This window comes from Microcebus murinus, chromosome 9, assembly GCF_040939455.1.
Source record: "Microcebus murinus isolate Inina chromosome 9, M.murinus_Inina_mat1.0, whole genome shotgun sequence".
In the NCBI taxonomy this organism is placed as follows: Eukaryota; Metazoa; Chordata; class Mammalia; order Primates; family Cheirogaleidae; genus Microcebus; species Microcebus murinus.
The window spans coordinates 86,204,985-86,349,163 of record NC_134112.1 but is presented as its reverse complement, the minus strand read 5'-3'; the positions used below and the strand labels follow the sequence as shown (position 1 = coordinate 86,349,163).

Below are 144,179 nucleotides of genomic sequence, written 5' to 3'. Positions count from 1 at the left end.
GTGGCCAAGGAGAAGAGCCATAGCCTGAGATCTTGGCTTTACTGTCTGTTCAAAGTGGGACAGGTATGTGTCCCACCCTGTGAGGTCTTTGCTACCTTAAGAATGACTCCTCTTTGACCTGAGTAGTGGTTACACACGTGTATACATATGAAAATAAATCCCTCAAGGTGTACACTTCAGATTTGTGAACTTTTCTGTGAATAGGTCTTTTCAAAAAGAAAGAGGACAATGTACTTTACCACCTGTGAAAGCAAGAAGTCTTCTGACAACAGAGAGGCAGAATGGGGTTTGCCTTGTATTGCATCTAGTGGGTTCTGAAGATGATCATTATGTCATCCTTTGTCACATCTGAGCTTACAAACCAGGAGCCCTTTCCAAAGTGAGGTGATTCTGGGACTGATACGCAATAGCCAGAGACAGGTGCCAGGGCCTCTTACCTGAGCGGTGGAACCCTCCATCAGGTGCTCGCTCACCTTGCCACTTGGGGGAGGTCTGCTCCCCAGTCCCCTGCCAGCTCTTGAACAGAGGGGCTGCATCTTCATCACCTCTGTACCCCCAGTGCCTGGCACAGACAGAGTTCAGCCCCAATAGGTGCTCGGTGCTGGGGTTTCGGATGAATTAGAATGGGAGGTCTCCCCTGGGTTCGCTCTCCCCTGAGCTCAGTTCTGCTGCACGACAATGCATAACCTCGGCCAGAGTTTTGTCAGTTTTGATGTATGTCAGAGTCACCTGGGGAGACTGTCAAAAATATACATGCCCATGCCCTGCCTCGCAAACACTGGGTCTGAATCCACCGGGGTGGGCTCAGCATCCAGCTCCCCAGGTGATTCTCACACTTTTGCCATTTCAGAACCATCACTAGGGCACCACAGCTGGTAGCAGCTGGAAACAGAATCTCCTCCATAAACGGAATATTGGGGAAGTGGGTGGAAGAAACTTTTCCCACTACTTTTTAGCTGGGAAAATCGGCCAATGAGGTGACGAACCCAATAAAGCGGAATGGGATTTTGGAACACTATTTAGGCCAGAAAGCAACACTTTCATCAACAAGTTAGTTTTGTTTTCCTGCTCAGAACAGCGGCAGGAAGCTGGTAACTGGATGCTGCTATAATTGTCCCAGCTGATCCCTGCAAGCCTCTGAGTTGTGTATTACCAGGAGTTTCACCCTGGTGCCTTCCGAGGCAGGACAGCACCAAATCCGCTGATGCCCTCTGAGCCCAGCCCCAGGGACATATGTTAGACTAGAGTCCAGGCCCTTAAAGTCTCCAGCTTCTAGACACCAACTGATCTCCATTAGGAAGCAAAGTGAAGCTATAAAGGTTCTGAACTGCCCAGGGAAAAATGGGAACCATTGGAAGAGAAGAACAGAGGTTTTCTTTACTTATTTAAATTAAAGAGAAACAGATACCCCTGGATAGCAGGGACTTTAGGCTAACATACATAAAATGGGAAGCTGATGGGAAACACTATTCTAGATGAATGGAGGTATAAACATACTAAGGTCCTCCCGGGATCTCAAATTCTCTAATAGTCTCAGAATACTAATACTAAGGTCTCTGGGCTTGTGGGGAACCTGGAGCTCTCCCAGTGCCAATGCTCAGAATTTGGGTTTCCGCCCAGGTTTCCACCCAAACACACCCTGCCTGAAATAGCTGGATGGCTGTGCGAACAGTTCCAATCACGGGGTGAGGGTGCAGCCCTCTGCCTCCTCCATAGGGGGCAGACTTTCCCAGTACTTGTTGCCTCCAGGGGTGGGACCACACCAGAGCCACCCACCAGCAGCCTGGAGCTGCGCCTCCATCTTGCCCTGCCCGCCTCAGGCGCCCCCTGGTCAGGAGCTGGGAGGAGCTGGGACCATGTGCAAGGATAAGTGATGAACTCAAACACTTCCATTGTTGGCTGCTTCTCCCAGACTAAAACCACTAAGAGTTGCCTGGACAACTAAGACAGACTCTCCCAGGCATGGGGGCAGGCAGAGGTGTTGGGTTGAATGAGCTACAGGGAAAAGGAAGATATAGAGAAAAATTTGAAGGGGAGAGGAATTAACATCTTAGTTCTGCCCTAACCCAAAAGACCTTTGTGGATCCCACGCATTCACTGTCTCATGAATTCAGTTCTCATATATTCAGAGAGGCAATATGTTTGAGAAACCTAAAAAAGCCCTTTGAAGGTGATGCTGGCCAATTGCTACTTAAGAAAGGTAGGAAGAGATTACATGGGGCAAGGACCCAGATATCTTGTTCTGACTCAGGAAACTGGGCATGCTTGGAGAGGTGAATGTGAATGTTTGGGCATCTACAATGTGAGAATTGAGGGGTGTCAGTACAGAGATAGTAGTTTGAAGGAAGCTAGTCTTAAGAATCCAGGGCACATGGGACAATACAGGGACACAATCAGAGATGGTATACGGCCAATGGATGAACTGGTTTAGGGAAGGGCAGGCTGGATTATGGACTGGCTCAGGACCTAGATCATAACCTAGCTTCAAGTCAAACAGCCATGTGACTTTGGATGAGCCAAGAAATCTCTCTAGGTCTTAATTTCTTTATCTGTATAAAGGAGGTTAAAATTCTTTAACTAGATTATAGTGTAAATGGTTTCACTTTTAAAAGGGTGTGGTCATGATTCTGTGGCTATCAGGAGCAAGGGCAAGTGGCATAAGCCGCTCACATTCCAACAGAAGTGGGGCAGGGAGCACACAGCAGCCCGAGAAGCTGCATCTTAAAGGATTCTGGGGACTGCAGTTCAATGAACAAATGTTTACTGAGCACCTTCTCTGTGCAAAGCCCATTCATTTTGCAAGATACTGGGGCCAAAGTAATATTAGACATTTCAGAATGGCCATAGCTCTAGCATATTTTCCCTTTTAAAAATTGATTGCTGTGTTCAACCTTGTTCATGAGATCAGCATGCCAAGCATAACCTTTCAGTCTAACAAAGTTAGGAGACAGCTTCATTGATAGGTTCTTCTAAAAGGACATTTTTGTAAAGATTCACACTGTCACATGCCATATTTTCATTACTTCTCATGTATAAAAACGAAGCACATTTTCACTACCAAATATTTTCTTATTAAAACGCCACTTAATATCCACTTAAAGCTCACATTTTTAAAACTCTCTAGACTAAAGCTTTTAAAAATGACCTTAACCTTCTACAAGTTTCAGAGAAATGCTCAATTGTTTTAAAGCATCACTTCACAGAACATTTGAGTTCGATCCATTCTCATTAGCAAAGCCTAAGGTAATGTACTGCAACCCACAGGCAGCTTCCTCTGACTCCCTATGCATATCAAATTATGTAAAAAAAAATCCAAAATCATTCTTAGATATGTAGGCCGTCACAATAATATATACAAATGCTCCCGTGAATCCAGACCTAACTAAATGTTCACCTGTGGAGCTCCACTGCAATGAATCCTCTCGCGAATCGCTGAACACTCACATGCTCAAGGGCACCTTTCTGGAGATGAGCGTTTACAGAAGAGACACACGGAGGGAGGTGGACATCTGTGCACCCGACATGCCCACTCCAGGGACAGCGGTCACCCGGCCTCTCGCGCCAGAGTGGGGATCGCGGCTCCTGCCCGGGGCAGAAAACAGACCTGGCACCTCGCGGCACAGGAGCGGCGACCAATAGCCGCCCTGTCACCGTGCCTCACAGCCAATGGGGATGCGAGGTGGCGGGCCAATGGGAGTATGGGCAGTGGAAGAAACTGTTACAAGTTGTGCCAAGGCGACAAGAAAGGGTGGGGAGAGAGGTGGGAGGGGCGAGGCTGACCTTTTCACCTTGCAGGGTCGCGAGGGGGACAGGGAGTGGCAGTACCTGTGTCAGTCATCAGCTCTGGGGCTCCTCGCAGCCCGCTCGGAACCACAGAGGACTGAAGGGATGTCCTCCAACCGCTTCCACGCACCTGACATTGAACCCAGTTTCCCCATCCTTCACACGGACCAATGCTACCACCTTATCGGGTTGTCCTGGGGGTTAGCAAAGACACCTTAAATAAAAGGGCCAGAGTGCCGGGCTCCCTGTCTTAAGGGAAGAGATGAGAAAATGTAGGCGTGAAGGAAATAGACGCGTGAAAGGGAGAGAGAGAGGAGAAGGACATTTTAAATAAGGCAAGGAGAAATGGGGGGTGGGGAGGAAGGGGACGGAGAGAAGAAATCTTTAAAAGTTCAGATTAAAATATCAAGTAGAAAAGAGAAAAAAGTGTTCACTCGTCGGGGCAGTACATTGCAGGGATTCTTCCAGCTTGGAAAAGAAATTCATTTTTCCTCCCCAAATACAGATGTACTCTTGTCTTTAGGGCTCTTTGTGCCCGTTTCCCTGTGTCCAGAACCATTTCGTGATGGTCGTGATCCCACTACATGGGTGGGACACTAGGAGTCCCAGCGAAGCCCTGAGCAGACGCGACATGAGCCCGGGCGGCGCCCCGCTTGGGGGCTGTGGGCGAGGAGGAAGCTCGCCATGTCCCCGTGTTCCCATGCTGCTGTCTGACCAGAGGGGAGCCACTTCGCTCCGGGCCAGGGGTGAGACAGAGGTCACACGGCTTAGCAGAAGCAGCAGGGGCTTTGGTGGCACGTGGCTCCAATCCGGGACCCACCGCGCAGTGACTGAGCGGGCTGCAGACCAGTCCTACGCAGGCGCGCAGTAGGGTACCTGGCGTGCGGTAGACACTCGCTGAACTTGGCGAGCCACAGACTCATCTTTAAAAGGGTTTTGATGGAACGTTAAATTAGACGATGCACTGTGTATAAAGAAACTGTGACATAAATATCATCCAGTAAGAGTCCATTCTTCCTGTCCCTTTTAAGGTAAATGTAAATCGTTCATTTTACTTCAATATTCTGCCTACGTCAGGGGGCTGTCCCTTCTGGCTCTGAGGCAGATTTTAACCCAGGGTCCCTGAGAACCCTGAGGAGGTTCTCCCCTGGCCTCTGTCCCTAGTTTCTTTCTCCTGGCCCTGCCACATACCTCCCACTACCAGTCCCACCAGTAGTGTTTCTGGGGCCTGGTGGGAACAGGGAGGACTCAGGGGTCTGTGAAGCTCTTTCCTGGAGAGCCTTATTCTTGCACAGAGAGGACACAGAGAATTCTGGGAACTGACCTCTGACCTGCTCCAGCTTTTCATGTAGTCACCCCCTTCCCCCGCCCACCCCAACCACTACCACACCTGCATATTAGTCTCCTTGGATGAATCTCACTGGGGAACAGATCTGCACAGGGAGGAAACCCATCCCTGAGGTGTGATATTGCTAAGAAACTTACCTGCAGCAGCCTGATTTCTTTATTGAAAAAATGAGGATCTTGTCACTTCAGTCAACCTTCCCCACAGCTACTAGACAGAAGGCTCTGCCCATGACTCCTGGGGACCTCCTGGTGACCCCTCACCAACCCTGGATACATTGAGTTCTCCCCGGCAACATTCACACACACTGCCACCCTCTGAGCCTGATCTCTTCTTCACAGTAGCAGCTCTAAAAAGCTTCTTCACAGCTTCTGCTCCAAAATATACCCCCAAACACAATAACATAGGTTCTGTCCAGAAATATTCTCTCCTCATAATAATATAGATCCTTCTCTGAAATCACCCCCCTACAATAACATAGATCCTTCCCTGGAATATGCTCTCTCACGGTAATATAGATTCTTCCTTGAAATAACGCCCACCCCCAGTTTCCCCATCCTGCCCTGAAATATCCTCCTCTCTTCCCCAGTGTGAAAGCATTTTCTCCTCCCAGATCCAGCTCAGTATCACTCCAGCCAGGAAGCCTTCGAAGATCCCTGAATTAGCAACAACCCAGGGTGGCCAACTCTGTTCTGTGCTTCTTGGCACTGACTTTCTGGCTGGAGAAACAGCCTTTTGCATTTGTTCTCCATGTTGGTTTCTACCCATTTCATGTGATAAAGGGCAGGGGCCTCAGACTCTAGCATCTTTTTATCCTTCAAACAAAATTAGTGATGGATCACACAGTGAGAATCTATTGTGTTTCTAATCCTCATGGACAACCTTGTGAAGAGTCTGATCTCCAGATTCAGAGAGGGCCAGGAACTTGCCTAAGATCTTCTTTCTGGTCCTCTACACTCTATGCCTTCTTGGGTGGCATTTAGTCCAATAAATATCAACTACCTTAGGCCAGAGAGAAATTTGCACGATCTTGTAACTTTCAGAACAAAAGGCCCTCAGCTTTGGACTCAGATCTGTAGACAGTGGCTCCTAGGGAGGGGTGAGAAAGACAGAGACACAATGGAGGGTTGCACTCTCTGACTCCAGCACTTCTGCAAAGATGAGACTGAGACTGAGACATAAACCCAGAAAAACTTTTGCCCACTGTATCCTTTTCACAGGGCCATATTTTGGCTTCCAGGACAGCCTGTGACTACAGTAAGCTCCTTTATGGAGAGCAGGCATTCCGGGTACTTTCTGCCACAGGAGGGCAGATGTATGACTCCCTAAAGACATGTCCAAGGGCAAGAGTTCCCAGGACTTTATAGTACAACTCTCAAGGGTTCATGGCCTGCCATCATAACTCAGCATCAACCTTCAATGAGACTTGCTTTTGAAGTTTCCATTTAATTTATATGTGGAAGTGTTTCAAAATGTAGAAAGAGCTATACAATATGGATAAAGAAAGTTGAGACTTGAAACTATAAAATTCCTCGAAGAAAACTTCTCTGGTCTGAATATTTGTGTTCCCCCAAAGTTCATATGTTGAAATCTAATCCTTAATGCAGTAGTATTAAGAGGTGGGGCCTTTGGAAGATGATTAGGTCATGAGGGCTCTATCCTCATGAATAGGATTAGTGTCATTATAAAAGAAGCTTAAGGGAGCCTCTTTTATAAGGCTCTTCTGTTTGCTCCTTCTGCCATGTGAGGACATAACTAGAAGGTGCCATCATTGAACCAGACAGCAAGCCCTCACCAGACATTGAATCTGCCAGTGTCTTGATCTTAGACTTCCCATCCTCCAGAACTGTGAGCAAGCAATGAATTTGGTTGTTTGTAAATTATCCACTCTAAGGTATTTTGTTTTAGCAGCCTGAACAGACTTAAAACAAAAACACAGCTGCAAGACAGATGAAGAGCTCCCTTCTCAGAAAAAGACAGAGTAGATGAGTGTCAAGGGCACTGGAGACTTCATATATTTTCTCATGTGGGTGCAAGGTGGTGAGCAGCCCTAGGGCAGCCAAGGATTTCCATGAGAGAGCAGTGGTTCTCCAGGCCTTAGCTAATAGCTAACTTTAATGACCACACTCAAGAGGGACAGTCTTAACTAATCTACTGTGAGCTTTCCACTGGGCTCAGTGCCCACTTCATTGTAGATAGCAGAGTTATGGGGGTCCTCCTTTTCATCTGCATACTATTTTCCCTTCTCCCTCCTACCGTCAGAACTGGTGTGCATTCTCTCAATTAGCTCTGGTCCATGGCAGCTTGGGCTCTCTTTCTTCACCACAATATCCTGGGTGGTGCTTATGAGAAAAAAACAGCCCAACTTCACACAGCCTGACTCAGGGCTGGGGTAAGGACAATTGTCTCTTGATGGAGGTGACAATTTAACTGGCTAAGAGGATGGAGATAGCTTTTTTAGACTCTGTCCACTCCCCTCACAAGGGAGTGATTGCAAAACCACAAACTGTTAAGGACATGTAAAATGGAGACGTGTCATTTGAAATAGACATGGAGCTGGTGATGGCAAATATAGACCTTGAAGCAGAGAGAGAGAGAGGATGTTAGACTGGCATGATGAGGAGAGAGCTGGCCTCCCAAGGGAAGGAAATCAGGACATCCATGGCCAGAGAGCACTAATATTTTTTTTCCTTTTTGGAATATTGATTTAGCTGCTTTTAATGGAAACAGCACACATACACATGATCATAAAAAAAATTCAAGCAGAATAAGGCAGAGTATTATAAAATTTAAGTCTCTGTGATGGTCAGTTTTATGTGTCAATCTGGCAAAGCTATAGTACCCAGTTATTCACCAAACACTGATCTAGGTATTGCTGCAAAGGTAATTTGTAGATGTGATTAATATTTATATACATATATAATATTTATAGTACATATTCCTAAAATTGGAAATGCTAAATCAAAGGTAGATAAGTGGTAAATATTGGTATAAGCTGTAAAATTGCCTCTGAAAGAAATTGCACTAACTCCTTTAGCATACATGGTATCTACTTGACCACACCCTCATCAGTACTACATATTATCAAAATTTTAGGAATAGCCAATCTGAGAGCTAAAAAATGCTACTACATTATTTTTATAATAGCTTCATTAAGATAGAGTTCATATACCATAAAATTCACTCTTAACTGTAAAATTTGGTGATTTTTTAGTATGTTCACAGAGTTGTGCAAACATCACCACTAATTTTAGAACAATTTTCACACACTAAAAAGAAGGCCCATCCCCATTAGCCCTTCTCATTCTTACCACCCCCCAAGTCCTTTGCAACCACTAATCTACTTTATGTCTCTTATAGAATTGCCTATTCCGGGATTATATATATAAATGAGACCATACAATATGTGGCCACTTGAGTCTCTTATTGTCATGTGCAGCCTCAGAAACCTAAGTTTGGTTAACTTAGTGGTCATCTAGTGAGTGTACAGAGATTTCCCTAAATGCCTTGAATCAATAAGACTCCCAGCCTTTGCCAAGGCAAGTGCTTCTGTTGGGGCATGCCTTCAACACTACTGCAATTCATAACTCTGCCTCAGCCTTCACTTCCTACTTTCACAGAGCCTGAAAGTCAGTCAGAGGTGAGAGAATAGAACCTTCTCAGGTCCTTCCTGGGCATGCATACATGTGTGTGTCCTTCTAGATCCCCTGTAACATGCTGGAGCTTTACAAATGTCCCCTATAGAAATCTCATTTCACATTATTTTCTGTTAAGGTTTTTGGCCAGCTTCTTGTAAGCCCCAGCTAGTAGGTAGTACTGCCTCAGGCAGCTGCAATGTTGAACAATTGCTGATGATAGTCTGTGACAAATTCTCTAGGGATAGGTTGTTCAAACAGAACAAGTTCTGAGTCCAGCCAAATAAAGACATGCTCTGAGAATGGAGCTTTTTAGGGAGCTGCCAGACAGGTCAAATAGTGATAATTCTCTGGGGTTGGAAATTTTGGGAGCTCCAATCCCATTCTTTCACATCCAGTGACTCCTTGGCTGTTGCTTTTCACAGCTACTATCACTCAACGTTCTTGGTTTTCAAGGATACTGCAGAGCAGAGGAAGATGAGAGTAGTGTTCATTAAAATCACAAAAGCATGCCATTCTTACCAAAATGCAGCTGTTTGCTGGAATTAACACTCTTCGGATTGTTGCAAGACTTTGATTAATTTTCAGAGTTTTGGAAAAGTTGATTTTGACCATTTTTACCAGTGTTCTCATTTCTTTTATGGAGAGGCAGATTTTTTGAGGACTTTATCCTGTTATTCTGGAAGTGCTTTCCTCTTCTTATTTATTGCTTACATTTTGAATTAAAGTATTATTGGAGGAGAAAGATTGAGCCAGGCTTGCCCAAACAAAAACAAAACAAAACAACAGAAGGCCAGGCAAGTGGTCCAAGAAGATTGAAGTGAGAGGGTTCAGGCCAGTGGCAGTGAACCCTGGCTATACCTTTGAGCTACCTGGGGAGCTTTTAAGAAATGCTAATGCTTGGGGCCTGATTTAATCAATTTGGAGTATGGCATCTATATCAGTATTTTAAAAGCTCCCTGGGTGACTTAAATATGTTACTAGAGTGAAAACCATTGGTCTAGAGTTGGTTTCAAGGGGGAGGTTGCAATTTTGAGCCAGGGACACACTTTAATGGTATGAACCTAAACAGCAGTGTTTCTCATAGTGTGTGCTATCGGCTACTTCCATGCAAACCACCTAGATCAGCAATTCCCAAATTACATATGTTCAAGGATTAGGTTTTTTTTTTTTTTTTTTTTTTTTGAGACAGAGTCTCGCTTTGTTGTCCAGGCTAGAGTGAGTGCCGTGGCGTCAGCCTAGCTCACAGCAACCTCAAACTCCTGGGCTCAAGCAATCCTGCTGCCTCAGCCTCCCAAGTAGCTGGGACTACAGGCATGTGCCACCATGCCCGGCTAATTTTTTTTTCTATATATATATTAGTTGGCCAATTAGTTTCTTTCTATTTATAGTAGAGACGGGTCTCGCTCTTGCTCAGGCTGGTTTTGAACTCCTGACCTCGAGCAATCCGCCCGCCTCGGCCTCCCAGAGAGCTAGGATTACAGGCGTGAGCCACCGCACCCGGCAAGGATTAGGGTTTTAAAATTATTTTTTTATTTCCAGTCTGTATAGATTAAAACTTTTATAAAATGCAATAAAAATGACTTACCAGAAGAATGGAATAAAAATGACGTACAAAATATAAGTCCAAATATTTTATTATTAGACCAACAGACATTAAATTACTGTGTAAGACAGCTATAAAAATGTCTGAATTCTTAAGTTCAGTGGACCTTGCTGTGAAGTGGTAACTAAGAACATGAACCAGCACAGGCCAGGTGAACTTGACTTTGAGTTCTTTGTTGAAGAGCCCAGTCTTTTTTTTTTTTTTTTTTTTTTGAGACAGAGTCTCACTCTGTTGCCTGGGCTAGAGTGCCCTGGTGTCAGCCTAGCTCACAGCAACCTCAAACTCCTGGGCTCAAGCGATCCTCCTCCTTCAGCCTCCCAAGTGGCTAGGACTACAGGCACATGCCACTGCGCCTGGCTAATTTTTTCCATTTTTAATTGTTTGGCTAATTTCTTTCTATTTATAGTAGAGACCAGGTCTCATCCTTGCTTAGGCTGGTCTCGAACTCCTGAGCTCAAGCAATCCTCCCACTTCGGCCTACCAAAGTGCAAGGATTACAGGTGTGAGCCACCGTGCCCGGCCGAAGAGGCCAGTCTTAGGGAGACATTTCTGCTGCATTAGAAAAGCTGGTCAAAGTTGGAGTGAAAAAAAGAAACAAAAACAAAAGTTGGGGCGACCCACAGGCAAGGCTCAAAAAATAAGTCCTTCCTTGCCCTTTTTGGCTAGCAACAAGGCACCTGCAGGAGAAGTGTATCTTGCAGGCACACAGTGATCCAGGGTAGATATTGAGAATTTTGAGTATGGACAGCTAGCTTACGTGCAATCTGCACAGGAAACTGGAATCCACTAGACGGTGGTCATTGTCCCAGATCCTGATATAAGAAGACACAGTAGGTTTCCCCAAGAGAAGTGCTGGGTGACCTCCTACAGACAGTGGGATGTGGCATAAGGGAAGCCCAGAGGAGGATGACAGTGATGTGTCAGAAAGGGGGGATTCACAGCAGCCATGGACCATGACAGAGAAGCCAAGGAGAGGAAGAGGGGGATGGAGAGGTGGTATTTGCCCCAGGTATTACAGAAGGTGAAGTTGGATTGGAGAGAGTGTGGGAGTTGGTCTTTAGAAAGTGTGGCAACAGAGATGGAATGCTGTCCTCCAGTTGATGTTTGCGTAAGCCACATTACTTATTAACCTAGGAGACTTGAATTGTTCCAGTGGTGAAAGTGAATTATTTTCTAGACTCATAAACCTCCAGATTCCCACTACTGACAGTCTAGTGGCATTATTGGTGGTTTGCTGCCCTGTGCTGATGGGGACTTAGCTGCCTCCCGGGGTGGAAGGCAGTAGGGTAGAGGAGTGGCAGGTTCTCACTCTAATTTGAGGTGCTCCTCAAGGAGATATGATCACAGTTTGAGATCTGAAAGAATATGGTTCACTTTCAGTGTTTCAGATCCTTTATCCCTAAAGAGACAGACCAAGGCTCCCTGCAGGTGTTTGGTACCAGCATGAGGCCAGGGACTGTAAGAGCTGGAAGGAGCTCAAGGTCCTTCTGGCTTCAGGTCTTCACACTACAGATGACGAAGCTGGAAGCCAGAGAAATGACACCACTTGATAATCTGAATTTAGGGGTAAAGTCCTACATTTTGGTCCCTAAAATGGAATTACAGAAGTGCAGGATTGGAAATTCTTAGTTTAGCAGTAATTTATGCTTAAAAGTTTTGGGAGGTTATTTGGTAAAAGCTTTGTAAGAATCAGCACTAGGATATGGTGCTTATGACAAATGAACATGCTCTGATTAAATATTCATTGATTTATTAATATAAATTATAAAATGAATATATATTCATAATAAGGAATTGGAAAAATATTAAAAAGTACATAGACAAAGTCAGAAATCACCCATAAAATCTAACAACTCTACTACCAAGAACCAATAATTGTTAATACTTTGTGTGTGTACATATTCATCAAAAATGTTATGTAAGCAATGGTATTACATCTATAGTTTTGTATCACACTTTTAAAAATTAAACTTATTATTTTGATATAACTATAGATTAATATGCAGTTCTAAGTAATAATACAGAGAGAGGATTTTGAATGTTCAAAAAGAAATGATAAATTTTTGAGGTGACAGATATGCTAATTACCCTGATATAATCATTACACATTGTGTGTATATATATGGAATATCACTCTGTATCCCATAAATATGTAAAATTATTACATGTCAACTAAAAATAAAAGGGAAAAAAGGAAAAGAATTAACAGAGAGATCCCATGTGCCTTTTACTGAGTTTTCCCCAGTGGAAACATCTTGCAAAAATAAAGTTCAATATCTCAACCAGGACATTGACATTTACAGTCTACTGATCTTATTTAGAATTCCCTGTTGTATTTGTACATGTGTGTATGTTCAGTTCTATACAATGTTATTACATGTGTAGCTTCACATATCCACAAACACAGTCAAGATGCAGAACAATTTCCTTACCACAAGGATCCCTTGTGTTCCCCTTTTAAAAATCACATCCGCTTCCTTCCTCACCTCCCTCCTACCCACCCATCCTCACTCATGGTATTCACTAATCAGGTCTTTAAGTCTAAATTTTGTCTTTTTAAAAATGTTATATAAATAGAATCATGCTGTTGAAGAATGTCTGGGTTGTTTCCAGTTTGGGCTATTATGAATAAACATTTGTGTGCCAGTTTTTATGTAAAGATCTGTTTTCATTTTTCTGGGACAGATGCCCGAGAGTGCGATTACTGGGTCATATGGTATTTGCATGTTTGTAAGAAACTGCCAAACTGGTTTCCAGAGTGTGAATCATACATTTTAAACATGTAGTATTACTATTTTTCCAAGTAATTAAATATTCTTAAAAAACAAAATTTTTAACAACTACAAAATATTGCATGGGCTGGATGTAGCATAATTTATAAAGATTTCCCCTAATTTTGAACATTTTGGTTATTTCAGATTTCTTTCTCCCTGTGGAAATCAGTAATAGACTCTTGCAGGTGGAATTGGTATGAAGAACAGGACAGCTGGAACTGGATTTTATAGTGTCCAGAAATGATCAGGTTCTGAAAGACTGATCTGTGCTAACTATACTACACAGGGGACTGAGGGAAACATCACAATGCCACTTTGTGAAATCTTTGAATGAAAAATATAACTGTCACACAGACAGGGAGTACTCGTGGTAGCACTTACATAAATGATACCCTCTTCCGCCTACCTTGGAAGACTATCATAATCAGAAACTATCTTCAGTTTACCGGGAGAAAGATGCTGGAATGCTACAACTCTTTCATACAGTCAAGTACTGGGGGAATCAGACCATCCCTTTGTGAGCTTGGTACCAGGCAAAGGGGAGCGGGATGCCTTTCAGGGCCCAATTCTGGGGTGGTGCAGTACCTCTTTCTCATTTTGGGAATGGCCTTGCCATAGGACAGAACACAGGATGTCTGCTGGCTGTGTTGCACATGATTGCTTGAACAGCTCTGCCCATAGTCACTCTCTAATTTCTGTGTGTCTGTGTTTAAAACATTTTCTGACTGACATAATATTTAATTTGCGAGTTAATGTCCTCAGTCAAGATCTGTGAGCCTAGTAGCGTCTCTCTTTCCACTGATTTTGCATCTTTGAATTCTGATCCATTTTAAGGTGATTTTGCAATTTAACTCTCAATGGGAAATGCAGTTTTCTCACTCCTAGGTTCTTTGAGGGTACCTCACTATAGCCCCTAAGTACTTACAATTTTCACTCTTATAAATAACTTTCATTGTTACAGATAACTTGCACTTTTATAAGAAGCCTCTTTTGCATGAATATTTTTATTTTTTCTTTATGGGAAATTTTAGGTGTAGAATCATCAAGTTAAAGAGTAGAAAGATTTTGAGAATTCTGATCATTTATAAATTGATCCCTAGAAAAGGAGCTTCTTCTGAAGCTTAATGAGGATGCTCATTTCATTTTATGTTCATCAACAGTGGGCAATACATTTAAAAAAATACTAATTTGAGAGGAGGAAAAGGGCATTTATTTTAATTTTTATGTCATTGGTTTTCAGTGAGCTACACACTATCATATAAACAGGCTGCCTCCTAAGACAAGCTTGGAGGCTGTATATGGGGAACCTGTGACTTACTGCATGGGTCATGGTGGGCCAGTTCCGGTTTTCACAGGTGCTCATACTTTGTATAGAACTGACTGTGGTAAGAAAAGATTTATCTACCAAAGGCTATGGCTACGGATGCTCTGTAGTGGGCATGTAACTTGGTGCCATCTATGAACCGGATAGGAGGCCCTCAACAGACATCGAATCTGCCAGTGCCTTGATTTTGGACTTCCCAGTTTCCAGAACTGTGAGAAATAAATTTCTATTATTTATAAGCCACCCAGTTTATGGCATTTTAAATAGCAATCCAAAAAAACAGTGACATTTGAGCAAACATGTGAAGGGAGAAAGGAAGCTACGCTGTGGATATCTGGGAGAAGACATTCCACGTAGAACAAAGAGCTTGTGCTAAGGCTCTGAGGAACTGCCTTTCACTGATTCAGAAAACTAATCTTAGCTGGTTTTGCAGGCTCTGGTTTGGGAAGTTCCAGGGCAGATGGAATGGGGGAGGTGAGAGCTGTGGTTGCAGACTTCAGGTGCCCTTAGGGAAATCTAATTCACAACTTTCCTGTAGGTGGAAGTTTTGGTGGTTGCTACTTGTCCAAATTTCCCAAGTGCACTTTTGATGATCTGGGATCTCAAAGTAGAAGTTGGTTTCCCAGTAGTCAAAGGGGTGACTCTCCTTTCCTTTCGGGCCCTTCAGTCAAAACTGGTTGCCTGGGGGATACACATGTGGAGACAGGTAAAGCAGGCAAAGAGGGTCCAAACAAGTGCCTACCTTGTCTTGCTGTAGCTTGCTGTTTGTTATCTTTTGGGGTTTCTCTACTGCAGATCAGGGCTCCTTTGGAGCTGAATTTCCACATAGTAGGATTGGATGGTAGGAATGGAGGATTTCCATCTAGTAGGATCACGCAGGATTGGAGTGTCTGAGCAAAGTGGTAGTACTGACTCTGAGTTGTACTTTGACAAACACAAAAAGTCATACCATTAGAGGGAATGACAAAGGAACAAACATTTTAACCATAGGCCATTCACTGTGATAACATTTTATATACATTATCTTATTAAATCTTCATTGCTACTCTGCAAGGTAGGTGTTATTGTCACCATTTTACAGATGAAGAGAGTAAGACTCAAAGATATGGGCTATTTTCCTGCTTACAAAAATATGTACATTTTGTAAAAATGTTGAAATTTTGTTTGAACAATAAAAAAAAGTTAAAAATATGGCCAGATGTGGTGACTTACACCTGTAATCCCAGCACTTTGGGAAGCTGGGAGGGGCGTTGCTTGAGGCCAGGAGTTCGAGACCAGTCTGGGCAACATAGTGAGATCCTGTCTCTAAAAAAATAAAATAAAATAAAAAATTAACTGTGCATGGTGGTGCCCAGCCTGTAATCCCAGCTACTCTGAAGGCAGAAGGAGGAGGATTGCTTGAGCCCAGGAATTTGAGGTTGCAGTGAGCTACGATTGGGCCACTACACTACAGCCTTGGGTGACAGAGTGAGATTCTGTCTCAAAAAAAAAAAAAAAAGTAAATAATAGGAAGTGAAAGTCCCTCATACCTCATAGTCTCACCTCTTAGAGAAAGCCCTCCCAGGATACCAAAATCCATGAATGTTCAAGTCCCTGCTATAAAATGGCTGGTATTTGCATTATAAACTAAGTACATCTTCCCATACAGTTTAAACCATCTCTAGATTGCTTATAATACCTAACACAATGTACACGCTATGTAAACAGTTGTTACACTGTATTTTTAAATTTGAATTTAAAATTTTTTTGCCAATTTTCAATCCTTTTGGTTGAATCTGTGGGTGCGAATCCACGGATGTGGAATCCGAAGGTATGGAGGACCGACTGTGAAGCTGGGGTTTACTCTTCTTGAATTTAAAAAATGTACACACATACACACACGTACCATTTTTTCCCCACGAGAAACTGGGGACGACAGTATCCATACTGTTAAGAAACTTGCCTTTTTCCTCTTGGCAGTGCATCTTGGTTATCTTGCTGTGTAGTCTTATTGGTCTCATTAATTAAGCCGGGGCTTTTGGGGGAGTCCACGCTCTCTGAGAGCACACCTGGTTGTGTGACTTCACTCACGTCACTTTACCTCTTAGGACTCCAGTCTCCCCCATTTGCAAAAGGAGGACAGGGGACAGAGGATTCTGCGATGTCATGCCAATACGCAGGGCACCTCACCCCCTGCCCTCCTCGTGACTACCTAGCGTGTTCTCCAGGTCCAGTCCTATTTGAGTTGGGCGGCAGCCGCCACTTTCATTAACTCAGATGACAAAGCCAACGCCAGCGCTGCTAAGGAAACTCAAGAGAGCAGAGCCCCGCCAGCCGCCCCTGGAAACGGTGACAATGACGAGAGCGGCGGGGCGGGGCTTAGGGCAGGGCGCCGGCAGAAGGGCGGGGCCACAGGCCAGGACACGCGGTGCGTGCGTCCAGGCTGATAGGCCGGCCGCGGCGTGACGTAATCGTCACCCGCGCCCGGCCCCGGCCCGGCCCCGCCCTGCTCAGGCCCCGCCCCTCTGCCCCTCGCCGCGCGGCCCTTCAAGGCGCTGGCGCAGCGATGGCGGAGGCCGTGGAGCGCACTGACGAGCTGGTCCGCGAGTACCTGCTTTTCCGCGGCTTCACGCACACGCTGCGACAGCTGGACGCCGAGATCAAGGCGGACAAGGAGAAGGGGTTCCGGGTGAGGGGCCGCCGGGCGCAGCGCGGGCAGGCGGCCCGAGGGGGCCGGGAGCGGGCTTCCTCCCAGCACTGCCCTCCCGGGCGGGAGCGGCGCTGTCACTCGCGCCGGGGGCGGGCGGGAGGGGGGACCAGAGACATCAGCGCGTTCGGCCCTCCCTTGACACTTGAGGGGCCGAGGCCCTCGCACGGACGTGACTTGCCTGAAGTTGCCCAGAGAGGCATGAGCATCGCGGAGACTGGAGCTCAGGTGCCCTGACTCCTCCTGGTCCAGGGCTCTGTTCTCCACCCCAGCCTCCCAGCAGGTGCCGGCCAATCTTTGGCCAGGGTGGCAGTGAGGTTTTCGGAGCAAGATTAGGTAGATGACTGAATTTTGGCAACAGAAATATTTAAGGGTTAGCCTCCAATGGTAGTGGGAGCAAAGGGGTTTGCAGTCCAAAACGTTAGCTGGGTTCAGGTACTTGTGGTGTTTGTCTAAAATGGCCTTGTCAGGGACTCATTGGGCAATATTGCTTCTGCAGTTGAGGAAGATCTCATTGAACATTTTTAAAACGCAAACTTCCCCTGCTCTGATAGGATTTTCCATTGAGAGTTTCTTGGAATTTATATGTGTGTGATTTGTATGTTTGTATGTGCTGACTTCAACCTCTGTTGGCAGTGAATTGAGAGAGGCAGTGAGCTAGAACAAGAGCACTGGAGAGGAGTGAGGAGATCTGGTTTCTTGTCTTGCCAAAGTTAGTGGCAAAAGCAAGTCAGTTCACCTCTCTAGCTGCAGTGGCCTGATCTATAAAACAGGGAGTTGGATTGGTATTGTCATTCAAAACCTTTTCCAGGTTGTACACTCTGGTGTAATTGCTCCTCACAAGGCGGTGACTTCTTTGGCGGACACTAGAGCAGCTACCAGGGCTTTGGTGGAATTTGATGACTTGAAGGAGTCAGTGCACCTCCTCATGATCCTTGGAATCCTGGAATTGTACAGCTGGGAGGAGGACGGTGGAGATTGCCTCAGACATTCTCTATCCTCCACCCCCTTTTTTGGTTAAATGTGAGTCAACAGAGACCACAGTTGAAGTGACATTACCAAGTTGGTCAAGTTAGGGGCAGATCCAAGACCTGCTGCCAGATCTCTTGTTTCCTGGGCCAGAGCCCTTTTACACCTGAGATTTCCATGCTTGCTAGAAGGTCAGATTACATATCTAATATCAGAAAATAACTTAAAAGTTGTTGCATCAATATGTTTTGAAAATTTTATAGATTGCTAACTTAAAACAATGTTTTTAAACATCCAAAAGCCACAACAAGAGGAAAATGTTGTATTCTGTGGAGGGGAGTATCCATTTCTGTCCTTTACCACCTTCTCCATCCCATCTTTCTCTCATCAGGTGGACAAGATTGTGGACCAGCTGCAGCAGTTAATGCAGGTGTATGATTTGGCTGCTCTTCGTGATTATTGGAGCTACTTGGAGCGTCGGCTATTTAGCCGCTTGGAGGATATATATAGACCCACCATCAACAAGCTGAAGACCAGCCTGTTCCGCTTTTATCTTGTCTACACAATCCAGGTGCTTGTTGACTCAGAGGTTCTGCTTCCCTTGGTGGAGAGAGCTCTGATTCAGAAATAGATATTCTTCAAACCCCTAGAGAGGACTCTGTATGTTGTTATAGGAAAGAGTGGAACAGTCACAGTGCAAATGGGTTTTGACTTTTTTCTACTTTTTTTCCTTTGTCATCTGTAGATCATATGACTTGTCTTCCTCATGCCTGTTTCCCTTCTTGTTTTAGGCACGTAAACCTGGGTGGTGTATTAAAGAATATAAGTAGCTGGGTTAAAATTTGAGTAAAAGTTATAGCCGACCTGGAGAATAAGTCACTTAGTGGTTATTTGGACATCAACTAGGGATTAATTTTCAGGATGGCATGAATCATTAGAACTTCAGTTTAAACCAGCTTTGAAACTACAAGTTCCTTGAGAAAAGAGTGATGATTTCCTTTATGTTATGTAGTTTGTAGATCCCGTTTTCCCACTTACCTGGCAGGCTGACATCCAAAGGCTGTCTGCTGTGCAGTAACAAAGAATCTTACCTCTGGACTTCTTTCCTTCCCCCTCTCCTTGCTACCTTCTTTGTGTCTTGGCAGACAAACAGAACCGACAAGGCTCAGGAGTTCTTTGCAAAGCAGGCCATGGAGCTCCAGAACCAGGCGGAGTGGAAGGATTGGTTTGTCCTGCCCTTCCTGCCATCCCCAGACACCAACCCCACCTTTGCTACCTACTTTTCTCGACAGTGGGCCGACACCTTCATTGTGTCCCTGCACAACTTCCTGAGTGTCCTGTTTCAGTGCATGCATATCCTTTCAACTGCCTGGGGCTTTGGGCCCAGCCTGAGGCACCTAGGCCTCATGACCAGTAGCCTGCTGCTCTTGATGCAGCCATTTCTTCTAGAAAATGCCCAAGGATCATTGTCATGGGTCACATGAGGGGGCTGGACAAATTGTGGTTGTTTTTGTCAGTAGGCCAGGGAATCATAAATCTTAGTTCTGACACTGTGCTGCTGAAGTAATAGCTGACATACATGGGCGGGGATGGTGGCAACAGCCAGTGCAAGCACTGGGCTCTGTCAACAGACACAGGGTTTGGGAAGCAGCTGCTTCTCAGAGAAAGTGGCCAGTGAGAGCACCCTCTCTGTGCCTGACATATGTCCCTGGGGATATCAGTTGCCTTTGCTGATATTAGGTAGCAGATTAGAATGCTGCTTGGTTATGGCATGACCATGACGGTTGGAACTCTGTGGTAGTGTTTGGGTTACTATCTCTGATAGTGATCTCAGTGTTCCTCAACTTGCTAGAAAACAGAGTAGCTTTAAGAATACATATGTGGGGATTTGAGAGAGAGACAGACAGACAGACAGAGACAGACAGACAACGAGAACTAGAATGTAGGTATATTTTGTCTTGGAAAGCCTGAGGTTCCTGGAACTGGGGCATGGTCCATTGCTCATGCTCTCTGGTCTGGAAATCTAGGGGAGGGGAAGGGAGTCTGGTTTGAATGGGGATCCCTGGTGAGGCACTGATAAATTTGGGTGTTGTAGAGGCCCACTCGTTGGTGGCTGTTTTGGCCTCTGGGAGGAACGCTGTCTAGTGGAGGGGGGAAGGGTGCCTTTCCTGCCTCTACCCTTTCTTTCTGTGTCGTGGATGAGTGTGAATCCTGCCCTTGCCAGAGTTGCCCCTTTCCTTCTCCTTGCTGCCTCTCTCCTGCCCCTTGCTGCCTCTCTCCTGCCCCTTGCTGCCTCTCTCCTCCCCCTTGCTGCCTCTCTCCTGCCCCTTGCTGCCTCTCTCCTGCCCCTTGCTGCCTCTCTCCTGCCCCTTGCTGCCTCTCTCCTGCCCCTTGCTGCCTCTCTCCTGCCCCTTGCTGCCTCTCTCCTGCCCCTTGCTGCCTCTTTCATCCGAGGGCTTTCCAAAGAAACTAGCAGGGTGGTTATGGCATGAGCTTGTAGGCTCTCCAGGGAGATTGAAGTTGTCGCTCAAGATCTTTTCAGTGCCCCTCAAACTAGGTCACACACATATGAGCTCCAGTCTTCTTCGCTAGTACTGAGGCCCCATCCACTCTGCTCCCTCCCGACTGAAGCTGTCTGAGGCAGTAGAGAAAGAGCGACACCCTCAGCGCCTCAGCGATCTCAGGGCGGCTGGCATGTGGCTGTGTAATCAGCAGAAAGCTTTCTCTTCTCAGTCTAAACCTTTGCCAGGGAAAGGCTCAATCTGAGGGGGGGAAGCCAAGTGGCTGATCATTCTGCCTCCCTGGCCGTATGTTTGTGGAGCCACTGGCCTCCAGGGTTGGTTTAGCTGAATGTCTGTATAACCTTGCTGAAGCTTAAACTGGCTATGAGGTAGACTGGATACTATCTCTTTACTACTGGTTTTGGGAGTAAATGCTCAGGTTTAGGTTTATGTCTTCTCTGTGGGCTGGCCAGGCTGATTGTCATGTGTCTGTGAGTCTGTCTGAACGAAGTCAGGCTAGGCCCAGAGACAAGGGAGAGACTGTTTCATAAAGCTGTGAAGAGCCCCCGGCACTGTACTCTTTTCTCTGTGTCTCATGTTCATGTTCAAGTGTTTTGCTGCTGTGTCAAGAGATTGGGAAGGACTTTTGAACATTTTGCAGGCAGGTTTATTCTTTAACTCTGTGCACCAGTCCCTGTGATCCTGAACTTTGATGCGGAGTGTCAGAGGACCAACCAGATTCAAGAAGAAAATGAAGTTCTGCGTCAGAAGGTTTGTTCGGAGCAGGCTTGCTTCTTCGGAACTACTTCTGCTTTTTGCGTATGAAATTAGGTAGTGGCAATAGAGGGCTGATTAATGTAGGAAAGCTGAACTCCTCTCAGATGAATTTGAGTCACCAGAAGACTTAATGGTCTTTGAAAACCAGAGGTGAGATTTGTATTTTAAATTGTGTGTATAGCATAAACAATATAGTAACAGTAATGAACTTTTAAGGAGAAAAAGACCATATGTACCCATGTCACCTTAAAACTAACGTGTTTTCATATGTCCATTTTTGTCGTCCCCATCTTTTTCCATGTATATCCATATATAGTTTACAATCCAGGTATAATTTAATTGTTCCTGTCAGCTATGTTTCTCTAGTTCCATAAAACGATAGAGCCAGTGGGACCATGTTTCTTTTTACTCTTTGCCTGAGGAGCTTTTCTCTGTCCTGAAATGATGATGTCTTGCTATTGTCAGGAAAAGGAATATTATAAGCTATTTTTGTTTTGGGGCTTAAGATTCTTGGGTTTTGGGGGGTATATGTATATATGTGTAATTTTCTTCAGGCAAAATGTTAAAACTGCTATAATTCATTTAAAAATTTTTCCATGAGAGTTCCAAAGCCTGATTTTGTAGATTCCAAACAGCAAAGCAGGATTGGGTGGAGCCATTTTTCTCAGTGAATTCAGGAAGAAGCAAGCAAGTCAGATGGTAAAAAGGAAGCAAGTCAAATGACAAAAAAAAAGTGGGTTTTGGATTTCTAATGGTTTTTGGTTTTCTCACCTCACTATAGTCTAGTACTAGCGATCACTTTTGCATTTTCCCAGTCCGCAGTGAGGAGAGAGTGAGATGAGCACCTTGAGGCTGGGGGCGAGTGGCACTTCGAGCCAGTGAGGTTGGGTTTGCATGTGTTGTGTCTAGATCCTCCTCAGCAAGGGGAAGGCTAGCTGAGATCATGGCTAACTCAGCCCCACCCCTCCGTAGCTTTTTGCATTGCAAGCTGAAATCCACCGACTGAGGAAAGAGGAGCAGCAGCCAGAAGAGGAAGAGGCTTTGGTCCAACACAAATTGCCTCCTTATGTCTCTAATATGGACCGCCTGGGGGACTCAGAACTGTGAGTGTGCAGGAGGGGTGTGGGTGGGATGCAGTCAGCCCCCTCCTCCCTTTGTCCTCTGTCCTCTCAGCCTTGAGGTTCCTCTGACCCCTTCTCACTTGTGGCCCCCTGTGCTTACTGAGGGAGAATTGCCACAGAGCCTCCTTGGCACACTGCTCTTGCTGCAGAGCTATGTAAGGTCTTCATGACCTCTTAGGGCCTTTAGAAATTGTTTCTAACCTCTGAGCCTCTGGCTATGTCCAGAGCCAGGGGGAACTGCACAGCTCTGCCAGAGGCCTACACATCCAGGTGTGTGTAGCTTGGGTAAATAAAAAAGCAACCGCTATGGTAAAGTCTCGGGGAGTTTTTGTGCATTGGAAGAAGTGCCTCGTATATGGAAAGATTGGCAACCACAGGTTGTCTGTATTCCTCAGTAGAAGCATACACCTAAGGGTTTAACGAGGTAGGCAGATTGAGAGAGAGGTATTTGAGCGACCTTCAGAAAAAGCTAGTTAAAGCAGAAGCTGAGGATAGTGATAATAGTGATTGAAGAAACACAGACACAGGCAGGTGACACAGGTAGCAGTTGAGTCAGGATGCAAACCTAGGCAGCCAGGCTCCAGATACATGCAGCCAAGTACTGTACCCGATGAAATCACTCCAGTTTCTGAGCCAGGACTGTCCGATGGAAGTATAATGTCAATAAAAGATATAATTTAAAAATTTTTAGTAGCTACATTAAACAAAGTAAAAAGAAACAAGAGAGATTAATTTTAATGATTGATTTTTTACCCCAGTATATCCCAAATATTTCACTATGTAATGAATATAAACACAATATTACTGAGCTATTTTATACTTTTTTTCATGCTAAGTCTTTGAATTCCAGTATGTATTTTATACCTCCAGCACATCTCGATTTGGACTAACATTTCATGTGCTCAGTAGTATATGTGGCTAGTGACTATCAGGCAAGACAGCTCTGAGCTTTACTGTGGCCCTCAAAGAAGAGTTGCAGATGTCAGTGTTGTGTCAGATAAGCTGCTGGCTCCCTTTGTACAGGAAATGGTACCAAGTGTAATGCCATCTTAAAGCCCAGGCTCCTGAGCACAACTAAGGCCCAGGTCATTAGCAATGTCCATAGCCCAGGGGGTCTGGGTCTGTGTTCTTGGTTTTGCCACATTCGTCTTCAGCCCTGTGACCCCATGGTGCATGTGCTTGCCCAGAGCCATGGTGTGCAGCCAGAGGAACGCCTCCCTCTCCCAGTCGCCTCGTGTGGGCTTCCTGTCCTCACTGCTGCCTCAGAGTAAGAAGAGCCCCTCAAGGTTGTTGCCTGCCCAGGGGCCCCCTCAGGCTCAGAGCTCGGCCAAGAAAGAGTCCTTCAGCAGTCAGGTAAGCACAAGTCCCACCTTCCTAACTCATGCCAAGAAGCCTCTGCCATCCAACCTTGCTCCCAGACCTACTTGTCAAGTGCAGATTGTTTGCCCTCCCTTTAGGGCTGATTTCTTGGGCATGTTGATGAGACCCTGTATTCACATGTCATTCCCTTTCTTCCTCCGTCCCTGCCTTTCTCCTTATGAACTGATAGCCCTGCAGGATGAGAATATAGATAAGACTATAGCGGAGGAACTGAGAGAAACAGGAGGAAAATCCACCTAATACATGGCGCAGCCCCTGCCTCCCCATCCTCGCCTATCCTCGCCTCTGGCTGGAACTGCAGGCGCTGTGGCAGTCGACAGACACATGTGCATTGATAAAAGCATTGCTGGACCTCAGACCCAGGTCTCCTGACCCAAGTGGCTGCTCTCCTCTGACCACCACCTGCACTCCTGTGCCAACTCTCAAAAGTCTGCGACACCCTCCAGTTGAAGCAGTGGATAGCCGATGACAGGAATTAGTAGGCTTTGAAGATTCCCTCTTTTCTCATAAATTTCTTATGAACTCACGAAGGCTTATGACTGTGTTTTGGAGGCTCAAGTGTGAGTTCAAGCACTTCTGAAATTTTGAATTTTTGATGATAAAAAGTAGTGTCTAAGGAGAAAATTATAATAGGAGTTACCTCTGAATCCATGTATTTCACCTACAAGTTGGTATTTGCTGATTTTGCAAAAGATTTTCACTATTTTTTAATTTTATGGAAGATTGCAAGAGAATTTCTTTGATGTCAGCTTATGTCCAAAATAGCCAAGCATCCCATTAAGTAGTTTTCCTAGCAGAGATTGCCAGGATTCATTACTTTCAGAAATGCCTGCCAAAGTGAAAGCTGAATAGACTCAAGAGTTATACTTTATTGCTTGGATAGAGACACTTCCGCTTTTAATATGTTTTTATCAGTTACAGATAAAGTAAATGGTCATAGTCTGTGCCTTCCTCTCCTACCCCCCTCAGCTTGAGACCATTTGCAAGTGATGCGGCAGTTTGAGGCTGCTCCAGGCTGCCACTGGAACACAGCACTTGGATTTAGCATTGTTGTCGAGCTGGAAACACTGAATAGGACACTGATCAGAAAGAGCATCGGATCTTCTTAAAGCTTTACTTTTAGCTCTGGCTCCTTATTTGGGATTGGTGCTCAGATTGTTTAAATTCACTGCAGTTTGCAGTAAATAATAATAGTATTTACTCCTGAGGGGAGGATTAATTGAGCTGACAGGAGCAGAGCCCTTGGTATATGCAGTGCCTGGCAGATGAGTAGGACTCAGTCAATTTTAGTAGTAGAGGTGGTATTCCTGTAGGTCCTGGCCTATATGGGCGCCTGAGTCAGTTCTGAGACCTGAGGGGCCATTAACACAAAATGACTACAGTGTTGGCATCCATGAGGGTTGAAGCAGTTAAAAATCAATCATGGTTACTCCTATGAATGTTTTTCGGAAAGTTTGAATCTTAAAATTAGAATTCCAGTTCTGTGGAATGTGGCTGAGTAAGTTGTACTGTTTGCTTTCTGGATCTCTCTCACTGTGCAATGTTTTATAACTTTAATAGATGTGTATGGAATGTTGAGTCTCTTGAAATTAGGAAATTCAATTTCATTAATTTAAAATGAAAGAAAACACAGAGACAGCTTCACTGGGGCTAGGCCTACGGTTGTGCTCTTCATGTGTTCAGGAACTGTGTGTCATATGGTGAGGTTGACATAGGATTGAAAATTTTTGTGCAGTTTGCAGCAAATAAATGAGGTTAAGAATGGGTAATTTGCAGCAAAACATTCCTTACCTTGCCTCTAAGATATAATAGAATAAAGGTTGGGTCACTGGGTGGTATGTTAACACAGCCAAGTTTCCAGTTCCTGAATAGAGATGGCAGATATCTGCAATCTGGAAAATCCAGTGGTCAAGTCACTTGTTTTTTATTGATGGTAGATAATGTTTCAATGCTAACAATAACTAGATTTGGGGTTCAAGAAAGTCACAGAATTCTAAAGTTGGAGGGAAGCTTAAAGATCATCTGGCCCAACCTCCTATTGAGTATAGGAGCACGTTGTCTGGATTGATTGCCTCCCATGATGCAGAGCTTACTGGTCGTCAGAGTGAGAACATATGCTTGTTAGAAAACTACTAGTAGACACTTCTTTGTAACTTTTACTCACCAATCTTAGCTTTGCTCTCTGGAGCTATGTAGAATAAGTTGTCTTAATATAGGACAACTTCTCCTATCTTTTCCATGCTAAGCACTCTTTGTTTATGCCCCCCTCACCTGTTTGCCCCTATGGTATGATTTCTAGACCCCTCACATCCTGGGCCCCCTCCATGGGGGGGGATATTCTAATGTTTTAGTCCCTTAATTACAGGTGATACCCAAATTTGAGTGTACAATTCTAGATGCTCTCTCACCATACCAAATGCAGAGGTGGTAGGCACTTCTTGTGATTGTGATAATATACTGCTTTGGACAGTATACAATGATACTGGTTTTTAAATAAGCCACGTTGCTTTGTCAGTGCACATAAAGCATGTAGACTTTTTTCCTCACTCCTATCCCACCATGCTTCTGATGGGGTAGGAGTGAGAAAAGTCTACATGCTTTATTTACTACGTGTGTTTTTTTTACTATTAAAGAATAAGCACACACAAATACACAGACGGTATTATTAAATTAACAATATATAAAATGATTAGACTTTCCTATTTTAGATATTGTTTATTTAGAACATTGTAAATTTCACTCACATCAATATTTTGCCTACTTGTAATTGGTTGCTGTACCTGTTGTCATTATTACTAAGATGTTCATAGCATTATTCTTGCAAAATAGATGGTAATACACACTCTCCAGGCTTTCAGTGGGAGTCTGGAGGCAAAATTAAAAAAAAAAAAAGGAAGTAACTGCAAAACCACAATTCCCAGGCTTTTCTGGGATCTCTAGTTGCAGTAGCCAGGGAGGGCTCATCAGTAGCGCCTCACCTGGGCTGCAGTCTGTCCTTCCCCCCAGGGGTAACCCTGCTCCTTCACACCCACTCGGTGAGCCATGGGACTGCAAGTGGGAATTACCTTATTACAGAGATAACCTTTAATTGGCTGTAATGTGAAGAAAGCAAAGTGTTCACAGACTTCTGTACTTGTACTCTTATTAGTATCAAATTAATTCCCAGCTGTGGAGACATTGGTGGTGATAACCACTGCCCGAGGGGCTGTTCCTGTGGATCCTGGCAGGAGGAGGAAGAGCCCGTCTTTTGGTGTATAATTTCCGTTTTATGAGGGCCTGTGTTCTAGGTGGCTTTGTTTTGCTTCAGGGAAGATCAAATTACTGGAACTTGTTTCCTCTCCCATTTGGATGACTACCTGGCAAGCTCTATGAGACTTTGCAATCCCTCCTGATCTACTCAGGCCACCGAAAATTAATGGGTGTCAATTTATATCCATCTGTAGAGTGAGAAGGTTACAATCTCTCTCCTGAACTGTAGGAGTCAGGTAGATTATGATAGAATATAATTGAGACCATTGGCATGTAATGTTATATGAAACCAATAGTTAAGATTTTTATGATGTTTGCCCTTAAAAAAATAAAATAAAAATTTCAATTTAACAGGTGTGTCATAGTAGATAATTACTTAAGTTATATACATGTGTAGCTACACACAAATTTACCTTACTCATTAAGGTATTTTTTGGATGGCTTTTAATACGTTATTATCTTTAGTGGTTGTTCACCCTTCTTTAATGACTAACTGTAATAGATACAGTTTAAGGAGAAGCTCTCCTCTGCTATAAGCAGGATCTGATAGATCATGCGTAGTCCCTCCTTCTGTTGGGATGCATAACCCTATCGTTATAAAAGCAGTTCTTGGTCTATACTGGACACCTTCCTTGCCATCTTGACTTGTGAGGGAAGTGTTGCCTTTGTATTATACCTCTCAGTGTCGTATTTTCTGCTCTTCCTGGGGGAAGCGTCAGTGTTACAAGTGCCTTTTGAGTCAGCTAGAGGAATTTGAAGCCTCCTTATCCCGTATTTTCCTTAGAAATTTTTCATTTCATCTGGGTTTACACAAAGGTCTGCAAAGAGGTCACACAACTACAGGCTTTCCAGGTGACTCTGATTCACTCTAGTTTGGGAACTACTGCCTTTTCTGTCTACCTTGGACGTATAGGCTCCTGAGACTAAATATTAGCAAGTTTATCGGTTTAGTTCCTCTGAGACTTCCTCTCTGCTATATCTTTTGCTCTCATATGTAACCTTCACAGAATCTAGTTTGCAATATTATATGGGTTCTTTTTCCTTCTATTCTCAAAAATCCAGTTTGAAGATACCATGGTCAGGTTGATAAATCTGTCAAACCTGCGTAATAGCTATCCCAGGCTTTTGAGATATCCTCACTTGTCAGGGGCCCACTATTTTAGAAAACTGCCATCCACCCAGGTGAGGACTGCAGGTGACCTGGCCTGTTCTTAATGGGTAGAGAACAGAAAGGAGGAAGCTTTTAACCTCATTCTCCCGCTGAGCCAGCACTTTGCAGGGGTCCTCAAACTTTTTAAACAGGGGGCCAGTTCACTGTCCCTCAGATTGTTGGAGGGCCGGACTATAGATTAAAAAAAAACTATGAACAAATTCCTATGCACACTGCACATATCTTATTTTGAAGTAAAAAAAAAAACAAACGGGCAAAAACACCCGCATATGGCCCATGGGCCGTAGTTTGAGGACGCCTGTTCTAGAGCACCTGCTCGATCCGGCCAGGCAGGACCTCAGCTGGGAGCTGTTGGGTAGAGAAGCCAGGCACGCCTTGGCTCCTGCTGTCCTCCTGGCCCAGCTGTGACGCCCTGGGCAGAACTGCTAGACAATTTTCCCAGCCAGCTTCTTGTCCTCTAGGTCACTAAGGGAAAGGACCTGACGTTCGGGGCCAAGGATGGGAAGAGCCTCCTCGGCGGGCTTGCCACTGGGGAGTCCAGTTGGTCACAGCACCGGCAGCGGCGCTTGCAGGACCACGGCAAGGAGAGGAAGGAGCTTTTCTCTACCACCACTTCCCAGGTATGGCTCGTCCCAAATGCCCCTGGGGACGCCCATGCAGCTGCTGAGCAGCGCTGTGGAGGGGCCCTTCTTACCTCCCCTCTGAGTTCTGCTGCTGTGCGGAGTTAGGCAAAACCGTAGCCACTAGAGCCCCTGGCGTGCTGAGACCTAGACACCCCACAGTGTGCTCCCAGCATGGGGGACCCCTTCCCAGGTGACTTGTCCCACTTGCTTACCACAGTGTGCAGAGAAGAAGCCAGAAGCCAGTGGCCCAGAGGCAGAAGCCTGCCCAGAGCTCCACGCGGAGCCCATGGAGCCGCTTACTCGGGCTTCCGTGGGCCCCGAGGGTGGCGGGGTCCGTCCCGAGCAGCCCTTCATCGTGCTGGGGCAGGAGGAGTATGGGGAGCACCACTCGTCCATCATGCACTGCAGGTGGGTTTGGGCCTGGGGCCAGTGGCCCACCAGGGAAAGCGCAGGGTAGCCTGGACTCTCGGGCAGCGCGTGTGAAGCTGTGACTGGCAGGGGGTCGGGGAGGATGGGGTGTGGATGGAGGGATGGTCCCTAGAGGGCCTCTATCACCCCAAAGAGTATGGGATCCTGCTCCAAGCTGCCATTGGACTGGTGGCCTCTCTGTCTTTTCTTTTCTTTTTTTTTGAGACAGAGTCTTGCTTTGTTGCCAGGCTAGAGTGAGTGCCATGGCATCAGCCTAGCTCACAGCAACCTCAAACTCCCAGGCTCAAGCAATCCTCCTGGCTCAGCCTCCCGAGTAGCTGGGACTACAGGCATGCGCCACCATGCCCGGCTAATTTTTTAATATATATATATATATTAGTTGGCCAATTAATTTCTTTCTATTTTTATAGTAGAGATGGGGTCTCGCTCAGGCTGGTTTTGAACTCCTGACCTTGAGCAATCCGCCCGCCTCAGCCTCCCAGAGTGCTAGGATTATAGGCGTGAGCCACCATGCCCCATTCTCTGTCCTTTCTAATCATGTTTCTCTGAGTTTTAGGAACAAGTTACCCTTTATTTTAACCACCCAAACTCACTCAATTTTAATTTGCTTTATATTGGCACTTTTAGGTAAATATTTACCATTTATAAGTTTTTATGTAAACATGGTAAAATCATGACTTTTTAAGAACAAACCCTCACAAAGTGTAATTTCCAGAAGATAGGTGGGTTCCTTGTTTTGACAGCACTGCCCGGCCCTGGGGCTGTTCTGGAACACTGAATCTCCCTGCCTGCCTGAGGGCGGCGCCCTGGGAATCTTGCTCATGGTTCTATGCCTGGTGTCCACCAGGAGAGGCACTTAACAAGTATTTCTTAGACAAATGAACGAAAGAATATTTCCAGAAATAGTCCATAGCCATCTGTTGAGTGTAGGCTTCTCGGGAGTATTTTTAACACAGTAGGGAAGTCGGAGGAGCGATTGTCTTGGCACTAGCTGAGGAGGATGGACGCTGAGCTGGGATGCTGATGGTGCTCCCTTCTCTTCCTTCGCAGGGTGGATTGCTCTGGGAGGAGGGTCGCCAGCTTAGACGTAGATGGGGTCATCAAAGTGTGGTCCTTCAACCCCATCATGCAGACCAAAGCATCCTCCATTTCCAAGTCACCACTGCTGTCTTTAGAATGGGCCACCAAGCGGGACAGACTGGTGAGTCACGTTGGCCTGTGGGCTCCCTTTGCCATCTAAGTTGAAGAATTGCTCAAGGATTTAGGGACCACACATCCAGGACTGGCCCAGCAGCCTGCTGGTTTGGGGTGGCAGTGAGGTTACTGGTTGACAAGAATTGAAACGAGACACAGGGGGACCTGGAGAACACAGCTTCTGCCTGTCTGTGGTGGTCTGCCCGGGACCACCTGCCTGCTGGCCCCCACCTGTCTGTTTCCAGCCACGGTCCCCACTCTCCTCCTGCCCGCCGGGAGCAACTTACACTGGTGGGCGGATAGTGTTCTGTTCTGTGGTTCCCACCGGTCTAATTGCCCCCACGAATAGTACACTGTTCCTGTTCCCTCTGGACTCTAATATTTGGATAGGATTTGTAATTAAGGAGGTAAAATTGATTTATTGTTTTTTCTTTTGCTCCATTTTTTGAGGATCACCCCACGTAGCCCAAGGGACAGACCCTTATTTTTGGCAGCTGAAGGAATTGTCCTCATGGGCTGGGATCTCAGGGCTTTCCCTGCACCAGTGTCAGTTTGCCAAGTGAATGCTGAGGTCACAGCCCCCTAATATTCCTGGGGATACCCTCAGACCTGAGCTGCTTCTGGTGCTTTCTTGCAGTATTTGTTATTATCTTTGAGGCTTTTTACCAAATAATTCACAAGTCCCTGAAGGCAGGATAGCCACTTTTATTTCTTTTCTGGAGGCCTTTATAGGCCCAGAGCCCCTGAAGAGGCAGCTGAAGCCCTAAGCTCCGTGACCGGCTGGGCCAGTACCCAGGGCAGGGCGGTGGACAGAGCAGGAGCGAGAAGGAAGGGTTGGAATGGCTGGGGTTTAAAACCAAAGAAAGGGGGGATGATCAGAGAGTCTCACGTAACCAACCAGAACATTTCCAGGTGTGTCCAGGGTGATGCATCGCTCCCATTCCACAGATGCGTTTTGTGGTTTTGCTTCTGTTCAAGGTCAGCTTTGATGTCTTTATTTAATTTTTAAGTGAGATCTGTTGTAGCCAGATTTCCCCTGAGCCGCCCGATGAGTGGAGGAGCCGCCTCACCCTTGTAGCCTGCCCAGCCCGGATCCCCTTAGGACCCTCTGACCAGGCCTGACTCTGCACTGTCCTTTTCTCCTCCTGCCTCTTGTCGTTCCAGCTCTTGCTGGGCAGTGGTGTGGGGACAGTACGTCTTTATGACACAGAAGCCAAGAAGAATCTCTGTGAGATCAGCATCAACGACGACATGCCCAGGTGAGCTGGAGGCCCCCCAAGGCTGCAGGCTGCCAAGTGTGCTCTGCGGGGCCTAGTGTCCCATGTCTTGTAGCAGGATTCGGCCTCAGAGCCGAATGTGCCCCTGCTCTGGGCGCAGGTGGAGGGGCTGACCTGGGCCCACGTGTGTTACAGAATCCTGTCCCTGGCGTGCAGCCCCAGCGGGGCCTCCTTCGTCTGTTCGGCTGCAGCCCCGAGCCTCACTTCCCAGGTGGACTCCTTGGCACCTGACATGGGCAGCAAGGGCATGAACCAGGTTCCTGGCAAGCTGCTGCTGTGGGACACGAAAACCATGAAGCAGCAGGTACGGGCCCAGCCCTGCGGGGCTCCCTGTGGTGGGACACACTGTCTGCGCTCCCCTGTGTTTCTGATGAGTCTCTTCCCCGTTTTTCGCTTTGGTCTCCTCAGATTTTTTTTAAAAAGTATAAGTGTTGAAAATTAGTAGACTCCAGTTGGGCAGGTTGTGAGCAACTCCAGTCATTCAGAATTGTGCCAGAAACTTAGAAGTCACCCAGAACCTACCAGAGGGCCCTGGTGGTTTATATTTTAGGAGAGGACTCGTGCCGCCTAAGTCCCTGTAAACTTAGAATTGCGTGAGAATTGCAGTAGCAGCCAGCAGTAGTGAGGACACGTGTGTGTTCATAAGAAATGACAGCAGACAGACAGCCTGGCCACTGTCCTCGGATCTGATGACATGGTCCCTCAGAATAGTAATGGATGCTTGCAGCTGCCACCCTAAGCCCCAGAGAGATTTAATAATGTTAAATTCACCTGTTTAGAAGGAGAGATGTTTCTTATTAAAATTGTTAGTTTTAGCGCTCAAAAGCAGTGTGGCTGTTCTGCTGAACACGTTTCCTGACGCTGCCGGACACACTCGAGGGTCCCTACCTTCAGATGGGCCACATTCTGGGTGTTCAGCTTGTGCCTTTCTGCGTCTGCCTGTAGAAATGGTCTCTGTTCCCATGGAGAGGTCTCTGAGGCCAGTCACGGCCACACCCGAATTCTTGGCCTGCATCCCCTGCCACATCTGTCCCTCCTTTTGCAGTTTTCCTCACTTTGGCAAAAGTGTCCCACTTAGAAACTGGGGATCTTCCAGGACCCCACCTTCTCCCTCTGCTCACATAATCCGTCCATGATTAAATGCTGTCAGTGGTTTCCAGCCCGAACACAACCTGCAGTTCCAGGAACACACTCTAGACCAGCCTCTGGTGGCCCTCCTGTGGCCCTGCCTACTGTCCTCTATATCAGTTCAACTCAGGCCCTCCTAGTTCTTGGCATCTTGCTATTTTCCTCCAAAGCTTTTATCACAATTCGTAATTTTGTTTACTTGTGATTTTCACATTTTTAGTTGAATACGTACAAAAGAATATTGAAATCATGGGTATATGGTATAATGTGAGGAAAAGCAGTTAAATGGGCATCCATGTACCCATCACGGTAAAAATAGAACACTACCAGGGCTTTTTAGCTGTTGCGTGCCCCTCCACAATCTGCGTCTCCTTCCCCCTCCAGAGAGAGCTTGTCTTGAATTCTGGATTACTGTCGCCTTACATTTCAACAGTTAGTTTACTACATTTACTACATTAATATATATCCATAAACAACATAGTTTTGTTTTGCATGTTTTCTAACTTCATATCAATGACACCATAGAATATGTATTTTTCTAGAATGTTCTACTGTATTCTAGATTGAACACTGATTCTCCTCACTCTGACCTGGTTGTATCCTTTGCTGAAACTAAGTTAGCTGTCAGCATAATTGGCATTGCTTTGTCAGTTGTCTTTTCTCTCTGGCAGCTTTTAGGATCTTCTTATCTGGGTATCAGGGTGTGGATTTTCTTGTTTTTAAGTTTTAAAATTTAGTTTTTTTAAAGTCCTGCTTGGGATTTGTTAGGTTTTCTGAATCAGGGGATTTGTGTCTTTGTTCAATTCTGGAAAATTCTGAGTCATTGTTTTTTCCGGTATTAACAGTTCTCTGATTATCTCTTTTTTTTTTTTTTTTTTTTTTTTTTTGAGACAGAGTCTCGCTTTGTTATCCAGGCTAGAGTGAGTGCCGTGGCGTCAGCCTGGCTCACAGCAACCTCAAACTCCTGGGCTCAAGCAATCCTCCTGCCTCAGCCTCCCACGTAGCTGGGACTACAGGCATGTGCCACCATGCCCGGCTAATTTTTTATATATATATCAGTTGGCCAATTAATTTCTTTCTATTTATAGTAGAGACGGGGTCTCGCTCTTGCTCAGGCTGGTTTTGAACTCCTGACCTTGAGCAATCCGCCCGCCTCGGCCTCCCAAGAGCTAGGATTACAGGCGTGAGCCACAGCGCCCGGCCTCTGATTATCTCTTGACTTCTGGGATTCCAATTACATACGTGCTAGAACTTTTCCTTCTTTTTGTTTGTTTGTTTTACTTTGCTGTATTCTTTTTTTTTTTTGGTGTTTTTTTGTATTTTTTTTTTTTTATTATTTCGGCATATTATGGGGGTACAGATTTTAAGGTTTCAATAAATGCCCATTTCCCCCCCTCCCCCCACAAGTATGAGTCTCCATCATGACCATCCCCCAGATGGTGCACATCTCACTCATTATATATGTATATACCCGCCTCCCTCCCCCCTCCCACCTGCCCAATACCCTATTACTGTAGTGCCTATGTGACCACTTAGGTGCTGTTCAGTTAATACCAATTTGCTGGTGAGTATATGTGGTGCTTGTTTTCCATTCTTGGGAAACTTCACTTAATAGTATGGGTTCCAGCTCTAACCAGGAAAATATAAGATGTGCTATGTCACCATTGTTTCTTAGAGCTGAATAGTACTCCATGGTATACATATACCACATTTTATTAATCCATTCTTGGATTGATGGGCACTTGGGCTGTTTCCACAGCCTTGCAATTATGAATTGTGCTGCTATAAACATTCGAGTGCAGGTGTCTTTTTTGTAGAGTGTCATTGGATCATTTGGGTAGATGCCCAGCAATGGAATTGCTGGATCAACTGTTAGATTCAGTTGTATCGCTTTAAGGTATCTCCATGTTGCTTTCCACAGAGGTTGAACTAGTTTGCAGTCCCACCAGCAGTGGAGGAGTGTTCCTCTCTCTCCACATCCATGCCAGCATTTGTTATTTGGAGACTTTTTGATAAAGGCCATTCTCACAGGAGTTAAGTGATATCTCATTATAGTTTTGATTTGCATTTCCCTGATGATTAGAGATGATGAGCATTTTTTCATATGTTTGTTGGCCATTCTTCTGTCTTCTTTAGAAAAGTTTCTGTTCAAGTCCTTTGCCCACTTTTTAATAGGGTTATTTGATTTTTTCTTCCTGATTTTCATGAGTTCTAAGTATATTCTAGTTATCAGTCCCTTATCGGATCCATAGGATGCAAAAATTTTCTCCCATTCTGTAGGTTGTCTGTTTACTTTCATGACTATTTCTTTGGCTGTGAAGAAGCTTTGTAGTTTGATCATGTCCCATTTATTTATTTTTGTTGCTGCTGTGATTGCCTTTGGGGACTTCTTCATAAACTCTTTGCCTAGGCCGATGTCTAGGAGAGAGTTTCCAACTTTTTCCTCTAGAATTCTAATAGTTTTGTACCTTAGGTTTAAGTCTGTTATCCAGCGTGAGTTGATTTTTGTGAGAGGTGAAAGGTGTGGGTCCTGTTTTAGCCTTCTACAGGTGGCTATCCAGTTTTCCCAGCACCATTTATTGAAAAGGGATTCTTTTCCCCAGCGTATGTTTTTGTCTGCTTTGTCAAAGATGAGATGGCTATATGAGGATGGTTTTTTTTTTTTTTTTTTTTTTTTTTTTTGAGACAGAGTCTCGCTTTGTTGTCCAGGCTAGAGTGAGTGCCGTGGCGTCAGCCTAGCTCACAGCAACCTCAAACTCCTGGGCTCGAGTGATCCTTCTGCCTCAGCCTCCCGAGTAGCTGGGACTACAGGCATGCGCCACTATGCCTGGCTAATTTTTTATATATATATCAGTTGGCCAATTAATTTCTTTCTATTTATAGTAGAGACGGGGTCTCGCTCTTGCTCAGGCTGGTTTTGAACTCCTGACCTTGAGCAATCCGCTCGCCTCGGCCTCCCAAGAGCTAGGATTACAGGCGTGAGCCACAGCGCCCGGCCAATGAGGATGGTTTTGTATCAGGATTCTCACATCTGTTCCACTGGTCCATATTCCTATTTTTGTGCCAATACCATATTGATTTAATTACTACAGCTTTGTAGTATAGTTTGATATCTGGCAAATTAATGCCTCTCATTTTGTTTTTGTTGCCTAGAATTGCTCTTGATATGCGGGGTCTTCTTTGGTTCCATACGAAGCGTAAAATTATTTTTTCTATATCTGTGAAGAATGCTGATGGGATTTTAATAGGTATTGCATTGAATCTGTAGATCAGTTTGGGTAGTATAGACATTTTGATGATGTTGAGTCTGCCGATCCACGAGCATGGTATGGATTTCCATCTGTTTACATCCTCTGCTATTTCCTTCCTCAGTGTTTCATAATTCTCCCTGTAGAGGTCTTTTATGTCTTTGGTTAAGTATATTCCTAGGTACTTTAATTTCTTTGTTGCTATTGTGAAGGGAATTGAGTCTTTGATTTGGTTCTCAATTAGATTGTTGTTGGCGTATATGAATGCCTCTGATTTCTGTGTATTGATTTTGTATCCTGAGACTTTACTAAATTCATGTATCAGTTCCAGGAGTTTCTTGGTTGAATCTTTGGGGTTTTCTAGATATAATATCATATCATCAGCAAACAGTGAAAGTTTGATCTCTTCTGCCCCTATTTGGATACCTTTAATTCCATTTTCCTGTCTGATTGCTGTAGCCAAGACTTCCAGCACTACGTTGAACAGAAGTGGAGATAGTGGGCAGCCTTGTCTGGTTCCAGTTCTAAGTGGGAATGATTTCAATTTTTCCCCATTCAGTATGATGTTGGCTATGGGTCTGTCATATATGGCTTGTATCATTTTTAGGTATGTCCCTTCTATGCCTATTTTCTTAAGTGTTCGTATCATGAAAGGGTGTTGAATTTTGTCAAAAGCTTTTTCTGCATCTATTGAAAGAATCATGTGGTCTTTGTTTTTGCTTCTGTTTATGTGGTGAATTGCATTTACAGATTTACGTATGTTGAAGCATCCCTGCATCCCTGGGATGAAGCCCACTTGGTCGTGATGGATTAATTTTTTGATAAGCGTCTGGATTCGGTTAGCTAAGATTTTGTTGAAAATGTTTGCATCTATATTCATTAGGGATATTGGTCTGTAGTTTTCTTTTTTTGTTGCATCTTTTCCTGGTTTTGGTATCAGAGTAATATTCACTTCATAAAAGGTGTCCGGGAGGTTTCCGTTCTTCTCGATGTTGTGGAATAGTTTCTGCAAGATAGGTACTAGTTCTTCTTTGTAAGTGTGGTAAAATTCGGGTGTGAAACCATCTGGACCGGGACTTTTCTTCTTAGGGAGATTTTTAATTGCTGTTTCTATTTCAGCTGTTGAGATTGGTCTGTTCAGGGAATCTATTTCTTCCTGGTTGAGCCTAGGGAGGCTGTTTCTAGAAATTTGTCCATTTCCTCCACATTTTACAGTTTGTGTGCATAAAGATTTTTGTAGTATTCATAAATTATATCTTGTATCTCTTTGGGATCAGTTGTGATATCTCCTTTTTTGTTCCTGATGGAGCTTATTAGAGATTTCTCTTTTCTGCTTTTCGTTAGCTTAGCCAATGGTGTGTCAATTTTGTTTATTTTTTCAAAGAACCAACTTTTTGTTTTATTAATCTATTGAATAGCTTCCCTGTTTTCAATTTCGTTTAGTTCTGATTTGATCTTGTTGATTTCACTTCTTCTGCTGGGTGTGGGGTTGGTCTGTTCTTCTTTTTCCAGCTCTTTGAGTCATTTCGTTAGATTGTCTATTTGTGATCTTTTTGTCTTTTGGTTATAGGCATTTATGGAGATAAACTTTCCTCTCAGAACTGCTTTAGCTGTGTCCCAGAGGAGTTGATAACTTGTCTCTCCATTGTCGTTTTCTTCATAGAATTTTTTTATTTCCATCTTGATTTCTTCATTTATGAAGTAATCATTTAGTAGGAGGTTGTTTAATTTCCACGTTTTTGTGTAGAAATGTGAGTTTCTGTTAGGGTTGATTTCTAGTTTTATTCCACTGTGATCTGAGAAGGTACATGGTATGATTTCTATTTTTTTAAATTTCTTGAGATTTACTTTGTGTCCTAGGATATGGTCAATTTTAGAGAATGTCCCGTGAGCTGATGAGAAGAACGTATATTCAGTGGATTTGGGGTAGAAAGTCCTGTAGATGTCAGTCAGACCCAATTGTTCCAGGGTTTTGTTTAAATCCATTATTTCTTTATTAATTTTCTGTTTGCAGGATCTGTCTTGTGCCATCAGTGGGGTATCGAAATCTCCAGTGATTATGAAGTTGCTATTAATCCATTTGCTTAGATCCAATAAGGTTTGCTTTATGAAACTGGGTGCACCTAAGTTGGGTGCATATATATTTAAAATTGTTATCTCTTCTTGTTGAAGTGTGCCCTTCACCATTATATAATGACCCTCTTTGTCTTTCACTACTTTTGTTGGTTTAAAAACTAAATCGTCTGAAATTACAACTGCCATGCCAGCCTTCTTTTGGCTTCCACTTGCCTGGAATACTGATCTCCACCCTTTTACTTTTAGTGTATATGCATCCTTGCAGGTTAGATGTGTTTCCTGAAGACAGCATATACTTGGCCTGTATTTTCTTATCCATTCAGCCAGCCTATGTCTCTTGAGTGGAGAGTTTAAGCCATTCCCATTTATTGAGAGAACTGATAGGTAAGGTAGATTACTGTTCATTCTGTTGGGTTGGATGTTGTTGCTTTGATTTCTCTCTTGAGCCATTGTATTATCTGGCCTTTAGTCTTTGGGTTTTGGTTGTTTTTATATTCGTGAGTTTTTATTATGGTGTTCTGTGCATAACACTGTTTTGAGTACTTCTTGTAGGGCTGGTCTTGTCTTGGTGAATTCTCTGAGACTTTGCTTGTCTGAGAATGACTTAATTTCTCCTTCATATATGAAGCTTAGTTTTGCAGGGTATAAGATTCTAGGCTGGGCATTGTTTTGTTTCAGAAGAGTGAGAATGGGGCCCCAGTCTCTCCTTGCTTGTAAAGTCTCATTAGAGAAGTCTGGTGTTATGCGAATTGGCTTTCCCTCGTATGTCACTTGCTTCTTTCATCTTACAGCTCTTAGAAGGACCTCTTTAGTTGATATTTTGGTCAGTCTGATGACTGCGTGTCGTGACGTCTTCCTGTTTGCATTGAATCTCCCAGGGGTCCTCTGAGCTTCTTGAACTTGTATATCAAGATTTTGAGCAAGGCCTGGGAAATTTTCCTCTATTATATCTTCAAATAGCTTGGCCAACCCTTGAGTATTGTCTTCTTCCCCTTTTGGTAACCCTATGACCCTCACATTAGGTTTCTTCACATAATCCCACAGCTGTTGTAGGCTTTGCTCTTTTCTCTTGTTTCTCTGCTCTATCTCTGTGACGGTTTAATTTAGTTGGAGGATGTTATCTTCAATCTCTGAGATTCTTTCTTCTGTTTGATCTACCCTGTTCTTGAGACTTTCCACTGTATTTTGTAGTTCCTTGAATTGATTCTTCATTTCCAGAAGTTCGGTTAAACTTTTCTTCATTGTGTCTATTTCTTTAGTGAACTTTTGTTCTAGGTCCTGGAGGCTTTTTGTGGTTTCTTTGTGTTGGTTATTGAGTTGTTGTGGCAGCTTGGTGAGTGTTCTTATGATCCACATACGAAATTCCTCTTCTGTCATTTTGGTTGCCTGATTTTGGTTGGTGTCCATCTCTAGGGGGCTGGTGCTCCTCTTTGGGGGTGTGTTTTCCGTTTGGTTCTTCATATTTCCTGAGTTCCTTCGCTGATTTCTTCCCATGTCGATCAGTTGTTGTTTCTTTCCTTTAGGTTTTTGTTTGGGTATTCACACACCTTGTTTAGTTTCTGAGGCGTTAGGTGGTGTCTGTGGGTGAGATTCGACTACTCCCTGTATAATGAGTCAGTGGGTGCTGTGAAAAGGCTGTGCAGGATGCCTTCCCTGTCAGTAGGTGGCGCTTGCTTGGAGGAACAGGCTATGCTGTTGATTTTGTGTCCTGTTATCAGCTCTTGTTCTGGATGGAGCTCGTTGGGAAAGCCTGCCCTCAGGCACCACCAATGCGGTTAGCAGGGGTCAAAGTTCTGTTCTCTGCTTCTAGGAAAAGCTGTCAGGGTGGGGCTGGAATGGTCCCGCTCAGCCAGAAAGTCTGCTTGTGGGGGTGGGGCTGTCTGAGACCTGCAGTCTGGAGCGGGCCTCGCTTCTTTCCACCCTCCCCAACTCCGCAGCTACTCCTCGGCTTCTGCCAGCAGGCCAGACCACACGCCACCAGGCCTCCCCGGACTGTGATGCCGGCGAGGTTCCCTGCGCAGGAAGGCCACCTGGGCTGGGCGTACAGCCTCCCTTTGGGAGGAGGGTTGCCCTCTAGGACGCTGATCTGCCCCTGGAGGCACACACACCTCAGTAGGCTGTTCACATATATCCCTCCTGTGCCCCAGGCAATGCTAGACCTCGGTGCACGGGATCTGGTCTGCAGGTCCGACCTCTGGGTCCCAGAGTTCAAACTGTATCCCCACCAGGGAGAGGAGTTCTGGTCCCAATTCACCCACAGGGAGCCCAAGCTGGGTCTGTGTCTCTCAGCCTCTGAGTCTGCACTGTTCTCCTGGGAACACCGTGCCAGCAGCACCTAGGAGGGCTGGCGGGTAGGGAGCTCACAGACTGAGTTCCCCTTAGTCAGCTGTAGGGTCCCAAAAGGGAAGGTCCCGTTCCCTGGAGGTGCCTCCGGCTGGTGGCTGTATTGTCTCTCTGGGCAGCCACGGGTAGGGTGGGCGGAGGGGAGGAGGAGGCAATATGGCGCCTGTCGCGCGGCTTGGGTCTGTGCACACGGAGGTGCCAGGAGGGAGTTGGGAGCCTGGTGCCGCGTCCACTACAGGCTCACCGCTGGCTGGCGGCGGGCGTCTCTGGGCTGGTGTCTGTAGGTCTCTCCACCCACTGGGGAGCCCACCAGCAGTCTCAGATGCAGGATAGGGGAAAGGTGACTGATCCACCTACCCTTGCCACTGGTCTCTGGGCTGCTCCGGCGGTCTCAGCTTCCAGTTCTCCCCCGCAGCCTCCTCCTGTGGAGTCTCCCGGGGTCTCAGGTAACTCTCCTTCCGTCTCTCGTCCGCTGTATGCTCCTCTTCTTGCTTCTTTTTTCTAATTTCTGCTAGAATCTGTCTTTTCTGCAGAGACACTCTGTCTGGTGGTGTTTCTCGTCCGCCATCTTGACCCTCCCCCCTCTTTTGTCCCACTTTGCTGTATTCTTGATGATAGTTTCTTCAGATTTATGAGTTTGCTAATTCTTTCCACCACTCCATCTAATCTTCTGAACCTATTAGAATATTAATTTCAGTTACTGTATTTCTCATTTTTAGAAGCTCAACTTCATTTTTTCAAACCTGCTTCATCATTTTTACAGTCTCTCATTTTTATCTATATTTTCATTTTTTTTAGAGATAGGGTCTCACTCTGATGCTGAGGCTGGAAAGCAGTGCTGTGATCATAGCTCAGTGCAGCCTTAAACTCCTGGGCTCAACGGCTCCTCCTGCTTCAGCCTCCTAAGTCACTGAGACTATAGGCGTGAGCCACCGCATCTGGCTTTTATCCATATTTTCAATTCCTTCTTTTATTTTGTTGAATATATTGGATGTTCTCATTGTATGTTCTGTCTGATCATTCTAATATCTCAAGTCTTTGTGCATCTGACTGTACTCTCTGCTGTTCTTGTGGGCGTGTGCTCCAGTTGCCTGATTTTCCTGTCTTACGAATTTTGATTGTGGGTTTATGTTTCCTGGACCTTTGTCCTTGAGAATATTTCGAGGCTTGGGTTGGAGTTGCGTTTCTCTGGAGAAGATTTGTGTTCACTTTTGCCAGGTGCCTGCGAGCACTGCCAACTCCTGCCAACTTTAAAATAAATTCTCTGCTTGAGGCTTCTCAGCCTACAGAGGGATTGTGAATTTGGGTCATGTCAGGGCCAGTGTGTGGTTACAAATTTGCAGAGAGGTAAGTTTGTTATCCTTTCCTGTGAAGTAGGTTTATTTCTCTAGTTCATCCCCCCGCTGAGGGTACAGTTCTTTGGAGTCCTGGCTTTACGTGATAGTTTCTCATCGCCTGATCCTGGGCAGGTCTTACACTGTTGTCTCCAGGCCCCCAAGGTCTGCGTGGCTGTCACAGTGAGAAGTTGGGTCATCTGGATTTGATGACTGGCCTATAGTGAAAGCCAGCTGTGGAGGTCATAGTCCCCTGGACTCTTGCTGTCCCTCATTTTGGGGCGCAGATGAGTCCTTTATTTGCTAGCTCTGCACTGTATGTGTGTTGTGTGTGTGTGTTTTAAATAACATTCTATCTTGTGTTTCTGTTTTCAGGAGGGTTATTTAGGGTTCTTGGGGTTCTATATTGTTTGAAATGGTATTCTTCATTAATTATCTGATGAATTAATAGACCTTAAGTTCTGTGAGGTTGTTTGGTTTGCTGCTGTATTTCCAAGAGTTTCTGTGGGGGCCGTAGGGCTTGATGGGAAGGGAAGAGAGCAGCCATGTGACCCTGGCACAGGCGGTCTTCTAGGGGTGACTGTCACGAAAGGCAGTTGATGAAGTGTTATTTACTGCTGGCGGTAAGACTTTTCAATAATAATTAGCTTGGAATGCACTCTGGGTAAAATGTAGGGTGCTAAGATATGGATAACTCATTTTATAATAGAGCAAGCCTGGATTATTGTCTGCATGGAAACCAGAATGTTCTAGGGCACAGAGGCCTTGCCCTGGAGAGAGCTCACAAGGTCACAGGCACAGCACTTTGGCAAGGCTCAGGTCCACCCAGCCTGGGGCGCCTATGTATGTGTCTGCGTTGGAGTAAGCAGTGGGCCTGGGCTCGGTGAAGGTCTGGTAATGAGTTTTGTTTTTGTTTTGTTTTAATAGCTCCAGTTCTCCCTGGATCCAGAGCCCATTGCCATCAACTGTACAGCCTTTAATCACAATGGGAACCTGCTGGTCACGGGGGCAGCCGACGGTGTCATCCGCTTGTTTGGTATGTGGGTGTGCTCATGGCAATCCTTGTCCCCTCCTCTGATGTCCCAGGGAAGAGAGTTGGATTTTTTGCAACTAGAGGCTATTGTAAAGCCCTGATTTCAGATGTACGTACTAGTGCTTAACTTTGGCGAGAGGTTTCAAAACACCCACAGTAATCAACTTGCACGTGGTTAGTGTCAGCACATGTGGGAGGGGATGGAGCATGACAGTCCTGGGTCTCGAGCTGTTCCATCAGAGTCCTCGACACCCGTGTGGAATCCAGGAGGACAAAGGAGAGTGATGCTGTCCTCTCCACCTGCTGGTGGCAGCTCATTCTCCTCACAAAAGCACCAGAACGGCGCTCCTTAACCAGAGGCATCCGAACCATCCGGCGTGCTGCTTACAAATCCCTAGGCCAGGCCCTGTTCTAGAACAGACCACCAGGTCTGGACTGTATCTTCAGGGGACCCCCAGGACAACCTGGGGGAAGTTACAGTGGGCAGGTGCTAGGGTGTCCCCCTAGACGTAGGGCTCCCCAGAAGAGCTCCAGCTGCCCCTGGGGGACTCCCGAACCTTGCTCTGACCCGGTGAAGGAAGCTGCTTCCGAAGCTCTGACGCAGCCTGACCTCTGGGGCAGGGGCAGCTCTGTGAAAGCCGTCGGGTCCAGCAGGCCTGTGGCCTCCAGAACAGCTGTCACCCCCGAGCGGAGGGCCAGGGGCCCCCTGCTGTGGGCAGATGCCTCTGTCAGTGCCCGGGCCAGAATCTGAGTGGCAGTGTCTCGTTGCCTCAGACATGCAGCAGCACGAGTGTGCGATGAGCTGGAGGGCCCACTGCGGGGAGGTCTACTCCGTGGAGTTCAGCTACGACGAGAACGCCGTGTATAGCATCGGCGAGGATGGCAAGGTACGATTCAGATGAGAGAGCCCTGGAATCACACGATGGGCTGGGTTTAGGTCCTGCCCAGACTGTTTACCAGCCCTGTGACTTTCGGCCTCTTTCTGCCTCAGTCTGTCATCTATAAAATAGGGATAAAATAGCAGTGCATCTCATGGGATCCTTTGTGTGGTCTAAGAGTTCAGTGGGAGTCGGCTATCCTTATGAAAGGGAGTGCCGTGACCTTTCTCCCTGTTGTAGCAAAAGTATCTCATCTCACCATGGATGGGGTCCAATTTGGGACCAAGATATGCTTTGGTGAGCTTGGTAATGGGTGGTCTTGGGACCACTCATGGATGCATAGTTTGCTGAGGGGTTGGGGACAGTTCCGCAAAGGCGTACAGGCCTGAGCAGAGTCCAGAGATGTAAGAAGGAAGCCAGAAAAAAGGTGAAAGTAAAAGCAAACACCTCCTCGTAGACTGCATGTGTGGAGCGCACTGGGGGCGGGAACAGCGCCGCCCTGGGAGGGCAGCCAGGCAGCAGGCGGCGGCGGGGGAGGTCTAGCTTTCCACGCCTGCCCTCCTGGGCCTTTGGATTTGATACTGTGTACCTTCTTATCCACTGAAAGCAGGAACTATAAAATAAATTCTTCATTTGAAAAGTGTGGGAAGGGATTATTAAAGCTTCACTTCCTATCTGTGTGGGTAGGACTCCTGGTGAAGAGGTGGTTGGCTCATGGGTTATGCACACTGCGGTGAGTGAAGCCGAGTTTACCACTGCATCTCTCAGTGACTGCTGAGAAGCTGGAAATGTATTTGGAATCTGTCCTCTCCACCTTATTCCTAAGATAGAAAAATCTAGTTGGTTTCTAACTCTGATGATGATGATGATCATCATCATCATCATGGCGGCACTTGAAGCATTCCCCCTGCCTGAGAGACCAGAAATCCATGCAAAGCCAGTTGCTGTCCCTTTTTCTCTCCTGTTGGACTTTGATGTGAGGTTGCTGACTGTTTTTCTAGATTTTCTTCCTTAAAAAATGCTTAGATTCTGTTGGTGAGAGATGGGACTTGGGAGTGGCCTGGGGACCCCTCACCCCAAGCCCCTTTTCTGCCTTTGGCAGTTGAAAGGCCTTTTCAAAGGTGCCCAAACTGTGGCCCGGGGAGGCAGGTCCCCCTTGCCAGCCTCTGCTCCAGGGTTGGTCCTCACTGTCCCCTCCGGGGTTGGGCCCTGGGCTGCCGCAGGCCAGGCTCTGCTAAGAGAGCACTCTGGTTGTGCTTTGTGACTGCAGTTCATCCAGTGGAACATCCACAAGAGCGGCCAGAAGGTGTCTGAGTATGGCCTCCCCTCCGACGCCACCGGCCCCTTTGTGCTGTCTGGATACAGCGGCTACAAGCAGGTTCAAGTCCCCAGGGGCCGACTCTTCGCTTTTGACTCTGAAGGCAATTACATGCTGACATGTTCTGCCACGGGGGGCGTCATCTACAAGGTAACTGGGTGGGTGTTGTGGGGGGCAGAGGCTTCTTCCCTGGAGGTCAGGGTTGTGGCTGGGCTGAGCGTGACCGTCTGTCCCCACACTGCTGGGCAGTGGAGACACCTTTGACACAGGGTGGCCAGTGTCGAGAGCCTCCCTGCTGTGAGCCAGGTCTGACTGCTTCTCAGCTCAGGTGGAGAAGGCGGGACTTGGGAGCAGCACAAGGCCCCGTCCCCTCTGCTCATCTGGGACTAGATCCTGCCCTTTTCCTGCCTCTGTTCCTTGGGAATAACACCTATTATAGAAAATGTTAAGGAATAACAAGAGTTGAGAAGTGTTAGGGTGGGGGAAACATGCCCCCAAAGAGGTCCAAGCCAGCTGGATTTTTTAGTTGCTCTAATCTGCTATGGATTTGTTATCTTATTGGATGTCCCGTGGGACAAGTACCTTCCAGTTCATGTTTGAGACTGAATTTGAGCATTTGATTTGTCAAACCATAATGTGAGTGTCCACATTGTTGTTGTCCCTCAGCTTACACATTTGTTTAAATTCTCAAGTTACAGCTTTTGTTCCATGTCCTTTTTTTGTATAATTATATGAAAGTATGTGTCTTCTATTTTACTAACATCATCAGATAGACTAGATGAGGAATTGTGGTGTAGCCTAAGCTCCTGTGTCTGCACCAAGTGAATTCATTCTAAGCCTCAGTGTTACTTTGTAATTATTTGCCTGATGGTGGTGTTTGGTGTGGGTAGAGAGAGTCATACAAGATGGAATGTTCTCAGCAATTCTCGTTGCCACAGCTCATGGGTCAGTTGACAGCATGAGTTTTGGACAGAAATTGTGTGCCAGGTATTGGACTTGGCACTGTGGATGGGACCAAGGAGATATAAGCTATGATCTCTGCTCTCTTGGGGCACACAGTCAAATTAGAGAGAGGCACAGGGCCGACAGTGGGGAACAGCACACCATGGAGCAGTTCTGAGAGGAGGAAGCTCTTAGTGGGGATTGAGTCCTCAGGGAGGACCCCAGGGAGGCCATGGAACCAGGAGGAGGATGAGTTGGTAGATAGGAGGAAGGCAGGCCTTGGGGCCCCACCTGGGCAGAGGCCAGTGAGAGCTCATGGTTTGGGGGAAGCAGATGCTGAGGTGGGAAATGAGGAGCCTTCTAGACTGTGGCCTGAGGCATGTGCAGTGAGGTCTGGGCTCACTGGCAATAAGGGCCCCTCTTCTATGGAGGGTGATGATTCTAGTGGCTCTTGCTCTCTCCTTAAAAATTAGCTCCATCCTTTCTCATGGCTGCTTATCTCCCAGTGGAGATACAAGCCTGACTTTATTTTATTGTTTTAGTTGAGTTTCAAGTGGGCTATTGAAGAACTTGCTCTCTGCGTGGATATGTCAATATATATGTACGCATATGTATGTTATTTTTAATCATGCAGCTCTTGGCATTTGCCCGGATCAGTTTATATGATTTGCAGTCACACTTACTCTAAAACCAATTAGCAGATTGAAAGATTTTCCTCTGTATGCTTTTTAGAATGTCAATAACAGGTTCTAATTACTTAAGGAATATATTGAGCTTCAGATTCCATTTGGACAATCTGTGAACAATTTATGATTTCTATAAGTGTTTTCTTATGCTTCGATCACGGGTGGTGTTATGTGCAGTGGTGTTGGTAGTAATTCAGTTTGCTCCTGCTTCCCCTTCCCCATTAGGGCCTGTCAGACTGTGGCTAGCTGGCGGGGCACAAAGACCCATCTTACACGCTGCTTCGGGTGTGGCGGGTTGGCTGGGCTCATGCTCTGGAGCAGCTTGCGGTCCCTAGCATGGAAAGTGAACCGCAGACAAATAAGGAGAGACACGAGCAGATGCCAGGTGGTGGGAGTGATGCTGTCGGAGAACAGTGAGGGGCTGTGCAGCAGGCACCAAGCCCATAGCAAGTTCAAGGCGGCAGAGAAAATTCCATCTTTTAAGGAGCTTCTTAGGTACTTGTTTTCTACTTCAGATGGACTAATTGTAGTTGGGAAAGTGAAGGCATTTCCTGATTCAAGAATTTAAACTGACTTTCTGGAAAGGTGGAAAGGTGGGCCCCCGTGTCTGGCCTCGAGGAAGTTGGGGCGGCAGCCCCCAGGCTGGAGCCAGTTTGGCCACCAAAAGCAGATGTGGTGGATGAGTTTGTGAGTGGTGTCTGCTGACACCTCTTCCTCTCTCCTGTCCTCTTGCAGCTGGGTGGTGATGAGAAGGTTCTGGAGAGCTGCTTGAGCCTGGGTGGCCACCGGGCCCCTGTGGTCACCGTGGACTGGAGTACTGCCATGGACTGCGGGACCTGCCTCACCGCCTCCATGGACGGCAAGATCAAGCTCACCACCCTCCTGGCCCATAAACTCTGATGGCCCTGCCCTGAGGGACACCCACAGCAGTATTATCCTGGGCGGGGGGGAGACACACGGTGGAAACGGAGCTCCACTGGCAGCCCCCTGCCGGCGCAGCAGGTCTTCAGGAGAGACTGTCTGAGGAGCTCAGGCACTGCCCAGCTGCGGTGACTGCATGGAGTCACGTGGAGCAGGTGGCTTGTGCTTCCCAGAGACCAGTGTCGTGGGCTGTGCCAGACGCATGCCTCAGAGGAAAGCTCCGGAAGAAGGAGAAACTGTGACAGCTGCTGTGTTGGCCCAGGAGAAATTGACAGTATTTTGTATATATTTGCTCATTTTTTTTCTTTTTTAAAAAAAGAGAATGCATTCGTGGTTTCCTTGGGGTCTTTCTAGGATGTGCAAGTCACTTTGCCCTGGCAGTAGTCAGCTGGGGGCTCCCTGCCCTTGGTCTGCGCACCCCAGTCCTTGCGCACCTGCGGCCCGAGGCTGCACTTCCGCAGCTGTGCCTATAGCTTTCCCGCACGGGTAGGATGTGGCCCACGGCTCTTGTCAGTTCTACTGGGGTAACTGACGTTTTGAGGTTCCTGTTTCTCTGGGCTCGAGTCAAGGCCAGAGAGTGTTCTTTCTCTTCCCTGAAAATTGGTGGCTTTTGTTACAGAAGCTTCTCAGGAAGAGGGCAGGGGCCGAGGCCTCTGCTGCTGGCCGCCCTCCTGTCCTGGTGGCTGCTGTTTCCCACGCAGGCTGAGAATCCATTGTCCAATATGCCTGGGACCAGAGGTGTTTCAGATTTTGGATTTTTTAATTTTATTTTGGAATATTGTAAATAATGAGATACCTTGGGGAGGGAACCCAAGTTTTTTTTTTTTTTTTTTTTGAGATAGAGTCTCGCTTTGTTGCCCAGGCTAGAGTGAGTGCTGTGGCGTCAGCCTAGCTCACAGCAACCTCAAACTCCTGGGCTCAAGCAATCCTCCTGCCTCAGCCTCCCAAGTAGCTGGGACTACAGGCATTCGCCACCATGCCCGGCTAATTTTTTGTATATATATTAGTTGGCCAATTAATTTCTTTCTATTTATAGTAGAGACGGGGTCTCGCTCTTGCTCAGGCTGGTTTCGAACTCCTGACCTCGAGCAATCCGCCCGCCTCGGCCTCCCAGAGAGCTAGGATTACAGGCGTGAGCCACCGCGCCTGGCGGAACCCAAGTTTTAACACAAAATTCATTTATATGTCATATACTTTATACACATAGCCAGAAGGCAATTTTTATACAGCCTTCTAAATAATTTTGCACATGAAACAAAGTCTTAATTGCAACTCATCACATGAGGTCAGGTGTGGAATTTTCCACTCTTGGTGTCACGTAGGCACTCAAAAACTTTCGAATTTTGGAGCATTTTAGATTTCAGGTTTTTGGATTAGGGATGCCCAAGAGCACCTCTTTCATTTGGTGGCTCCTCTCATTCCTTCAGCTGGACATCCAAGGAGGAAGGTGTCAGCCGCCTGTGCCGCCTGCGCCCCCTGCTGGTGGGTGTGGAAGGGGGTCAGAGAGGGCATGTGGGGTTCAGGCCAGCCCAGCTGTGGCACAGCTGAGCCTGACCAGCTGTGTCCACGCCCCTGCCTGAGGCCTGCCCTCTACTCCCTGGCTGGGGTGGGACCTGGGAGAGGCAGATGTTCCCACAAGGTGAGGAACTGAGAGCTGCTCCTGGAAGAGTCATGACAGGATGGTGGGCCTGGGCCTTGGGCTCTGACACTTGGCAGGCGTGAGCTTGTCCCTGAGCTGGGGAAGGCTGCAGCCGTGATTCAGTTTAGAGCCTCCCAGCCCGGTTCTGGGAGTGCAGGGCTGGAATGGGGAATACTCCTAGTTACTTTGGGAAGGGCACAGAGAAATTGGTACAAGCCTTGGCTCCATTTTGCTAGGTTTTGAGGGAAAAGTAGCAGGAATGTATGTGGCTTGATTAGGAGAAAACACCAGAGACAGAAGTAAATAGTTACCCATTTTTACTCATTTCCACTTTGGTAATCCTTCCCTCAGATGAAGAAACCAAGACTTCTCCATGTATTACTATATCTATATTATATAGTATATAGTATATTATAGTTATATATATATAATATTATATTATATAATATAGTATATACTATATTACTATACTTTCCCCATCTGCATTGAAACAGCAACCATATTTATCTCACCCAGTGATTCTGTAGGACATTTAAGAAGTGGTCATGGGTTTCATTTGGGAATTTAACTTTTCCTCTCTTTATCGTGAAGTTTCTGTCTGATTATCCATTCCCTCCTCTCAATACAGTCTCCACAGCTTGCCAAAATGGCTTTAAGGATTGCAGAGACACAAAGAAGCCCTTGAAGCCCTAGTGTCCCTACCTGTCCCACATCTTACCCCCTCCAGGATGAGCTCTCATCCTCAAATAAAGCATGTCAGAGCTCAAACTTATCTCTCCTTCAAATACCTGCTCAGTATCTACCCAAGCACCCAAGCAAGACTCCTCTGTTACCTTGGGTGAATGTTGCATAGAGGAAAACCATCAAGCCAGTCCAAGCCTCAGTCCTCTGAGCTGCACCTGGCCTGGTGTTGACCCTCTGCTCTGGCTGTGCACGTCCATATTTCCTGCCCTCTCCTCAGGTACCTGCCTGCACTTGGCTGCTTCTGCTCCGGGGACTCGGGCCAAAATCCAGCCCCTTAATGTGGCATTCAAATGCTTCAGGAGTTCAACATGGTGTCTTTTTTAAGGATATATACAGTGTGGGAGGACTAAATCTAGCTAATTGACATATGCATTACCTCACACGATAAATACAATTTTATCTGTCAGTTTGAAGACCAAAAACCCCTCAAATCCTTCAGGTGTTGACTCCAATCCATGCAAACCACATAGCTGTGATTCCTTACCCCTCCTGGGGGAGGGAGGATGGGTTTCTCTCCCTTCAAAAAAAGCTTTTAAGGCAGTCTTGTCTGCTCTTCAGGCCTTGTTTTCCAGCTGGCTATGAAAAGAGGTTTTAAGGAGAGATGCACAGGGGGTGGTACTGTTAGGGAAAAAAATTAATGGTACTCATTAAAACACAGTAAGGAAGACTTTATTTAGGATTATCTCAATAGGTCTAGGGAGCACTGCAGTGAGGTCTTCCAGTGGGGGAGAGACATTGGGCTCAAGTTCAAATACAGCATGGTCCAGTAGGAATTTACAGCCAAGGAGCAGGGTGGGGGCCTGGGGATAGAAAATTGCTCAGAGGAAGCATCAGGGATGAGGGGATTCTGGCTAAACCAACCTAACGGGGTTTCTTGCTGAGACAGGCCAGGGTGGTCAGACATCACCTGGTGGAGGAACCTGATAAGGTACCCAGGGTGATCTGATATCATGTAGGATGGGGGAGTGGTGCTTACCAACTGGATTTTACAAGGAAGTGCACACATGGGTCTAGTAGAAGATTAAGAAACCTGACCAAAGTTTGGCCAAGCAAAGAATCTTTGTCAGTTCTAATAGTAAGTATTTTCTTTTCCTTTATTTGCAAAACAAAATGATGCTTCTCAGCCCCAGTGGCAGCTGGACTTGGCCTTGCCCTGGCTCATAGCTTGTGAGAGGGAGGACCCTAGAGGTCAGTGACTGGAACACCTTCTGGTGGCGGAGGAGAAGCGCGTCCTGCCCGAGGGGGCTGCCCTCCTGAAGAGGCTGGAGGCGACCTGGTCCAACCTGCTGTGATCGCTGATGTATCTATCTCCTTAAGCCTTGATTCCTTTAAACTTTCCCCTGCAGCCCACTGCCCTAGGATGGAGGATTAGTATTCAGCAGCGTGGTGAAAGTGCTTTGGAGCAGCGGTAGCTAACCTTTTTGGCAGCAGGGACAGTTTTCATGGAAGGCAATTTTTCCACGGAGGCTGGGTGAGGGGGGATGGTTTCGGGATGATTGAAGCGCATTACGTTTATTGTGCACTTTGTTTCTATTATTATTGCATTGTAATATGTAATGAGATAATCGTACAACTCACCATGGGTTGGGGACCCCTGCTTTGGAGAAGCCAGAGGCACCTCGCTAGTGGAAGAAGAGCTCGGGCTCTGGTCTCCAAGCTCTGTGCATCTCTAGTGTGTGGATAGTAATCATTCTGTTATTAGCTGATTTGTTGGAGAGCACATTTCAAACAGCCCTCTCGATTTCTCATTTTAGGGGCAGACCGTGTCAGATCATCTTTTTTACTTCAAAATGCCCTAGGTGAAGGCTTCAGCTTGCGCTGGCGTTTTTAGTCATGTTTCCAACCTGGGGGGTTCTTTCCCAGCCTCTTTTAGGCTGCTTTAAGCCGTGTGATTTTTAACTAAAACTCAATGCTAATTCCACGGGACAACTGCAGAGCTCGGACCCAGGACACCTGGGCAGCGTGGTGGAGCCGCCCTGTACCCCAGTGAACCTCTGAGGCCACCCATCTGAATATTAGTTAGTGACGCCTACTTTAAGATAACACAGGTAAGCAGAGGCTCTAATTTCTCTTCCTGCACCCGAGGGGCTCGTCTTGCATCTCCGCCCCGGGATGCGTCGTCCAGCAGGGAGCGTCCAACTTGGTTTCTGTGGGAATCCCCGGCGGGATTCCCCAAAATACAGAGCCCCTTCCCTTCCCCTAATTTCTGATTCAGGGGCTCGGGAATTGACACTTCTGCTTTCCATCAGCCAGGCGGCTCCGCTCCCCTAGCGCCAGCAGCGGGCGGGAGCCCCTGGGACCCGCAGCGGACGCGAGCGTGGCGCGCGGCCTGCAGGGGGCGCTCCCGGGCTTCCGTGTCCGCGAGCACCCGGGAGCCGGGACCGGAGGGGGCGGGACCGGAAGGGGCGGGGCCGTGCTGGGTGCTGTGTGAGTCGCGGGGTCTGGTGCCGGAGTGCGCGGAGGTTGGGCTGGGCCGGGGTCACGGGGCTCTGGGGTCTCGGGGACACGGGTCGCACGACCGGCCCGGATCGGCGTCTCGGCTGCGCTCCGGAAGCCAAGAAGGGGGCGCGGGGCCCGGGGGAGGCAGGGCGCCGGGCCGGAGGAGCGCGCCACCGGCGGCGGGCCTGGCCTCGGGCGGAGAGCCGTCCTGCCCCGAGCGCCCGGGCCTGGGGCCGGGTCGAAGGAGTCGGTGCAGCCAGTCCCCGGGCCTGGGCAGCGTGGCCTCGCGTGGGTGCTTCCGCCGCGTGCTCCCTTCTGCAGCCTCGGCTCCCCGCGCAGGGCGGCACTGCGGGTCGGTGCGAGCGCAGTGACCTGTCCGGGGAGCGAGCGGCGGGCTGCGAACTAGCGATGCTGGCAGATCGCGTTCGTGCGGGGCCTCCGTTTCATCCAAGTAGCGGGGAGCTTGGGATGAGGTTTTCCAGGGTCCCACGGGGCTCGACATCCTGTGAGCACTGAGCTCCGGAGGACGTGCTTCCGGGAGATGCTGCGGCCCTCCCTTGCGGCCGCGAAGCGGGGCGGGCAGGCAGGGGTCGGAGCCTGTAGGACCTGCCTGTTACTCCTGGATGACTGATTTCAGACTTCTGTGCCCATGTTCTAATTAACTAAGTCTCAGTTCCTTTTTGTAGAACGCACTAAATATCCACCTCAGGGGCAAGTTTCTGCCTGCATAGACTACAACACTTTGCGCTCTGTTGGTCATTAAACGGCCGGAATAACCGTTATCACCGTCTGAATTCTGACAGAAATGAAGGCACATTGGCAAGGGTCTATGCTCTGGCCGGACAGGTGTGGACGGTGGCCTGCTAATTTTTTTCTTAAGCTGTAAGCAGCTATCCTGGGTGAGCAATAAATTGTCAAATTATGACTCAGAGAGGACTGTCTTATTTTTTGCTGACTACCTTTTTCTGGGCAAACCTTTGTTTCAGTAAGATCTTAGGAGCTTCTGGGTTGATTCCCAAGCGGAAGGCAGAGACCTAGTCCCATTGTCACAGCCCCTTCTCTCTGGGTGGGGACTGGGCTTCAGGACTGAAGGGCTGAGGCAGAACAACAGGTAGGGAAGAGAGACGACGCCAAGTTAGAGCAGAGGCTGCCGGTTCCGCGATGAAGGAGGGGTGGATTCTGCAAATCAGGGACTTGGGATTCTGCCCAGTGTAGTTACGCTCCCTATCCCCTACTGCTGGTAAAGTTTCACCAATTGGAAGTATCTTTAGGTAAAAGGAGAGGTATATTGGCCAGTGAAACCTTATTGTGAATCAAAATGGCCTCAGGCCAGGAGTTCTAGACCAGCCTGTGTAACATAGCAAGACCTGTCTCTACAAAAAATTTAAAAATTAGTGGAGTGTGGTGGCACGAGCCTGTAGTCCCAGGCTGAGGCTGGAGGATTGCTTGAGCCCAGGAGGCAGGAGTTCTAGGTTGTAGTGAGCTCCAGCCTGAGCAACAGAGGGAGATGTTGTCTAAAAAAAACAAAAAACCCGGATGGTCCAAGTGGCTCAGTGGCTCAGTTACAAGAAACCCCGAGACCATCCTTGGAGAGAAAATGAGTATCTGGAGTTGGGGCAGATGAGGGAGCAGTCACTGAGAAGTGTTTTAGGGGTTAGGTATGCTGGGCACCCTGGGGACAGTGGCATTTAGGGTGGTGAGGCAAGGGACTTTAAAGGGCTCTGCCACCTCTCCTCCTTTCCCTGGGGAGGGTGTTCGTCTGTCTCCCTTGCTGACCCCATTGCTGAGGAGAGGAGGCTGCTGGGAGGCATTTCTGCTTGTCTCTAGCTGCCTGTGTGGGGCACCTGGCACGGGTGCAGGTCCCAGGGCCCTGTCTCCCAAGCCCATTGTGCCGCCCTCTACCCACACCTGCCTGCCAGCGGCCATCTGAGTCTAACCCTGCTCACCCTCTGGGTCACCTCTGGCCTGCCCTGCCTAGTGACTGGCTGATGACTGGAAGTATTCTAGCTTATTAGAATTCACTGTACTTTGTTCTTTGTAAGATTTAAAGGTTGACTCCCATCATGGACAAATAGACCTATAATTCCCGGTGTGATAAGAGAGTGGGATTTGCTTTTCTGAATTAGAAAAGCAGGTCATTAAGCTTAGGTCCTGATTCCTCTTTGTGAAAAAGGTACAGAGATGGAAAGCTTAAAATCTGAGAATAAAAAGAGGGTCCTTCCCTCATGGATGACAGCCTCAGAGGCTGAGAAGAGAGTGGCGCCGGTCAAGACCCCCAAGAGGAGGAGAATGGCAGCGGTGCCGGTGGCAGCAGCAAGGTGGGACAACCTTTGGTCAGAGGGCTCCCAGGGGAAACCCAGAGTTGGGGGATGGGGGCTCCCAGTCACTGGGCCCGGTCATCAGTGTGGGCAGAACAGCGAGGTGGGTGGGCAGTTCAATCTAACAGTCTCTCCTTGAGCTCTTAGGAGGTGTAGTGGGCGCAGGCAGGAGGCAGAGAGAGCTGTCCCCTCCCAGACAGGTGCTCGCTTCTGCCTCTGCGTTGGTCCATGCCCTGCCGTCAGGCCTTCGGTTGTCAGCACACAGACGTCAGCCACGCTCTCAGAGGGCAGTTGTCCAAGATACCAGTCTCTTCCTTTGCATCAAAATTGTATTCTAACATCAAGCGGGCAAATCCATGGACCAGAGTGTTGGGTCTCCTGCTCCCCCTGTGTGTGGGCAGACCTTTAGGGACACACAGGAGAGCAGCAGGTGGCGGGGCCAGTGGGAAAGCAGCAGCAGGGGATGGGTGGGTTGAGGGGCAGCAGTTTGTGGAGATGGGTCTCAGGCCACAGGCATCCGGTGGGAGGAACATCCCTGCTACCCTCCTGGCAGGGCACTGGGCGCCCAGGGCTCCCTCTCTGGCCCCTTCTTTTCTAAGGTTTCTTAGCTGACCAGCCGTCCCTCTGGGACTGCTGCAGTCTTCCCCTAAATGTGTTCATGCATCTGGGCACGTTGCAGTCCAGTCTCAGCCTGACGGCCCTGCCCGCTCGCTCTCGGGAGCCAGCCACCATTCCCTATTTCCCTCCTCATGGGGAGTTGGCAGAGGGTGAGCAGCCCCCAGTGTTGTCTCCGTGAACCCCTGTGCCAGTCACCGGCCTGCAAGGATGAGGAAGTCGTATTTGTGCCCAAGGAAGCCCCTCAGCTCAGAGGCGCCGGTGCCCTCATCTTGGTGGGAAGGCTGGGGGACGAGACCCTGTTGCTGTCGTCTTGTTCTCTTTCTCCTCCCCGTGAGACCTGAGACCCTCTGTCCCCATCTGTGGCTTTGTGTCTTGGTTTCAGACCGCCCGCGGTGAGGACTGTGTACTGCATGAGTGAGGCGGAACTGGTAGACGTCGCTCTGGGGGTCCTGATTGAGGTAAAGTCACCTGTGTCTCTTCTTCCTCTCGGGACCGGAAGCTCTTCATGGGCAGAACCTGGGCTAGGCCTTGGTCCAGCAATAAAAGAGACGTGGCTTCCGCGGGAACCCTCCTCTGTCAGCCTCTCCCCACCCGGCCTTGCCCAGCTCTCCTCTCAGCCTCTGCCCCTGTGGGAAGCCCTGAGGGCTGTGCTGTGGGGCTGGACCCCACCCGGGAGGGTGTGGGTACTCGAGGAGAGTGTCTGTTTGGGGCGACCGTGGCAGTGTGCATGAGGAGGGATGCAAGTGTTTACCTGTTTGTGTTTGCAGAAAGGGTCTCAGTTGGGTGAGATGGACTCTTAGCCACCCCATCTCTCCTGTGCACAAGGCCACTGCAGTTTCCTGGCTTCCTGGAGTAGTAATTACTGCATCGCCTTAATGTTGTACAGCACTTTATAGTTTATAGGGGCTTCAATATCGTGTATTATCTCATTTAATCCTCGTGATAACCCTGGGGTATAGTTATTTCAGATTCTATTATCCCCAGGAAATTGGCTCTGAGACTTTTCCGTAGTTCCATAGCTAATAAGTGACCAAGTGTGGGCCCACACCCAGGTTTTGTGTCCTGGGCTCCTTCCATTCTGTCACCCTGCCTTTCCAGACCCATTTTTTCTATTTGTTTCTTTTTGCTTTCTACTCAGCTGTTCCTCATGCCCCTGCCTGCTTCCCTCCCGAGTTGGTTGATTTCTTCAAGGGCTGCGACGAGGTGGTTGGGGTGGGGGAGTAGGGTGAAGAGAGGGTGCTCACGGTTTGGGAGCAGGGCCTGGCCTGGCCACTCGCTGCTTGGCAGTTGCTTCTGGGTACGTCCTACGTCACTGACAGACAAGCCAGTACGTGAGGGAAATAAAGCCTGTACGCTATAAAGCCTGCCGCCTCTTCTACTCCACAGAGCCGCAAACAGGAAAAGCCGTCTCCAGTGGGCGCTGATAAGCCGGAGCTCTCCCCCACCTGCTCTGTGTCCCCTCACACGAGTTCCGGGAGCGGCAGTGAGGAAGAGGACAGTGGGAAAGACACCCATGACCCAGGCCGCAGCCCGTCCCCAGGGCCAGGGCGTTCTGACGCTGCCTGCAGCAGGAGCCCCAAGGAGGACGAGGATGTGTTAAAATACGTCAGGGAGATATTTTTCAGCTAAGGGATGAGCTGCTAACTGGACTTTCTGCTGAGAGCAGCTGGAGGACAGCTGGACTTCTGCAGGGGCTGCTGGGGGCTGTCCCCAGGGTGTAGAGGGAGCCATCTGTGCTCCCACCTCTGCGTCTCCCTGGGCCTGGCAGCTTCACCTTGGGCCAGGAGCCCCAGGACGCCTGGGCCTTGGGGCTGTCGTTTTGAGTGTGTGGAAGGGAGGACTCAAATTGAGTTCTCATTGTAATTCATCTCTGCACTGTGCCCTCTCCCACTCACAGCATCTGGGTTTTATTAAACAATCATCTGTTTTATTCAGTTACCAGGTTCCAGGGAACAGGAGGTCATACAGTGGTCTAACTTTTTGGAACCAAAGAGACAATACTTTTCAAAGAACAGTATGGCTGCTATTATGGTGTAATTCCTACAGTTTAGTCAGCATGATCTATCCTGAGGAGGAAGCCTATTTTAAAAATAGTTCCCATCACAAGGTGATCAATCAGTGAGCTCTCAGCCCTCTAACCAGCGTGGAAGGCAGACCAGCTGCCCACAGTTCTCTGCCCTGTCTGGGAGCTTGAAGGTCACAGTGCACAGGCCAGGAAGCCAGACAGGCCTCCCGGGCCTGCCTTCCACCTGGTGGCCTGCACGTTGGCCCCTGGGCAGCTGTAAAGCAATAGTGGGACAGGAGCGTGGACGAGGCACCAAGGACGAGAGATTACACCAGAGCCCATGTAGAAACGTGTTCTCTGTATTCGCTGTGGCTTTTGGCAGGCATAGAGTAAGTCATTTGCCATACAGGTTTTCCAATATACAGGTGCTGAAAAATGCACAAAATTCCCCAATGTGTAAGTCATGCTTACATCCCTCCCAGTTCCAGTTGAGAAGTGAAGGGATGCGGCATCCTGGTCACCTTCCCTTGTCCAGGATTTGGTGTACTTCTGGGTCTCATCACAGGAATGATTTACCAGTGACTGCTCTTTCAGGTCCAGGGCCTTTTCAGGGGAGCCTTCAAAGCCGCCAAGGCTTCTCTTTGTGCCCATGTGTTCTGTCTTTGTGGAGTCCTTCTGATCATTCCTGGGCCTTTGGCAGCAGAATCCCAGAAGGGGGCTCATCTCGGCCCACTCACTGCAGATCGGGGAGCAGAAGCTTGGTAACGTGGGCCTGAGGGACACCACAGTGCTCTTCCTTTTACTATCCCCATTTGTAGCCATAAAACTTCTGGGCTCCAGTTTGGCATTTGGCTAATCAGCCTGGGACAGAAATCCTTACCTCTTACCCCACTCCTGAGACTAGAGTAGGAGTTGCTCAGATCAGTTAATTAAAGCAGGAATTCGTGTGACAATGAGCTGCGTGGTTTTATAGTGTTCTTGGAAGTCCTGAAGGACAGACAGTCCTATATAAGAAGCTGCAGGTGCTCCAGCCTCCCTTACTGCCTCTCGGCCTCCTTGATGCCAGGGCCCCACCTGCTCTGCGGTGGGATCCATCTGCCGGAGCTTGAGATCAGCATTAGCTATGAAACGAGATGGCTGAGCAGACACGCCACCTTCTCCAAGTGGTTGGAGCTGAACCATTGCAATCTCATGAGCCTCTAGACAGGACTAGCAGCTCTCAAGCTGGCTCTTGTCTTTCTTGGCCCTGGGAGGGAACACAGCTGTGGCCATTAGCAAGAGGATAAGCAAGGCCTGGGCACTGCCCAGAGCTAGAAACCCAGGCCCCAGGAGAGAGAGACTGAGCCACTTCCACACATAGGAGAGGAAGAGGCCAAGGCCACTGGCCAGCAGCGTGGAGGCCACTGCCAGGAAGCCCACTGCCAGCTGCCACTCTCCTTCATCACCGTTGCACCAGGCCAGGAGGAGAGGCAGGGGGACAAAGAAGGTGAGGACCAGGGCCCCGTACACACCAAGCCTGGCCAGGGCCAGGCCAACCCGAGGCATTCCCAGGGCCTCCAGCTCAGGGAACTGGAGACACTGTAGGGAGCTGGTGTCCTCGTTCCACAGGCAGAAGTTGTAGAAGCCGATTCTCAGGTTGGGCAGGTCAGTGAGGTTGCCAGCTTTCCAGAGCAGAGCGTAGAAGAGCAGGGAGAGGACCACGACTGCGAGGATCAGGATGCTCAGGAACGGCAGGTCGTGGCGCCACTGTGGCCTTGAGATGGCCATCTCTCCTTCCCTTTGCAGTGGGACCTGCAGGGAAACCACACCCGTGAGTGTTCGCCTCTCCCTTTGGCATTCCATAAAAACCCACGGTCAACTTCCCTTCTGCCCTGCCGGCCACCAAGGACAAGAAATCTGAGGTAACCTACAGCCAGGACCCACTTGCTGCATCATCAGCTGCCTCTCTGGTTTCAGGTCAGGAGGAAAGTCGCTCCCAGGCAGCTCTGAAGGTCTGAACTGCCTTAACTGAAGTGCCCTTTGGTCAAAGGCTTTGCTGCAGCCCAAGTACAACAAAAGCAATCCACTGAGAACATTTGTGAGGGAGTTTCCTAGATCCTTATCCATCGTGGATTTCGACTGAGGTGAAGGACAAGGCTCACTCTTGTTGGGGACCTGAAGGTGGAGGAAGGTGCTGGGTTTCACCACGGTTGCCATGACAGCCACCATGGTTGCTATAAAGACTATCCATTGCTGGGCCATAAATCAATCAAAACACAACTGTGCTTGGAGCTGGGCACTGGCGTGTTTTCAGAGCTGTGCAGCTCACTGTCATGTGAGCCTGGGCGGAGGTCTGCTACCACACCCACCGTGGAATTTTATCTGCTGTGCTTTGGGAACTCACTGCTGGGTCAAGACAAGATGTCACCAGGCAACAAAATCACATTGTACGTGGTACTCATTACTTTTAAAAGTCTACAATTTTTCTTGACAACAGTGATATATGTTAATTATGGAAAACTTAGAAAATATTTTTAAAAGATAAAAAATAACCTTTTATCTCACCCCACAGATAGAACCACTATTATTTAATTATATCGTAACTATTTTTTTTCCTGTGCTGATGTGCTTTTACATAATCATACTGTTGAATGTAATACCTTTTCCCACTGGATATCGTGGACATTTTTCAAAGCTGTTAAATATTCTTCAAAATCAGTGACTGCACAATAATTCCTGTCATAGAATTATCTATTACACTATTATTAATCATTTCCATTTTCACCATTATAAGTGACAGTTAATGAAGATGCTTATATGGGCCTTGTTTGGAATCTGATTTTTCCTTAGGCAAGGTACCTAAAATACAATCATTGGGTCAAGGGTAGAAATATCTTTTTAGTGCTCTAACTGCATATTGCCAAAATGACCTAGAGAAAACTTGCTAGTTCTAGTCCCTCTAGTTGTATATAAAAGTGGCCATTTCATTATACTATTATTCTTTTAAAGAATCTTTCCACTTTTTAATCAGAAGGGCTTTGTCAAGTTGGCCTCTGAAACAGCAATCTGCATGTCTATTTTGTAATGTGGAATAAAACAGCTGTTTACATCCAGAAGTGATGAGCAACACGGTCCTGCGGGCTCTGTGAGGCACAAGGCACTGGGGCCACGATCCAAAATGGCCCGGAAGCCCCAGCCAGCAGTGTCACATAGTGTCCCCCAGTGAAGGGAGTGGTGGGCCTGGGGAGGGACCTGGAGACTACACAGTCCTGATCAACTTCTGAGGGGACTCCGCAGGGGCACGGCCTCCTCTTTCCCAAAGCTGACTGGAGGGTCTGTCTGACCCCATTACACTGCATTTGTTCTACAAGAATATTTAGGGACCAAATAGAACGAAAGAACAGGGACAGGCTGAGGGAGGGCTGCTCCATTGTGTGTGCCAAAAATGAGAAGGGAAATTTACCAGCGAGTCCTTTGGCAGAGCTCTGGGCGTGCTGCTGGCTGGCTGCAAGCAGGGTCCTGTTGGGACAGTGGGCCTAGGTCTACGCTGCCACTGCCTCACCCCGGACACCGTGGGCCTGGGCCTAGGCAGCACTGGGCAGTCTGCCCGGTTCCGCCGTGGCTTCTGCTCCAGAGGAGACACTCAGAGGGGAGGAACGAGGCCAGTCCCAGCGAGGCCCTGGCTGCTGCCTCTCGTGGTGGTAGGGACAGAAGCAGGTTGGCAGCACTAACCACAGGAAAAGACAATGGGGCGGGGTGAATGCGAGCAGGCCAATGAGCGTTTAGAACCAAACCTGCAACAGCAGGAACTTGAGGTCAGGGACTTTTCCTGGCCAGGAGCCTGTGCAGAAACTAGGAGCTCGTGACTTTCCCTCATTAATATATATTAGCATGGTAAAAATCACGCCCACCAGCGCCATGACAGTTTACAAATGTCATGGCAACTCCTAGAAGCTACCCTATAAAGATAAAATTGGGAAGTGCCCTTAGCTCCGAGAACTCTTCACCCTTTACTCAGAAAAATAATGAATATTCTGCCCACCCTTTAGCATATCATAAGGTGTAGACGAGAAAGTAGAAGTGTGGTAAGGACCCAGGGTCTTCTCCACTTGACAGATCCATTTGCCCTCTGGAAACGTACTTCTCTTTGCATGCTTGAAGCCTGCAATAAAAGCCGCTTCTGTGGAAGTACTCAGTGTCTGTGATCACTCCATCATATTGTCCCTGCTTGTGATTTTTCCAAGCAAGGAGCCAAAGAACTGGGGCTGCACCTCTCAAAAATCAACCCTGACATGTGGCACCACCACCCACTACCGCTCAAAGGCTCTGGAGGCCTGAGAGGCCGAAGACCCTGGTTTGAAGGTAGTTGGGAGATTCTTGGAGCAATCATGCTTGCTACAGAAGGATTTATTAGGAATTAAAAAGGGAGCTTTAGCCCATATGGTATTAGGCTGGTATGATAAGGAGTTTCAACCAGTGCTCCCATGGCATGGGAAAGATTCACAACAGGAACACATTTTGTCTGGTTTTACATATTTAACAAATGTGTTTGTAAAAGCCTGTTTCTGTGTTTTTAATGTTTTTTTTTTATAAACAAGTATTTTAAGGTGTGGCATGGATTTCCAGCATGGGAACACTGATTTAGTTACAGTGATGTGCTGTGGGAAGTAAGGTTTGACATGCCTTCATTGCCCAGGAACCACCCGGGATGGGAGTTGGGGTGCCTTTGTTTCAGTGCTCCCTCTCGTTTCTCCCATTTAAATTCTGTTACATTTGGGATCCAAAAAATCATTATTATTAAACATTTTCGCCTTGAAAACAGAGCTCAACTTAAAAAAATGAACGTGACTGCTCAGGGGGAGAGATTGCATCAGACGCCTAGCTGAAGCTCCTGCCAGGGCCCGAGCCTTTGTTTTGACTTCCTCATTTTCTCAACTGACCTCTTGGGGTTTTAAATGGAGAGTGGAACAAAATAAAACTGGAGCCAAGAAGCCCAGGACCAGGCACGTGGAGAACGTGGCAGTCCCGGGTTCCCTTTTTTTTCTCATCTATGTTCAGTCCCAGCTCCTGCACCCATACTTGAGGCTCTCCCCCATCTGCTGCGATTTGGCACTTGCAGTTCTCTGCGAGGCCCAGCTTCCACCCTGCTTTGGCTGTGCCCGTTCCTATCAGCCCACCCTGAGCCACTCCTCAGCCCCTAAAGTCCTGCCCTATCTTCTGCTTCCCTCAATCCTATTAGTGCTGCGTGGCCATTTGTGGCTCCTTCAGCCCACACTGGTTTAGCCATGATTAGAATGTGCTCTCCACCAGAATGTGATCTCTGAGGAACAATCTTTATCTCTTTTGCTATTCTGATGCACAGTAGGAGCTCTTTTTTTCTTAACAAATGAATGAAGATGCCATGTAGTCTCCCTGCATTCTTTTGTGTGCACATCTTAGTTGCACATCTTAACAGGGCAGCAGAGCTACTTGAGTCTTGGCCATGTTTTATGTCTCACACGTGCTCAGCACAGTGCTGGAATGGTCCATCTATGTTGGAAATAGAGACAGACTGTTGTTCAAGAGCTCATGTGCAGAGAGGTTGGAGGCTAGTACTTGCTTCCTTTCCTAAATGGTTTGCAGTGGCAACACATGGCTCTTTGGTTGGAAGCCCCCTTGACACTCTTCTCTGCTGCCCCAAGGGCAGGCCTGTTTTTGTGGTTTCTAACAATCTTGGTAATCAGGCTTTCACCACAGTGAGCTTTTTAATTCCCTTTAATGATAAGTGATTGCTTCCCTCAGAGGGCAAAAGGGGAGACTACTGAGTCACTGTGGCCATTTTTTTTTTCTTTTGAGACAGAGTCTCCCTTTGTTGCCCAGGCTAGAGTGAGTGCCATGGTGTCAGCCTAGCTCACAGCAACCTCAAACTCCTGGGCTCAAGCAATCCTGCTGCCTCAGCCTCCCAAGTAGCTGGGACTACAGGCATGCGCCACCATGCCCGGCTAATTTTTTCTATATATATTAGTTGGCCAATTAATTTCTTTCTATTTATAGTAGAGACGGGGTCTCGCTCTTGCTCAGGCTGGTTTCGAACTCCTGACCTCGAGCAATCCGCCCGCCTGGGCCTTCCAGAGAGCTAGGATTACAGGTGTGAGCCACCGCGCCCAGCCTTACTGTGGCCATTTTTAGATGAACTTTTCCTGTTTATAATATGGTAATACGTGCTGATTGCAGAAAACTAGAAAATATGTGAAAATGTAAAGAGATTAAAAATTATCTATAACTTCAGGTCATAAAAATAACCACTCTTTGCAGCACATTTCTTTTTATAATGTTGTTTTATATAGTTGAGATCAGATAAATATATGTTTGTATCCCATTTTGTGAACATCATTATCTCAAGAATGAGAAATGTTTCCTAAATGCTATCTTTGAGGGCGGCATATCGATGTATCATAGTTGATAGTTTTTATATGTTATGCTTTATAACATTATTTTGTAATATTATAATATAAACAATGCTATGGTGAATATGTTTATGAGAAGACCATCTATACTGTTTCTTTTGTGAAGTGCTATTAGTTCTGCTTTTTTAAAAAAACATTTTGAGTTTTCATTTTTGATTGTTGCTCTGTATGAGCCCTTTATAAATGAAGACTGTTAGCCTTTTGCTATCATAATTGTCATAGGAGAGCATAAACCTTTTGCTGCTCTAGGAGCCCTGGACCAAAACACAGATTTAGACTCCAGGTCTCTGTGTGGATGTGACTGTTGTCACTCAAGAGCCACAGTGTGAGCCAGGCCTCAGGAGGGAGATAATTTCTGCTCAGAGGGGAAGCAAATTCCTGATTAGGGAAATAGATGGAAAATCTTCTTAGGAGATTACTTTAAGGCAGGTTTTTATTTGTCTGTTTAAGCATCTCTAAAATTTTTATTCCAATATAGGAGAATGGGATGGTGGGCTGAAAGAGACACAGCATTGTATCATTTAATTCTGCATTATGTTCTTGTCAGGTTCATAGCAAAAGAGTGAAACTTTCATGAGGCTGTGACTGAGGGACAATTAGAATTCTGGCAGATTGTTACATTAAAATCCCTCTGTCTGTCTGTGGTGCTGGGTAACAGGAGTGTCGTACACCCAACAGGCAGAGAAACAGAATGAACTGGAGAATTTCCTAGCTTACATTAGCATTTCAGCCGTAGCTCTGAACACAAATGGCACCTCCCTAAGAAGGAGCCACTTCTTACCTATAAGGAATACTTGAGTAGGGTTGAATGAGCAGGGAGACCATTTCTTGCTTTTGACTTGCTTATTGTCATATCTTTTTGGCCTAGTAATCCCACTTTTATAAATCTATCCTAAAGCAGCAATCAGAAATGCAGTCAATGATTTATACATAGGTATGTTCATCACACTATAACTTTCGACAAAAAATAGGAAGCAACTTGAATGCTAAATATTAGAAGTAAATTAAGACATACCAAGATGGTGAAACACCATGCAGCTTTTAGAAAAAGCAGATATAAAATCACCTTACAGAGTGTGACTACATCTACATACAGATGCATAGAAGAAACAGAATAAGGGCAAATTTTTAAATGTTAATATTATCTGTGGTATCTCTGGATGCTGGCATTATACGCAATTGTTCTCTTTTGCATTAGAAATATTTCCAGAATTATGTACTATATTTATGAAAAAGTAAAAATTATAAAGCAATCGTAAACAACCTTAATAAGTAGATAAAGCAGGTCCAATCTGGAAAGAAATTTGAGTAGGGGAATATGTGCAAAATTCAAAAAAGAATGTCACATGAACTGAACCTCAGACAAGAGATTGTTGGAGGGAAGGGTTTATGGAAAAACGATACTGAAAAATGTACTTTCGTTGTCCTAAAGGAAGAAGGAAAGAAGGAAATATGCATTTTTTTATCTCTTGCAAAGAAGATTTTACAAGTGAAGAATTGTAATGGAAGTTATTAGTGAAACTAAGCCCACATTTTTAAAAACAATCTCTTAAGATATGCACCAGGAGAACTAAAATTCCACCATGAACTTCCATCCGGGCATGAAAAACAATATAGTACAATAACATAGAGTCAAAAAATCTCTTAGACCCTATTATATTATTTGAGGCAAGAACACAGGTCTTTCTGACAGTCTTAATTCTGTGTGTATTTTAAGGTTTCACAGTGTTGTAACTACCTTTGAATAATAGTTTAGCTACTGCTGGTCAGTGGCTCACTTTTGTTTGACACTGTATTTTGATGAACAGCGTGTTTCACAAGCCAAGGCATTTATTTGTACAGACTGTGTGCAAGCCCCTGTGTATTTCTAACCAGTTATACTGGCATTCCCTTGATTATTTTTGAGGCCAGAGATATACAGGGCAATGCTGAAGAGAGCGGAAGGAAGGAGAGCTGGAAGTAAAGTGGGTAAGATTTGGCAGTTTCAGGCATAATCTAAGGACTCGCAACTATAGAATGTGAAGATTTAGCTTTCTTCTTCCCATCTCTGTGTTCTACATTGTGATTCCTACCTCCCTCTGTCCAAATTACTTATATTGTAATTTCATTTAAATCAATATTCAGTGTTTACAATATTATGACTATGTAATGGGGGGTAGATCATACAGAGGAGAGGGAGGGAGGAAAGGTCCCTCCCTCTGAACAACCAATTATTTCCCCTCTACAAATTGCTAGAATGTGAGATATCTGAGAAGAAAACAAAATTGTCTCGCAAGGTGATGGGCACCTGGGCAGGCTGCAGTGCTTGTAGGGTAGGTACTCACAAAAAGAAGGTGCAGAGCCCACAGGAACCCTCGTGGAGTGGAGGAGCAGGAAATCGGGCCGTCTGGTTGAATCTTCCTTGTCGCTGGCTTTCTGATGTCAGGCTCCAGAAGGGAGGACAGTGGACAGGGAAATGGCAGAGAGATGCAGTCCTGAGCTTGTGCCCTGCTTGCACTCGCAGTTGTGTCTAAGTAAACAGCTCTCTGAACTTTGGTACATTTGTGCTGATGTCACTATCAGCTGATTTCACTTTCGTTTTGCTGGTGGCTCGTGACTTTTCAGAAATAAGGTAAACAATATTTTGTAGTTCATCATCCCATATTGTTTACCCACACTATAGCCAGCAAACCAACTGATTTGAAGAGCCAGGTAAGTGTCTTGATTATATCCACAATAATTTCAGAAAAGAAAGTAGCCAAAGAACTCTCAAGGCTCCCAGTGATTTAAATTCCAAGATAAACACAACCTAGGATCTTATTTGGAAGGGACCTTCAAGATCATCTGGTCCAAGCTCCCAGCTAGTGAAGCCGTCAGGACCCAGGTCACCTCCTATGCATTTCTTGGGAAGCAGCTGTCTTCCGTCCCACCATTTCCCGCCCCTTTTTAGAAATCAACTTTGTTATGATGACCAGGCTTCTCTGGACACAAAACTTTGTCTTCTTAGTATTCTCACTGGGGAATTTAGGCCCATGTTGGAGCAGCTGGAACATCTATTTTATTTCACAATAAGAGCAGAACAAAGCTTTTAGTTTTGTAATCATGGAGGCTCCTTGACAGAGTTTAAAAATTATCTGCTCACTGGGCCAGCTGGACATTTGACTGGGGGTTAAGCTTAGTGAAATCAGTAGACAGCTACGTAATAATTTGTAATAATTTTTCTGAATCCTTCAGGGTTTCTCTTCCCCTCCTCCTGCCTTTTCCCCAAAGGAGAAGTTCTTTGAACTGCTACATCCTTCCCCCTCTCCCCTCCCCCTTGGTTCATTTAAACTCAAACTCTAAAAAGAGGTGATGTGATCTAGGCACACATTAATAGTAATGGTAACTATTATTATTAAGAGCAGAATTTCTGTCTATTTAGTCTAGCCTTCCTATGAATACCTTCAAGACAGAGACAAAATTAACTTTTAGGTACTAATATGAACTAGTTACTGTGAATACTGGTGAGTGAAGTGCTATAGAAGAGATAGAAATATATACCTATACTTAAAAAATTATTTGAAGTTATAATGCACATAGTTTTTAAAGAGCCAAACAGTTCTTCAAAGTGTGTTATGAAAATCAGCCATCCCAAATTCTTCCTTTCTCCTTATTCTGAGGTAAGTACTTTCACCTGTTTTAGCTGATTCTGTAGGTATCCACCTCAGTCCTCTAAATGACATGCTTTGATTGGTACTTCTCGGTTTTTCATTTTCAGGTATAACCTATTAACTACCAACTATAAATAGTGATGATTTAGCTTTCTTCTTCCCAACTCCGTGTTGCAGGGGTTTGCTTTCTATCTCCCTCCTCTATCCAAATTGGTTATATTATAATTTTGTTTAAATCAACATTCAGAGTTTATAATATTGGGACTATGGACAGGGACACTTCATTTTATTGCACTTTGCTTTACCGCACTTCTCAGATATTGCATTTTCTACAAATTGAAGGTTTGTGGCAGCGCTGCATTGAGCACATCTTTTGGCACCATTTTTCCAACAGCATGGGCTCACTTCCTGGCTCTGTTTCACATTTTGGTAATTCTCACAAAATTTCCAACTTTATTATTCTATCTGTTGTGTTGATCTGTGATCAGTGATCCTTGATGATACCACTGTAATTGTTTTGGGGCACCATGACACACATTCATATAAGATAGTGAACTTAATAAATATAGTGTGTGTGTTCTGACTGTTTCACCAACCAGCCGTTCCCTGTCTCTTTCCCTCTCCTTGGGCCACCCTTTTCCCTGAGACACAACAAATATTGAAATTACCTTGCAGTGGCCTGTAAGTGTTCAAGTGAAAGGAAGAATCCCACATCTCGCACTTTAAATCAAAAGCCAGAAATGATTAAGCGTAAGTGAGGATGGCATATTGAAAGCCAAGATAGACTGAAAGGCCTCTCCATCAAACAGTTAGCCAAGTTGTTAGTGCAAAGGAAAAGTTCTTGAAGACAATTAAAAGTGCCACTCCAGTGAACACACAATGATAAGAAAGTAAAACAGCCTTATTGCTGATAGGGAGAAAGTTTTAGATATCTAGATAGATCATCAAACTAGCTACAAAATTCCCTTAAACCGAAGCCTAATCCAAAGCCAGACCCCAATTCTCTTCAATTCTATGAAGGCTGAGAGAGGTGAGGAAGCTGCAGAGCAGAAAGAAAGCTTCAAGCTAACAGAGGTTGGTTCATGAGATTTAAGGAAAGGAACGGAAAGAAGCCATCTCCATAACATAAAAGTGCAAGGTGAAGTGGCAGATGCTGATGTAGAAGCTGCAGCAAGTTATCCAGAAGATCTAGCTAGGATCATTGATGATGGTGGCTACACTAAACAACAAATTTTCAGTGTAGATAAAACAGCCTCTTGTTGGACGAATATACCATCTAGAACTTTTCGTAGTTATAAAGAAGAAGCCTGGCTTCAAAGCTTCAAAGGACAGGCTGCTTCTTGTCAGATGCCAACACAGCTGGTAACTGGAAACTAATGTTCATTTGCCATTCTGAAAAACCTAGGGCCCTTTGCAAGTATACTAAGTCTACTCTCCCTTTATAGATAAATGAAACAACAATGGCTGAATGATAGCACGTTTATTTATAGCATGGTTTACTGAATTTATTTTAAGGCCACTGTTGAGACCTACTACTCAAAAAAAAAAAAATTGAAAATATTGCTGCTCATTGACAATGCACCTGGTCACCCAAGAGCTCTGATGGAGATGTACAAGGAAATTAATATTGTTTTCATGCCTGATAGCATAACATCCATTCTGTAACCCATGGATTAAGGAGTAATCTCAACTTTCAAGTCTTATTATTTAAAGAGTAAATTTTGTAAGGCTATAGGTGCCGTAGACAGTCATTCCACTGGTGGATCTGGACACAACAAATTGAAAACTTTCTGGAAAGCATTCACCATTCTAGATGCCATCAAGAATATTCATGATTCATGGGAAGAGGTAAAAATATCAACATCTATAGGAGTTTGAAAAAAGTTGATTCCAGCCCTCATGGATGACTTTGAGAGGTTCAGGACTTCAGTGGATGTGGGCTAAACTCACAACTAAAGGATGGAGAGTGTACTGTATGGGGGAAGGGCACACTTGTAGCCCTGGCTTAGATGAGGCTAAGGCATTATATGTAACCAAAATTTTTGTACCACCATAATATTCTGAAATAAAAAAAAGAATTAAAAAAAAAAGGACTTCAGTGGAGGAAGTATTTGCAGATGTGGTGGAAATAGCAAGAGAACCAGAATTAGAAGACGAAGATGTAAATTAATTGTTGCAATCATGATAAAACTTGAATGAAAAAGGATTTGCTTCTTATGGATGAGCGAAGAAAATGGAGTGGATCTCTAGAGATGGAATCTAACCCGGTGAAGATGCTGTGAACATTGTTGACATGACAACAAAAGATTTGGAATATCCCATAAACTTAGTTGATAATGCAATGGCAGGATTTGAGATGAGTGACTACAATTTTTAAAGAAGTTCTACTGTGAATAAAATGCTATCAAACAGCATCACATGCTACAGAGAAATCTTTCATGAAAGGAAAAGTCAATCGATGTGGAAAACTACTTCATTTTCATCTTATTTTAATAAATTGTCACAGCCACCTCAACTTTCGGCAACCACCACCCTGAGCAGTCAGCAGCCATCAACATCAAGGCAAGATCCTCCACCAGCAAAACGATTATGACTTGCTCAAGGCTCAGATGATCATTTGCATTCTTTTTTAGGAATACAGTATGTTAAGATATACACATTTTTTTTTTAGACAGAATGCTATTGCATACTTAATAGACCATAGTATAGTATAAACATAACTTTGGGAAAGCAAAATATTTGTGTGACTCACTTTATTGTGATAGTCACTTTATTGTGGTGGTCTGGAACTGAATTCACAGTATCTCTGAGGTATGCCCATAAATACCATTCGTGGCAGCTGCGTTATGCAGAAAATCATGATTACGTTTTGTACTCTGCATACTAGTTTTGTCTTCTCTGAAGATAATTGCCTCTTTTTTCAGTTTGTTTGTTTGCTTGGTTTTGTGTGTACTTAACACTAACCCAACACTCAAAGCTTTATCAAATGTTCTATTTGCATACATCAATTGCTCCGTGTCTTCCCCAGAAAGGCTTTCTCAGAGCCTTCCAACCTGCTCCAGTCTGGGCAGATGGCCCCGACAGGATACATGGCTGCCATCCTGGAGTCTCACTTCGCCACCATCCTGGGGATTCGCTTTGCCTCTATCACAGGTTGGAGCTCCTATTTCTGCATCACAGGCCTTTCTCTTTCTTGCCTTAATTCAACTTTGGTGGAGTTAACCTCCAGTAATTTACTGAAAAATGGGCACACTGAAGGTAATTTTTTGAGAACTTGCAAAACTGAAAATTTCTTCAATCTAACTTGACCTAATCTATTCAAACTTGATCAAATTTAGACTGATGATAGAATTTTAGGTTAAAAAATAAATTTCCTTTATAATATTGAAGGTTTTGTTTCATTTCATCTAGCTTTCATGTTATTGTTGAGAAGTTTAAAGTCATTCTGCTTTTTAGATTCCAAAATGGTCTCCTTTACTTTCAGCTTTATTCCTTAAAAAATAAAAGTTATTTTAGTGAGGTTTTGAGAGAGAACAGAATTAAATATATATCCAGTTTACCATTTTTAACTGGAAGTCTAAAATGTTTCTTCCTTCTATTCCTTACCTTTGCTTTTCTTTGCTTTCATCCTGGGAGGGCTTGCTCTTGCTGTCTTTCATTGGTTCTCTCTGGGAACTTACCTGGCCTGTGATAGAGCTTGTTGCTTTTATCAAGCCACTAACTGCCTCCTAATTGTTTGCCACCAAAATCTCCATTGTTTTTGGCAGCAGGTTTAGCCTTGAACTTCCCCACACTCTATTCTAAACAAGTGAGTGACCTCTTGGCCACATTTACCTGGAGTTTTGTCTCTGGCTGCATGGAGGTAGGGAGATGAGAAATGTTGGCAGCTGCCCCTCCCAGGGGAGATACCATTGCTCTTGACTGAAAGGGGGAGTGCAATCCCAGTGCTCTTGGCCACACCCTCCCCCAGTGGAGCTTCCCACCTCCTGAATTCGGGGGGAAGGGAGGGAGTGGGTCATGGTTTAAGTGCCACAGACTCTCACTCTTTTCATTGGGATTTAGTAAATTTTCTTGAGTGAATGTGTTTTCATCTGATGTCCTTAGGACAATTTCATGAGACTTTAACTGGGTTTTTCTAAAAAATAGAATTTTTGCCAGTTTTTTTTTTCACTAAGGAGTGGGAGAGGAGCTCCTCAGACTCCTCATTCTAAAAGTGGATCTCTGTTCATTTCTTAAAAAGAAATTTTAAATTAAAGACTTCATTTTTTAAGAGTGGTTTTAGGTTCACAGCAAAATTTAGAGAAAGGTACAGAGATTTATCATATTATCTTCTAGGAAATTTATAGTCTTGCATTTGACATTTAGGTCTATGATTCATTTTGAGTTAATTTTTGCGAAGGGTATAAGGTCTGTGTATGGGTTTGTTTTTTTGCATGTGGATATCCAGTTGTTCCAGCACTATTTCCATTGTATTGTCTTTCCTTCTCTGTTAAGGATCATATGACTATACTTATGTGGATTTTCTTCTGGGCGCTCCATTTTGTTCCACTGATGTATTCTTTTGCCAATACTACACCGTATTTGATTACCATAGCTTTATAGAATGTCTCGAAATCAGGTATTGTCAGTCCTCTTACTTTTTCTTCATTATTTCGTTGGCAATTCTGGGTCTTTTGCTTATCCATATAAATTTTAGAATCAGTTTGTTGATATCCAAAAAATAAATTGCTGGGATTTTGATTGGGATTGATCTACAGATATATTGAGAAGAACTGACATCTTGATAATATTGAGTCTTCTTACCCATGAACATAGAATTTCTTCCATTTATTTCTTCTGTTTATTTACTCCATTTATTCAGTTCTTTGATTTTTTCATCAGAGTTTTTTGTGGTTTTCCTCATATAGATCTTGACATATTCTGTTAGATTTATATTTAAGTATTTAATTTTGGGGTGCTAATGTTGATGGTATTGTGTTTTTAATTTCAAACTTCAACTGTTCATTGCTGGTCTAAAAGATAGCAATTGACTTTTGTATATTAATCTTGTATCTTACAATCTTGCCATTATCACATTACTTCCAGGAGTTTTTCATGTTTTTGATTCTTTGAGGTCTTCTACATAGACAGTCACGTTATCTGTTCCTTTCCCTCTTTCTTTTACTTCTGGCATTTCCATTATACACTTTACACCTAGTTGCCCCTTAGTTGTTGGACATGCTGTATTTTCCATTATTTTCTTCTCTTTGCATTTAAGTTTTGGCAGTTTATATTGGCATTTCTTCAAGCTTACTGATTCTTTCCTCAGTTGTGCCAAATCTATTGATGAGCCCATCATTCATTCCATTACAGTGTTTTGATTTCTAGCATTTCCTTTTGTTTCTTAGAGTTTCCATCTCTCTGCTTATGTTACCCATCTGTTTTTGCATGTTGTCCACTTTTCCCATTAGAACTCTAAGCATATTAATTGTAGTTGTCTTAAATTCTTTAGGGTATCTAGGGAAGGTTTTTCAGAGGAGATAGCACTTGAGTTGAATCTTAAAGAAGTAGGGGCTTGCTAGGTATACCACTAGAAGTGGAGAATGCTAGACAGAATAAGTGAATAAATGGGAATAAATGAGAATAAATGGCCTTTATGATAGTGGCATGCTCAGAAAACTAAAAGTTAAGTATCATAGCATGAAGTACAGAGTGGGGAAGTGGCCTACAGATACTCTTACTTTAGGTAAAGCATCTTATACGATATTTGTATCAAATGATAAGATACAGGGATAGCCAGTACGGGTGAAGACCCAGGTAAAATTATTTAGGCAATATCTATGTACCCCTAAATATTTCAAGAAACAGTTTTTTTCACTTTTTTTGTTATTCACAAAGATAATCAACACTAGAGCTTACAATTTCAAACTCTCAGACAACTGAAGGTTCAAATGATATTTCACTGAATTAAAAATCAAGGTTTCCCTGGAGCTCAGGCTTTTGTCCTAATAGATGAGGATAAGGGCAAACTGAATTTTGAGAGCTCATATTCCATCATGATGTCAGCTGGAATAAATGCTATAATCTAGAACATTATTCTCCTGCTTTTCCACGCCTGAGCTCCTGTCTAGCAGAGGGTATCCCAAAAGGGAGTTGATCTCTGCTCTTGCCCCAGAGAATCATTGAGAATGAAAATTTTGAGCCAAAAAGTTGGGGGACCCTCTGACAGCCAGGATATTTTCCTCCAAAGTACAATCTAATTTATTCAGAAGATAGCTATTTTCCACCAGTTTTTAAAGATTCCTGGGTAAATCTATAGTCAAGTTTCTTTAAAATACAATGGTTACTCTTTTAATATTCCAACAGGCTCTCCTTGAATCCTCCTTAGCTACTGAAAATATTTTTGCAAGTAGATCACCCAACCTAGGTCTTCCTAGTTCTGTCCTGCCTTCATTAGGCTTGTGGCCTGCACTTTTAATGTACTGCACCTGCCTCACCCTCCTTTTGCTTAGCCTCACCCTGTGATGGATGCCATTGTTAACCCAAGACTATAGGCTGGTTGACTCTGTTTTCTCACTTACCACATTCATCTTGACCTGACATAACTGTTCCTTGGTGTGTCCTTCAGGAATGCTTCCCAGTGCTCATCGCCTTTATAAATGGCAAGCTACGAGGTGCTGGACTTGCTCCAGGGTGTTCACATGAATAAACAGCTGGAGACGTACATTCATTTGCTCTAAAGGAAATTGCACATCTAATCTTTTACATCTTTGCTAAATTTGGGGAAATAAAATGATTTTAAGCCATAGTCTATGCATTTCAGTGTCATTTGGTGCCACACTTTTTCTCTGTGCAATTAGCACCTTTTAATATATAGTATTTTCTCTAATTGTTGGAGGTGCACAACTTAACACTCTACTATGCACTTTTTAATTCTGTAATCATTTTATTCATGTATATTTTATCTGTAAAATTTTATGATAATCTTCTAGTGGAGAGAAATGTCTTTTATATCACCACTGGTTCCTAATATGCCAACAATATAACAGAAATTCAGGAAATCATGTTTGTTGACTGATTCATTCAAATGCTTAGTAGGGAGATTAAAATCAGTGGTATAGTGCGTGTCATTCCTTCCTTGAGTTCTTAGTTTCTGGCATTGTATGCAAAGTAATTTTGAAAGAAATAAAAAGTTCAGAGATTTTTTTCCATGTTGACAAAAATAAAATATGTAGGCATATGTTATCTTTCATCCACAATTTTTAGAGCAGCCTAAAGCTAGATTAACTGTCCCTTTCCAACTTCAGACGGAAGATGGATTGTCCACCCTTCTTATTTAGTTTCTCCTCCTTATTTTTAGTTAGATGGGGGGTTACATGCTTAGAGCTTTGCTTGTTGGATGCTCCAGATTGAAGACGCTCATCTTTTATATTATTTGCATCTGCTCCAAAACTTGAAGGAGCAGTCTCCCGTTTGCTGGTGAGAGATTTCATGTCTTCATTCTTTATGGCCTCTATTCGAGAATGTTTTTTCCTCTTCTTGGGGCCTTTGAGAGGTGACAAACTTTCAAACGGCCTATAGGACATAGACTGGAACCATTCTGAAGAGTTTGGCGTAAAAGTACTTTGGGTTATAGAAGGATGATTTTTGGGTGGTGTCCAAGATGTGCTGTATCTCTTTATATTTATGCAAGTAGTTGGCTTTAGTCTAGAAAAGAAATGAAATATGTGAGTTTTTGACCAACATGTACCTACTTTGTGGTCTTAGGTATATCGACTTAGTATAAATCACATTTTTTGCTTTTGGTGAATTCATCCTTAAGACTTTTACCATCATTTCTAAGTCTTTATTTCTGATCATGATTTTACAGCACTACTCCAATCTTATATTCTAAATGCCTAGAGGATATGTTTATTTGGATACCTGGTGTGATCCTAGCCTTTCTGATACAATAGCCACTCTAGGCCTCAGCAGTTTTTCTGTACATCTAGTTGTAGCAGATAGTCTGTAAAATTCTGCTTTGCCCCAAAAACATTTTCTGTTTATTCTATTAGAACAGATTCAGTACACATGCTATAAGGTGTTTTTCTGTAACCAGTAAAATGATCAATGTAAGTCCAAGAGAGAGATTTTCCTCAAGAGAGGGAGGTTTTGTAAATTACGAATTGCAGCCATTTAAAGTATCTCAGGTTTTTTTTTTGAATTCTACTTTTTTTTTTTTTTTTTTTTTTTGAGACAGTGTCTCCCTTTGTTGCCCAGGCTAGAGTGCCATGGCATCAGCCTAGCTCACAGCAACCTCAAACTCCTGGGCTCAAGTGATCCTTCTGCCTCAGCCTCCCAAGTAGCTGGGACTACAGGCATGTGCCACCATGCCCAACTAATTTTTTCCATATATTTTAAGTTGTCTAGCTAATTTCTTTTGATTTTTTTTTTTTTTTTTTGGTAGAGATGGGTCTTGCTCTTGCTCAGGCTGGTCTCAAACTCCTGAGCTCAAACGATCCACCCGCCTCTGCCTCCCAGAGTGCTAGGAGTACAGGCATGAACCACTGCACACGGCCCAGAAATATATTTAAAGGACGTAAATCCTCTTGCTAGCATGCTATTGATTAGTAATATACCTAGACCCTATTCATTTTGGCTTAAGAACAGAACAATTTAAGTTCCAGTCCTAGAATTATATTCAAATGTTATATCCTTCACTATGATAATTCTGCAATCTGTTATGGAGCATTAAACATTTTCCCCTTATCCCAACTTGATGTCCAAGATGGTTTGCAAAGGTGTGATCTTCTTATTCTTTGCTTATTCTTACTTTATCCTGTAATCACTTACTATAGGTAATATTATGTGAGAGTATTGAGCCAGTCAGACAAAGGATATATAAAACAGAGAAAAGGCAGCCATAAGGAAATAAACTGTAAGAACAAAAAAATCAACTTAATAATGTTTAGGTATGCTGTGAAATCATTTGTTAAGATTGGTTTTGCCTGCTGCTTTCTTACTTTTTAATATTTCCATATATACCTATATACTTTTGGGAGTGCCTGCCCCAGGAACAATTTCTGCCCTTCTCTGGGGACTGCCTCTAGATACACAGGGTAAGGCTTCCAATAGCTGTGTCTGTAACTAGGTGAGCTCTACCCACTGGCATGGTTGCCTATCAGATTATCTTTCCCTATAATTTAGAATTGGGAATGAGAAATAGGGAGTCAGTCTTGTAAGTGAAACTGCTATAGGATGCAAATTTGTGAGCTAAGGGATGTGAAAACATTTCTGCAGAGAGAGAAAAGCAGAGACTGAAGATGGATAAATGAGTAGGTTTCCATTCCCTAGTTTCAGTCCTTTCCTGAAGCCTGGCTGCATTCCTTCTCCCTCTGTTTCCATGAATAGTCTTGTATTTTCTTATAATTCTTCCCCTATACTCTACCTTATGCTTTTTGATTAAGTTAGCTTGAATTGGTTTCTGTTAATTGTAACCAAAGATGTCTTAATTAATATAACCTACTATTTGTCTAAACCTTCATGCTCAGACCAGTCCACACTGAGTGCATTTCTGGGTTCAAAGTATATAAGAGATCTTTAATGAAAGTAATGACTGAAGATCAAGCTATATCCTAATTGTCACCCAGACCCCTTGCTTATCTCCACATTCTCAACTTCTTGGCTCCTTTGCCTAGGTCTACTGTACTTTGTCATTTGTTTCTTCATTTCTGATTTTGCTGATATTATCATACTTGATCCCTTGTTTGCCTGGGCCTACACTATTTGCTTCTCTCATATTAGCTGACCCATTAGACTCAATTCTGGTCAGGCACTGCCTTTCCCAGCATGATAGCTACCCCACTCCACTAGAAATTGCCACCAATTGCCTATTTTTGTAATTTTATTGACTTTTGACTATATAAGAAACCAATTCCCATTAATAAACAATTAGGAAAAAAACATAAATAGAAATATCATCTGCTAATACTTTATCCAGAGAAAATCATTGTTGGGAAATGTGCTTCCAGAGCTTTTCTAGGTATATATGTGTTTGAGTGTATATTATATGCACATACATATAAATGCAGACATACCAAATCAAACTGTTCTGTAGCCTGTTTTGAACCACATATCTATGATGAACATTGTTCCATGTTAGTTAACATATACTTATAATATTTAATAGCTATATACTATTTTATTTTATGGATACACCATAATTTACTTAAGCAATCTTCTGTTGTTGGACATTTAAGTTCTTTCTTTTTTTTTTTTTTTGACTCTTTTAATCAATACTGAAATGAACATCACTCTACACAAACCTTTTAGCCTTTATTTAGGTTTATTCCTTAGAATCAATTTCCAAAACTGGAATTTTTTAGTTAAAATGAATATATGATATTAAGGATTTTTCACTTATATTGGATTGCCTTCCAGAAACTCTATACCAGTTTATATTCCCACAGTAAGAGAATTAATTCTTCCACTGAGAAGAAAAAATGAATGGTATTGCATTATGGTTTTACTTTGCAGTCTTTGGATTTAAGTGAGCTTGAACATTTCTAAATGTTCATTGGCCATGTTTTTTCTTTTGTGAATTGCTTAATCATAGCCTTTGTCCATTTTCCTATTAAAATAGTTATAATTTTCTAGTTGATTTATAGACACTCTGTATATTAAATACATTGATTCTGTTTTTCATTTGTGTTATAAAGATAAACGGCAAAACATAATGATAAAATTCAGAAAGACGCTGGAGTCAGAATGTCTAGTTAGATTTGAATATAGATTCTGCTACCTACTGGCTTGTGTGGCTTTGGACAAATTACTGAAACCACTTTGCACCTCAGTTTTCTCATATGTAAAATGTGAAGTGTATATGCATACATAACTTAGAACAGTATCTAACACATAGTACTTTATAAAAATTTGTTGATAATATTAGTATTATATTTATTACTTAGCTTGTTACTTTTATTTACATGGGTTTCCTTTTGGCCTTAGAGATGTTTTTGTTTTTTGTCTTTAGAAGAAATCTGGCCAGGCACTGTGGCTCACACCACTTTGGGAGGCTGAAGTGGGAGGACTGCTTGAGGTCAGGAGTTCAAGACTAGCCTGAGCAAGAGTGAGACCCCCATCTCTACAAAAAACAGAAAAATTAGCCAGGTGTGGTGGTGTGCGCCTTTAGTCCCAGCTACTTGGAAGGCTGAGGCAGGAGGATCACTTGAGCCCAGGAGTTTGAGGTTGCAGTAAGCTACAGTGATGCCACTGCACTGTAGCCTGGGTGACAGAGTGAGACTCTGTCTCCAAAAAAAAGAAAGAAATCTGGTCACATTCCCTTCTGCTTTCCTCTGAGTATCAAAATAAACCAAGGTAGTTCAGGTTAAATTTTTAATCCTGGTTGTCCCCTAGGATTATAAAGTTTAAAAACACCTGAACCATTTTCAAGTCAGGCTGTGATCATATTTATTTATGCATACTTTTATTCATAGATCCAAATTAATGAATAATTTCATGCAAATAACCAATCTACTAAGGCCTGATGACTTCTTCACTTATTTAGTGTTTTCCGATGGCTTTAGGCCTTTGTCCCTTTGTCAAATGAAGTGTAGCTGATACCATTTTCAAGAGCCTATGTTTGTTTCTTAGGATAAGGAATTAATAAAAGAATGCTTCCTTATAAAAGAATGTATTAAATAGCTAAGAATGATAAAATATGACTTACTGATGCTGGATTTGGAAGTTGGTTCTCATACTGAATAGCTGTTTTATCTGAGTGGTTTGTATGTTTTTAGTGCTATCAATGATAGGGAGCAAATATTGTAATATTTCTTGAGTTTGAGCTATTCTTTTATTTCTGTAGATTCTTTTTTCATCATCTGTCCAATTTCTGCCACTCTTCTTGCTTTGGAAAGATGTACATTCTTTCATTTTGCTTTTTAAGGTGTGATGTGGATCTGGGGAACAACCACAAAAATATGGACAGATATATTAACTGTATTTATTCAACAATTATTTATCAAGCATTATTATATATGCCAAGGGTTTTATCTAAAATTCCTTGCCTATCTTATACTTTAATGACAGTGGGCAGAAAATAAACAAGTAAAATACACAGTATGTCAGATAATAACATTTACAGGATAAAATAAAGCTGGGGAGGGGAATAGAGAATTCTTGGGTGTTTGATTTCCATTTAAAATGATGTTAAGAGAAGGCCTCCCTGTGAAGCTGACGTGTCATAGGAGTTAGGAAGTCAATCAAGCAGATTTCAGGGGAAAGAGCATTCTAGGCAAGGGGAAGAGTAAGTGCGAAGGCTCTTACTGAGACAGGAGCATGGCAGTGTGTTCAAGAACACCATGATGGCATCAGCAGCTGAAGCAGACTGTACTCAGGGGAAAAGTATAAGATAGGAGTTTAGGTAGGTAACTTGGACTCAGCTCATGTAGGGCCTCATAGGCTACTGGAAGGACTTTGATATTTTCTGAGTGTGAAATGGCGAACCATTGGAGGGCATTGAGCAGAGGAGTGTCACAGCCTCAAATTTGTTTTGACAGGATTGCGCTGATTGCTGAGTTGAGAACAAATTGAAGAGAGGCAAGGGTGAACAAGCATGGAGATCTGGAAGATTCTTGAAACAATCCACACAGGAAAGAGGACGGTAAGTTTGGGCTAGGGTAGTGGAGATGGCTGGAAGCATGAAAAGTAGGGGGTGTCCTGGGTATGTTTTGAGATTTCCTAAATATTGGATGTGAGGTGAGAGAATTAAGAGAGGAATAAAGGGTGGCTCCAAAGATTCAGATTTAAGGAAATGGCAGCATAGGGATTATGGGGAAGACTGTTGGAAGAACATGTTAGAAATCCTTTCTTTATTAGATGATATGGAGGAATTATTGTTAATTGACACTGGAGTATAATAATGTTTTTAAAAAGTGTTTATCCTCGCCCATACCCATTAGGATGGCTGCTATCAAAAAACCCCAGAAAAATAACAAGTGTTAGCAAGGATTTGGAGAAATTGGAAACCTCGCGCACTGTTGATGACAATGTAAAATGGTGCAGTCATTGTGGAAAACAGTATGATGATTCCTCAAAAAATTGAAAATAGAATTACTATATGATCCACTAATTCTACTTCTTGGTATATATCCAAAGAATTGAAAGTGGGGTCTCAAAGAGACATTTGTAAACTCATATCCACAGCAGCATTATTCACAATAACCAAAAGGTGGAAGCAACCCACGTGTCCATTGTCAGATGAATGGGCAAACAAAGTGAGGTATATTCATATGATGAAATGGTTATTCTGCCTTGAAAAGGAGGAAAATACTGATACATGCTACAGTGCTCAGAAACCTTCAGGCCATTATGCTAAGTGAAATAAGCCAGTCACAAAAAGACAAATACTTTATTTGTCTTCTAAATATTTGATTCCACTTATATGAGGTAACTAGAATAGTCAAATTCATAGATACAAAAAGTAGGATGGTTTTCAGGGGTTTTGGGGAGGGGAAGTGAGTTGTAGTTTAATGGGTACAGAGTTTCACTTTTAATAGAGAAAAAGAATTCTGGAGCTTGTTTACACAACAATGTGAATATACTTACTACTACTGAACTATATACTTAAAAACAGCAAATTTTATGTTATATGTATTTTATCACAATTAAAAAAAAAATCAGCAGTCGGCCAGTGCGGTGGCTCATGCCTGTAATCCTAGCTCTCTGGGAGGCTGAGGCAGGCAGATCATTTGAGCTCAGGAATTCGAAACCAACCTGAGCAAGAGGGAGACTCCATCTCTACTATAAATAGAAATAAATTAATTGGCCAACTAATATATATAGAAAAAATTAGCCGGGCATGGTGGCGCATGCCTGTAGTCCCAGCTACTCGGGAGGCTGAGGCAGCAGGATTGCTTGAGCCCAGGAGTTTGAGGTTGCTGTGAGCTAGGCTGATGCCATGGCACTCACTCTAGCCTGGGCAACAAAGGGAGACTCTGTCTCAAAAAAAAAAAAAAAAAAAAAAAAAAATCAGCATATTCAGGAAGAAAGAGGGGGAAAAAATCCCTGAATAAAGCCTGAAGCAAGACTAGTAAAGACTGAAGTAAAGACTGAAGTCAGACATTTTAAAGAATGTAGCAGGATTATTTATAATGCCTAAATTGGTACATAGACAGCATAGGAAAAAGTAGGACACATAAAAGCAAGAAAATACATTGTGCTTTGTCAAGAAAAATTGTTTATCTAGTTAGAGATATACACTGAACTATTTATGAGTAAAACAATATGATTTGTGGAATTTATTTTAAAATAATCTAGGGAAAAAAGTGGTGGGAAAATAGATGAAACAAGAGTGGCAGGATGCTGATAAGGATGGGTGTGGGTATCAGTGGGTTCATTATTCTCTACTTTTGTTTATGTTTGAAAATGTCCACAATAAAGTTTTTTTTAATAAAGGAACTGTCAATTCTTAAAAGAAAAATAAACAGATAACTAAAGTACTCATTGAATTGAGCTAGATCTGAAAGATAATTATATATCTGAAAGATATATAATTATATATCTGAAAGATAATTACAATATCTGGCAACGCTGGCAAATGAAATGAATTTATCTACAATTTCTTGAGAGGCCATTCCTAGGCCACTCAATAAACATTTACTGAATGCTTGTTATGCATCTGGCACTAGGTTTGGTTTGGCAAATAGATATGAAATACTTATTCCTTGCCTTCCATATGCTATGAGTCAGGACTAGAGAGAGCAAAGCAAAATATCAATTAGAACATATTTCTGTAGAGGTAAACCATGGTACTTATTATAGAATTACAGAAGAGAAACTGGATAAATACCTATGAGTATTTAGTTCTCTTCCAGAACTCAAGAAGTCTGACTGGGCCCTTCATTAACCTTAGACAGAAACCATATCATTCCTTTATTGGTAAGTTCAATAATGGGAAAGGACAGATATCCTTCTGTAAGAAACTGAGTGATAATGAAAATTTGACATTTTAGAAGAAAATGCATAGCCTTAAGTGCATATATTATAAAAAGGCTGGCAACACCAAAGAATAAAAGTGAATAACTTCCTGTGAAATAGATTTACTTTCGTTGAAAGAAAACTATAGAATTATTATTAATGTGTCACCAAGATTTACCAGAACATATGTCTATAAGATAAAGTAGTCAAGAAGAAATGAGGCTATAAGCTTAGGAAACATTGGATAAGGCTCAAAAACACAATTTTTAAATTAAATACTGTGGTGGAGCCTGTGGGGAACATTGTGAAGGAAAAAAACACCTTTCCTTTTTGCATCAAAATTCCATGAATACTACCTGTCTCCAGGTCTTCTCCTCCTATACTAAAATGCACATCTCTTAGATTTGTACCTCCATCATCCTACTCACATTCCACTGATCAAGCTCCTCAATAGCCTCTGTGTTGTAAATTTCAGTAGTCAATCCATCTCACTCTGCCCATCAGAAGCATCAGATTCAGTTGATCATTCCCTCCTCTTTGATACACTTATCTACTTAGCTTTCAGGACAACACATTCTCTTGGTTTTCTTTCTACCACACAGGGTTTTCCTCCTACCCCAAAGTCTTCTTTGTTGGTTCCTACTCTCCTCTATCAATGTAGCAGTTCCTGATGACTTGGTCCTTAACTCTCTTCTGTCTCTAAACTCACTGTCTTAAGAATCACATCCAACCTCATGCCCTAAAATACTATCTATATGCTGAAAATCCCCACATGTATCCCCCGTCCAGATCTCGTTCCTGAACTTTGGACTTATATCTATCTACTTATCCATACATACCTCAACATCAATGTCTAAAAGATATCTCAAAGGCAACGTATCCATATTGCCGCTCCATGCTTAGTCTTACCCTTTTCAGCAGATGGTAATTCAATCCAGCTAGTTGCTCTGGCTCCAAACCATAAAGTTTCTACAGTTCTAAAACCTGTGAAGCTGTCACCACAATCAAGATCTAGAGAAAATCTAGAAAAGAACACCCTTAAAAGATTCCTTGTGCTTCTTTACATCCATCTGTCCCTTCATCCCCTACTCCAGGAAACCTTTATCTGCTTTTTGTGTCTATAGATTAACTTGCATTTTATGTGAATGACATAATACAGCATTTTCTTTTCTGTGTCTGGCTTTTCACTTAGAATAATGGTTTTTAGACTCATTCATGTTGTTGTGAGTATCAGTAGTTCATTACTTTTTTATTCAATGGTATGGAAATACAACATTTCATTTATCCACTTACTTGTTTAGGGATATTTGGCACATATATATATAATCTTCATTTTGGGGTATTATAAATAAAGTTGATAGTAACATTAATATACAAATCTTTGTGTGGACATATGTTTTTATTTCTCTTAGGTAAATACCTATGAGTATTTACCTAGAGTTACATGATAGGAATATGATTATATGCTTAATTTTTAAGAAACAGTTTTCCAAAGTGATTGTATCATTTTAAATTTCTGACTTTAATATATAATAATTCTTGTTCCTCCAAACCCTTGCCAACACTTTGCACTGTTAAACTTTTAAATTTCAGGTATTATAGTGATTATGTGCTAGCAGTTCATTATAGATTTAATTTACATTCCCTAATAACTTATAATGTTGAGCATGCTTTCATATGTTTATTTGCCATCTATATATGCTTTGGTCAGGAATCAGTGCAAATATTTTGACCATTTTAAAAATTAGTTTGTTTGCTGTAGTATTAAGTTTTAAGAGTCTTAATGTATTATCAATGCAAGTTCTTTATTGGATGCACATTTTGTAATATTTTTGTAAATATTTTTCCCTATATGTCCCATGCAGTTTAAGCTTTTAACAGTGTCTTTTTAGAAGAATGATTTTGACGAAGTCCATTAACCCATTTTTTTCTTTTATGATTTAGTGTTTTTTGAATAGTTTGGTATGTAAGGAATCTTTGACTATACCAACATCATAAAGATTTTCTCCTATGCTTTCTTCTATAAATTTTATAATTGTAGCTTTGATATTTAGATCTATGATCCATTTTGATTTAATTTTTTGAAATGGTATGAGGTAAGAGTTAGTGTTAATTTTTTAACACTGGATGTTAACATGGATATTTAAGAGCCAAATAGATGATTATGTGATCTGGAGATAGGACAAAACCTTCCCAGCATTAGAGCAATGAAAAAAAAACCCACAAGAGAAATGACCAAAATAAATAAAGATAATTGAAATGTTACATATAAAAATATGCTAGATAAAATAAATGAAAGCAAATAATAATTTAGGGATAATATCTACAAAACTTAAGATAGAGGGGGATTAATAGTATGTTAGGCATTCTTATGAATCATTAAGATGGAGACTTTAACAGAAAAAGGAGAGCTGGACGCAGTGGCTCACGCCTATAATCCCAGCTCTTTGGGAGGATTGCTTAAGTCCAGGAGTTAGAGACCAGTCTGGGCAACAAAGTGAGACCCTGTCTCCACAAAATATTAAAAAATCAGTTCTAGACTACAGTGAGCTATGATTATACCACTGCACTTCGGCCTGAGTGATCTCTGCCTCACGAAAAAAAAAGAAAGAAAAATGAAAAAATATATGAAATGACAGTTCATAAAAGAAGAAAATCAAATGGCTAGTAAAATGCTAAAAAAACTTCAGCACTAAGAATACTCACAGATATTTCTCGTATAAAATTCTCTAACTTTGAGAGCAATCTGGGTGAAAATTTAAGCCTTCACAAAATGGTCTATTGGCTTGTCATAGCCACATAAAATTGAGAACCTAAATGAGCGTGGTACATATTTGAGGTGCATTTTTTTGATACTTTGGATTATGTCAATAGAATATAAAATTCTATTGACCAATTATTCCATCTGGTTATCTTTGAGATTAGAAAACTTTTTAAAGAATCAATGAGAAGAATGGCTCCATTTTTGATTAAACACTCTGGGGAAGACAAATTAAAAATGCTAATTTATTCCAGAAATAAAAGGAAATATCAAAATAAACATAATTTCCATGGGAGTCCAATTTTTAAGACCAAATGAAGAAACTCCATGGTCCACTGACAGTCAGCAGGTAAGATTTAAGTAATCACAGATTTGGAGCAGGTGAATTTAACTTTAGTTTTACTTACTATAATTTAAACTAACATGAATAACTGTGATAGAATTAGAGTTGGGTCAATCTTCTCTGGTCTTCTATAGGGGCACTTCAGTATAGACACATCCCAGGATGGAAACCATGAACTACAATAGGCTTATTAGCTAGGCACACTCTAAAGACTTCTAAAGTGATTTTCAATGGAAAAAATCCCATGTCTAGGAAGCAGAAGCTACCAGAATATGGTAGTGGTATGTCTTTTTATTTTCTTGAGGAGTAGTGGTATGAAGGGCATCAGTAACAGGAAGATATTGGGAATAGGCAATCAAACATGTTTTTCAAGTTGTATTAAATCAAAAAATTTTCCCCTATATTCAACTAATAGGGATTAAATAAGGCAAGTATTTGTCAGATAGGTCTAAAATGGCTATTAATCCCCTCTGTTTACAAAAGCAGTTCCCATAATCCAGGTTTCTTAGGATTTATTAATGATGATATAGTGAAAACCATCTTTGTATTTATTAAAATTCTAAATAATAATAATAAAAAAAACCACCTTCTGTTGGTATTCTTGTTTTCCCAGTCCAAGAGGAAGATTGTTTGCTCATAGAACACTTCAAGGATGTCACTTTGAAAGCATTTCCATACATATCAGTTCCCTTGAGCTGAATTGTTTCCTGGAATGGCCTCTTACTTGTTTCTAAAAAATGTCTTTGTTGGTCTTTGCTATGACTCTGAATCATACTTTGGGAGCTGAAAAAAATTGGGTACTCTCATTTCAATGTTGACAGTAAACTACCCATGCAAGAGTAATGTAATGCCATGTTATATTTGCATATCACACCTCAGAGTACACAAAGTCTTTTTAAATGTATTATCTTATTTGGGGTTCTCCCCAGTCCTAGGATGGCCTTTGTTATCCCCATATTACATAAGGGGAATCAAAGAGGTTAAGTTATTTGTCCAAAATCACATAACTAATAAGAAGCAGCAGCAGGTCTAGAATTCACATCTCCTAACTCTAGTACTTTTTCTGTTACCTTCTTTTGTCTTGATGTATCTTTCAATTTATTTCCATAGAATATGATAATATATTTTTAAAAATTAAGTCTTAGTTTAAAAAAATCAATTGTAGATCCAAGTATGGGTATGCCCAAAGATGCCTCACATACTGGTCTCCCACCTAATTTGCTAGGTTTCTGGGGCAAGAGAGTCTACATCTTTCATCAGAACTCATTTTATTTAACAGAATCAAGTTCTTAGAAGAGAAGCCAAGTAAAGAAAAAAGGACATACCATGGTGTCTCTGCAAATTTAGTCAGTTCTCAAATACTCTACCTATGGATTCCTACTGTACTGTCCAGATAGTTGTTCATATTCCTAAAGACAGGGAAACTTACCAAGGGTGACAGAGATATGATTGATTACTAGTTTAGACAAAACTACAACATTTGTTTATGTTATCTTTGACTTCCTTTTCATTCTTTTCTGGTTTTAAGTACTAGTTTTATTCCCATGCAACCAATGCTCCAGTTGATGCTACAGATAGTAAAACATTTGATTATCATTCATTCTAAAGTCCAAAATAATTGTCTTTTGCCACAAGTATTTGTTTAAAAAGAGAAACTTTTTAAAGATAATGAAAAGTTTTAAAGATAATGCAATGATAAATGCATAGAAATAAATGTCTAACTGTGGTTTTAAGGCATCCACTGAGGATGGTTTGGGAATACTGAAATATTTTCAGAATCCATCAAAATTCATCTTATGGGCATTCCTATGTATGACACTGACTCAGTCACAGAGACTATGTCGACTATAAGGAGACTTCTGATTATCAATGGTTATCAAAAAGCTACTTTTGCCTGTTGCTTTAATTTACAATCAAAATCTTATGAGGCAGAGGAAGAGAAGTAAGGTAGTCAGGTAGAATAAATCAAGTACAGTTCTCCTACCTTAAGTATTTTTTTAGAAGCCAATAAGGGACTCGTTCAGGTATTTTCACTAAAAAGAATATACCATAAAATATCTGGTTACATTTTTAATATCAACAAAACTTGATTTTTTACTTTCTTGATAATTACTTCATCTATATATTTAATAGCTAGATTAATTGAGCTTATCTTCAATTAAACTACCATCACCTCATTCATATATATGACATATATGAGTACATACTTCCCCTGGAATCCTTTTAATGAAACTGTTTCAAGAATAGCGAACAGTAGAAACACCTATCTAATAACTGTGAAACAATTCAGAACTGATTATATGTATGTTTGGATCTGTGAAGCACATCTACATGTACACTAAAATGATCAGCATTTTTATAGAGCTAATCCAGGGCACAGTTATATACCAGACCAAAGAAAATAGTTTAATATGTAATAATTATATGCACATATGTTATTTTAACATAAAATAAAAAAATAGGTATTTAAAATCATATATTATTCTAGTTCAACCTCTGTGGAAAGCAATATGGAGATACCTCAAAGCGATACAAGTAGATCTACCATTTGATCCAGCAATTCCACTACTGGGCATCTACCCAAAAGATCAAAAGTCACTTTATGAAAAAGACACCTGCACTCGAATGTTTATAGCAGCACACTTCACAATTGAAAAGCTGTGGAAACAACCCAAGTGCCCATCAATTCATGAGTGGATTAATAAAATGTGGTTATATGTATACCATGGAGTACTACTCAGCTTTAAGAAACAACGGTGATATAGCATCTCTTGTATATTCCTGGATAGAGCTGGAACCCATTCTACTAAGTTAAGTATCTCAAGAATGGAAAAACCAGCACACATGTACTCATCAACAAATTGGTATTAATGGATCAACACCTAAGTGGACATATAGGAGTAACATTTATCGGGTGTTGGGAGGGTGGAAGGGGGGAGGAGGGGATGGGTATATACAACCAAACTAGTAAGATGTGCAATGTTTGGGGAATGGACACACTTGAAGCTCGTACTCGAGGGAGGAGGGGGGCATGGGCAATATATGTAACCTTAACACTTGTACCCCCATAATACATTAAAATAAAAAAATAATAAAAATAAAAATAAAATCATATATTATTCTGTATTATTTGCTTTGATGTTACATAAATGCTATTATTCAAGCAAAACAACAATAGGACTATTTAACAGTGGTAATTAGTAGTAATTTAATAGTAAAATAAATTAAACAAATAGTAAATGTGAGAAAAATACAATATTTTTGTAATGTTTCTTTCTCTCCTCTGATACAGATTTTAACTCTTTATTGTATATTTAAGTTTTATAGGCCACATTATTATTGCATATTCTTAAGAGATATATAAGACCTTTAAAAAGTTGACTGTAAATACAATGGGGATAATTAAATAGATATTACCTGTATTTATGGCCCCAGAATGCTTCCACGGCATGACTCTGCTATCTTTACCTGTATTCAATAAAAATTAACAATTACATTTGCTTTTGTCTTATGATAAAGAGGAATATTTTTGCTCTTTCTATTTTCTTTTCCAACAATACTTCTCTGAACTTCTTGTAGTCTTTAGGATATCTTTCTTTTCTTTTATGCAATAGTAAAACAATGCACTTAAGTGTCAAATTCCCTTTGACCTGTAGGTCTGCTCTTATCAAGCTTGCATTACACTGATCCTGGTGTCAGTTTGATTCAGTGACATCAAGTTAGATAGCCTGTCAACAAAAATGTTTTGAGCATAGACTACAATCAGCCTTCTGTATCCATGGGTTCCACAGCTGTGGATGGAAAATATTTGGCAAAAAAAATGTGTCTGTACTGAACATGTCCAGACTTTTTTCCTTGTCATTATTCTCTAAGCAATACAGTATAACAAATATTTACATAGCACTTACAATGTATCAGGTATTATAAATAATCTAGAGATGATTTAAAGTATAGGGGGAGGATATGTGTAGGTTATATGCAAATATTAATACTACACTATTTTATATCAGGGACCTGGACAGCTGGAACCAATCCCTTATGATACCAATGCATAACTATACTTTGGGCTTATTAGCAATGGCAGGTGTTTAGACTTGTAGGAATTAATTTCCAGCTTTTCAAAAATGTCCATGCACTTTGTATCTGCAGACTTATTTTGGTAGACTAGCTGTTTGCCATTTAGGACCTTGGTGTCTATAAATTCATCATGCAGGGGCTCCATATCTAAAATATCCTGTTTTTAGATGCTCTAAAGCATGTAACTTTAACTTATATTTAACTTCTCTTTCTCAGGGAAAATGTTTTTCCCTGAGCACTGCGGTAATTTGAACTTAATCTGAATGTGGATTCCAAATAAATTATAGTTTTAGTGCTATTTAACATATGTGGTGCTCCTTTCTGGTGACATATTTTTGAGTCCTGAGTCAGTCTTATTTCCCCCAACATGTCTTTTTTTTTCACCATATGAGTTTTTGTCACAACCTATGTATAATATCAAATGACTCAGGTGCAGTCAGTTCATCCTTTTCTTAGATCCTTATGGACCCTTCAAAGATCATCAGAAAAAATTCTTTTACTGTAGTCCTTTCTTCTATTCTTATTTTCATCCTCAGAGTGTTTCCAAATTAGAGAAGGACATTCTTCTTGTCCCATATGTTAAAAATGTGATTTAATGGCAGACCAACATTTTAACATCTTCTCTATGGCAGCCAACAATGATATGGCTGGCTTGTAGGCACATATCTAAGGAGGCTATCTTCTTCCATTTATATAAAGTCAAAAATCTCATTAAGTGCTTTTGCATGTTTCTGCACTTTTTAGAAAACTAAAAAGTGACCAAAAACTTTTATTATGAAAGCCTCAATGTTATAGGTTAATAAATCATACCCTTTGTGGTACAAAGTGTGAAAGATATTTAGCAGGTAAGATCTTTTCATTTTCTTTGGTAAGACGTTTTCATTTTCTTTGGTAAGAATGAAACTTGCCAAAATTTACATTTTCATTGCCAACTTTGTAGATGGATGAGCAAACTCTAGCTTGTATTTGGACAAAATATTAGCGATATTTGGTTTTATTAAAATATTCATAGAGATCAAGATTATATGAAACACCTATTTTTCAAATCAAAGTACCTACGACCCAGGGGGAGTGTGTTTTTTGCTGCATGATGCAGTGTGTCACTTGATACACTTTTAGAAAACATTCTGTAAGATCTGACAAAATGAGCTCTACTCTGTAAGAGGCCAACACTTCTGTTATCAAAGTTACCTCTTTTGTTGACCCACAGAATATTTTATTGGAAACCTCTGAATCAGGAAACATAAATTTTACTCTGTTTCATCAAGAGGTCAAGAGAATGAATTATGTAATGAGTGTGCATTTGTGTGGTACGCCCAAGTGAATTCACCAGCTATTATTTTTGATTGAGCATTGGTGTTTTGTGGGGTGGTGAAAAACTTTCAGTTGATATAGAAGTATTTCTTTGTCCTGTGCTGGACTTGTGAGATTCAGTCTCCATCCTGGACTTGTGAGATTCAGTCTCCATATGTATTAATAATTTCACTTCCTTTCCTTTATGATGCCCAATCCCCAATCTGCATATTGTGTCATATGCCCCATTTCAGTTATTTATAACCGTTTATGCTGTTATAACTGTTATAAACTGTTTCCGTTGATGCTTTATTTCAGTTATTTATCTCCGTAAATAAGTGTATGTGCCCTTCCATCTGTCATTAAAATGTAACACAGTCTCTCTCCTTCCTCCCTCCCTCCCTCCCTTTCTTCCTTCCTTCCTCTCTTTCTCTCTTTCTTTTTTGGTGGTATCTGGGTATGCGGCATTGGTATTATACTCATTCCCTTTTCCTTACCTGAACTCTTAGAAAACATGGTCTCAATAGTCACAACATTAAAATTAAACTAGCACCATCTTGATACAAGGCCCAACCTGTTAATTCACAGGTTCAAAGATGAATTTCTAACGCTCTGGATTGCAACACACTTAAGTTGCACTACTGGATGCTACATTATTGAGAACAGCAAATCACGGTTGCCAACATCAGCAGTCAAGGGGAAAAAACAATGACAGTTGACTAAGAAAAGTAGATAATCTATGCTGTATCTATTTGATGTAAAAAAGTGTTGCTTCCAGTCTCTGTTTTGGGGGGACTAAAAGCAAAGATGGCAAATGGGATTTGTTCTTTCTTGCTTTTTAAAATACCTTATAATTTTTTTGTTAGGCACAGAACAGTGAGTAACAGGAACTCACTGTTAATAGGTCTTAGTGTGGGGCTTTACATTAATCTAACAAGAATTTGGACTGTGCTTAATGTTTGTTATAGTCACTGGGACCAGTGGCTTAAAATTCCTTTAGGATTTGATTTTGTCTCTCCTGTTGTCTTTGGGGTTCCCTAAGAACTACTTATCAGACAGAATCTTTGTCTTTCTTACAGCTTTCAGTAGTAAAACACTGTTATTATATTGGAGCCATGTTGGTGTGGTGGTAAGGCATAGGGGAGAGGAAGCATTTTATAAGTTTACTTAAATCTTTTAGTAGGCCTGTGTCCCTGGGCTGTGACCTTAATAAGTATTTCTTAGCTTTTCTTCCCCTGGCCCCTCAGTGAGACAGGAAGGCTAGAGGAGGCTAGAGTTGGAGAAATACTCTTCTCCAGATGGGATAAGACTCTGGTAATGCCTTTTCTTCTTGTGAGCTTAGCAACGTTTCAGGCTTAATTGACATTAGTGACTCCATTTTGGCTACTGACTTGATATTGAACTGCTGTTGAACTTTGAGACCCACAAAGGAACTATGAAAACCACATTCTTTTACAAACATCTGTGCTCTCAACAATGCAAGGAAACTGATCCCAGTCTTTAAGAACATTCTGTATATAGCTTTTCCTTGCCAACTGATGAAAATGCACCATTCTTCTAATGAGTAAAAACTTGTTTGATCAACTAATGAAATAATCAGACAAACAATTTATGTAATCTGAACAAATTGATATGAATGTAAGCCCTCTTACCCCTCTCGTGTGGTATAGTCTCTGACTACTCCCAGGTTGCAACTCCTATTTCTGAATAAATGATTCATTTTTCTCTGACCTATTGATTTTCTCCTTTTTGAGTTGACATCCTGGAGAGTAGGCCTTTATTATAGAGTATGTCCTAGGTGTATTTCACAATGTTTATTCTTCCTCTCCCCCTGCCAGAGCCACTAGGAGATTGTTCTAAGCTCTTTACTTTGAGAATCTGGTGAGGTTCTTGGAGGTAAAAAATCACAAAAGTGTGATGCTCCCCCTAAGACTATGGTCCCCAGGAGTTGCTCACTTTCAAGCTAGTGCACATAGCCTCCAGCAATTTGTTAAAATTACTGTTTAAGTGTTCCTACCAGTTTATGACTCTAGCAGCTTCTGCTTCAGGTTTAGCTCTGACTTTGTGGATTCATCTGCTTCTTCAGATTTTAGGGTGGTGTTTTAGCCAGCAGACTCAGTTCTCTGATGGATCCAAAAAGTTGTTGATTTTTAGTTTGTTCAGCTTTTTCTTGTTGTAAGGATAGAAATTATGACTTTCAAGCTTTACTCATGTTGGAGCTAAAACCAGAAGTCCCCTTGCTGTGTTTGAATAGTAAGTCTCTGTTTTTTTCTAAGAGTAGTTTTAGCTCTTACATTTGGGCCTATGATCCATTTTGAATTATTTTTAGTGTGTGGTGCAGGAACAAGTCCAATTTCATTCTTTTGCATGTGGATATCCAGTCATCCTGGTAGCATTTGTTGAAAAGACTATTTTTCCCCATCAAATTGTCTTGGCACCTTTGTGGAAAATCAATTTACAGTAAATGTAAGAGTTTATTTCTGTTTTTTCAATCCTGTTTCATTGATTTATATATTTACCCTTGTGCCAGTACCACACTGTCTTGATTACTGTAGGTTGGCAGTCACTTTTGAAATCAGGAAGTGTGAGTTCTCAAACTTTGTTTGTCTTTTTCAAAGTACTTTTGGTTCTTCTGAGTCCCCTGCATTTCCATATGAATTGCAGGTTCAGTTTGCTAGTTTCTGCATAAAAAGTAACTGAGGTTTTGACTGGAATTGCACTGAATCTGCCAATTTGGGGAACATTCCATCTTACCAATATTAAGTCTTCTGATCCATGAACATGGGAATATTTTGCACTTATTTAGAGCTTTTTAAATATATTTCAACTGTATTTTGTAGTTTTCAGTGTACAAGTCTTGAACTCCTTTTGTTAAATTTATTCCTATGTATTTTATTCTTTTTGATTTAAATGGAATTGTTTTCTGAATATCATTTTAAGAATGTTCATTGCTAGCATATAAAAAATATAATTAATTTTTATAACAGATTTATTGAGATGTAATTCACATATCATATATGTCATCAATCACAATTGATTTTTGTCTACTTATCTTTTATTCTGTAGCCTTGCTGAAATCATTTATTAGCTCTAATAGGTTTTTTATTTTAGGGAATTCCCAAAGATTTTCTATATAGAAGATCAAGATCAAGTGTTCTGCAAATAGAGAAATAGAGAAATTGGATTCCTTAATTTTTAATTCTTGCCTAGTTTTCCTGCCTGAACCTCCATTATAATGTTGAATAGAAGTGTTGAGGGTGGATATCCCTTTCTTATTCCTGATCTTAGAGAAAAAAGCATTTAGTCTTGCACCACCAAGACTTAGTTGTGGGATTTTCAAAGATGGCCTTTTATAGGTGGGGGAAGATTCCATTTATTTGTAATTTTTTGAGTGTTTTCTTTTTTAATCATGAAAGGATGTTGGGTTTTGTCAAATGCTTTTTCTGCATCTATTGAGATGATCACTTTTTTCCTTTTAATTCTATTAATATGGTGTATTATTTTGTTTAATTTTCATAATCTCATATGTTAAACCAACCTTACATTTCTGAGATAAATGCTACTTGGTTATGGTGTATAATCCTTTTTATATATTGCTGAATTTGGTTTTCTTGTATTTTGTCTTACTCTTTTGTCTTAATTCTTAATAGATACAGAACTTGGTAAAAAAAAAGTTCTATTTATATGGCTCCTAGAATCTTAATAATTAATTACCTTTTCTGAAAAATCTTCTCTGATTCATCCCTACCCCTAACTAACTCCTATGTAATCTCATAACACGCTAAGTGGCATTCATCCCATTATATTGCTTTTGTCAATTTACTTGTCACCTTCTTGGCTTCTTGAGAATAGACTATATTTTATATATCATTGTACCCCAGTATCTAGCACTATTACAATTTGGGACCTCTGGGAATCAGATAAGCATTGGATTTTAAAAGAACATGCACAATGATAGAAAGGAGATTATGTAACAAAGATCGAATATAAGAAAGTGAAACAGAATAGTGTTAGGATGGTTAACCCTCAAATGAACTATGATTTGAAAAAAATATTAACAACAAAAGTTTTACTTAGCTATATTCAGAATGAAAATATATCAAGGAATGTTTAGATTTATAATTCTGGGATTATTTTATGCTTATGGATGACAAAGCAGAATTCCTCAGATTTTAAATTACTTCTATCTTTTCTATCAAATAGAATTTTCTTTTGACTGAAAAGGGGAGACTAAATATTGAAGGAAATGACAGAAGTCAAAACATTGTGAATGAGTTATTTTCATCCCTGTGGTTTTGTGATCTATATGTCTATATTTCACAACATATATATATTTTAGCTTTCATCCACAGTTTCTGGCTCATAACTCCCATAGCCCTAGTTATAATGTCAGGGTACTTTAGGCCTCAGGAGAAGCTCTCAAGAAACAGAATCTTTGATCTTCTCCTGTCCTCCTTTCACCTGCCCAAGGCAGGACTCTAATCTGATTATGGGTCAAAAGACCCTCATTCCACAGAAGGTCCTGTCCCATATACTGGAGGAAGGAATGTTACACAGAGAGGCCAGGAAGAATCTGAATACATAGGCCTTGCTGAGTTTAGATCATTAGCTTTTTGTTCAATCACATTTCTACATGGTTGTCAATCATGTCTATGTAGTGAAGTCTCCATAAAAACCCAAAAGGACAGGGTTCAGAGAGCCTCCGTATAGCTGAACATGTGAAGGTTCCTGGAGAGTGGTGCACCCAGGGAGGGCATAGAAGCTCCATGCTCCTTCCACCAGACCTCACCCTACATATCTCTTCATCCATATCTTTATAATAATTCAGTAAATATAAGTAAGTGTATGCAGGAGTTCTGTGAGCCGCTCCAGCAAAACCCAAATAGGGGGTCATGGGCTGGTCCCAAACTTCTGGCCTCAAACAATAGTTCCACCTAGGACTCCCAAAACACTGGTATTATAGGCATGAACCACTGTGCCTGGCCAAGAAATACTCACATTATGGGACTTTCAGAAGGGGAAGGGAATGGCAAGGTATAGAAAACCTATCTAATGAAATAATAGCTGAAAACTTCCCAAGTCTGGGGAGAGATATGCACATCCACAGCCAGAAAGCTCAAAGGCTCCTAAATAGAATCAACCAAAAACATCCTTCCTGAGGCATAGTATAATTGAATTGCCAAAAGTCAAAGACAAAGACATAATTCTAAAAACAGCAAAAGAAAACTGTCAAGTCACATATAAGGGAATTGTAATTAGTCTAACAGTAGATTTCTCTATAGAAACCTTACAGGCAAGCAGAGAATGGGATAATATATTCAAAGTGTCAAAAATATTATACCTAACAAAGCTATCCTTCAGAAATGAGGCAGAAATTCACAGATAGGCAAAAACTGAGGGGATTCATTACCACTAGACTGGCCTTACAAGAAATGCTCAAGAAAATCCAATATATGAAAGCAGAAGCATGATAATCACTATTACAATAACACATACAAGTATAAAACTCACTAGTAGAGAAGATACACAAAGAGAAAAGAATCACAACTTATCACTGCAGAAGACCACTATACTGCAATGATAAACAATAAGAGAGGAAAAAAATATATAATAAACAACCAGAAAACAATTAACAAAATGATGGCTATATATCCTTGCCTATCAACAATAACCTTGAGTATAAACAAATTAAATTATTCACTTAAAAGATATAGACTGGCTGAATGGATAAAAAAATAACCAAACTATATGCTACCTACAAGAAATTTACTTTACTGTAATGACACAAAGATTGAAAGTGAAGGTTTGGGAAAAACATTCCACACAAACAGAAACCAAAAGTGAGCAGACATTGCTATAGTTATATCAAATACACAGACTTTAACTCAAAAACTGTAGAAAGAGACAAAGAAAGTCAATATATAATTATAAAGGGATCAATTCAGCAAGAAGATATAACAATTATAAATATAGATATACCCATATGCAATAGTGAAGCATCTAGATATGTAAAGCAAACATTATTAGATCTAAAGGGAGATACAAACTAATACAATAATAGTTGGGGACTTTAACACCCCACTGTCACCATCAGACAGATCATCTAGACAGAAAATAAAAAAAAAAAAATTGGACTTAAACTGTACTTTAGACCAAATGGACCTAACATTCACAGAATATTTCATCCAACAGCTGCACAATACACATTCTTTTCATCAATACATGGAACATTCTCCAGGACAGATCACATGTTATGCCATGAAACAATTCTCAACAAATTTAAAGGCCTTGAAATAATATGAAGTATCTTTTCTAGAAATCAATAACAAGAAGAACTTTCAAAATTATGTAAATTTGGAAACATGGAAATTAAGCAACATGCTTATGAATGACCAATAATTCAATGAAGAAATTAAGAAGGAAATTTAAACAATTTCTTAAAACAAATGTAAGTAGAAACACAACTTACCAAAACCCATGGGATACAGCAAAAGCATTATAGCAATAAATGGCTCCATCAAAAAAGTAGAAAGAGTCAAATAAACAACCTAAGGATGCATCTCAAGGAACTAGAAAAGCAAAAGCAAACCAAATCCAAAATTAGTAGAAGAAAAGAGATAGTAAAGATCACAGTAGAAATAAATGAAATTGAGTCTAAACAAACAAAACCAAAAAGTTGGTCTTTGAAAAGATAAAATTGATAAACCATTACCTAGACTAACCAAGGAAAAAAGAGAAAGACCCAAATAAATAAAATCAGAAATGAAAAAGAAGACATTACAGCTGATACCACAGAAATACAAAGAATCATTAGAGATAGTTAAGTGAACTAATTTCCCTGATTTGATCATTACACATTATATTAATATATATGTGTCAAAATATCACACTGTACCCCATAATTATGTACAACTATTATGTGTTATTAAAAATGATAAAAACAAAAAGTCTTTTGAAGAAACAGACCATTATTGAAAGAAAAATTGTATGAGGAAGCTATTCAGGATGAAAAGGGGTTAGATGGGCTAGCTCCCAACTGTTTGGCCTCTGACCAGTTCTCATTGTAGCCCTCAAAGTGGTAAGTTGCAAATTGTGGTCTGCAGATCACCGATATCAAAATTACCTGAGGTGCCTTATAAAAATGCAAATTCAAGGAGTGACACTAAGACCTACTCAGTCAGAAGCTGAGGTTTTCATAAATTCCTTAGGTAATTCTCGTGTCCACTAAAACTGAGCCTGAATCCTCTAATGCTGTGGTCCCCAACCCCCAGTCTGTGGCCTGTTAGGGACTGAGCTGCAGAGCTCTCCCGCCCTAAACCTGCGCGCCCCTCCCTACCTTTTGTGGAAAAATTTTCTTCATGAAACCAGTCCCTGGTGCCAAAAAGGTTGGGAACCGCTGCTCTCATGAGTAGGAGGTGACACTAGAGTACTTTAAAGGTCTTTCTCTGCTCTAAGATTTGGTGAGATGGGAATGAAAAGATTAGACAATTAGATGAATATTGTTTGGGTTTTGTTTTTTTTTTGACTGGGTAAAATTACAAAAATGCAAATTGACGTACAATGATATCTACTTATTTTCCCTATGTATTTCTAGAGCTAGAGAGAAAAATAACATATCATAGGTGACCATTCATTACTGTCTATGTTCATATTTTACTCACCCAAACCTTGATCAGTCAACTGTCTTCTAAAATAATCAACCATATAATCATCTGCTTCCTTTGGCCTTGTATCTAGAGGGGATAGTAAAAGATCATAGCACCATGAAAATAATTCATTGACTCATTTATATTCCATATTTTTAATCTTTTTTCAAAGTAAAAATGCTACTAAGTAATGTATAAGCAGTAGTTTACCTCAATGAAATTAATATAAGCAGTATTCACATCTCATGAATTTTTGTTGCATTTTAAATGTTCATACCTTTTGGGCCTACAATTCCTTTTCTAGGAATTTATTATAAGGAAATAATTAAGAATACATACAAATAGAGAGTTATAAGGTTTTCACTGCTGTTTACAATAGAAAAATATTGGAACAAAAAAAATTTAACAATAGGGGTGGCTAGATAAAGATTCACTAATAGAATGGAATACTTTGCTGCCATTTACTCACATGCAAAGGGGTTTACATTATAATATACTATAATTTAAAAAATTTTTTTAAAAAGTAGGTTGCAAAATAACATGAAGATTATATGATTCATTAACATGAGTTGTATATGTATAGACACAGGAAAAAGTCTTAAATAAATATTCTGAAATGTGATTTTTACTTTCTTTTGCTTATCTTTATTTCTAATTTTTGAAATTAAATTTTCAACAAAAGAATATATAAAAGTTACATATAAAAAGCAGCTGAATTGCTTGGCCGATCACAATCAGAAAGAATAAAGTTCAAATGAAATAACCATCATAATTATAATGCTATGCTTCTCTGTTCTTGATGTAGTTCTTATCTCCATTTTTATTTTTAATTGTTCTGCTATATCATAAATCAAATAGATTTATAGATGTTTATATATATTTTTTAAAATTTGGTTACCTCTAATCCTTTTGGGAAGTAGGTATAGTATAAATGTATAATAAATTACTACATATATACATACAATTATTTTAGATAAAATATTGCTTAAATTATGTGCTTTTTTTCCCAAAGTGCCTCAACTAAAGATAAGGTATAGAAATTAAGGAAAAAATACCAGAGATGCTAGAGAGTCAAAGATTTACATCAACTTAGGTTGCAACAGAAGCCTATGAAGAGTCCATAAATTAATTTCTCTTCTGGGCTCATCCTCAAATTATGGAAGGAGAGGAATAAGACATTTTTTAAAACATAAAATCCCTATACTCTGTTTGGGGAAAAACCTTTCGAAACCTTGGGGATATCCCTCAGATATTATACATGCACCTGTCTCCCTCCAATGTAATTGATCACTCTTTTTTCTGTGCTCCCTGGGACCCCTTAAACAGATTGCTGGCATTGCGTCTGTAGCACTGTGCTTAACTCATTTGCTTGTTTTTATTTTATGATTAAGAGATGAGCTCCTCCAGGGAAGAAATGTATATATATATATGACACTTCTTTAATATCCCTAGCACCAAGCATAACCGCAACCTCCAGGTTGTGGCACAAAAAAGAATGTTTGCTGAGTAAACAAATTAATTGTTTATGAGAAGATAGTAGCAGGAACATTACCTTTCACATCAGAATTTGATTCTATGTGTTTTTGTAGTAAAGATTCTCTGTCATACACCTAATGGAACACAGAATCAGAAGTAAAACAATGCTATATTATCAACATGGAAACAAGGTATATTTCCTATATTGTTTATGGTATTGTGGATTTTCAACAAACATTTCCCATTTTATCCTTATAGGTTTAGAATGGCCAAAAATATCTCATAAATCAGAATCTTCCAATATCTTTCACAACAATATTTTTCTTTTGCATCAATGAAGAAAATACTAATATTATATTTTGGCACTAAAGGGAGTTAAAAAATTTTCCAGGCCACATAAAACTTATTTATGATGAGAAAGAGACAATAAAAGATATGCATGTAATCTCACTTACTTAAATAAGAATAAAGATACAGGAACATAAGAGTGTAAAATGGGTGAAAACATATAAAATCTTTGTAAGCTTCTTCAAATACATTTTAGAGTAAAGTAGGTATAAATGAAACTTAAATATGTCACCTTAATAAGTCCACCTCTCATCTGTCAAGGACCTTTTGTGTTTTTATAAACAGTAAATAATATGAGCTAAATTTTAATCATTAATTTTTCCTGGGGAAAAATTAGGATATAAGGGTGTAAGAGAAAATAACTTGCTATTCTCTTACATTCATTATTTTTCAAAAACTATTAACAACCCAATAAATGAAGATTTACCTCTTGCTCTTCTCTGGCATCATAGTGCTTTACTATGGTAGAATTCCTTTCCTTCTTTGTTTTAAGATATCTTTTCCTGGTTTTCATCTGGGTAAAAGAATCATATTTAAAATCAATATTTAATCAATGCATCAAAGACAGTATATATACATACATGAAACTATCTTGAGATTCCCCAGTTCTAATTGGAGCCCCTTAGGCACTTATCCCCATTTAACACATCATGCATTTTACCTCTTTATCTTGTTTATTGTGTATCTCCCCAACTAGAATACAAGCTTTTGTTTCATTTTTCTTCACTGTTCTATCCCCAGTACCTAGATAGTACCTGATATACAGTTGGAGCTCAATATATAATTGAGTGATAGATATATAAATGAATATTGCGCTAACAATCAGGTGATATATGTTAGGCAACCACCTCTGTGCTACACAAGTGGTGTGGCTTTTGAGAGGTAATTTAATCTCTCTGAGTCTTAGGCATTTTCATCTATGAAGTAAAGGTGTTAGAGTAAAAAACCCAAAGGTTAGAAAATTCTATGATTTAAAGATATGTACATACTCAGAAAATAACAACTATTACAATACAATAAATATACATCTGTAAACATATTTTTGACTGCTTGTTTGTCACAATAAGTACCTATTAGCATATTCATACCATAAGCAAAAATATTTAATCATACCTGAGAAGCTAAGTTAGGAAGATAAGTCGGAGAGTCATTGGATTCTGAACTGTCAGAGCCTCGGCTACTACAACAAATTAATAGTTTTAGCTTATATAATGTTTTGCTGGCATCTTAAAATTTCAACTTTTGCTTTTACTTTATTATTTTATTTGGATGGTTGAAAAGTTCTAATTATAAGAAGAAGTTTTACAGAGGTGGGTTATGTGTGGTAGTTCCAGACATCTTAGAAATAGAGGTTTTTGTTGAATGTGTTGAGAGATACAAAGGTTTGGGAATGTGTTAATGGAATGTTAGCTCTAGAAAAGTAGGAGTTTTTTCTGTCTGGGTCACTGCTCTATGACCAGAGCGGAAATAGTGCCTGGCACATAATAGGTATTCAATACTATTTGTTAATAAGTGAATGAATAAATGATATATCTGGGGGGTTTCCTAGCTCTGAAAACTGAAATCATACTAAGTGTTATTACTGACCACAGTGGAGTGGAACTAGAAATCAATAGCAGAGGGAAAACTGGAACATTCACAAATATTAGTATGTTGAAATTAAACAGACCCAACGAAATTGAACAACCATTGGGTCAAAGAAGAAATCAAAAAGAAAATTAAAAAAATACTTTGAGACAAGCAAAAATGAAAACAACATACCAAAATTTATGGGATACAGTAAAAGCAGTATTAACAGGGAAATTTATTGTGATACATGTCTACATTTTATTTTATTTTATTTATTTTATTTTGAGACAGAGTCTCGCTTTGTTGCCCTGGCTAGAATGAGTGCCGTGGCATCAGCCTAGCTCACAGCAACCTCAAACTCCTGGGCTCAAGCAATCCTTCTGCCTCCCAAGTAGCTGGGACTATAGGCATGTGTCACCATGCCTGGCTAATTTTTTCTATAAATATTAGTTGGCCAATTAATTTCTTTCTATTTATAGTAGAGACGGGGTCTCGCTCTTGCTCAGGCTGGTTTCGAACTCCTGACCTCGAGCAATCCGCCCACCTCGGCCTCCCAGAGTGCTAGGATTACAGGCATGAGCCACCGCGCTCGGCTGATGTCTGTATTTTAAAAAGAATAAAAATATCAAACACCTCAAGGACCTAGAAAAGAACAAATTAAGCCCAAAATTAGCAGAGGGAAGGAAATAATAAAGATTAAAACAGAAATAAATGAGACAGAAAATAGAAAAAAAAGAAAAAATCAATGAAACTAAAATTTGGCTTTTTGAAAAGATAAAATCAATAAGTTCTTAGCTAAACTAATTAAGAAAAAATAAAGACTCAAATCAGAAATGAAAGAGGGAACTTCACAACTGATACCACAGAAATAAAAAGAATCACAAGATACAATTATGAAAAGTTGTACACCAACAATCTGAATAATCTGAAAGAAATGGATACATTTCTAGAAACATACACACTACCAAGACTAATTTAAGAAGAAATAGAAAGTCAAACAGATCTATAACTAGTATGGAGATTGAATCAGTAATCAAAAATCTCCCAACAAAGAAAAGCCCAAGCCCAGATGGCTTTGCTGGTCTATTAAATTCTATTAAATGTTTAAAGAAGAATTTATGCCAGTTCTTCTCAAATGCTCCCAAAAAATCAAAGAGGAGAGAACTTTTAATTCATTTTATGAGACCCACATTAAACTGATACCAAAGATCTAGACAAAGATACTACAGGAAAAAAAGCCAGAGGCCAATATCCCTGGATAAAGATAGATGCAAAAATCCTCAACAAATACTGGAAATCTGAATCCAACAGCACATTGAAAGGATCATCCATCATGACCAATAGGGATTTATCCCTGGGATACAATGATAGTCCAACATATGAACATTAATTAGTGTGATATACCACGTAAACACAATAAAGGGTAAAGATCCATGATCTCAATAGACGCAGAAAAAGCAATTGACAAAACTCAACATCCTTTTGTGATAAAAACTCTCAAAAACTAGGAATAGAAGGAAAGTACTTCAACATAATAAAGGCTTCATATGAAAAGCCCACAGCATACTTAATGGTGAAAAACTGAAAGCTTTTACTCTAAGATTAGAAACAAGGCAAGGATAGCTACTCTCCCCACTTCTATTCAACATAGTACTGAAAATCCAAACCAGAGCAATTAGACAAGAAAAAGAATTAAAATTTCCACATTGGAAAGAAAGAAGTAAAATTGTCCTTGTTTACAGAAACATGATCTTATATATATAGATACACAGGAACCCCTAAAGAAGTAATAAACAAATTCAGCAGAGTTGCAGGTTACAAAATCTACATGTAAAAACCAACTGTGTTTCTAATAGAGTGAAAAGACAGCCTATGTAATGGGAGAAAATATTTGCAAGCCATATATAAGGGATTAATCTCCAAAATATATAAGGAACTCCCATAACTTAACAGCAAAACAACAACAAAAAACCAATAACCCAATTTAAAAATGGGCTAAATACTTGAATAGATATTTCTCTAAGGAAGACATAAAAATGGGCAACAGGTGTATGAAAAGGTGCTCAACATCATTAAACATCAGGAAAATGCAAATCAAAACCACAATGAAACATCACCTTATATGTGTCAGAATGGCCATTATAAAAAAAAAAAAAGATAGCAAGTATTGGGGAGGATGCTAAGAAATTGAAACCCCTGTACACTATTGAGAGAATGAAAAATGGGGCAGCTGCTATTGAAAACAGTATAAAAGTTCCTCAAAAAACTACAAATAGAACTATCATATGATCCAGCAATGCTACTTCTGGGTATTTACCCTCCAAAATTGAAATCTAGATTCTGAAGAGGCATTAGCACTTCTACGTTTATTGCAGGACTATTCCCAATAGCCAAGATATGGAGACAATCTTAATATTCACCAATGGATGAAAGGATAAAGACAATGACCTTTCTACATACAATGGAATACTATTCGGCATTAAAAAAGAAGAAAATTCTGCAATATGCAACAACGTGGATGAGCCTAGGAGACATTTTGCTTAGTGAAATAAGCCAGTCACAGAAAGACAAAAACTGCATGATTCCACTTATGTGAAGTATCTAAAATAGTCAAATCCATAAAATAAAAGAGTGGAATGCTGGTTTCTAGAGGTTGAGGTGGTGGGGGAAATTTCTAATTATGGATATAGTATTTCAGTTAGGCAAGATGAATAAACTCTAGAGATCTGCTCTATAACTTTGTATATATAATATATTGTACACTTAAAATTTTAAGGGGGTAGATTTTATACTAAGTATTCTTACCACAATAAAATAAAAATAAAACAAAATAAATAACAATCTACTGCAATGCTGGGGAAAAAAACACTAAACATACTCTTATCTTATGATCTAGCAATCATGCTCCTAGGTATCTACCCAAAGGAGTCAAAAACTTACGTCTACACAAAAACCTGCACACGGTTATTTATAGCAGATTTATTCACAATTGCCAACACTTGGAAGCAACCAAGATACCCTTCAATGGGTGAATGGATAAATAAGCTGTAGTGCATTCAGACAGTGGAATATTACTCAATGCTAAAAAGAAATGAGCTATAAAGCCATGAAAAGACATGGCGGAGACTTAAATGCATATTCCTAAGTGAAAGAAGCCAATCTGAAAAAGCTACATACTATATGATTCCAACTATTTGACATTCTGAAAAAGGCAAAACTATGCAGACAGTTAAAAAGATCTGTGGTTATCAGGAGTTAGGGGAGAGGCAGGGATGAATAAATGAATTCTTAGGGTGAATTCATACAGTGAAAATACTCTGTATGATAGATACTTTAAATGTGGATACATGTCATTATACATTTGTCCAAACCCATAGAATATACAACACCAAGAGTGAACCCTGTGGCAGGGCGTGGTGGCTCACGCCTGTAATCCTAGCACTTTGGGAAGCTGAGGCAGCAGGATTGCTTGAGCTAAAGAGTTCAAAACCAGCCTGAGCAAGATAGAGACCCTGTCTCTACTATGAATAGAAAAATTAGCCGGGTGTCATGGAGCATGCCTGTAGTCCCAGGTACTGGGGATGCTGAGGAAAGAGGATCACTTGAGACCAGAAGTTTGAGGTTGTAGGGAGCTATGATGATGCCACTGCACTCTACCCTGGGCCACAGAGTGAGACTCTGTGACAAAAAAAAAAAAAAAAAGAAAAGAAAAGAAAAGAAAAATAGAGTGAACCCTTTGTATATTTTGAACTTTGACTGACAATGATGTGTCCATGTAGACTCATTAATTGTAACATATGTACCAATCCGGTAGGAAGTGTTGATGATGGGAATACTATGCATGTGTGGGGTTAAGGGATATATTGGAAATCTCTGTACTTTCCACTCAGTTTTGCTGTGAACCTAAAACTGCTTTAAAACTAAAGTCTCTTAAAAACTAAAGTCTATTAAAAAAAAGAGAGGGAAACAAAAACAAAAGCAAATAAAAAACAATTTGGTTATGTCTTTTATATGCAATTAGTACACTATACACAGTAATGCTCATATTATTTGAATAAAAGAATAAATTAAATGAACTCTTGAAGTCTGGCCAAAATAATGTGCATGGGAAATTTTTTCCCCACTTATAGTCGGGATTTTCAGTTGAGAATTGACGATAATATCTTATTATTATAAAGAGCATAGTAAAACAGCACAACAAATTGCATTACTTCACTAGCCTTGAGTTACCTAGACTCTGGATCCAATGTAATTTCTACCAAAGAAGTATCTGAATCATCAAAGACTTTTTCCAAGCTTAAATGTTTTTCCATTTCTTCTAATTCTTTGAGGCACTGATAATACTAGGGGAAAATGATAAATGAGTTCATTATAAAATAACTTTATTTCTTAATTAAGCTATTTGAATATTTATAGACACCTAGTACAATAGGTATTGGGACATTAAGTACCCAAAAGCAAGAACTCTGTTAGGAGATTAACAGGAAAAACTGCCATAGGCCCACAAGCAGGTTATGTTTATTTGATAGGCTGGAATCTGATGGAATTACCAAATGGACTTTACTTACCTTGGTGCGGTCAGGGTCACAATAGTCCAAGAGAGAATCACAAAAATGGTATCCCATTGACTCCAAGTCTTTTGTGTTGAAATGAGTGCCTCGTTTATTACCTAAAACATCAATAAGTTTATCCACCCTTGAGGATGAGTTAATTTTTTCTTAGCAGGTAGGCCTAAATTGCAAAACAGAGAGTATAAACAAAACATTAATATGATTCCATATTCTGTCCTTTGGATTTTCTTCTCTGGGGCAGGTCATTGTACAGCTTATTGCTTTCCCTTTTCCACCAACTGGACCAAAGCTGACTCAACACAGATTAGTCTATGTTGTAAGGCAGAAGAAGATTCAATAAGACAGTTATGGAATATTTGGTTACCAGTTATACATAGCCCTAACAATCGCTTTGAGAAAAACGATTTTATGAGAAAATGTTTTCTTCATCATGAATAATGTTACATCAGTTTCAAGGTGTTTTAAAACTGGCTGGAAATTACATATATGGGTTTCTAGCACTTTCCTTTGAGTTGATACATTTTCTGACAATGTGACAATTATCTTAATATGCAGTATTATATATCCATATATCCGAACAGTGATATGTTAGATGTGACTAAAAGATTTCTTAAATGAGACTACTTAAATGAGACACTTTTATTTTTTGTTCAGGGAACCAAGTGCTTCCATTTAAACATAAATTGACAAAAAAGCTGTCTGGTTTGCCTTGCAAATAGCAAATCCAAAAAACTCCCCGTTTCTACCATGTATTTTAGGTATGTGCATTGCTTTTTCTTGAAATCATTAGGAATTTACATTTTTTTAAAAAATCTGCAGCAACACCCTTAAAAATAACAAGCATTTAAAGATTAGTTTATTATACAACTAATTAGAGTATTCTGTATACAAACTAAAGCTTTCCTTTTTAAACAAAAGGAAATGATGAAACAGAAATACTATATAGTAGGAGTTTAACTATTCATTCTATTTATAGAATTGATTAAATATCAGTATGTATTTAAGTAGGAAGAAAGTGCTCACTATCAAATTGTCTATAGTATTAATTTTACATTAAAAATATCTTTGGTTTAAAGCTCTGAGAGCTGAGAATGAGAACACTTGGTCTTACCCAGAGTAGATCCAGAAAAGGTGGCCTCCATGGTAAAGCTGTTTCTGATTCCCATTTTCCACATTACTACCCTTCCTGTTCCTTCTTTGCTCTTCTGAACATTAAACTTGCAAGCTGAGAATGAAAACTGAAAAGAAGCAAATAAAAATGAGACTCATTGTCCTGGTACCTATATCGTTTTTAGGAATTAAGATTGAAAATGAAAAAGTAGTTGTGCGAATCTGTAATTTTCACTAAAACTTCAGGAGCTACTTTTTATTTTCTGACCAGTGGAAAAATTCATTTGAAGGATGATATATCTACATTTCTGAAAACTATAGATTCTAATTCCTGCAATTTAAAATTTACTTTTTATCTTTATGTAACATATGTATTCAAAATCAGTTGATTAATTTTTGCTACTGTTGGGATAAGTTCTTATATTTTTAAAAAGTTCTAGGAAAGGGTTCAAACATATTTAGGAATGATATTAGTATTGGAGATCTCCATAAATAGAATAGAGGTTCTTTATTTTCATAAGAAAGACCATTTGAAAGATGTCCTGAAAGAATGCTACAAAGATATCAATATCTACAAAGATATTTTTTTGGGTAAATTTATTTTTTAATTAACCTACAATAAATTGATGCTTTTATGTTTCATTCTATGTATTTCAGCACATGTACAGATTGGTGTAACCACTGCCACAATCAGAATACAGAACAGTTCTATTGCCCCTGAAAAACCTCCTCATGCTACCCCTTTGCAGTCACACCCTCCTGCCACCTTTAACCCTGGGCAACCCTTGATTTGCTTTCTGTCACTATTTTTTTCTTCAAGACTGTCAAATAAATGGAGTCATACAGTATGTAACACTTTTAGACTAACTTCTTTGACTTAGTATAATACTTTTGAGATTTATTTAAGCTATTGCATGTATGAATATTCATTCTTTTTTATTGCTGGGTACTATTCCATTGTATGGATGTACTAAAAGTCACCAGTTAAAGGACAGTTATCCACTCACAAGTTAAAGAACATTGGGTTGTTTCCAGCTTTTGGTAGTTATGATAGAGCTGCTATGAACATTTGTGTGTACATGTTTACATATGAATGTAAGTTTGCATTTCTCTAGGGTAAATACCTAGGAATGGGATTACTGGATCATATAAGTGTACATTTAACTTTATAAGAAAATGCCAAGTTACTTTCCAAAATTGTATACCATTTTGCATTCCTATCAACAACATGCAGTATGAGGGTTCTGGTTGTTCCAAATTCTTGTTAGCAGTTGGGATTGTCAGTATTTTTTATTTTAGCAATTCTAATAGGTGTGTAATTGTATCTTCTCATGGTTTAAATTGCAGTTCCTAAATGGCTAATGATGTCATACATATTTTCATGTGCTTATTTGTCATCATAGATCCTTTTTGGTGAAGTGTGTATTCAAGATTATTGCCATTTTAAATTGGCTTCTTTGTTTTGTTACTATTGAGTTATTCTGGAGTTATTACAAGTTCTTTGTTAGGTATGTGATTGCAAATATTTTCTCCTATCTGTAGCTTATCTTTGTATCCTCTTAAGAAGATCTTTCACAGAGCAAAAGGATTAATTTTGATCAAGCCCAGTGTATCAATTTGTTAGGATCCAGTGGATCATGCTTTTGGTATATGTTTAAGAACTTTTTTTTGCCTAATTCCATGTCATATACTTTTTCTTCTATGATTTCTTATAAAAGTTCTATAGATTCACATTTTAAATTTAAGGTGGAGGATTTTTGTTTTTGTTTTTCATAAGGATGTCCAGTTATTCTAACACCATTTATTGAAAGTTTTTTTCCCATTAAATTTCCTGAGTACCTTTGTCAAAGGCTATATATGTGTCCATCTATTACTAGACTTGCTATTCTGTACTATTGCTCTAAGTGTTTATACACTTCCTATTACCACACTGTCTTGATCACTGTAGTTTTATACTGTCTTAAAATTTGATAGTGTGAGTCCTTCAATTTAATTTTTTTTCAAAATTGTTTTTTTTCAAAATTATTTTAGTTCCTTTGTATTTCCTTATCAATTTTAGAATCAGCTTTTTTATATCTACAAACAATTATGCTGTGATTTTGTTTGGAATTGTAGATCTATAGATCAAAATGGGGAGTTGATATCTTACTGTGTCCAGTTTTCCAATCTATAATACAGCATGTTTCTCCATTTATTTGGTTTTTTGATTTACATCATCAACTTTTTTTAGATGTCGGCATATATTTTGTTAGATTTATAACTAAGCATTTATTTTGGAGCTATGGTAAAATAAGATTATTTTTAATTTATTTATTGTGAGAATATAGAAATGCAGTTGTTTTTTGTAGGTTGACCTTGTATCTTATAACCTTGCTAAACTTATTAGTTCTAGGAGTTTTTGTGTGGGTCACTTTGGATTTTCTATATAGACAATTATGTTACTTTCATTACTTCTTTTCCCAGTCTGCCTTCTTTGATTTATTTTTTTCTTTTTTTTTTTTTTTTTTATTTTTTTTATAATTTTTTTTTTTTTTGAGACAGAGTCTCGCTTTGTTGCCCAGGCTAGAGTGAGTGCCGTGGCGTCAGCCTAGCTCACAGCAACCTCAAACTCCTGGGCTCAAGTGATCCTTCTGCCTCAGCCTCCCGGGTAGCTGGGACTACAGGCATGCACCACCATGCCCGGCTAATTTTTTTATATATATATATCAGTTGGCCAATTAATTTCTTTCTATTTATAGTAGAGACGGGGTCTCGCTCTTGCTCAGGCTGGTTTTGAACTCCTGACCTTGAGCAATCCGCCCGCCTCGGCCTCCCAAGAGCTAGGATTACAGTCGTGAGCCACAGCGCCCGGCCTCTTTTTTCTTTTTTACCTTATTGCACTGATAAAAACCTCCAGTACAAGGCTGCATGGAGAGGGTAAGAGTGGAAATCCTTTTCTTGTTCCTGACCTAAGGAGGAAAACATTCAGTCTTTCATCTTTAAGTGTGTTGTTAACTATAGAGTTTTTTGTAGATGTCCTTTACCAGGTTGAGAAAGTACCTTGCATTCTTTATTTGCTGAAATGTTTTTATCATAAATGGATGCAGAGTTTTGTTAAAAGTTTTTTCTACGTTAATTGATGTGATAACACAGGGATTATTCTTTAGACTTTTAATGTTGTGGATTACACTGATTAATTTTCAAATATGGAACCAGCCTTACATTCTTGGAATAAACCTCATCAGGTCATGATGTATTATTTCTTTTATGTATCGGTGGACTTAATATGCTAATATTTTATTTAGGATTTTTAAAATCTATGTTCATGAGGGCTATTTGTCTGCAGTTTTCTCTTCTTGCACTGCGTTTGCCTTATGTCAGTATCATGGTAATCCTGGAAAAGATTGTGTCTTTAAATTTTTGTTAGAATGCTTCAGTGAATCTATATGGATCTAGAGATTTCTTCTTGGAAAGTTTCTTTTTGAAATGCTTTTCAGGACTATTCAGATTATCTGTCTCACCTTGAGTGAGTTTTTGAGGAATTGGTTCATTTCATTCAAGTTGTTAAATTTGTGTGCATAGAGTTTTTTCTTATTGTCCTTTAATGCCTGCAGTCTGTAGTTACACTTCTTTTTCATTTTTGATATTGGCAATTTGTGTCATCATTGCCTTCCCTTCCTCCTCTTCTTCTTCCTCCTACTCCTTCTGGTCAGTCTTGGTAAAGTTTTATCAGTTTTACTGATCTTTTCCAAACATACGCTTTCTGTTTAACTGATTTTCTCCATTATTTTTCTGTTTCTAATTTCATTGATCTGGTTTTATCTTAATTATCTGCTTCCTTCTGCTTGTTTTGGGTTTACCTTGTCTTTCTTTTTCTAGTTTCTTATGGGGGAAATTTAGATTATTGGTTTGAGACCTTTGTTCTTTTCTAATATAAGCATTTAATGCTATACATTTTCTTGTAAGTACTACCACTTTAGCTGAATTTCACAAAACTTGATGTTGTATATTTTCATTTTCCTTCAGTTCAAAATATACTCTAAACTTCCTTTACAGTTCCTTTTTGGTCTATGGATTATTTAGAAATCTGGTTTCATTTCTACATGTTTGGAGATTTTCCTCTTATCTTTCTTTTATTGATTTCAAGTATACAAAGTACAAAGTATGTATGATTTTACTTCTTTAAATGTGTTAAGGCTTCTTTTAAACCAGGATATGATCTGTATTGGTGACTGTTCCATGTGCATTTGAATATAGTGTATATTCTGCTGTTTAGTATAGTGTTCTGGAAACATGTCAGTTAAATCCAGTTGGTTGATGGTGTTGTCTAGTTATTATATATCCTTGTTTATTGTCTACTTACCAATTACATATTACTGAGAAAGGAATTTGGAATCTCCAACTATAGTTGTAGGTTTGCACAAAGAGATTTCAATAAGAAGCACTTAACAGAAAACCTAGATATGGAAGCCTCTATATTTCAAGCAAACTTTATATTATGTGAAGACCTGTTTAAACGGCAGACTGGTTGTTATGCTGACGAAATTGGTCGGTTTCATCTAAAGCACAATAGGTTAGAGATCTAAGACCCAAGAAATATTTCAATAGACAAATATTAAAATAACTTAGTAACATGGGATCATTTTATAGGAGAAATAAACTATATCTAAGAGTATTGAGAGAAATAAACTACCGTGTTTCCCCGAAAATAAGACCTACTCATAAAATAAGCCCTAGCAGGATTTCTAAGCATTTGTGCAATAGAAGCCCTACCCGGAAAATAAGATATAGTGACGGGAGTGACTACCCAGCAAATCTGCACAATCCATGCATTTTGTGGCGGAGAGGTAAAGAAGATGAGCAGCCCTTCTCATCTGTCCCATCGTGACAGCTACTATCCCAGAGGTGACCGGAAAGGTGCGGACAGCCCCACCAACAAGGTCGGCTCCCCCTGCCAGGCTCCCCCTGCTCCCTACCATCCTGTGCATGCTGCAAGCTGAGGCTTTGAGGGGAAAATAACACATCCCCTGAAAATAAGCACTAGGATGTCTTCTTGAGGAAAAATAAATATAAAACCATGTCTTATTTTCAGGGAAACATGGTATATGGGAAATATATAGGAAGCCATTCCTATATAAATTTGGTTTATATAGGAAGCTATCTTATACAAATTTGGTTTCTCTGATCTTTCTTTGTGAAGGAATGAATCCTATTTGGGCAATAAAACTGTGCTTCCTGTAAATAGTTATTTTTACTGGATCAGCCTTTCTGTTTTATGTCTTTGGACTCCAACTATCCCTGGAAGACTATGAGTACTTCCCAACAAGTCCTTTATGATTTAATTGGTTGGTTGAAACATCTGCAGGAATTTTCTGTGCTATGTTAAAATATTTTCTCTAAAGAATTATTAAAATAATTTTCACATCTTTGTAAATGAATGGCTCCAACATTTCCACAGTCTTTGAAAATAATAATACAACTATTCTTTTCTCATTTTAATTTCTATGAATTTTTGAAATATTGGTTATCGAATTGAATTTTTTCTTGGTAAAATTTTAATAGATACTTTAAAGAAATTATTACACATTCCTTAAGAGCATAATCTGTAACCTGTATAATTTAGGCACTCAATAAATATTAAAACAATACAAAATAAGGCCTCAAGACTGACGAAAATGACTAATCAAGGAAGCTTTCCAAAGGTAAAATGGTGGTGGTATTAAAGTGGTAGGATTTGGGGCATTTTTTCCTTTGTTTCCCCTCATATTTTCAAATTATTAGTCGCTACGCAGTTCTATATAGTTGCTTTCTTATGGCCAATTATATAAACCAGTCAAAATAACTAAATGAAAAAGCAGCTTACTGAACAGGATTATACATTCTACTGTCCCACATGGGCAACATTTAGTAAAGGAAAAGTTATAATCTTAAAAGATGCTTACTTTATCAGGGCAATTTTTGCTCAACATAAGTGGAAAGATTCGTTGCTGTAAGTATAATGATTTAGATCTCTCACTACCATCACAGCCATACATGAAAATATTCTCTTTTCTACTATGGCCATGAAGATCACAATATAAAAGAACCTCTCGTTTCTCCATCAATCTGTCAAGAACAAAAAGAATAAATTACTAAATTTTACTTCTGCATTTTATAAAACCATGGATTTATAAATGTAATATCCAAATAAATAGAATTTTTATATCCTAGCTTTCATTTCATTTTTCTTCATATCTATATGCCTATTATTAATATACTTTTTATTTAAAACTCTATAATAATTTACTATTAATTATATATAAAATTTGAATGCTGTCATTATTCATTATAAGGACAAAATTTAATTTACTCCCAAGACTTTCTTCAATAAGATCTCCTTGCTTTATTATTCCAGTTTTCCCACTCATGTCTTTGCCCATTACCTTTCATATAAATTCTGACTAAAATACCTTCTTTCTTCATCTTTGTAAATGTAAATATTATCCTCCATCTTTCAAGACTGACTTCACTTCCTTTACAACTAGTCAAGCCCATAGATTTTTTTCTCACTGAACTCCTATAGCATCTAATATTGGTACCATTTACTTGGCACTTGCCTAGGAAAATTTTCATATTTTTGATATATAAGCTCCTTAAGGATGGGGAATGCTTCAAATCAGTACTGTGCACATAATTAAGTGCTCAAATATTTGTTAAAAATTGAGTGCCTGATGACTTGGTGCTGAAGCCAATCAATATTTAACCCTTATTAGTGTGGCCACTAAATATCATTTTGAGAAAAATGGTACTAAAGTTTGAATTGATTTTTTCCAGTAGGTTTCTAATAAATATTTTAAAGAAATTATTATACATTCCTTAATAGCATAATACATAGTCTCTATAATTTAACATTCAATTAATATAAAAATAACAAAAAATAAACCCCCAAAACTGATTGATGAAAATGATTCATAAAAGAAGCCTTCAAAAAGTAAAAGAGTGGTGGTGTGTTAAGGTGGTGGATTATTATGTTAATTGGATAATCAAAATTGCATGTACTACTTGTTTTATCTGGAAGGATACATGCTAAAGTATGAGCAATGGTATTTATACTAATATGCAATATATTACATTTATAACAAAATAAAAAGACTAAAACCTAAAAGCAAAACATTCAAAGCATTGTTTCTATTAGAAACAATATTCCTTTAAACTATAATGAAATCCCAAACTAAAATTTGTTACATGTATTAATTTATTGCCCTTTCTCATTTGGTGCCTAATAAATTCTAATTGATAACATATGACTAGCATAAAACCAGTAAATGATCATTACGAGTTTTTAGAAACTTAGCTAGATTATAAGGCATGGATATCAAGTTAATTTCTTGAATCTAAAACATGCTATACATTTTTTAAACCAAAAATTCCCATTTTAGTGATCTTCCAACTTCTTGTGAGTCAAAAGAAATATCTATTTCTAAATAATCAATTCCCAAATAAATGCTATACTGCTGAAGTAAAACAGGATATTAGGCTCTCTCATCTTACATTAATTTAAATAACTTTAGAAACAGTTTGGATTTTCTTCTTACCCACAGGTAATTAAGATATTGTAAGTATTTTATATCAACTACCCTATACTAAGAGCTACACACTCTCTCATTCTAATATGCTTTAAGTATACTTAATCTTAGATATACTTATAGCTGCTCACCTTTCCACACATATGTGACTGACTTCTTATCCTACTTATCTCCCTATGATTAATTGTATTAAGGTATTTCTCTTTCTTAGAAGTCTTTTTGAAACTTGCTGAATTAGCCTCAACCTTCTTTACAAGGCAATCTGAGAAGAACTGAGACATTTAACATAGTTTCCACAGAGACAATCCAAGGGGCCTTGACCTGTAATCCATCACGTGTCAGACCAGGGACCCTTAATGTCAAAGAGCATTAAGTAGACATTATAGATATTCTAATAGACATTCCATTGGTGCCACATATATTATTTATTATTTATATACATATAAAAATATATTACTTCATATAATAAACGCCAAAGAAATGATATACTGCTGAAGTGAAACAGGATATTGGGGTCTTTGGTCTTACATTATATTACTTTATATATGTGTGCATGTGTGTGTATATAAAATAAACTTTACTTTGGAATAATTTTAGATTTATACAACAGTTGCAAAAAGAGACAGTTCTTGTATATCCCTCACCCAGTTTTCCCTAATGTTAACATATTGCATGAGCCTGGTACATTGTTAAAAATGAAGAAACCAACATTGATACATTACTATTAACTAAACTACCAACTTTATTTGGATTTCACTAGGTTCTTTTTTTTTTTTTATTAATGCCCTTTTTCTATCACAGAATCCAATCCAGGATTGGATTGGATTGCATTTATTTAGTCAGCTCTGTTTTTATTGTTTGCCATTGCTGGAAAAATGAAATCACCAGTTATTTATTTATTTTATTACTTAAAACATTTCCTAGATGCCTTCAAGGAATCTTGGAATCCACATTTTTGAGGGGTATAAATCCAGGGTTTTCATTCTGTATTGTGGGGCTCTGCACTTTACTCCCTATGTGCCTAAGCAGATAAAAGGATTGATATGAAAATAAAAGTTAAGGCTGTATTGTCTAAGACAGTAGGAGCCATGACAGGTATTAATACTTCTAAATATTGTCAGCTCCTCTGAGGACCTGAAGGTATCCTTGGGATGCTTGGCTTTGTAACAGGGTCCTTTTGTGCTTGCCCCTGTGAGATGCCCTGGTAACAAACAGCTGGATAAGGATGTAATCATTCTCTACAATAGTACTAATTACTGTGACATTTGAATAACCCTAAATTGTTCACAAAGAGTTTTCACATCTATAGCTGCTTAAAATTAACCACTTTTTTTTTCTTTATACACTAAGGAAACACTGAATATGTTTAGAGCTTTTAATGTTCCAGATCCTATTCTGAATACTTTAGTAATAATTTTCACATTTAATTCTACCATCTTTGAGGCAAGTATTATTGTTCCTATCTTATAAATGACAAAACTGAGACTTATATTGGTTTTTAAATTGCACAACAAGGTCACACCATTAATACATGATATACCAGGAATTCCAATGTGATATGCTTAACTCCAAAATCCAAAAAGGTTAAGAGGCTTTGAACTTGAAATGGATGTTCTCTGATGCCAATAACTCTTTCCGCTGTAGCACATGTCTATTCTTGATTATTATTACCTGAATCTATCAAATAATTCACCCATTCAACAAATAATTGTATGTTATGTGCCTTTTACTGTGCTAGATTCTTACATTCTAGAAAATTTAAAGCTGTACAATTTTTTAGGAGCAAATGAAACTATTGTTCATGAAGTTTAAATAATTATGTAACCTGATAATCAAAAAAGTCTCATAGAACAATGTATGAGCAACACAGTGCCAGAAGACTCTGTGAGATGTAATTAATTTTCACATATAAAGGATTCAAGGATCTCAGTGTAAACGTCAGTGGCACTGTTAGCTTCATTGAGAAACCAAATTTGGGATATGCTAGTTTATCTATTAGTTTCATAGAGCCATCAAAACATTCTGGAGTCTACTTCATGATTTAAGAGAAGGCTAGTGAATCCAGTGGCACAATGCTAGAAGGGTATAGAATAAGACTTGAGAAGAATGGGGAAAAATAAAGTAGTTACATGGTAAAGTGTCTTAAGAAAAGTTACAGTAAAATGAGTGGGACTGTGGGAGCAAAATTCTTACTACCAAGTTTATTAAATAAGCAGAGAGGTAATCTAAAGCTTATTTTACCTACGGATCATGTTCCGGGTATACCACACAGAAGGAAAAGATTCCTTCAGGAGAGATGTGTAAGTACGGTTTAAATCCCGTCCAGCCAAGGAACACCGATAATTTCCCACAATCACACCATCTGGATTCAGCATGGGTACCACCTTGAAGACGAAAGTGTCCCGAAGCAACTGTGCATCCCTTGAGTCTCCTAAAATATAATCTAGGAAGCCTTTCATGATCCAAGAGCTGTTGGTTTCCCCTGGATGGACCCTCGCAGTCAGAATCACAGCCTTTCGGGTTCTGGAGTCAGTGTTCTTCAAGGGGGTGGTGATCGTTAAAACATACACCATGTTCCTAGCAAGTGTGTGGCACAGGACACGTATTTTACAAAACTTTGACCGTACTGGGTCATTGTTGATGCCAGAAAGGTATTCTTGCAGGTTGGTGTAAGTGTAGGGATAGCAGTGAGCAAAGTAGCACGTATCTTTGCTGTGTGGAAATTTAAATGTCCACGTGAGAGAGAAATAATGGCGCCCATCTTGCCCAGGGTTGTTCCTATAATATTTGATTTGCTCTCCTATTCTCTGCCAGCCAATACGATGAGCCTTGGCTTCTTTTTCAGAATAGAACAGTGGGCGCATACCCCGATTGTAAAGACTAGCAGGCTTGGTGAAATTGACAATAGTGAATCTGTAGACTATTCCTGCTTGGGTGTTAGTGACTTGGAAATAGTACCACTGGGTGTGTTTATGCGTGAAGAGGTCAGGGCGCAAAGTCAGCTGGTATTCGTGTTCTTCCCTAATACACAAGAAAGGAAGGGAAAAGGAGCACATGAGAATGTAAAAATGGCATTCATGTTTAAATTAAATAAGGAAAACTATTTTTACCTATTCATAGAAAGTTTTTTAGAAAACAATGTTCATTTAGGCAGTATATAATAGCAAGTAACTCAAAAGATAAAGCTTTTAAAATTTTATACTTTATTGGGTGAGAAACTGCTTCTATGCTAATTCTAAAGCCTTTGTATCTCTTTGTAATTCAAAACAGCACATAAAACATGGGTATTTGATAATAATTTACATATTTCAACCCAATTATGTTTTCTATAAAAGAAATGATTAAAGAGTTACCAAAACTGAAGCAAAGTCCAAGGTTTCTTTTTTTACTTGGACATATATTCCTATTTTCCATTAAATTCTAATTCTAGGGATATATTAATAAAATAACTATCCTGGAGAGGTTAAAAAACATATAAATTATTAAATAATATGATCACATATATTACAAAATTCGAACGTCTTGAGGACAAGAACTGCATTCGATAACTATTTTCATCCTCATACTCAGTCATTGGAGACGTTTAAATAAAGGCAAATATAATGATCTCACTAGAACATTATTTATATACATAACAATCTTGCCTTGGTAGTTGTGACTCTCTTTCTTTACCAAGTAATTTTCTATTCTGTCAGCACTATGTACTTAGTATATGTGCATGTGTGTATAGTTGTAAATAATGACCTACCAACAGATGAAACAAATGTTGCAGAGCTTGACAGCTGTTGAATTGAGGTGATGGGTATATGGTAGTGGATGTAGAATTTTATTATTCTCTATACTTAGGTGTATGTTAAAAAATTTCCATCATAAATATTTTTTAAATAAATGAAGCCCTTGGGATATTTTATGGAATAGTCATTACAAGAACTATTCCATTAAAAAATTTGAGAAGCACTGTGTGTGTGCATGTGTGACAATTCATACCGCCATATGGAGAATGTACAGTACAGAAACCTGCTTAAATTTAACTCATATTTTTCAAAATTATTTGAATTCAGAACCTTTTATACACACCCCTGGAATAATCTCTAAATAGCATCTATACTTCAAAGAATTACAGTTTAATAATGGATATTAAGAACTTTAATGTACCTGATACAGAAAATTATAAATGGTTGATGGTCTAGCTCCTTGAATAAAAATAATTAAAACCTACACTTTGACTACCTTCTGTAGATTACCACTCTCAAACCTTGCTTCAAACATCAAAGTGTTGTCACAGGAATCCACAGGTTGCTTCAAGGGTGTTCGATTGCCCCCAACTCGAGAATACACAAAACAGGGCTCTTTGTAAGCTGATGAAAGAAGAAGACCATAGAGATGTCAAAACATGCCTACAGTACACAGGCATAGAATTTGGAGCAATAGTCTATGGCCATACCATCCTGTTCATGCTGGATCTCATCTAAGCTAGGAAGAATTTGGAGCAATAGTACAAGGACTGTAAATTTTAAAGTAATTTGACACCAATTTATATAGATTTATGTTGAAGTAACAGAGTCTAGGAGTATTTAGACTATAAAGGCAATGCTTAAAATAAATTTATATATATATCTCATATTAAAATATTCATTCTACTTTTGGTCATGATGAAGTAGGTCTGAACTTGCCCTTTCACTGTAAATGATTATAATGCAGGACAAAAAATAAGAGCTGTTGTCATGCATTTGGACAACACATAGAATAGAACAACATAGGGTCATTGAAAGAAGAGTCAACTTATGTGGAAAACTTCATTGCTTTCTTATTTTAAGAAATTGTCACAGTCATTCCAATCTTCAGCAACCAGCACCCTGATCAGTTAGCTGCCATCAATGTTCAGGCAAGACCCTCCACCAGCAAAAAGAATATGCTTTTCTGAAGGATCTTTTTAGCAATAGAGTATTTTTAATGAAGGAATATACATTGTTTTTTAGATATAATGCTATTATTGCATACTTAACAGTATGCAATAGTGTGAACATAACTTAAATGCACTGGCAAACCAAAAAATTTGTGTAATAAAATTATGTTAATAAGCAAATAAATATCACTTAATTACAATATTCACTTTATTTCAGTGGTCTAGAAGCAAACCCACAATATCTATGAGGCATGCCTATATAAATTATGGCTGACTTCTTATCTAAGACATCAGATGCTACAAGACAATGGAAAAATATCTTTCAAGAAAAAATTGACTTAGAAATCTATATCCAGGGAGAATGTCCTTCAAAAAATGATGAAAGAAATACATTATTAGACAATGAAAGTCTGAAGTAATTCCTTGCCAGATGACTTATACTGAAATGAAATGCTAAAGGAAGTTTTTTATGTTGAAGAATAATGATGCCAAATGGAAATTCAGATCTATAGGAAGGAATAAAGAAGAGAAGAAATGGTATATATGTGAATAAATATAAGACTATTTTCTCTCCTCTTAATTTCTTTAAAGGCAACTGACCTGTTTAAAACAAAAAAAGGTATAATATTATTTTTAAATAGTCTGTGCAAAGTTATGGATGCATATTATTATTCCTAGAGCAATCAGAATAAAAATAGCAAAAGGCATATAATTAAGAAAATAATGTAGCAATTAAAATGAAATACTAGAAAGTATTTGAAAAAAGGGAAGAAGTTACTAAGGAATACATATAAGATGGACCTATTAATAAGATAGCAGACGTAAACTCAAACATATATATGAGTACATGAAATGCGAATTGGCAAAACATTCTAATTAAAAAGCAGAGATTGTCAGACTAGATTAAAATAGCAAGGTACTACTATAGACTATCTATAAGGGACAGACTTTAAATATAATTTCATAGAAAGCAAAAGAGGTGAGTGAATCTAAGTAAACAGTAAACAGAAGCTGGTATTGGCTATATTAATGTCAAACAACATAAAGATATGATATCATGTCAGAGAAAAAGAAACATTTCCTAATGATAAAGGAGGCAATTTTTCAGAAATGCATTACAATAATCAAGTATATTTCAAAATACATGAAAAGAAAACAGGAAGAATTAAAGGGAGAACCCCCTCCCCCAAAGTTAGAAATTCTTAATACTTCTCTCTACCTGATTGAACAAGTAGACAAAAAATTAGTAAGGATATCCATGATTTAAACAACTTTATCAACCAATCTGATCTAATTTATATGTATAGAACACTACACACAATTATAAAATACACAGTCTTTCCAAGTACACGAGAAATATTCACCTAGACCATGTACTGAGTCAAAAACTAACTCTTATTAAATTTCAGAACACCACGATAGAATTAAAGTAGAAATCAATGACAATAAGATATCTAGAGAATCTTCATATATTTGAAAATAAAACAACATATTTCTAAATAATCCATTGATCAAAGAGAAAGTCACAAAGATATGAAATATTTCAAACTGAATGATACAAAAAACACAATATATTAAGGTTTTGCAGTGAAGTGAAAGCAGTGCTTTGGAGGAAATTTACAACTTTAAATGCATATTATTTTTAAACATTAGAAAACTTTAAAACTAGAAACTGACTTCTGGAGGCTGCTTAGGATTTAATGTATTAGAAAGAGCATTGCTTTCACTCTTGCAACAATATAAAAACATTGCTGAATGGTGGGTAAATTTACAACTTTTCTTGAACCCCTCAAAAAGCTGTGGTTACAGGGCAACTCCCTAATCCAAAATTTAAAGTACTCCTGAAGAAAGATGGAAGATGAGCACTAGCTTTCTTGAGGAATTCTAGCAAGGAATATTTAGTTAAAATTTTAACCAATTGGTGAAGGTTGAGGGTGTAAGAGAATATAGAATCTCAGGAAAGATATAAGGGATATAAAGGCATAAAGGAATTTTATACCCACCCAGTCTTTTCTCATTGACCTCAGCAGGTACTCCCCAAAAAACATTGGTGACAGTCCTGAGAAGGCACCATGTATGGCATAGATGTGGGAAAGGAAGTGGCAGCCAAAGCAAGAAAAGCACAAAACCATGCCCAAATCATTTTCCCCTTATCTCCCTTGTGGAACAAAAAACTTAAATTATTGGGCTAAGGACCATGATCACTGTTACCCTTAGGGTACTGGTAAAAAGACATTATCTGGGAAAAAGAAACAGATTTTGTTCCATTGGTTTATGTCTCTATTTTTGTATGAATACCATGCTCTTTGGGTTACTACAGTCTTGTAATACAGTTTGAAGTGTGGTAATGTGATGCCTCTAGATTTTTTTCATTAAGATTGTTTTATCTACTTGGCCTCTTTCCTGGTTCCAAATACAGTGTAGAAGTATGGTCTGTGAAGTATGACATTGATATTTTGATAGGGTCTACATTAAACCTGTAAATCACTTTGGGTAGTATGGACATTTTAACACTGTTGATTCTACCGATCTATGACCCTAATGTTTTTCCATTTGTTGGTGTCCTCTGTGATTTCTTTCCCCATGTATCATAGTTCTCCTTGTAGAGAACTTTCACTTCCTTGATTAAGTATATTCCTATGTATTTTATTTTCTTTGTAGCTATTGTGAATGGTATTGAGTTTTTGATTTGACTCTAAGCTTGAATGTTATTGATATATAGAAATGCTACTGATTTGTGTATATTGATTTTGTATCCTGGGACCTTGCTGAATTTATTTATCAATTCCAGGAGTCTCTTGGCGTAGACTTTGGGGTCTTCTAGATACAAGATCATGTCACCAGTGAAGAGTGATAGTTCAACCTCCTTTTTCTCAATTTGGATACCCTTTATTTCTTTCTCTTGCCTGATTGCTCTGGCTAGACCTTCCAGCACTATGTTGAATAGAAGTGGTGACAGTGGGTACCCTTGTCTTGTTCTCAGGAAGAATGTTTTCAACTTTTCCCCATTTGGCATCATGTGGCTGTGGGTTTGTCATATATGGATTTTATAATTTTAAGATATGTTTCTTCTATGCCTAGTTTGTTGAGGGTTTTCATAAGAGGGTGATGGATTTTGCTGAATACTTTTTCTGCAACTATTGAAATGAGATGATATGGTCTTTGTTTTTCCTTCTGTTTATGTGGTGAATCACATTTATTGATTTGTGTATGTTGAACCAGTTATAAAACCACCTGCCACAGCCAACTGATCTTTGACAAAGCAGACGACAATGTACACTTGGGAAAAGAAGCCCTATTCAATACATGGTGCTGGGAAAATTGGACAGCCACATGCAGAAGAATGAAACAGGACCCCTATCTCTCACCCCTTATAAAAATTAACTCAACATGGATAAAATATTTAAATGTAAGACACAAAACCATAAGAATCCTAGAGGAAAATAGAGGAAAAACTCTCCTAGATATCAGCCTAGGCAAAGAATTTATGAATAAGACCCCAATGACATTCACAGCAACCACAAAAATAAATAAATGGAATTTGACTAAACTAAAAAGCTTCTGCACAGCTAAAGAAACAATCAACAAACCAATTAGACAACCTATAGAATGGTAAAAAATACGTGTAAGCTATATATCTGATAAAGGGCTAATAACCAGAATCTACAAAGAACTCAAGCAAATCAACAAGAAAACAAACAAACAACCCCATTAAAAAGTGGACAAAAGACATGAACAGATAGATAGAAGATAGACTAATAGCCAATAAACACATGAAAAAATGCTCAATGTCATTAATCATCAAGGACATGAAATTAAAATCATAATATGATATCACCTTACCCGTTAGAATGGATTTTATTAAAAAGCCCAAAACCAATAGATGCTAGCATGGATGCAGAGAGAAATGAATGCTTACACACAGTTGATGGAACTGCAAATTAGTAAACTTCTACGGAAAACAGTACGGAGATTCCTCACTGAACTAAAAGTAGACCTACATTTGGTCCAGTAATCTCACTACTGGGTATCCTCTCAAAGGAAAAGAAGTCTTTCTGTCAAAAAACACCTGCACTTGAATGTTTATAGCAGCATAATGCACAATTGCAAAGATGATGAATCAATCCAAGTGTCCATCAATTCATGAGTAGATTAATAAAATATGGTGTATGTATGCCATGGAGCACTATTCAGCCATAAAAAAGGATGAATTAATGCCTTTTGCAACGATTGGTTGGAACTGGAGACCATTCTCCTAAATGAGGTATCTCAAAATTGGGAAAACAAAGACCATATGTATTCATTATTAAATTGGAAATAACTGATGAGGACACATGTGCACAGAGGGAAGTAAAACTCAATGGAAATAAAGTAGGAGTGAGGGGGGAGAAGGGGAGGAGTAAAAACCTACCTAATAGGTATAATGAACACTATTTGGGTGATGGGCACACCTATAGCCACAACTTAAGCATTACAAAAGTGATCCATGTAACCAAAAACATTTGTACCTCTTTAATATTTTGAAATATAAAAAGAGAAAGAAACAGATTTTAAAAACTTTACTACTAGCAAAAATACATGCTGGAACCAGACCTAAACTTGAAGGTTTTAGAGAACTGAAAAGGCCTCATTCCTGAGAACCTGGGACATCATGTGTGACTAAGATTGAGGCCTAATCAGGACAACATATGATGTATTTTCCATCTCAGAACACCAGGCTAAAAAGCTTTAAGTAACAAGTAACAGGGTTCTATTAATTAGAGAGCAGCAAGAGAGTTGAAAGATATCGTCTTTGAGGAACAAAGGTAAGATTTAAAGCTGAGGAAGGCTCAGAATTGAGAAAAACCCCTTCTCTGTCCCCATCCTAAAGACTAGGTAATGTAAAAAGGATTTGAAGCCTTTTCTGGTACACTGATGGTAACCAGATCAACAATAAATCTAACACTAGTTTAATTGCTAAACAAACTGAATCAATACCCTCCCCTCTCCCTTGTTCTCTCCTCTAACTCCCACACTACAGGCCTACCACCTGGACATTTTTTCTATTTCTGGGCATAAAAACTATTTGCCTATGTCTCACTGACCTACATAAGATCTCCAGCATCAACCAAAAAGTTATAAAACATACCAAAACACAAAGAAAACCAAAAAACCCAAGGGATAAAACCCCAACACACTGTCAAGAGGAAAAATAATCAATATAACCAGTCTGATATGATAAAGATGTTACATTTGTCAGATAAAGAATTTTAAAGAACTATGAGTAATATATTAAAGGTTCTAGTGGAATGGTGAAGAATATATTATACAAGATCAGATGGGCATTTTCAACAGATAGATGGAAATTACAAGACAGCATCAAATGGAATGTGTGAAGTGAAAAACACAGTAATAGAAATAAAGACTGCCTTTGACAAGCTCATCAGTAGACTTTATGGAGCAAAAGAAAGAATCAAAGAACTTGAAGATAGGTCAATAGAAACTGCCCAAATTGAAGCATAGAGATTTTTTTTTTTAAGTAAAACAAAACAAATGCAACAATAGAGCATCCAAGAACTATGGGGCAATATCAAATGGTCTAACACATAAGTGATTAAAATTCCAGAAGGAGAAGAGAGGGCAATTGAATAGCAGAAATATATGAAGAAATAAAGGCTGAGAATTTTCCAACATTAATGACAGATTGAAGAAGCTCAATGAACAAGGACCATAAATACCAAACACACATACACCTATGCATATCATATTTAAATTTCTTAAAACCAAGGACAGGCCAGGCGTGGTGGTTCATGCCTGTAATTACTACTCTGGGAGGCCAAGACAGGTGGATCGCTCAAGGTCAGGAGTTCGAAACCAGCCTGAGCAAGAGCAAGACCCCCGTCTCTACTAAAAATAGAAAGAAATTAATTGGTCAACTAAAAATATATAGAAAAAAAATTAGCCGGGCATGGTGGTGCATGCCTGTAGTCCCAGCTACTTGGGAGGCTAAGGTAGTAGGATTGCTTGAGCCCAGGAGTTTGAGGTTGCTGTGAGCTAGGCTGACGCCACGGCACTTTAGCCGGGGCAACAAAGTGAGACTCTGTCTCAAAAACAAACAAACAGAAAAAACAAGGACAAAAGGAAAATCTTGAAGATAGGCAGAGAATAAAAGACATATTACATACAGAGGAACAAAGATTATAATTCTTGCAAGCTTCTAGTCATAAACGATACAAGCCAGAAAACAACAGACCTGTTTAAAGAGCTGAATGACAAAATCTGTCAACCAGAAATTTATGCTTACCAAAAACATTTTTTTAAATATTTAAAAATATTTCTGAGGCAAATAAACTGAGAGAAATCATTTTCAGTACAAGAATATTAAAATAAAAAGGTTTTTAGGCAGAAGTAATGTGCTGCTACCAGACAGAAACTTGGATACACAAAGAAATGAATGCTAGAAATGAGATAAACAAAAGTAAAGGTAAAGTTTATTTTTCTTATTTTTAATTAATCTAAAAGATAGCTTTCTAAAGAAAAATAACAATGTTTTGAGTTTTTATGGCACATTAAAAAGTAAAATGTTTGAAAACTATAGAACAAATGAAGGGAGGAAGGAATTGGGAATATATGTTTTAAAGGTCCTCACATTATACATGAAGTGGAAAAGGATTATTTGACAGTTGAGTCTTCTAAATTAAAGATGTATATTGAAAAACCTAGCAACCATGCAAAAATTTAAAAACAGGTAAAAAAAACAAAAAAATAAAAACAGGTACACATGTAAGCCAATAGTGGGGATAAAATGGAATAGTAATTTATACTCATATTAATGTCAAAGAAGGCAGAAAAATGAAAAAGAAAATAACAGATAGAACAAAGCTATCAAGATGGTAGCTATTAATCTAACCATATCAATAATTATATTTAACATGATAATTAAAAGTAATAGATTTCCAGATTATATAAAAAAGCATACCTCAACTATATGCTGTCTACCCCCACAAAATTAAAAAAAATTTAAATATGAAACATAGGTTAAAATTAAAATGATGGAATAAAGATATAAGTACTATGAAAATATGAATCAAAAGAAAGCTAAGGCAGGTTACTCATGTAAATATTTGAAATTAAATTTTAAAAATCAGAGTTACTACTTCTTTCACTCCAGTTGTTTAAAAATATGTATGTGAATATATGTTTTCTAGAATTGGTTACTATTCAGGAAACAATCCCTGTGAATTTGTTTGTCTTGCTGGACCCTTAAATAAAATACACATGCTCCCTGGAAGTTATCTTTAACATCTGAAAACACTCTAAGATATTGAACTCTGATGATGCACTTGTGTAGGAGCCCCATACTTCCTCACATTGGTGCTTCAGGAGCAGGACAATTTTGAATATAGGCGGAGACATCTACGTTTGACTATTAGCACACTATCATAAAAGCAGACATAATATTTTGCATTAATAAAGCTATCAAAGTACAAAGTGCAAATATGGATCTTAAGTGTTAAGAACACTTTCCTGAGATATAATCTTAGATGGTTTTTTGCAATGTGGGGCATTTTTTTCCCTTTTAAAGATGACAGCCTCAAGAAATGCATCAAACAGGCATGAAATTAAAAGAAAAACATCTGAATGAGTGCAATGTGAGTTGTAGATGGAGAGGGAAGAGTAGTTGCAGAGCACTCCACTGGATTTATCTTTATAAATTGATGTGAAGCATAATTCATTCTAAATATAACGCTCCATTTTAATGGCCAACATGATGTTTTACTTTAAAGTAACTTTGCATAAACTTCAGTACACCTTCAAAAATATAATAAGTGCTAAATCAATATTTGGATCAATATGTAACCAAACATCTTTCTGAGGACAGGGACTTCCTGGTAAATTTCTAGTATAAACAGCAAAACAAATATAACTAAGAGATTAACCCAGGTACCAAATTATATTTTACAGCTACATGTTTCATAATGTGCCCACCATCTTCAGCTAGATAAACTACAGTATCTTCCTTGGAGTCTGGATAAATGGGTTCCATTTCTAGGCCTGTTGGAATATATACTGGCTCAGGATAAGGAGTCCAATCTGGAAAAAAAAAAGGGAGGGGGGTAACATTATTTGAAAATACTTCAAAATAAAACAGGAAAATTTTGTGGTATATTTTCAAATTATTCATTAATAAATCTAGGCTAAAATAAGTGTTTTATGGTGGGGCTGAATTTTACAAGAGTTCATTGGCACCCTGTTCTAAATTGAGTGGTTCATTATTATTTTGTGTTCATTATAGATTTTATACTAAAATTTCTATTTCTCCTAAGGCCTTAATGCCATTCTATCCTACCTTTGGGAATCTTGCTTCACCTTTTATTCTTTCTTCTCTGCATCTTCAGCCTCTTGCTTGATAAGAGTTGTCAAGTTAAAAACTTATAAACATGTTCAAGTTTCTTCTATCTCCCCAAAGGAAGGTTATCCTTAGACAGTTCCCTCCCTCACTCCTTTTTTAACTACTAGCTTTCCTACTCTTCATCTCTTCATTTTTTTTTTTTTTTTTGAGACAGAGTCTCGCTTTGTTGCCCAGGCTAGCGTGAGTGCCGTGGCGTCAGCCTAGCTCACAGCAACCTCAAACTCCGGGGCTCAAGCAATCCTCCTACCTCAGCCTCCCGAGTAGCTGGGACTACAGGCACGAGCCACTATGCCCGGCTAATTTTATATATATATTAGTTGGCCAATTAATTTCTTTCTATTTATAGTAGAGACGGGGTCTCGCTCTTGCTCAGGCTGGTTTCGAACTCCTGACCTCGAGCAATCCGCCCGCCTCAGCCTCCCAGAGTGCTAGGATTACAGGCGTGAGCCACCGCGCCCGGCTGCTACTCTTCATTTTTTTAAGGACCAAATTCTTAACAGTTGTCTATACCATGCTGAAATCTTTCTGACCATGATCTATTTGATGGAAGAAAAAAATTACTTCACAATCTAACTACCCTAGTTATTTGTACTTTTTAGTGGAATAAGGATTTGGTGGTAAGAAACAAGTATTCCTGGACAAACATTTTGGAGATTATGTGTACATCTGTTTTAGTAACAAAGCTGTATTTGACATGATGAATAGGGGTCAAATCTAGCTACAGAATAAACATAGACTACCATATTGATGCAAATAGGCATCAATGTGCATTGTAGAATTAACTGAACAAGAGCCAAATAAATGGATGATAAAGATAAGGAATAAAGAAAGTTATAATTAAAGTTTTAAATTCTTATTATTTAAAATTTTCTCATTAGTTGAAAGCCTTAATCAACTCAATTCAAAGCTAGTCATGAACTGATAACATTACTGTTGTTAAAACTTTCGGAATTTCAGCGATTTGCTTTTGTGTATGTTGATTGTCAAATGTTGCATGACACCCAGACTTCCATTAAAGAAATAATTATAGATTTTATTAATTTCTGCTTATGTTCTTCTTTATTAATAAATAGTCCTTACAGTAAAGAAAAATGAAACTGATAATAACTGGAGAAATAACTTGTATAAATGGGTCAAGATTGCAGCTTATCAGAATATCCTTACTGAGGACCATATTTTGAGAATCAGGCTTAACCCATTTCAATCTAGCTTTTGCTATTTTTAGTCTCGTACCCACTGTTCCACTAAAACTGCTCTTTGCATTGTATTTGAAACAGGGTAAGCACTCAGTTAAATGTCTATAGATTATATGGGTGTATGAACAGATGGATGGATGAAGAGATGAATGGGCAAATGGATGGGTGGTTAAACAATCCAGTTGGGGTCCTTATCCACATACTCCTTAAATTTAAATGATATATTAAATCATGCAGACCTATTGCCATAAGTGCTTTATGTCTGGCAATATCTTCATTGCTGTAAAGCTACTCTAGAGCTAGAACTTTTAAGCAGATGAGATTTAGGCTGGAAATGGAAGCATTTCCAGACTTCCTGAATCAATTCCACATTAAGGAATTTCATCTGTAAGGGGCTTTAACATTAATATGGATTCCTGATATAGACACTTCTTGACTGTTATCCAGTGACAGATTTTTACAGGTGTTTTTATGTCAAGTAGCCTGGAAAATTCTGTATTCATCTTTCTTTCATCAGAATCTTTTACCAGCCTTCTTTATGTTTGCTGTCCAAAAACTATTTGAAGGTAGTAGTTATCACTGTCCCAAGAGAACTTATGTCTGTGCATAACAAATGTGCTGTTTTCCAGTTCTCTCAAACCTGCAGACTCTTGAGATGCCAAAACAACATAGCATTCTTTTGAGTTCTCCTTGGGTCAAAGTCATGTCCCCAGAAGAAGAATAGAGACTGTCTTTAACATTTACCAAATTATATGAACACTCAACCTGTGCTATTTATGCCATCATGTCTTGTGGATCACAGTGTGAAGTTATTTTACTTGGTCTTCAGCTCCTTTCTCCATAGGCCCTAGGAGACTGGCTGAGACAAAACCATCCCCTTAGTCTTGCACCATATACTTTATTTTCTTTTAAGAAAGAAAACAAAGAACTCTAATGCAAAAGAATACTCCTTGAGGTCCTAACTACCAGTATAGCAGACAGGTCTAGACATGTCTGAAATAGCTTATATTTAAGGTAGAACTTCTATACAAAAATAAGTTTAGAATGCTGCTCTTACAAGAATAGCAAATATTTTGTTTTAAAGCTTTCTGTTTGTGTGGTATTCTCCTTCCTCCCAATCCTTTATTTGATTAGTTCACGTTGAGTTCCACTTTTGTAAATAATGTTGTTCTTGATAAGAACAGAATATTGATTTCTCAGAAAGTCAATAAATACATATTTAGAAAGGGTCTTCATGATGGTAAGTCCAAATTTGTGGTATAAATTTATTTGTACTGTATCTGTCATCATTTCATGGAAGAAAAACAAAATAAAAATTAACAGTTCCAGAACTTATTGAACCTTATACAGCACTGATTTAAAAGCCTAAGTAGGTGGCAAGGATATTCCATTTTTTATATCTTTTTTTTCACTTGGATACTGTAGGAATTTTTGTTATTTGCTCTCAAGTTTACTTTTGGTTGATTCATTTTTTGATCATTGATATGTGGCATATGCAAGTGATTGTATAAAAGGGATGTCCAAGAGTCATGAAAAATTCCAGGAGTAGTAAAGTTTCTGAATTAAGGATGATTAATTTTGAATGCTTTTGATAAGTAATATTTTTATCAAACATGTTTATTGTATAAAAAACTATAGCTTAGGCAAAAAGAAAAGGAATTATCCATAATCTCATTACATAGAGAAATACTGACATTTTGGTTTTTCTCTTTTTAAGGCTTCTTTGTTTCAACCATCTACTTTAGGTGCTTTTGGCTACAAATAACAAATTTTCTCAATGCAAGCTGGTTTGAACAATAAGAAAATTTATTGCTTCACATATCTAGAAATCCTGAAGCAGAGAGCATTCAGGCTATGGTACAGTAAGTGGCTCAGTGGTCATTCCAAGTTTAGTTTTTTTGTCTCTCCACTTTGTCATCCTTTGCTTGGAGGTCACCCTAAGGCTTATGGTTGTAAAATGGAAACAATGTGGCTGTCAGAAGTAGAGTGTTTTGTACTAACTGATGCAGACTAATCAGCTGAGGTGGAATGGATACTTGGGAGTCTACAATGTCCTTTTCATCATTGTATATATACTGATAATCAATTTGTTTTTTCAGCCCACTTAGTTAAATCTTAGAGATTTTTCTTTAATATACATGTATCTCCCTCATTTTTTAACAGCTGTTAGTGTTCTCTAATATGGGTTGCCAAAATTTGATAATTGATGGACATTATAATTATGTCTTTATTGATGGACATTTTGGTTGTTTCTAACAGTTTATTTATATGGCAATGAACATCTTTATAATATGCCTCTATTTATGTGTGTAAATACCCTTAGGCTAGACACCTAGAAGTAGAAATATTGAATCAAAGAACATGAACATTTAAAATCTTGACATATAAAGATATATAATACAAGTATATAAATAATATAAATACAAATATACCTATGTCTGTCCGGAAAGTATCCAGCCACGTACTATGAAAAATAGAGACATTTATTGAAAAAGATACAAGATATAAGAAACATTATACATAGGACAATGAGACCTCAGTCCCCTTCAAAGTAGGCACCTTGGGACCTCACACAGTTCTCCCAGCATCTCTTACCCTAATCCATACATGTTCAACATTGTCAGGTGTTCTGCTAGCTGCAGGCCTTCCAGAATGTGGATCACTTTCAACAGATTCTTGACTATCTTTGAAGCATTTGTGCCACACTTTTATTTGTGTTGCACTCATTGCATCATCCCCGAAAGCCTTCTGAATCATCCAATAGTTTCTACAGAAAAATGTTCTAGCTTAACGCCAAATTTGATGCAGATTCATTGCTCTACTTGCTCAGGCATTTTGAATGCAACAGCCACAGTCAGTGCACATGCTCATTCAATGGTGTCTAGTACTCCTCCTCCCCGCCCCCCGACTAGTACTGTGAAGTCGTCATTGTTCAGGTATATGCATTACAGTCCCCTCTCCTTGGCTGTCAGGTTACATTGATATCACTCAAACCGTTCTCAATATATTAACAATGGCTGGATACTTTCCAGACAGCCCTCATATAGCGATCTCACTTATATTTTCATGCAGTTTGTTTGAGGGTAGCCGCTATCATTTATATTACAAATTTATGTCATTTCTCTCTCTTAAAACCAAAGGAAGCCTCTTTGTGTCTAAGAGGAATTAATCTAATGTCTGTGTACAAATAGAAAATCATTGGCTGTCCCAATTATTAGCCTGTTTTCTGTTGCTTATAACAGAATACCTGAAACTGGGTAATTTATAAGAAAACCAAAACTTCTTTCTTACAATTCTGGAGGCTGGGATTCTTGATGTCCAAGGTTGAGGGAGCACATCTGGTGAGAGCCTTCCTGCTGGTGAGGACTCTCTGAAGAGTCCCAAGATGCAAGGTATTGCATAGTGAGAGGCTGAGCATACTAACATGCTAGCTCAGGTCTCTCTTCATCTTCTTATAAAGCCACTATTTTCCCTCCCATGATAATCCATTAATCTATTAGTCCATTGATACATTAATTCATGAATGGATTAATCCATTTTTGAGGGCAGAGTTCTCATGATCCAATCACCTCTTAAAGGCCCCACCCCTCAATACTGCCACATGGGGATTAAGTTTTAAGGTGAGTTTTGGAGGAGATAAATATTCAAACCATAGCACCCTGTAAACTTCATCTGGGACTACTTTAGAAAATCTGTTGACAACCTCCTATATTTATTAATAAAAATACGTCTGGCATTGACTGTAAAAGGTGTTCCTTTCATAAGATTAATTTATTTTCCCCTTCTTAAAGATGAATAAAAGGTTCAAAATTGGTGATGGACCAAATTTTGCCCATGGGAAAATTACTACAAAGCCTTAACTTCTAGCCATTCTGGTATATGTATTAATTAGATTTTGCTACCTAACAACCCCCTCAAAATTTAGTGACATAAAACAATAATCACTTATTTATCTCAGCTAGGTGCTGTGGTATTGATTAGGCTCACTCATGTATCTTGTAGGTTTGGCGTAGGACTGGACAGACTTCATTTATCTCTGTTTCACTCTCATTATCTAGCAAGCTATGGATTGTTCCATGGTGACTGGACAGAGTTTAAGAGAAAATAGAAGTGTACAAAGCCTTTTAAGGCCTAGGAGAACACTGGCATGTGTTAAAAATTAAATTGAGACACATTAAATAACTTTAAATAATTTATTTGAGCAAATATGATTCATAAATCAGGCTAACTGTGGCTTGTGGTTGGGGCTCTATTGGAGGGGCTTTAAGGAAGGGCTTCAAGGAAGGGCTTCTATAAGATGAATGAAGAATCAAAGTAAATAATTGGTTAATGTTATGTAGTTGTCTTATTTGGACTATGCAGTGGCAAGTTTCCAGTCATGTAAATAGAAGTTCGTTGGCAGATTCTGATTGGTTAAACTTAAGATTCATTTCCCTCTAAGTCATTTACAATAAATGTATTTGAGTTAGGTTTTGGTTATTATGTAGGCACCCCAAGGCAATGGAGCTATCTCAGTCTAATGGCCTCCTATTTAACTATTTTAACACATTATCACTTTCAACACACTCTATTTGACTAAAGCATGTCACAAGTTCATCCCAGATTCAAGGGCCAGGAAAATAAAGCCCCACTACCTCTTGCTGGAAAGAGATGCAAGATGACACTTCAAAGGGCAAGAACATATGGATGGAGAACTGTGGCCACTTTTTAAATTGACTAAAATTTACATATTACATATGTGATATATAGATCTTAATTTTATGATTCAGCAAGCTTTGACAAATAAGTATAATCATGTAACCAACATCCCTTTTAAGATGTAGAACATTCTCATCATCCAGGAAAGTTTTCTCTTGCCCTTTCCCAGTCAGTCCCCACCACCTGCCTCAGAAACCACCCTTCTGATTTCTGTTACCATACACCAGTTTTGCCTGTTCTTCAAGTTCATATAGTTGGAATCCTATAGCATGTAGTCTTCTGTGTTTGGATCTCTTACACAGTGTAATGGTGGCTTTGAAATTCATCCATGTCGTGTGTTTCAGTTCCCCCAATCCTTCTTTTGCTGATATGTTATTCTACTGTATAGCTATAGAATAGTTTGTTATCCATTACTCTATTAATGGACACTAGTTTCTGGTTTTGGATATTGTGAGTAAATATAAAAATGAAAATTCATGTGCAAGTATTTTTGAGAACATATATTTTAATTTATGTAATATAAATACCTAAGAGAGGAACTGCTGTTCAGGAAATAAATGTATATTTTCCTTTATTAAAAAACAAAACTGCCAAACCTTTTTTCAAAGTGATTGCACAATTTTTCATTCCTATCAACAATGTATCAGAGTTAAAGTTGTTCTGCACTCAAATATTTGGTTGTTAGTCTTTGGTGGCTATAAGGTGGTATCTCATCATGGTTCTAATTTTCATTTCCCACATTGAGCACTTTTTCATATGTTTATCGGTCATTATAATCTTCCTTTGAGAAATGTCTATCTTCATGATTGTACCACACTGTCTAAATTACTGTTTGTAGTAAGTTTTGAAATCACAAAGTGTGATTTCTCAAATTTGCTCTTTTTCAATATATTTATTTTTTTTGGCAATTCTGGGTTCCTTGAGTTTCTATATGAATTTTAAGATCAGCTTGTTTCTACAAAGCAAAAAGTTGGTATTTTCATGGGAATTGCATTAAGTCTGTAGATCAATTTGGGGAAGATTGCCATCATAATAGTAAATCTTCTGATCCAAGAACATGGGATGTCTATTTATTTAGATCTTTTTTATTTTCTTTCAGCAATGGTTTATAGTTTTCAGGGTATATGGGTTTTATACTCTTTTCTTAAATTTATTCCTATTTTATTCTTTTGATGCTCTTATAAATGGAATTATTTTACTAAGTTCATTTTAGGGTTGTTATGTTAAACATTTAGAAATATAATTAGTTTTTATATACTATCTTGTATTCTGCCATTGGGTTGAACTTATTTATTAGTTGTAAAAGTTTTTTTCCCCCAGTGGATTCTTTAGGATTTTCTACATACAAGATTATGTATGTAGAAAATTCTCATGTCATGTATTCTCCATTGGTGAATAGTGATAGTTTTACTTCTTTCTTTCCAATCTGGATGCTTATTTCTTTTTTTGCCCTTTTGCTCTGGCTAGAACCTCCATTACAATGTCGTATAGGAGGGGCAAAAGCCAATATTCTTGTCTTGCACTTGATCTTATGGGGAAAGCAGCTAGTCTTTCACCATTGAGTAGATATTAACTGTGGGATTTTCACAGATGTATTTTACCACATTGAAGATGCTCCCTTCTCTTCCTAATTTGTTGACTGCTTTTTGTCATGAAAGGGTGGTGGATTTTTTAAAAAGTGTCTTTTTTATAGCTACAGAGATGATCTAGTGGTTTTTGTTTTTATTCTACTGATATGCTGTATCACATTAATCGAGTTTTGTTAAACCAACCTTGCCTTCTGGATAAATTCCATTCATTCATGGCACACAATTCTTTTTATTTGCTGTCAGATTCAGTTTTCTAGTGTTTTGCTGATGAATTCTGCCTCTATATTCATAAGCAACATCTAATTTAAGTTTACAGTTATAATAAATATAAACACTTTCCAATTTTATTCACCAAGGTAGGCAATAATGTATGTGTATGTGCTATCAACTAAAGGTGGAAAGCAGTGGCGGTGAGAATGTGGTCAACAGTGGGAATGTTTCTATCTTGCCTGTGTGTGGACTGGAGAGATAAAGCTATAAACTTTATCTGGGAGAGCAAAAAATAAATTTGGGGATGCACACATACAGAAATAAAAATACACAGTAAAATATGAATTTTTCAGTTCCATAAATGTGCATTAAAGGAAAGAAGTAGAAAGTGAGAAAGGAAAAGAAAAAACAAAGGAGCATGAAGAGATAGAAAATGAAAGAGGAACAGAAATGGAAAAAGGGCATAAAGAGGCAAAAGATGATAAAGCTATACTAAACAGAAGACACACATACAAAGGGGAGACAAGCAGCAAAAAGGAGCAGGAATACAGTTCAAAGACATTCCAGCATCGCCTCTGTGACTTCATCTATGGCTGAATTTGACTGTAACTGGAACATCGTCATGCTGTTTGGAATTGTTTAGAATTACTAAAGCTTTAGGAGGTATATACATGCTTTAAGACCCTCTGTTTAAGCACATGTGGCTACTGAACACTTGAAATGTGGCTGATCTGAATTGAGATGTCTGGAAGTATAAAGGTACATCAGATTCTGAAATTCAGAAGAAAGAATGTGAAATATTTTGGATATAGTTGGGTTAAAATAAATTTTTAAAATTAATTTCACTTTTTTATCTTTACCTTTTTAAAATGTGGCCATTAGCAAATTTAAAATTACATATATGCCTCAAGTTATATTTCTCTTGTAATACATTATTCTAATACCAAGAGTCTCCTCATTGAAATCAAGGTTGGCAAAGTAGTTTGCTAATGTCTGAATCGCCCAAACTGCTAAAAACATACCAATATGCTCGACTTTTTCATCAATGACCTCACAGTGGTATGGCCACCGTGTTGGGCTCAGTGGACCAGAAGAAGAGACACCATATAAATCTCGTGGTTCACGAAGACGTGGCACCCATCTTCCTAGCTGATATTCCAATAGTATCTGTGTAGTCCGGGGGAAGATTGCATCACCAATAGAGTCAGCTAGAAAGAAGATTCAAACATACTCATGAGTGATAAGAAGGAAAACCCCAATTTCTATAATTTTTTATATAGTTCCTTTTTTCCTTCTAACACTCTTCAATTTGTGGCTATCATTATAAATATTTTATGATTCATGGAATTTTTAAAAATAAAAACAACAATGAAATCTATGACAATTGATCTTCACAATAGCTAAGTAGTATTTGTTGACTTTATATACTATTAATTTATGCTAAATTCTCATCACTAAAAATATTTGTTTCTTCCAGCTTGTCTAACAAATCACCTATTTTTGACTCTTCTTAATCACACTGTTTGTCTAATGGGTTAAATATGCTTAATGACTATAGTTCCTCACCACTTACTGGAATTATATTCTCAAAGGTTGCTAGTGGACTCAGTTACAACTTTTTCTCAGTTCTCATTCTAGGGCCTCTGTGTGACACAAATCAGGAACATGATCCTCACAGAATATAAGGGGGCTGCCCCAAACAGCAGTGCAGTGGGCCTCTTTCAGCATGATGACTGTGTGGCATCAATTTGATGCTGATGATCACCCCTCCTTAAGTGCATTTCCCTTTGGTGATAATACCTTTCCTGGTTTTCTCCCTACCTTTCACATACTTGGTTCTCCATTTGTCTCACCGACTCCTTTTGCTTGTCTACCTCTGAAATGTGGCTTTTTGTCTAGATTTAGTTTTTGGCCATTTTAGTACAATAGCAGATATGGCAATGGAACTACAAGTCACATAACTATTCTACCATTTTATTTTTGTATGATTTCATTTAGGCAAGACAGCCTCTTTGAACATAAATCTTACTCTATGTAAATAATTAATGTTATCACCTTCCCTAGCTACTTCTCAGGATTGTTATATAGAATCATCCATTCTACAGAGAGTTATCATGCATCTACTATATGCATAAACAATAAACAGACACTGACTATACAGAGGTGGAAAAAAATAGACAAAGTCCCTGCCATCATGAGCTTACACTGTAGTAGGACACACAATAAAAAGGGAAACAAGATAATTTCAGTGATGATAAATGCTACAAAAGAAATAAAACAGAGAAATAATAAATGAAAATGAGAAATGGAAATGGGTGGGAATGATACTTTAGATAGTGTGGTCAGATAAGACTTCTCTGAAGTGGTAACATGTGTGCTGAGATCTGAAGAATGAACTCAATCCTGGAGTAAATACCACTCTGGACATGCCCTAAAAAAGCTGAAAAGGAAGTCTGGAAGTATAGAAACTTATCCATAAGCAATATAACTGCTTATCAGGACAAAGTCCAATATTCTTTAATAGAATGCAATGAAATCCAGCAATCAACATGTAAAATTCACAAGCCTGTCATTCACTCATAGGTTAACAGGTGAGAGTTACAGTCCCACTATGGCAGCATAAGTCTTATATAGGCCTTCTTTCCCACTGATTACAAGTATAGATACAACACAAAAACATAACTATCGGAAGGGTCTGAAAGTAAACTAGAGCAAGCAGATTGTGCAGTCAAAATGTAGAGAAGCACTCTCTGCAAGGAGGTGAGTCCACCTCCTTTTGTTTTCTTTTCCTGCTTTTCCCTGAAGGCAGGCCCCACTCACAGACCATAGCAGTGGTGCAAATGGCTAAATCTCAGATAAAAACCCAGTCTTTCTTAACAGAGGACCAGCAACAGGGGCCCTCACAATGTGGAGGGAATCTAAAGGGAAGAAAGAGATCAGAGAAAGCTATCTCCTAATTCTGTGTGTGAACCCACACAAGTTTCAACCTAAAACCTGAGCTATACAAGCACACACTCTCAGACTATGAAAACTGAACTAAAACTTTAACCACACATACAAGTATCTCAGCTTAACCCTTGAATTACACATGGGCAGGATAGTTAATGAACAAACAAAGGAAAAGCTTAAGAGAACTAACAGAGATTTGAACCAAATATGTTTCAGAACCTCTGAACCACACAGGTATGGGAGAGCACCAGATCAGCACAGCAAAGGTTTAGAGATCTGAACTGAGATTTGAAATACTACCCACAGAAGGGGAGACAGAATTTTTGTCTGAAACTAACTGGGTTGATTGCCTGCCAGAAGAAAAACATTGACATTTCCAGAAGGACCCCGTCTCAACATCAAAAAAACTAGATATTGAATCTATCACACGAGTACTTTAAGAAGTGATTACAATTATGTTCCATGAAATAAGGGGAAAAACATAGTTGAAATTTATGAAAATATAGTAATTCTTGGCCAAGAAATAGACACATTGCTGGTGGGAATGCAAAATGATTTAGTCGCTTAGCAGTTTCTTACAAAGTATACATTTAGCATATGACCCAAGAGTTCCATTCCTAGAGATTTACTCAAGAAAAATGAAAACATGTTACAAAAGGTCTTGTACACAAATGTTCATAGGAGCTTTACTTGTAATGGCCCCAAACTGGAAACAATTTAAAAGTGCATCAACAGATGAATGTGGTCTATTCACAGAATGGACTACTACTCAGCAAAAAAAAAAAAAAAAAAAAAAAAAAGGATGAACTACTGTTATATGATATATGCAACACCATGGATAAATCTCAAAAGCATTATGCTAAGTGAAAGAAGACACAACAAAACATAAAATGTATGACTCTGCTTTATGAAATTCTAGAAGGGCTAAATATAGTGCAGAGAAAGCAAATCACTGATTGCCAGGAGCTAGGGGTGAAGGATAGAAGAAGAGCTACAAAGAACATTTGGGAGTGATGTAAATGTTCTCTAGTTTGAGTTTGGTGATGTTCTAAACAATGGAAGCAACATAAACAATGTTAAAGGATAAGTATGGGCAGTTGATACCAAGAGAGAATATGAGTAGATATATGCCTATCAAATAATTTTCAATTTTTGCTAGTTAAAACACGGAGTTACCTCCTGTCTTCTAATAGATAAGCAAAATTTTACTAATAAAAAGAAAAACAGGCTGTGGGCAAAAGTCCACAAAACAGTACTGCAAAATTTCTATCAGTTTGGGTATAGATGTATAAAGGCAAAGAAAAGGTCTAGAAAGATACACACCAAACTGAGAAAGATGGTCATTTCAAAAGTTAGGATGGTGGTAAAAAAAGACAATTGATCAATAAAAAGATAAATGCCTTAACTTCAATTTCAGAAGATCTGTAGTACATCCATGTAACAAAAACATCTGTACCCTCTTAATATCTTCAAATAAAAAAATCTGTCGTAGATATGTAAATATTTGGTAGAAATATTTAAGTATGTGAAAGTAGGATTCTTAATGTATAAATGTTTAAAAATCAAGTTTATATCAAGATGACCATAAACATGTACACCTGCAAATGAATGACTTTATTAAGGAAACTCTTTATACAAGCAAACTTCATTTAAATGAAGATGTACTTCCAACACATGATTATAAATGCATTTAAAAAGCAAGTTATTTAGAGAAGTAACAAAGTAAATATTTGTTAAATAAAGTCCTTTATAAACTAATCACCACTTTCATTTATTATTTTGAAATATAAATCAGGTTCACCTAAAAAGAACCTGAATTCTAAAAGTGGCTACATTTCTTTCTCCTTATCCATCAGAATAATCATGCCCTATATTACTCAATCTGACTTTTTATTTTTTATCCACTCAGGTCTTATGATAAAGGGAAGGAAAAATATATAGATAAGTTCAAACCTGTTAAAAGTGCACACTGATGAATATCTTCACTTACAAATTTCATGAATGTATCCTCATCCTAAAACAAGAGAATTTTCAAATATTTGTTTAAAAAACAAGTTTCCAAATCCAGAAATTTTTTAGTGTTTGGGATTGAGTACATGTCTTTAATCTTTAATAAATTAAAAAATTAATGATTATAGGCCATTCGTCTCAAAGCTCCGAACACTTAAAATATCCTGAAACCTTGAAGTTTGCATCTTTCATTCCTCCTCTCCTACTGGATATGGTTATAATAAAGACTGCATGGAAGGTATAAAATTTAAGATTCTTGGGACAACAATAACAATTTAAATCAAGAATAAAATTAACAAAGAAACACAGAAAGCCATAGATTTAAAGGGTTATGTACATCATTTTAGAGAGCTTATTTTGGGACCTTAATTTATATATCTAATAATTTATACATCAATATAAAGGAAATCCCTCAGAAATATGTACTAGAACCAGATAAAATATTTTTAAACACTACATTTCTCTCCTTTTTTCTTCTTCCATGTCCCCTTTTTTGTGACTTCAGAGCCACACTAAAACTATTATGGTGATACACAATAAGGTTGGAACATAGGTGGTTTTAGTATTATACATATTGTGATGTAACACAATATAATTAGTACATATAAGAAAATAAGTGGACATGAATTATAAAAATAAAACCCTAATAATGATTTCATACACACATTTTAATAAAATCCAGAAGAATCTTAGCCAAAATATTTTCTTAAGAAAACAATATAGTTCCTCTTTTTACATAGGGCATGCTGCATGCAGTAACAGCTTAGCTTTTTCTCTCAAATTATTTCCCAACTTTAATGACAGTGATTTAAACATATAATTTTTATATCCAATTGATTTATAATATTTTAACTGAGGATTTATAACAAATATTTTCTCAAGTAAAATAAAGAGGAGAAGAACATACTGATTCATCTTCTTCACTGATTGTTCTGTCTGAATAATCTTCCTTTTCCGAATCTTCTGACATCTCTTCCAGTGTTTCGCTTGCAATTTCTTTTATTATATGGATAGGCTGTAAAACAATTTCTAAGGAACTTATTTGACAGCTTCTTTTTATGCTGAAGGTGTTTATTGCATTAAATGAGTACCAAGAATATATTCAATTGTATTTAACAATGACAAGAGTTCTCCTTAAAAACTAAATTAATTAGAATGCAGTTTATTAAACTTTCAAAGACCCGAAGAAATTTTTCATTACTATAAGAAACAAAAATCACAATAAAATCAATAATTTAATTGAGAAAGGAATTTTCAGAGCACACAGCCAAATAATTTACATTCTGCATTTACAATTAAATATTACATAGCGGTAGTAAATTCAGAATGATCCTGAGGCATTAAATATAATGAATCAAAGAAAAAAACTTACTCTGTCAGTGAAATGTAGCAATATAGTTTAAAAGTTTTCTCTTTAACTTTCAATTGACCAAAAGTTCAAAGGACTACAATAGACTTTTCTCTTTGTATTTTGATTAACATTATTCCGTAGATATTGTCTCTAATATGCAATTATATTTTTCTTACTGAAATGGCAATAGCTAACAGAAGGTTGTCTTGGCAACGACCATTACTCCTCCTATGCAAGTACCTTCCCACGTGGTTATTAGACAAGGGAATAATCGAAATTCCTTGTCAAGATCCTGGTTTTCAAGAGACCAAAGGAATTTACCAATTTCAAACCTATTGGTTTATGCTCTTCTCTTCAAAAAGCGTATTTTGGAGCGTGGACTGCATACAAGTGCAAGCTCCATAGCAAAGAACCACAAGTGCAGCAGAGCAAACTGTCTCAGAGGCGACACTTTCAGTACGGAGACTGACGTTTGGGTCTGGGGATCACAACTCCAAATCTGGAAAAGTGGATTGGCATAAATCTTGATTCTGTTTCCTTACACGCGGTGGTGTACACGAGGCACACTACCGTGCTGACCTGCTGTGGAATACAAGTTTAGCTTCAGGAAAGCCACACACACAGATACTTAGTGGTCGCTCCGTGGGTGTCTTCCGCGTCTAAAGAAGGGACGAAAGCAGGCGCGCCAGGAGAGGTCTGCGGTCAGGCCCGATCACGCCACGATGCGGGCTGGCAAGGTCTTCCTCCCACACTCACTTCTGGACAGGGCAGCCTGAGGAGGAGCTCATTCTCCGGGACGCGCCCGCTTCCCGCAGGGGGCGCCCCGCCTCCCCTCTCCCCTTCCTTTTCGGCACTTCCACCGTCCCGCCTGGGCCAGCCCCTCACTTCCACCCCGAGTCCTCGGGCCAGGCCAGTCGTTCCTTCCGTCCGGGTACACTATCCCGGAAGTCTCCCCGAGTCACCCAGGGTTCCGGCCGCTTGAAGGAAAGCCGCTGCAGTTTAGTTACGGTCTCAAGCAGGCCCTTTCCCACGCGTTGCCAGGGCAACCTGCCCACCCTCGCGAGACTTTCTTTGGGCAGTCCTCGGGAATCACCTAGCGACCAGCGCGGAGAAAATGAGCCTGCGCGGGGTTTTGGCCAGAGGGAAGGGAGCCCAGAGGATGTCGGGAGTTGAGGGAAGCGTCGCAAAGCGAGTGAGGGTTGGTGAGAGGGGAAATCCCGGGGAGATTAGCAAATTGGGGTAGGGCAGGAGAATTTAGGAGTGCAGTCCGGACCCGGATTCATTCCTAGTGTTCTGCGTGTGGGTTTGCCAGGCCCTTTCTTTGAGGAAGCTGTAAAGCATGCAGGTTAAGATTTGTGCTTTGGAGCCCACCTGACCTTTAACGATGTGACTTTGGACAAATTAGTTTTCTGGACTTCAGTTTCTTCATCCGTAAAATGGATACAATAATTGCAACTACTACTTGCAGTGGTTAGATTAAAAGTATATTGGTCTTTATTTATACACACACTGAGTTCCACTCCGTGTAATTGTGTGACTAATGATGTTTATTTGATTCTGGAAAATGAGACTTTTCTCCTTAAATGCTGGACGGAGGAGTCATAGATAACTCTAGGGTGAGCATTCAAAATTATC

General features: G+C 40.2%; 4 protein-coding genes across 11 annotated transcripts; 2 read left to right on the top strand and 2 right to left on the bottom strand.

Annotated features, from left to right (window-relative positions):
* Positions 1 to 16,965: 16,965 nt before the first annotated feature.
* On the top strand, positions 16,966 to 48,078 carry WDR91 (WD repeat domain 91). 3 transcript variants are annotated; one of them, XM_012744691.2, is made up of 15 exons: positions 16,966 to 17,135; positions 18,514 to 18,693; positions 19,268 to 19,475; positions 21,312 to 21,394; positions 22,373 to 22,503; positions 23,709 to 23,874; positions 28,783 to 28,941; positions 29,162 to 29,352; positions 30,424 to 30,574; positions 31,732 to 31,826; positions 31,980 to 32,148; positions 42,901 to 43,009; positions 43,781 to 43,893; positions 45,155 to 45,352; positions 47,566 to 48,078. In XM_012744691.2, the coding sequence occupies exons 1-15, from the start codon at positions 17,013 to 17,015 to the stop codon at positions 47,728 to 47,730; spliced, it is 2,241 nt and encodes a 746-aa protein (XP_012600145.2). In that variant the 5' UTR covers positions 16,966 to 17,012; the 3' UTR covers positions 47,731 to 48,078. The 3 variants fall into 3 exon arrangements, with proteins under 3 accessions (XP_012600145.2, XP_012600147.2, XP_012600148.2); XM_012744693.3 differs by lacking the exon at positions 45,155 to 45,352; XM_012744694.3 differs by lacking the exons at positions 22,373 to 22,503; positions 23,709 to 23,874.
* Positions 48,079 to 52,542: 4,464 nt separating this feature from the next.
* CYREN (cell cycle regulator of NHEJ) lies at positions 52,543 to 59,305 on the top strand. 4 transcript variants are annotated; one of them, XM_012744708.2, is made up of 4 exons: positions 52,543 to 52,561; positions 54,747 to 54,891; positions 55,892 to 55,967; positions 56,896 to 59,305. In XM_012744708.2, exons 2-4 carry the CDS (start codon positions 54,755 to 54,757, stop codon positions 57,136 to 57,138), a joined length of 456 nt encoding a protein of 151 aa, XP_012600162.2. In that variant the 5' UTR covers positions 52,543 to 52,561; positions 54,747 to 54,754; the 3' UTR covers positions 57,139 to 59,305. The 4 variants fall into 4 exon arrangements, with proteins under 4 accessions (XP_012600162.2, XP_075862748.1, XP_012600163.2 ...); XM_076006633.1 differs by having other exon boundaries at positions 52,552 to 52,596; positions 53,377 to 54,891; XM_012744709.2 differs by having other exon boundaries at positions 52,553 to 52,596.
* TMEM140 (transmembrane protein 140) lies at positions 57,856 to 59,281 on the bottom strand. 2 transcript variants are annotated; one of them, XR_012921032.1, is made up of 2 exons: positions 58,350 to 59,281; positions 57,856 to 58,069 (listed from the first exon to the last, which is right to left on the bottom strand). XR_012921032.1 is itself a non-coding variant. In XM_076006631.1 (1 exon), exon 1 carries the CDS (start codon positions 59,279 to 59,281, stop codon positions 58,724 to 58,726), a length of 558 nt encoding a protein of 185 aa, XP_075862746.1. In that variant the 3' UTR covers positions 57,856 to 58,723. The 2 variants fall into 2 exon arrangements, 1 of the variants encoding a protein (XP_075862746.1); XM_076006631.1 differs by having other exon boundaries at positions 57,856 to 59,281.
* A 15,170-nt stretch (positions 59,306 to 74,475) lies between the features above and the next one.
* AGBL3 (AGBL carboxypeptidase 3) lies at positions 74,476 to 143,273 on the bottom strand. Of its 2 annotated transcripts, XM_076006632.1 has the most exons (16): positions 142,101 to 143,273; positions 141,137 to 141,197; positions 137,257 to 137,442; positions 128,118 to 128,222; positions 119,463 to 119,601; positions 117,485 to 118,264; positions 113,621 to 113,783; positions 107,701 to 107,827; positions 106,587 to 106,687; positions 106,249 to 106,361; positions 101,563 to 101,629; positions 100,877 to 100,963; positions 100,178 to 100,235; positions 98,641 to 98,712; positions 79,255 to 79,486; positions 74,476 to 75,254 (listed from the first exon to the last, which is right to left on the bottom strand). In XM_076006632.1, exons 1-16 carry the CDS (start codon positions 142,161 to 142,163, stop codon positions 74,831 to 74,833), a joined length of 2,778 nt encoding a protein of 925 aa, XP_075862747.1. In that variant the 5' UTR covers positions 142,164 to 143,273; the 3' UTR covers positions 74,476 to 74,830. The 2 variants fall into 2 exon arrangements, with proteins under 2 accessions (XP_075862747.1, XP_020145310.2); XM_020289721.2 differs by lacking the exons at positions 74,476 to 75,254; positions 79,255 to 79,486; positions 98,641 to 98,712; ... (7 more) ...; positions 117,485 to 118,264; positions 119,463 to 119,601 and having other exon boundaries at positions 126,650 to 128,222; positions 142,101 to 142,208; positions 142,566 to 143,273.
* Positions 143,274 to 144,179: the final 906 nt, after the last annotated feature.

What these genes read in the sequence shown, in the direction of transcription:
- TMEM140 (XM_076006631.1), bottom strand. Translation starts at nt 59,281, where the DNA reads ATGGCCATCTCAAGGCCACAGTGGCGCCACGACCTGCCGTTCCTGAGC.
- AGBL3 (XM_076006632.1), bottom strand. Translation starts at nt 142,163, where the DNA reads ATGTCAGAAGATTCGGAAAAGGAAGATTATTCAGACAGAACAATCAGT. An exon ending in CTACAGAAGGTAGTCAAAGT is followed by an intron (nt 118,265 to 119,462) that starts GTAGGTTTTAAT and finishes CTTGTGTATTAG; the next exon opens with GGAAGAACACGAATACCAGC. An exon ending in ATCAAATTCTGATGTGAAAG is followed by an intron (nt 98,713 to 100,177) that starts GTAATGTTCCTG and finishes TATCCCCTCTAG; the next exon opens with ATACAAGGCCAAAGGAAGCA.
- CYREN (XM_012744708.2), top strand. Translation starts at nt 54,755, where the DNA reads ATGGAAAGCTTAAAATCTGAGAATAAAAAGAGGGTCCTTCCCTCATGG. An exon ending in GTGCCGGTGGCAGCAGCAAG is followed by an intron (nt 54,892 to 55,891) that starts GTGGGACAACCT and finishes TCTTGGTTTCAG; the next exon opens with ACCGCCCGCGGTGAGGACTG. An exon ending in CTCTGGGGGTCCTGATTGAG is followed by an intron (nt 55,968 to 56,895) that starts GTAAAGTCACCT and finishes TCTACTCCACAG; the next exon opens with AGCCGCAAACAGGAAAAGCC.
- WDR91 (XM_012744691.2), top strand. Translation starts at nt 17,013, where the DNA reads ATGGCGGAGGCCGTGGAGCGCACTGACGAGCTGGTCCGCGAGTACCTG. An exon ending in TGTCCTGTTTCAGTGCATGC is followed by an intron (nt 19,476 to 21,311) that starts ATATCCTTTCAA and finishes AACTCTGTGCAC; the next exon opens with CAGTCCCTGTGATCCTGAAC. An exon ending in ATCAACGACGACATGCCCAG is followed by an intron (nt 31,827 to 31,979) that starts GTGAGCTGGAGG and finishes CGTGTGTTACAG; the next exon opens with AATCCTGTCCCTGGCGTGCA.